The 144,179-nt window shown below is 43.0% G+C and overlaps 2 protein-coding genes across 2 annotated transcripts in view; one reads left to right on the top strand and one right to left on the bottom strand.

Moving 5' to 3' along the window:
- The window catches only part of zeb1b (zinc finger E-box binding homeobox 1b), a 157,064-nt gene extending 108,495 nt beyond the window's left edge, over nucleotides 1-48,569 (bottom strand). The window contains exon 1 of the mRNA XM_030123712.1: nucleotides 48,454-48,569. Coding sequence (XP_029979572.1) covers nucleotides 48,454-48,511 — 58 coding nt within the window. The 5' untranslated portion in view covers nucleotides 48,512-48,569. The remainder of the gene's footprint in view (nucleotides 1-48,453) is intronic.
- Nucleotides 48,570-72,419: 23,850 nt separating this feature from the next.
- On the top strand, nucleotides 72,420-131,882 carry LOC115411561 (zinc finger protein 438-like). The gene is given in 5 exon segments (XM_030123748.1): nucleotides 72,420-72,521; nucleotides 111,107-111,204; nucleotides 127,544-128,763; nucleotides 128,766-129,339; nucleotides 130,909-131,882. Coding segments are annotated over 3 exon segments (2,355 nt in total). The 5' UTR covers nucleotides 72,420-72,521; nucleotides 111,107-111,204; nucleotides 127,544-127,571; the 3' UTR covers nucleotides 131,498-131,882.
- Nucleotides 131,883-144,179: the final 12,297 nt, after the last annotated feature.

Genomic DNA, 144,179 nt, shown 5'->3' with positions numbered 1-144,179 from the left:
AGAAGGGACCTACAAACGAACACACCTGATGTTCTAACATGAGACTAGGGATGGAACGATTACCAGTATAACGATAAACTGCGGTAAAATTGCAGACGGTTAGTATTACCATTTATATCTAATTATCATGATAACCGTGTTTGATTACCGCACTTTTCCAGAGAAAACGCCTTATGTAAAGATATGTTTTTATGTCAATATTTGAGTATAAGTTTTAATTTATTACAATTTTAATTATATATACCTGATATTTGGAACCAATATTCACTTTTAAGTCTTTGAAAAGGTTTGTTAAGCATCTGTGTGTTATTTATGCAGTAAAGTATATACATTTTTCTAATCGATTTTATATATTTTTTGTGTTTTCTGTCCTTTTCTGTTTTATAGTAGGTTAAAGTGAAAACCATAATAGACAGATGAGATAGATGAAGTTGTGCTGAAAAAACAGATCCCAACATGGGTATAGTAAACATTTGTTTATATAGTATATAAAGGCAAAATCAAAAGGACTGAAAACGGACAAAATAGGCTCAGACCACTAAGGGTTAATATTTGAATGTTTCTGCAACAGAAGGGACATTATTATTATTATTATTATTATTATTATTATTATTATTTTATTTATTTATTTATTTTAAAATACAACTTGGTTAAATTTTTCAGTGTGTGTATTAGTAGTTTTTGAACATTTTGAGCACAATTTTAACAATACTTGCAACAATAATGATAACCGTCTGATAATTTTGGTCACAATAACCGTTGATATGAAATTTTCATATTGTTGCATCCCTACATGAGCACACTGTAAAAGTCCTCCAACACCCCGGGACACACCCAGTCCATCATGCTTGGACACACCCCAAAGCCACACCCACACACTTGGACAGTAGGAGTTTCCATGTGAAAGCAGGAAAACCCATCAGACTGACTACTGTTAGTGCACATGCATCAGAAAAACCATCCAAACCAGGCACCTGGCTTCAAATACCCCACCCCCACCCCACCCCGCATATGGAAGGGTTTGTCCCTGTAAGTCATCCACTGCAGCCTGCCATTATTGTCCAATAAAACACTTGGCGCCATGTGCTGCGTCATGTCCCCCACCGACAGTTGAGCAGTACTGACGCTGGACCACCACGTCCTACTGAGGACAGGGAGGACAGCAAACACACCCACATGAAGGGGGACGACTGGGACACAAAGGGGGACAGCCGGGACACAAAGGGGGACAGCTGGGACATGAAGGGGGACAGCTGGGACATGAAGGGGGACAGCTGGGACATGAAGGGGGACAGCTGGGACATGAAGGGGGACAGCTGGGACACGAAGGGGGACAGCCGGACACAAAGGGGGACAGCCGGGACACGAAGGGGGACAGCTGGGACACTGAAGGGGGACCGCTGGGACATGAAGGGGGACAGCTGGGACATGAAGGGGGACAGCTGGACATGAGGACACAACGGCTCTGGTATTTGTGGCCCCGCCCCTTGGAGACTCACAGTTCCCTGATGTCATCATCTCTCCTGTTACTTAGTTGTGTACTTAGGCCTGTGAGATGGAGCTCAGCTGATTTTATTTACTCCGCTTCGTACCACACCTTTAACCCTTTAAAGAGCCACTTTTAACCCTTAAAGACCCAAACGTCCACCTTTAACCCATACAGTCATACGTCATCAGATATGACCATATTTGGACGTTCAGAGGCTCCATAGTTACCGTGGAAACACTGTCATCTTCTCCAACATTGATTCTCCAGTCAACACCCATGGAGTTGGATCAGTGACAGTGGAGGACACACTGGGTTTATGTTCAGTTAATGACAGATTGGACTGAAAAAGACAGTTTATTCATTTTGATCTGTTTCTCATAGAAGAACCATCAAGTTTAATCTGAGTTTTAATGAACATCTACAGATCAGTGAATTAAATATAGAAAATACAGGATTTCTACTGGAAAAATGCAAAATACAGAGAAATATTAGAATAAATGGTGATGGTGGTCCCAGAAGTGGCTCTGGGTCTTTAAGGGTTAACACTAGGGGAATAAACTAAACAGGCCGTTACTGTGGGTATTTTTGTGTCATTATTTCCTACTGAAAAAAACGTAGACAAGCCAACACAGGAAATGCCTGTCACAGACGCAACGCTCTGTGTAAAAACCATCAACTCATTCATGCAATAAATGAAAACATAGACATAGAGGAGCGCTAAATGACAAAAGGTTAATCTGGCAACATTTTCATCCTGTTAAAGCAGCAGCGTTCAGAGCCTGGGACAAACACAGCGCCGATAAGCACGGACGGCGGTGGCATCAAAGCACGCACACATTACAGATTAGCATCCCATCAACCCCTGCAGCGGCACAGCAGCCGACACACACCTGCTACTGTACTGACACAGCCCTGATGATTAGGACAGGAAGAGTGTGTGTGTGTGTGTGTGCGCGTGTGTGTGTGTGGTGAAGGGTGGAGCTGGACGTTTACACATAAACAGCTTTCATTAATGACAGTGTGTGAAACAATAGGACGGTGGCTGATAGCCTCTAAAAGCCTGGACATCTGCACATGCCCGTTTGGATCAGAGGGGAATGTGCATGAGCGGACATGCTCAGTTAGGAGCCCCGCCCCCTCACAGCCTCCATCACTGTACTCATTAGTGTCTGACATGACAGCAGAGCGCTGCATGCTGTTTATGGATGCTGCTGGAGCGGCCTGGTGCCAGTCTGTGCCAGTCTGGTGGTTCTGTGGCTGCCTTTCAGTGTCTGGTACCAGCAGCAGTGTGAGGCCTAAAGGCCAGTCGTGACCTCCTGGTCCTCCTGTCTGGTCTACCTGTCCTCCTTTTAAACGGCTCCTCCAAACCCCACCGTCTGGATTACAGTTCAGGTGTTGGACTCTGCTGAGTATTAGCATAATATAACAACATAATGGGTTAGATTTATATAGTGCTTTCTATGAACGCATACTCAAAGTGCGTACAGTGGATCCATTATTCATTCACTCACACATCCTCCCTCTGGTGGTGGTAAACTATATTGACAATTCGTGCCTATCGGCCCCCCCACCACCACCGAACATTCAAACAGCAGTGTGAGTAGCAGCACTGGAGGCAAGGAGGGTGAAGTGTCTTGCCCAAGGACACAACAGCACACCCTCAGCACTGAACATCAACACACACCACACACACACACACACACACACACACACACACACACGCACGCACACACACACACTTAATATGGTGATACTTAGAACCCAACACAAATACAAGCTAATGTCAGTACATGTGGGCTGGTTACTATGGAACCAAGTCTTCAAACTGAAGTGGACATGTTGGACACCACTGCTGTCCCTCACACACAGGCTGGTTTCTCCTGCTCCTTCTTTCTCCTTTCTCTTTTCCTTCTTTTCCTTCCTCCTCCTCTTTCTCTTCTCCTGCTCCTTCTCCTGCTCCTCCTCCTCCTTCTCCTTCTCTCTCCTCCTCTTTCTCCTTCTCCTGCTCCTTCTCCTCCTCCTCCTCCTTCCTTCTCCTTCCTCTCCTTCTCCTGCTCTCTTTCTTCTTCTCCTTCTCCTGCTCCTTCTTCTCCTCCCTTCTTCTCCTGCCTTCCTTCTCTCTCCTCTCCTTCTCCTCTTCTCCTTTCCTCTCCCCTCCTCCTTCTCCTTCTCCTGCTTCCTCTCCTTTCCTGCTCCTCTTCTCTTCCTGCTCCTTCTTCTCCTCCTCCTCCTCCTCCTCCTTCTCCTGCTTCTTGCTCTCTCCTCTCTCCTGCTCCTCCTTCTCCTTCTTCTCCTTCTCCTGCCTCCTTCTTCTCCTCCCTCCTCCTCTCTCCTTCTCCTCCTCCTTAATGCACTTGGTTGTATTTGCTGTCTTTCTGGTGTCTGTGAACACTTTCAGACTTCTCTCCACTGTGGGCGACCGTCGGTTGGTGTCAGCTCCTGGACTCGTCACATATTTTTTCCTGACAGACTGCTGCGCTGTAGCAGGTAAACAAGCCTGACCCCAAACAGGGCTCGGATGTTGTATGTAAATGCCTGGGTTTGTTTACATACTTTAGGCTACTTCAGCTAATTTTAGCCATTCAGTTATTAATGCAACATTATGACCCAAACGGTGTGATAACTGGCAACGTTTTCACACACAGACACAACAGTCCAACATGTGTGCGTTTGTGTGTGTGTGCGTGTGTGTGTGTGTGTGTGTGTGTGTGTGAGTGATCTGGAATATGGATCTTCTCAGTGTTTAACAGCAGTAAAATGTATTCCACTGTAAAAAAAAAAAAATCTGTAATTTAACAGATTTTTCACTGTTTATTTTACAGATTTTTCCTGTATTTGTAAGATACAGGAAAATATCAATGAAATGACCAAAAACAGACTGTGGGTTTTAATGTTAAATATAAATAACATGAAAAAACTGTACCTGTGAATAACCAAAAAATGTACATTTATTAAAACTTTTTTCTTTTTTCACAGAAAAATAAAGTTAAAATACATTTGCAAATGTATCATAATTTCACATATTTCTTTTTCTATTTATGAGATTAAACTGTTAATTTTAAAGTTTAATACTGTAAAAGAATAAAATAAAACAAGATGAAATTAATGACAATTAACCGTAAAACAAGTATTTGTTCTGAAAGTTGAACCAGACTTGTTTGTTAATTGACAAGTATCTTGTGTAATTACAGGAGGTTTCACAACAACAATGTTGAATAAATGTATTTTTGTGAATGTATAACATGTATAAGCACTGATAAACTGTCCAAATACAGTTTTTATCAGTGGATTGGACAAACTGAGTCTTATTGGAAATTATTTATATATATATTATAGGGAATTGGATTGTTTTAATACATGTAAATATTTTTGGTTAAACATTAAAAGTCACCAAAAAAAAAAGCAAAATCAAGTAAAGTTAGGACAAAAAACTATTTTAAGTATGGAAATTTACTGTATTGTTATGAGATGGTTATTTTCCATTATTTTACAATATTTTTTCGGCACCCATGCTGCGGGAATATTGCTGGGTTTTTTTATGTTTTTTTTTTTTTTTTTACAGTGTTAGAACATGATAAAAAAAGTGTTCCAAAGTGTTTTTTTGGATGGTTTCCTTCAGTCCAACACATGCTCCCTCTGCTGTGTGACTCTGTTCCAGTTAGAACATCCTTTTGTCTTCAGTTGTCGTCAGTATATACATTCTGTCTGTCAGCTAACCTGCTAATTGACCTGTTCGTGGCAGACGTTTAGGCTCGTTAGGGACAGCACAGGTGTTCCAGATCCAATTAATGATGACCCTCCTCCAGTCTAGTGTCCAATTACACACAGCTAATAATACATTCAATCGGACACACTGACAGGGAGCACTTAAACACAGATGTTTGGGCTTTTTCAAAAAAATAGGAAGCATGTTTATACATTAATGCCACTGTTCTCACTGTTGTGTATTAGTGTTAATACAGTTTCAACCACTGATCAAGTAGACGTCATTCCAGACATGTTCTAGTGCACAGGTCCTCAAACATGTGGTCCGGGGTCCAAATCCAGCCCGCCAAGGGTCCAATCCGGCCCGCGGGATGAATTTGCTAAGTGCAAAATGCAAAAATTACCCTGAAGATATTAACAGTCAAGGGCATCGAACTCAAAAATAAGAGCATAATAACTGAGAAATAACAAGTCCAAATTTTCTTCTTGGTTTAATGTGAGAAAAATCATACGATTATTATACCTCTAAATAATGGCACCACCAATGTTTCTCTTTGATTTATTGCAAAGAACATTAAACTCTGATGTCCTTTAATAATAAAATGTCAATAACCTGAACAAATATGAACAACTGAAATGTTTAAAGAAAAATAAGTGCAATTTTAACAATATTCTGCTTGTTTGTGCCTTAGTAGATCTGATCTGTAATGCACATACAGAAATCATAAGTTGAGGCAGAATATTGATCAAATTTTTCTTATTATTTCTTCAAAAATTTCAGTTTTTTTCCAGTTATTCAATCTTTTTTGTTTTGGATATATACAGTTCATCATTAATGTTAGTTTTTTGCACTAAAAAAATTGGAATTGTCATTATTTATAGGTTATATGGTATTATTTTACTGGTCCAGCCCACTGGAGATCAAATGAGTTGAATGTAGAACCTTGAAAGAACATGAGTTTGGGAGCCCTGTTCTAGTGAGGTTTACATTAATATGAGCAATTATTGGGGTTCACATCTACCCTTTAGTCCAAATATAATCACTTCTGGCTCCACAGAATTAAGGCAACCAAACCAGAGTTCAAACTGGTACTAAACAAACCTCTGAGGTGCATCAGTGTGTCTACATTAGGATGGAAGGATTACCGGTACAATGAAAAACGCGGTAACATTTCAGTCGGTTAGTATTACCGTTGAATTCTAATTATCCTGATAACCATGTTTGATGACCACACTTTGAAAGAGAAAGAGAGAGAAAGAGAAAGAGAGAGATCTACGAAAAGAAACTAAAACAACTCAACTTGATCTGGAAAATGGTCAAACAGTGTCCATAAGGTTCCATCTTAAATGCACATTTGTATGTTTGATGTTTACATGTTAATATTTGAATGTTTCTGCAACAGAAAGTTGTGTCGATTATTTTATTTGGTCTTTGTTTTTTTGTTTTTTTTTCAAAATACAACTTGGTTAAATTATTTCAGTGTGTGTATACGTCAGTGGTGGCTGCTCATCTCTCAGGACAGGGGAAGCTCATTGTCGGCTACATAAAAAAAAAAGTCAAGCTATTTAAACATAAATTCGTCTCCGTTCCTTTTTAAGAAATGCTCAGTGACCTATCGTACAAGTAACAAGAAAACGTTGAATTATCTTAAATTGAAACAAGGAAGTACAATGAGTGTGTTTTATTTACACTGCCAAGAAATGAACAAGTCATTTGGTTTCTCTTTCGATTTCACAGCAGAATGTGTGGACGGTATTAAACTGAACGTGTCAGAGAAGGAGCAGATCTGAAAACAGCTGTCAATCAAACGGGATTCAGCCTTTTGACTGATCCTCCAATCCGCACGTGGAAGCGCAGCGTCCGGCCCAGCTGAGCTCCGCCCACAGCTCCATTCACCCCCAGAGACACTGAGCATCCGGGGCGGGGACAACATGGTGGCATTTAATCCCAATTACCGTCCAGTTTTGAGGCGATGAATAACCAGTTCCACTCGTCCCATTGAGTGCATGGACGCTGAGCGTCTACAGACAAATGCACTGAGCAGAGATGGAGGAGAAAACACAGACACGGGAATGGAGGAGAAGTGAACAACATCCAGTCCACTGATTTGGGATAAAGCTGATTCTGAACGAACTCGTCTGTGAGATGAACGTGTTCTAACACATTTGGAGTCAATGAAATGAAACAACTGAACAGATTTGAGCATTTAATTTGAGTCATTTTAGCGGAAGCCGAGCTTCCACTGCAGTCTGAGAGAAACTGCCTCTGGTATCAGTACTTTTTGAACATTTTGAGCACAATTTCAACAATACCACGATAATAATGATAACTGTGATAATTTTGGTCACGATATGAAATTTTCACATCATTACAGCCCTAGTCTACATGCACTTGTTTTATATGTTTATATATATGTTTGTGATGAAAGTGCAGTGACTCAGACCCACGAACACTGGTACAGAAGCAGACAGAGGATCAAACACAGCGACAGGAGGAGAATGATACTGAGGATATGCTGATAGTCCATTTACCTGCACACACACACACACACACACACACACACACACACACACACCACAACCACACCACACACACCACAGTCTAAAATTCCACCAGCAGGGCAGAAAACACTCCCTCCTGTCTGCCTCTTCTCCCCATCGGAGCCGCTTATGTAGCACTTTTCTCCGTTTTCATCACCATTTTTAACCTTTATTTCCTCTCCTCCGTCGTCTGCTGTCCCCCCCTCCCTTAATCTTTGCCTTTTTTTTTTTTTTTTTTTCAAAGCAGGCTCCTCACAGGGAAACAAGGCTGTAAAGGTGGGAGATGCTGATATTGTTTGGCCGGTGTGTGAGACAGTGTGTACTCTACATGAATTACTGTATAAAAGAGCCGTGGGGTTTCTATCACAGCGAAGGTTGTGGCACTCGTCCAAGTCAGTGGCACCGCTGCAGGCATGTGTGTGCACGTGTGCACTGTGTGTGCATGTGCTAAGTGTGTGTGGTATTGTTTTAGTGCCTTTGTGCTTCCATTTTCCAGCATTAATATTTCAACACCATTTCAAGCTTTGGAAAGTGAAGATTTCAAGGTTTTTTTTTGTTTTTTTTTTAAATCACTATTACTATGTCAAACCCAGTACATATAAGACACACATGTCAACAAATACAGGTTCAGACCCTGGATCTGCATTAAAGGTAACCTCACATTGGTACTAGGGGTGTGTATTGGCAAGAATTTGGCAGTACAATACAAATCACAATACTAGTATCAGGATAGAATATATCATGATATATGACAATACAGTTAACAAGTAGGGGTGGTTAGAAAATATCGGTTCTGCAATACATCGCAATATTTCATTTCACAATACTGTATCGATATTAAAAGTACTGTATCGATATTTTAGGTATTTATTTAAATGCCAGATATAGCGGAGGTTCATTTTTGTTTTTTTGGTTTTCTTTATGTTTATATCTTATTTATTATTATTTACCACTGTTTTATTAAATAATGGTTATTTGAATCATCCTAAATAGCTCTTTTTACGGTCTGAGAGGCAGATGTTAGTTCCTTTGTTGGGATTGCACAAAAAATAGTGTTTCTGATGTTAGTTCTGACTAATAGAATATGAACATTTGAACAGGATCTGAAAAGAAAGTATTTGTTTCTGTCAGTTGAACCAGATTGTTTGTTAATGACAAATATTCTTGTGTAATTATGGGAGGTTTCATCACAAAAATGTTGAATAAATGCATTTTTGTGAATGTATAACATGTATAAGCACTGATAAACTGTCCAAATACAGTTTTTTATCAGTGGATTGTACAAACTGAGTCTCACTGAAAACTTATTTATATATATATTATAGGGAATTTGATTGTTTCTAATACATGTAAACATCTTTGATTTAAACATTAAAAGTCACAAAAAAGCAAACTGGTCATGTAAAGTTAGGGCAAAAAACTGTATTTTAATTATGGAAAATTACTGTATTTTTATGAGATGGTCTTTTCCGTTATTTTCCAGTATTTTTTTCGGCACTCTGCTGCGGAATATTACTGTTTTGTTTTTTGTTTGTTTTTTCTTCTACAGGTACGTATCATGAAGTGAAATATCGCGATATATGCAGAGCCAATATTTTCTAACAGCCCTAACCCCTGTGTGGCTGTCCTGTCCCAGGTATCCCAGAATGCATCAGTCATCGGTGCCTGGTCATTAGTCGTGTACAGATGACTGGGTAGGTCCACAGTGTGTGTGACCGTTTTGTCTTTTCTAATAGAGGAGGAACAGCAGCAGCAGCGACTACAGGCACCAGAACAACCCCTCGCTCCTTTAATGGGAATGAATAAAGGATGAGTGGAGGCTCAGACAGCGGGTTAAGATGCCGTTTAGCACCTCTGGCCCGGCGCCCAGCAGTGACGGAACACATGGAAGGACCGAGGACCGGCACAACAAGGACAAAGTGGGCCACGACCGACAATCATTTTCAGGATCAATTAAGCTTGTTTGGTCCCGAAAGGCCACAGGTACTATGTTTTAAATCAGCCGTTAATTCTGTTGAAAAAAGGCCGGTACTGCTACACTGAGGCGGGTTTCACCATGTTCATACTCAGTTTAGTCCTAACCTGGAACCACGGCATCTGGACCCCCAGTGTCCTGTCTTAATGTCTTTAACCACTGCTGGAAACTGAAACTGTGCATTTATTTATGAGCCGGTACGTGGGTTGATAAAGTTTTAGAATAGTTGTTTAAAGGTTTCAATATATAAGATTAGGGAGTACTGATATGAAAATTTCATATCCCAGTTATTGTGACCAAAATTAGCATGGTTATCATTATTATCGCGGTATTGTACCTCCTCCAGGAGGTATTGTGATTCACCTTTGCTTTGTGTGTTTATTGTTTGTGGTTTGTTTGTTAGCAACTTTATGGGAAAACTAATTACAACCATCTTTACCAAATTGTCCCCACAGATAGGCCTAGGTCCTGGGACCAACCCATTCAATTTTGGGCCAAGTAGGCCAAAGTTCAAGGTCACAGGAAGGTCACAAAATCTACAATTTTCCTATTTCTCATCACTGAGCAATTTTCCAAAATTCATCAAACATTCAAAATGACTCCAAATTAGCTCCAATTTGATCCACCTGTAGCTTAGAAACAATATCTTGTATCTGGAACTAAATTGTCCACATCCACTGTGGAGTGTGGACTCTGGACATTTACATCTACCATTGAAAATCCCATTTACCACCCATTTTTCATTAAAAAGACATGTCGATCCACACATCCACACCGTTCAGGGTGCTTGGCAGAGGTTGGCGTTCTCTGAATACTTGTTGAAATTGCGCTCAAATGTTCAAAAGTATAATACACACAATGAAATACTTTAACCAAGTTGTATTATTGAAAAAAAAACCCAAAAACAATAAAATAATTAGCACAATGTCCCTTCTGCTGCAGAAACATTCAAATATTAATCCTTAGTGTCTGAGCCCTATTTTTGTCTGTCTTTCAGTCCTTTTGATTTTTGCCCTTTATATTACTATATAAGCAAATGTTGAAAAAATAATAGACAGATGAGATAGATGAATTTGTGCTGAAAAAAAGATCCCAAACAGTGTATAGTAAACATTTGTTATATAGTATATAAAGGCAAAATAAAAGGACTGAAAAACGGACAAAATAGGCTCAGACCACTAAGGGTTAATATTTGAATGTTCTGCAACAGAAGGTGCATTGTGCGATCTTTTATGTGTTTTTGAGGTTTTTTTTTTTGTTGTTTTTTTTTTTTCAAAAATACAACTTGGTTAAAATATTTCAGTGTGTGTATTAGACTTTTTTGAACATTTTGAGCACAATTTCAACAATACCGTAATAACCGTAATAATTTTGGTCACAATAACTGTGATATGAAATTTTCATACCCATTACATCCCTACTCTGGACCCTCAGTTTTTTTTCCACAGTAAACTGAAGCAGAACAGCGGTGCAAACGTCTGCAGAGTTAGAGAAGCCACTTGTTGACAGAGTCTGGTTTGGTACGCCTCCGCAGAACTCCCTGTCTTGATCCACTTAGGAGAAAAATGAAAGGCACTGGAAGAGGGGGAGAAAGCCAAACAGGGAGAGGACAACGGGGGAACAGGGGGAACGGGGGGGCAGGAATGGAAAGAGTGAAGCCGAGCACAGAGAGATGTGCTGAGATTGTTAAGGAAAAGGCAAAGGAGGGCAGGTGGTGGTGGTGGTGGTGGTGCCATGGCAGCTAGCTTAGTTCAGCTATGTCAACACACATCCACTGGTAGGAAGCTATGCAGGCGGGGGGGGTGGGGGGTGATGGCTAAACCCTGCCAGTCCCCCCCCCACCTCAGACAGAGCTGTGTAATGGCTGCCACCGCCCTGGGTTCCAGCAGCACCTGTGCTCAACAGTCAGATCACCACATCAAAACAAGCTGCAAGGATTAGCCTACGACTGAGGGGGGGGGCGGAGTCAAAGGGCGGGCGCCTGGAAAAGCCACCAGACTCAGAGACGCTGGTACGCCAGTGGAAAGAAGACAGTCGACGCAACGAAGACCAAACTATGTTTAAAAGTGGAAGAAAATATTCAACCGGTTCATTGACTGAAACTCCTCCATGTGTCCAACAGAAGAAACAGGACAGATATGAGATCTGCAGGAGTACTGGTACTGATGTACTGGTATCTGATGACATGGACTGGTACTGATGTACTGGTACTGATGACATGTACTGGTACTAATGACATGTACTGGTACTGATGTACTGGTACTGATGTACTGGTACTGATGACATGGACTGGTACTAATGACATGTACTGGTTACTAATGACATGTACTGGTACTGATGTACTGGTACTGATTGACCTAGACTGGTACTGATTGTACTGGTACTGATGACATGTACTGGTACTGATGACATGTATGGTACTGATGTACTGGTTACTGATGACAGACTGGTACTGATGTACTGGTACTGATGACAGACTGGTACTGGTCCTGGTACTGATGACATGGACTGGTACTAATGACATGGACTGGTACTAATGACTATGTACTGGTACTGATGTCCTGGTACTGATGACATAGACTGGTACTGAGTACTGGTACTGATGACATAGACTGGTAATGATGTACTGGTACTGATGACATGGACTGGTACTAATGACATGTACTGGTACTAATGACATGTACTGGTGCTGATGTACTGGTACTGATGACATGGACTGGTATTGATGACATGGACTGGTACTGATGTACTGGTACTAATGGCATGTACTGGTACTGATGTACTGGTACTGATGACATGGACTGGTACTAATGACATGTACTGGTACTGATGTACTGGTACTGATGACATGAACTTCTTCCATATTAAAGCTGGTGTCCGATGACAAAGGACTTTTGTGTATTAAAGTGTCAGAGTTCAGGCTCTCACACACACACACACACACACACACACACACACACACACACACTCACTGAACCTTTGAGTGGTCTTCAGTCTTCAGAAAACGGAGCTGTTTGGTTCTGAACACACTAACCTCAGGGCCGCTGCTATATTTATCCATGCCAATGCCTTGACTGATCTCTTGTGACTAGCGTACAATCATTTTGGGTACCTCCATTCAAACAGGCTGATGTGACGCCTGTGGAGGGTACTTAACATGTGCCATCTGGCAGCGCTCGGCGGTGTGAACGCAGCTCTGCTCCGCGCTCATCGTGCCTCCGAGCCCACGGAGTATTGAGGAGCTGTGGGTGATGGCTGGTGCCATGTGACACGGTGTGAGTGCATCTTATTTTAGAGTGAGAGGTTGAGATAAGGTGTTAAAGGGAGGGGAGGGAAAGGAATGCTGAGCTGTCCTTGGAAGCCTCCACAGACAGCAGTGGAGGATGGCATGTGCCCCCCCCCCCCCCCACCCCCCCCCCCCCCCCCCCCCCCCCCCACCCCCCCCCCCCCCAGCCTCCGTTCTTTCATTCTAACGGTCCCACATAAAACCCTCTTCATTCCACAGTTCTGTTGGTACGACAGCGTATTAGGGCCACATAAGAAAAAAAAAACGCTTGTCACTACAAAAATAAAGTCGTTATTTAACGAGAATAAAATCGTTAATTAATGAAAATAAAGTTGTAGTTTTAAAAAACTCATTATTTAACGAGAATAAAGTCGTTATTTAATGTGACTAAAGTTGTTATATTCGAGAATAAAGTCATAATATAATGAGAAGTTGTACTCATTGACTAATGTAGAACTGTGAACATTTAGTGCAGTCTTCTTTCATTTGGGGGTTAGGCACAAAGCCAAATACTGAGTCTATCCTCCAACAACACGTTAGTCTGAGGACTTTGAAGAGAGTTTGCACACGTGGGTTTGTTGTAAGAACTGAACTGATTGTAACAATTTCCTCTTTTGTGGAGGAGAAACTGCTGCAGTGTTCATCTGTAGGACTATCAGTGGAAACACCAGAACTAAACAGAGAGGGTTTGTTGTTTCGGAACAAACTGTGGGGATTCTACTGCGAGTTTTTGAGTCCAACAGAAGGGAAAGTTGCTGCTTCGCTTGTTGCCTTCGCTGTAAAACTGGAAACACTGTCAAATTTTCAAAATATTACGAGTTTAATCTCATAAAAGTACGGACTTTATTCTAGTTAAATATTCACTTATTCTCATAATCAACGACTTTATTTCGTTAATTAATGACTTCTTATTCTTCTTAAATAACCACTTTATTCTCGTAGTGAGAAGCGTATTATTTTCTTCCTTGGCCCTAATACGCCGTCGTATGTTGGAGTCCACAGTAGAACAGTAGAACCTGTAGGGCAGTGGTTCCTCTGTTCTTCTGTGGTTCTGCTACTCTGTAGTTTATTACGCTGCTGTGTTTACATTCCTGCTCAGTCGGCCTCTCCCAGGGGACGACGCCTGGATCCAAGCGCTGGGACTCACTCTGGGGTTTCTCTTTTCTCTCTCTCTCCTCTCTCTCTCTCCTCTACTCTCTTACTCTCTCTCTCTCTCTGGTCCGTCACATGGTGGTTCCTACAGACACCACAGGCTGACACAAACATACACCCAACACGTTCTCCATGTACGTAGAACGTGCAAAAGGAATAATTACAGCTGTGTGATATGGTTATGGACACCACACCAAGATTTGTATCGTTAACGAAAACTAACAAAATGACAAAAACGAATTGAAAAAAACATTTTCGTTAACTGAAATAAATAAAAACTATAATAAAAAGAAAAAAAAACCCCATAACTAACCGAAACTGTACTGCATGCTTACAAAACTAACTAAAACAGATAAAAATTATGGATGAAATTCCCTTCGTTTTCATCTTTGTCAATGTCGGATTAAAATCGATTTATTTCGCTCTAGCAATTTTAGCTAGCGGCACTATACGACACTTCACGGTCCGTCACTTGGGGCAGTTAGGGGCAGTTAGGTCCAGTTAGGGGCAGTCAGGTTAGAATATGCTTCCTTAGGAACACATCCCATTTGACTGTTATTTACTGAATTCAGATGTAACTGATGTAAAGCTGCTTTTATCTGTTCAGTTCAACTCTAGTTCTGTGTGACTTGTTTTCATTAACTCTATTGACTGAAGTCAATCCAAACACATGTGGCTGTAACGCTGTCTGATCCTGAAGGTGTCAAAACAAATCAGCCAATCACAAAGGAGCAGCAGTCCAAGTGTTCCAGTGGTGTGAGTCCAGATGATCACATGTTAAACCCATCGGATCAGCTGTTCCAGATGATCACATGTTGAACCCATCAGATCAGCTGTTCCAGATGATCACATGTTAACCCATCGGATCAGCTGTTCCAGATGATCACGTTGAACCCATCAGATCAGCTGTTCCAGATGATCACGTTGAACCCATCAGATCAGCTGTTCCAGATGATCACGTTGAACCCATCGGATCAGCTGTTCCAGATGATCACATGTTAAACCCATCGGATCAGCTGTTCCAGGTGATCACATGTTAAACCCATTGGATCAGCTGTTCCAGGTGATCACATGTTGAACCCATTGGATCAGCTGTTCCAGGTGATCACATGTTGAACCCATTGGATCAGCTGTTCCAGGTGATCACATGTTGAACCCATTGGATCAGCTGTTCCAGGTGATCACATGTTGAACCCATTGGATCAGCTGTTCCAGATGATCACATGTTGAACCTATCGGATCAGCTGTTCCAGATGATCACATGTTGAACCCATCAGATCAGCTGTTCCAGATGATCACGTTGAACCCATCAGATCAGCTGTTCCAGATGATCACATGTTAAACCCATCGGATCAGCTGTTCCAGATGATCACGTTGAACCCATCAGATCAGCTGTTCCAGATGATCACGTTGAACCCATCGGATCAGCTGTTCCAGATGATCACATTGAACCCATCAGATCAGCTGTTCCAGATGATCACATGTTAAACCCATCGGATCAGCTGTTCCAGGTGATCACATGTTGAACCCATTGGATCAGCTGTTCCAGATGATCACATGTTGAACCCATTGGATCAGCTGTTCCAGATGATCACATGTTGAACCCATCGGATCAGCTGTTCCAGGTGATCACATGTTGAACCTATCGGATCAGCTGTTCCAGGTGATCACATGTTGAACCCATCGGATCAGCTGTTCCAGGTGATCACATGTTGAACCCATCGGATCAGCTGTTCCAGGTGATCACATGTTGAACCCATCGGATCAGCTGTTCCAGATGATCACATGTTGACCCATCGGATCAGCTGTTCCAGATGATCACATGTTGAACCCATCGGATCAGCTGTTCCAGATGATCACATGTTGAACCCATCGGATCAGCTGTTCCAGATGATCACATGTTGAATGTACTGAATACATCCAGACTCTTTCCTCTTCCATGTTGCTCGGAAGGCAGTGGACAGTTATGGGTTAACCAGGCTGTAAACCCACATAATGGAAGGACAGAGAAGCTCTGTGTCCCACTGACCATTTGTGGGTGGGTGGTTATGGGGGGGGGGGGGGGGGCTTTGTGAGAGGGTGGGTGAAAACAGGGAGGGTTTCTAATAAGAACACAGCACTTCCTGTTCTTCAGCACCGTTACTGTTTAACAGGTGAGTGTAGTTCAGAGGACAGACAGGGACATTAAAGTCCAAAACTCACAGACAGCACATGGAAGGACAGCGGACATGGGTCCATCTACATGGGTCTCTGTCCGGGTTTCACCTTCTGTCAGGAGAAAACCAGAAAAAAACATGGGAACAGCAGGAGTGTGAAAGAGACACAGGCTCTAAAAACACTCCAGTGAGAACAGTATCAGACTAAAATACTCCGAACAGGTCAATAGCAGCCATCGATTATCTGTGCACAGGGCTTATGCAACTGCACCAGCGGAGCGGACCACGATGGTGAAATCTGTGCACAGGCGGGGGCTTCACAGTGCACCCTGTCCACCCCCGTCCACATGGAACAGTCCACTCCTCATGTGTGTCACTGGGGTTTTAAGGTGTATTCACACCAGGAAAGTCCCATAGTCCACTTGCTTTGGGCCGGACCAAATGTGGTTTTTCTTGTTTTTGGTGCGGTTCACTTTCACATTGTACATTTTTGTAAGTAGGGGGTGTGTATTGGCAAGAATCTAGAATACTAGGATCACAATACGATATATCATGATACTGTAAAGAAAAGCAATTTTTTTGTTTGTTTCTTTCTTTTTTAAGATTATTTCCTGGAAGAATTGAATTACACCAGAAATATGTACAATACTAAACACATTTTTATTTGATCAGAACAGGATCTGATGCTATATCACAAAATTTTTCTAATTCTCCTAGTTTCCAAAGGAACTACCATCTGCCTCTCCGACAGTAAAAAGTGCTTTTAGTATGACTGAAATAACCGTTATTTAATAAAACAGTGTTAAATAATAATAAATAACATAAGCAAAAAAGAAAAACAAAAAAAACAAAATGAACCTCCACAATATCGGCATTTGAATAAATACCTAAAAATATCCATACAGTACTTTTTAATATCGATACAGTATTGTGAAATGAAATATTGCGATATATTGCAGAACTGATATTTTCTTACAGCCCTAGTCCAGAGGGTTTGAAGGTTCTGGAACAGTGAGTGTGACCACTGAAGTTCAAACACAGCAGCACTTCTCCAAAGCAACCATGACCCATGACAGGAAGTATGACACATGACTTCCTGTTGATGATTTGAATCAGCTGTTCTTTGTTCTTTGTGTTCATTGATCAGTTTCTAAATACCTGTGGAATGCCTGATCACACACAGTCAGCTGTTTTCCACCCACTTCACAAAACAGGAAATACTGTTTCTGATCAGTCATATTTTCTTCTTCTATGGTTGTAGTTCTGACCCTAAGGTCTTCCGTAGAGTCTGGACCTAGGTTATAAATAGTTCAGTTTTATTTAGTTTTGGCTTTTTTTTCTCTAATTCAGTTAGTTTTAATTCGTTCTTAGAGCAGGTTTGAAAGTTTTTATTAGTTTTCATTTTTTTCTAAATGCTTAGTTTTAGTTTAGTTTTAGTTTAGTCATCTCTTTTCTCGTCTTCTCCATCGTATTCAAATAAACTCCATTAAATTATGAAAATATTTACATTTACAAACTATTCTGAAACAATAAAATGTGAATAACCTGAAAAAAAACTTAAATTTCTCAAGAAAAATGAGTGCAATTTTAACAATATTCTGCCTCAACTTATCATTTCTACATGTGCATTATGGATCAGATCACTGAGGAACAGGCAGAAAAGAGTTCAATTGGGCTGAATTTTCTTTAGACATTTCAGTTGTTCATATTTGTTCAGGTTATTCACATTTTATTGTTTCAGAATAGTTTGTAAATGTAAATATTTTCATAATTTAATGTTATTTTTTGCACTAAAACAAAGACAAAAATTTGAAGTTGTCATTATGTTTAGGCATAATGTAATATTTTTTTCACATCAAACTGAGAAGAAAATCTGGAGTCATTCTTTTTTGTCGGTTATTCTGCTGTTATTATTACCTCCGACAGGAGGTATTGTGATCACTTTGCTTTGTGTGTTTGTTTGTTTGTGTGTTTGTTTGTTTGTTAGCTACTTTACGGGAAAACTATTCCACCCATCTTTACCAAATCTTCCCCACAGATAGGCCTAGGCCCTGGGACCAACCCAGTAAATTTGGGGCCAAGTAGGCCAAAGTTCAAGGTCACAACATCTACAATTTTCCTATCTCTTATCATTGAGCAATTTTCCAAAATTAAAAAACAATTCAAAATGACTCCAATTATCCTCCAATTTGATCCACCCGTAGCTTAAAACAATATCTTCTATCTGGCACAAAATTGTCCACATCCACTGGAATGTGGACTCTGTGGACATTTACATTTAACACTGAAAATCCCATTTACCACACATTTAAAATTAGAACTCAACAAATATTGAGTGGAATTTCATATAATTGGACAGACACATGACTGGTATCAAGCTCCAACTTTTTCTGCTGTATGGAACAACCTGGAAACTGTTGAATTTAAACAGAAATAGTCCATCCACACATGCACACTGTTCGGGGTGCTTGGCGGAGGTTTGCGTTCTCTGAACACTTGTTTGACTGTAGATCAGATTGGTCTGTATGTGGAACCTGAACTAAAATGAGTTCCACAGCCTTAACTGTGGAATTTTTGCACTTTATAAATTCATCCCAGGGGCCGGATTGGAACCTTTGGTGGGACATATTTGGCCCCTGGGCCGCATGTTTGAGACCCCTGGTTTAAGTGTTAGTGCTGTTGTGTGAATGTCCACAGTGATCAGGACTGTTCTTCCTGCTCTACATCTCCTGTGGCTCATCACCTCTGCTCTTTTTGTCCGACCCTCCTCCTCTCCTCCCCTGCTCCTCCTGTTCCTCCTCCATCACCCCACTTCCTCCCCCTCCCCCTCCACCTCCTGAAACCCAACGCAGTGCCATTTCCACAGGGACTCTGATGTGAGCTCGGAGACGGCCGCGCTTAATCGATAGTGCCAGGTTGCCAAGACAACCTTGATTTCCTGTCGTGGTTTTCGCAGAGCCCCGGTGATTGCGCCGGGTGTCCATTGCACCTGCCGCCCTCTCTCTCTCTCTCTCCCTCTCCCTCGTCTTTCTCCTCTTCCACGGTCTCATCCCCCCTCCGCCGTATCGCCACCGTAGACAAAAGGGGGAAGACAGATATACAAAAGCAAAACGGATTAGGCCCGAGAGGTTGGCTTGAAACAATGAAAACACAGGCTGAGTGCGAGGCCTCGTGTACACACACACACACACACACACACACACACACACTTGTGTCCATGAGAACACACTGGAACAAACACACACCCTGTCAGTCCGAACAAAAGGGAGCTGTCACAGCTATCATATCTACCTCTGAGGGTGATGTCATTGCACCTGGGGAGCATTTAATATCACCCCCCTTATTCACACACACACACACACACACACATATAAACCCTCCCCCTTCCTCCTCCGTCTCCTCCAGGAGGGGCTGGCACCTCCTGCTTTTTTTTTCATTAATGGAGAGCTCATTAATCGTGGCTGATAACGAGGACGTGGGACAGGGACATGATTAAGGGGCTTTCTCTCCTTTAGCTGGGCGCCCTTGGGGATAAACAGCCTCGGGTGTGTGTGTGTGTGTGTGTGTGTGTGTGTGTGTGTGTGTGTGTGTGTGTGTGTGTGTGTTCAATGTGTGTGTGGACCGCATGTTAAAACAGGTAAAGGACACACACACACATTGGTATCTTGAGGACATCTGTAGGATAGGACGCTACACATGTCTGTAGTTTTCAGCACTCCCAGCCACACACACATACACACACACACACACACACACACACAGACAGACGGACCCCCCGCTGAGCCCTTTACCTGTGCATTAACCCCCACCCCCACCACCACCTTCTACACATCCAACAGTTTATCTGGAGCCCCTTCAGACCCATGGAAAGGAGGGAAACTGGACGGGAAACTAATCTATGAGGGTTAGGGTTTGTTGGGACGTGTGTGTTTGTGTGTTGTTGGCGTGTGTGGGCGTGTGTGGGCGCGTGTGGGTGCGTGTGGGTGCGTGTGGGTGGGTGCGTGTGTGTGTATGTGGGTGCGTGTGCATGTGTGTGTGTGTGTGGGGTTGTCAACAGTCACAACTAAGTTTTTTATATGAGCAAACGAAACAGAATCCAATATGAATGGAATCAGCTTTTAGTCCAACTCTGTTTCTGAAGACGCCAAAGTTGTTGTGTTTTTGGTAATCAGTTCAGTTGTGCTGATAATGACACACACACACACACACACACACACACACACAAACACGCTGTGGACCAGGAAACTGTTAACTGCAGTTAAACATATATTTTTTTCCACATCCTATAATTTCCAGAACAAACTTTGTGTGTTTATGTGAATGGTGTAAACCAGGGATGTCAAACTCATGTTCTTTCAGGTTCCACATTCAGCCCAATTTGATCTCCAGTGGGCTGGACCAGTAAAACAATAGCATAATAGCCTATAAATAATGACAGCTCCAAATTTTTTATACACAAAAAATAACATTAAATTATGAAACCACTGACATTTTACAAACTATCCAAACAAAAAAGATGTGAATTAGCTGAAAAAACTGAAATTTCAGAAAAAAATAATGAGAAATAATAAGAAACATTTGATCAATATTATGCCTCAACTGATGATTAATACATGTGTATTACAGATAAGATCTACTAAGGCACAAAACAGGCCGAATATTGTTAAAATTGCACTTATTTTTCTTTAGACATTTCAGGTTGTTCATATTTGTTCAGGTTATTGATGTTTTATTATTAAAGGATATCAGAGTTTAATGTTCTTTGCAATAAATCAAAGAGAAAAAAATGGTGTTGCCATTATTTACAGGCATAATATCAGATTATTTTTGTCACATTAAACCAAGAAGAAAATCTGGAGTCATTATTTCGAGGTTATTATGCTATTATTTTCGAGTTTGATGCCCTTGACTGTTAATATCTTCTGCACTTTGCAAATTCATCCTGAGGGCCGGATTGAACCCTTTGGCAGGCCGGTTTTGGCCCCCAGGCCGCATCTTTGACACCTGTGGTGTTAACGATTAAAGGCAGGACACCGTTTTGACTATCGCATTTACAAAACCATGTCTGCAGTTTGTTTTTTAATGTTCAAAGTTCAATAAGTGAAGTTTATGTTGGAGTCTGAGTCTGAGAAAAACACAGACTCCATTTCTCTGAACTTTGTCTGCTTACATCCATGATAAAACCCTGTGGAATGGTTTCCATGTAGAGGACGGACATGGTTCGGACACTAAAGTCCTTCACTCCTGCGTCCATCAGAGGCCTCCTCTGCTCCTCTACAGCTGCAAAAAGGTCCAACGGTAGTTAGACTTCATTACCTCTGCCAGAAGGTATTGTGATCACTTTGCTTTGTGTGTTTGTTTGCGTGTTTGTTTGTTTGCGTGTTTGTTTGTTTGTTTGTTTGTAACTTTACGGGAAAACTCTTCCACCCATCTTTACCAAATCTTCCCCACAGATAGGCCTAGGTCCAACCCATTAAATTTTGGTCCCAGTAGGCCAAAGTTCAAGGTCACAAAATCTACAATTTTCCATCTCTCATCATTGAGCAATTTTCCAAAATTCATCAAAAATTCAAAACGACTCCCATTAGCCTCCAATCTGATCCACCCGTAGCTTAGAACAATATCTTGTATCTGGAACTAAACTGTCCACATCCACTGTGGAATGTGGACTCTGTGGACATTTACATTGAACATTGAAAATCCCATTTACCACACATTTAAAATTATAACTCAACAAATATTGATTGGAATTTAATATAATTTGACAGACACATGACTGGGACCAAGCTTCAACTTTGTACGAAATATCGTTCCGCTCCATTTCTCTTCCGTTACGCTCTGTTGGCTTTTGTTATTTTTTATTCATGAAATATCATTATGAAATTTGTTTTGCACATCCATAGTTTAAAAAGAAATAGCCGATCCACACATGCACACCGTTAGGGGTGCTTCGCGGAGGTTTGCGTTCTCTGAACACTTGTTTAAAAATGGAGCCCACAAACCTCAACAAACAACAGACTCTACCTTCACCTAAACACACCATCATGTGTCACTTATATATGAACACTCTTTGTAGCTGATCTGCTTTATATCCACGTGTTGCATGAATATAAAAATACACACCTACAGTATTTGACTTTTGCAGGTCCTGTTCAAGGCAGACCGTATGAACAGGGACATGTTTAGGAGTGTGTTCATACAGAATCTGTGTTTTTGTTGCAGGAACACAGATATGCTCCTATTTATCAAAGTGGTCCATCCAGATAATGATATGAACTCATGTACAGTGTGCACCGAGCCAAAATGGACTGGTTCATGAGAACAAGAAACATACCTCAGGCAAATAAAACCTGTCAGTACTTGTTTAGCTAGAATAAATAATAAATAAATAAATGGAAAAGTAAGTGAAAATTACACTACTACAGGATGTATTATACTGAGCATTGTGACACCAGACATTTAGTTCTGTCCAGATGAAGGTTTAGATGCTCTGAAAGCTTTAGTTTTATTGGACTAAACTAGTGCATTTTACAGTGTTCTGGGTTTCCACCATTACAACAGATAGAAACTAAACTCAAAAAAGTATCAACAAAAATTCCAACTCATAACAGCCAACCCTCACTTTTGACCCTTTCATGCATGAATTATGAGAACCTTAATCAAGATTTTTTTCTTGAGTGATTTTATTCCTCTTTAGGCATTAAAAAAAAACAAAAAACAATACAAATACATTTTTTATGAAACTATTTTTCACGGAGTTGAGAAAATGTCCACTAAGCTAGACACCATGTGTTTAATTTTTGAGGAAGCAAAGAAACATGCATTTACAGATATACTGTGTGAAAACTATGAAATAAAAACATTTTAATGCTGCTAATTTGATGTTTTCTCACATTTTAACATACTCTAATACTAGTCATTACTCATTTAATGGAGATAATATGCAAAAAAAAAAAACAACTTTTGTTGTTAATTACAGTCTAACACTAATAATAATAATAAGGAATTGATTTACACTCATACCTGTTAGATCAGGTTTATCAAGAACAGCAAAGTTACAGTAATGTTACCAGTTGCAGTGTATGAGATGATGCAAAAGTGTCCAATGTGTTGGCTGATATGAAACTAAAACAACAAAATCCATCAATATATAAGAGAACAGCTGTAGAATAGCTGCCCACTGTAGTGAGCACCATGAATGAAAGGGTTAAAGAGCTTCTTTTAAGGAAGAATGCATTTTTTTTTCTCATTTGGCTTTGTCTAGGTTTTAAAACAGCAGAGAAGCTACTGTATGAATAGAGTATACTTAATGCGAAAAAGTGGAAGTAGAAAATAAGTTTGATATGATAGAAAAAAGAACCCAGGTCAGGCTGGAAAGATGATTTAAGGAGGTGGTACTTCAAATCAAACCAGCTCCACTCATTAGAAGAGTTCAGCTGAAACAGATGAAACGGAGCTGCTTTGTGTTTCATGTAACTGATCCACACAAACAACAGGATGCAATAAGCAGAAGTCAGACAGCTGACACATACACATACAGGCTGTGCAGCAGAACAACCATTTAGCCTTACACACACATTCAATCCAATCTGTCTGGACCAGGGCCCTAATCCCCTCTGCACAGCAATGGACACAAGCAGACAGTAATCCTCCATATTTGTATATTAATAGCAGGCTCTCACAGGGGGCCTCTCCATATATCGTGATGTATGTTTTATTAGTTGGTTAATCTGCTTGTCGATCAGAGGACCTGGTCCATTTAAACCGGGTTTTTAATAAAAACACAGCCAGCCTGAGGGATAAGCTCCCCAAGGACAAGGGAAAGAGCAAGCCCAGGTTCAATAGACTCATCATCAACAATAAACAGCTTTACATCGGTGTTATCTGTCACGGGGCAATACAATTATTGGGTGGAATTCCGCCTCAGGCCTCTGGCCTTTACTAAGAAGTGGGTTGGATGAAGCTTGACCCACATAGAAGCCTGGGCCTTGTTACTATAATGCATACTCTAATCAGGACCAATGTTATTCCTCTAAGGGTGTGTGTGTGTGTGTGTGTGTGTGTGTGTGTGTGTGTGTGTGTGTGTGTGTGTGTCAGTCAAGGCTCTAATAGTTTTGGATTTTTCATTCTAGTTTAGTTTTATTTAGTTTTGACTTTTTTTTCCTCTAATTCAGTTAGTTTTCATTTGTTTTTACAGCAGGTTTGCTAGTTTTTATTAGTTTTCATTTTTTTCCTAAATGCTTAGTTTTAGTTTAGTTTTAGTATTAATTTTAGTTTTGTCGTATCTTTTCCCTTCTCCTCTGTCGTATTCAAATAAATCCCAGACAGGACTCTGCTGCTTTCTCCCAACTTTAGTCTCCATGTTTCCAGGTAGAGTGGGGACCAGAAGACGACTGGAAACCACAAGTGAACACAAGTGACGGACCAAAAAGTGTCGTATGGTGCCGCCAGCTAAAATTGCTAGAGCGAAATAAATCGATTTCGTATCAGTCCGACATTGGCAAAGACGAAAACAAAGGGAATTTTATCCATTATTTTTATCTGTTTTAGTTAGTTTTGTAAACACGCAATACAATTTCAGTTAGTTATCGTTTTTTTCTTTTAATTATAGTTTTTATTTACTTCAGTTAATGAAAATGTTTTTTCAATTCTAGTTTTCATCATTTTGTTAGTTTTCATTAACGATAATAACTGTGGTGAGTGTGTGTGTGTGTAATAATTAGGGATGTAAACAATCAACTATCAAGTAATTATCGATAAGAATTTGCTCAATTAAATTATTATTGATGGTCAGTTAATTACCCTTGTCCACAGTGGGACTTATGGTGTCGACAGTAGGGGGCGCCGCTGCCCAAACTAGGCTTCATCGCTGAAGTTGAATAATGCTGCGGCTGGGATAGCCGTTCATTGAACCGGATCATGGTGTTGGTGAGTTAGACTGTCTTTATGGACATGGTGGAGCCAAACACAGACCGGCCCGTCTGTTTGTGGAAGCGGTGCACCCCCGAATAAATGCACGCACAAATGCGGGGTCGGTATCGGATTGGAGCGTTTTCCTTGGAGATTGGTCTAGCCCATGGTCATCTGGACCGTGTCCTACATTATGTCCCGCGGTCACCCTGGTGGACATGGGAAAAAGCGTGGGGAAAGGGGGGCATCTCTGCTGAAATCTGGCTCCATCATGTCAGTGATGCAAACTCATACATGCCCATTTCTTCTAAACTGCCCCTCTTCAGATCCATTTATTTTATTTTATTTCTCTGTTGAATTTCTTTCCTTCTACTCCATAAATGTCATTGTCTGTTCTGTATCCAATGGTTCAATAAATCAATCATTAAGGAATATGACATGCTTTTTTTTATGAAGTGTATAAACAATATTTAGCTTTTATTCTTATAGACCCTATTGAAAGAGAAACTCAGGTTCTCAGATAAATCGCTGCTCATCAATTAATCGTTAATCGATTGATAAGGTCAACCAACAAATGATTAATGGATTAATTGATAATTTCCATTCCTAGTAATAATATATAATAGTACGCACTACATTAAAAAGTTTCTGTATCACCATCTGTGGAGGAGAACTGTGTAACAAATTGTGTGTGGAGTTAAAATAAATATCTAACATAATTCAGTTTAAAAAAAAGATATAAAGAATTGATTCTTGAGAGGTCCAGTATTTAATGAAGACAATGAGGCCTGTTTGTTTATGGATAATGTTGTACTGATTGATAAATCTGCTGTAATTATTGAAGAAAACTGTTGAATTGTTGAGTGTGTTTGTATGACTGCACTGCCCTGAACATTCTGTTGTGTATAATTCATTTACAGCATTATGAATTTTATTGTGGTTCGAGGCTAAAATGAGGAAAATTGTATTGTTTAATTGTTGTGTTAAGTTAGTGATAAAGGTGTAAAAGCACTGGAAGGGCTGGAATAAGGGCCAAGGTTCTAATAGTGTTGGATTTTTCATTATAGTTTAGTTTTATTTAGTTTTTACTTTTTTTTTTCTCTAATTCAGTTAGTTTTAATTAGTTTTTAGAGCAGGTTTGCTAGTTTTTATTAGTTGTCGTTTTTCTGAATCTTCGTTTTAGTTTAGTTTAGTTTTAGTATTAGTTTTTTCATATATTTTATCCTCCTCACCATCCTATTCAAAGAAATTAGTGAGGTGCGGATCAGTGGGTTACCCTGGACACTTTATTTGGGGGTGGGGTTAGGGCAGCTCTGACTGAGCACAGACACAAATGTATGTACAGTACCATGTATAAATTCCCTATAACAGGTTGGAGGGGGTAATGTAGGTGGGGGTGCCATCCATGCACAATGTCACTTATGTGAAAACGAAACTGAAACTTTCCATTCTTTCACCGCCAGCCTCCCGACTTCTATACCTCTGTTATACTGCTGATCTGAGACGAAATTTCCCATGTTCTATCCAATATCAACACTGACAAAGATGAAAACGAAGGGAATTTTAGCCATAATTTTTATCCGTTTTAGTTAGTTTTGTAAGTACACAACCCAGTTTCCGTTAGTTATCATTTTTTTCTTTTAATTATAGTTTTTATTTATTTCAGTTCATGAAAATGTTTTTTCAATTTTAGTTTTCGTTATTTCGTTCGCTCTTGTTAACGATAATAACCTTGGTATATACTTCTTCCTTCTCCTTTTGAAAAATTTAGACTTGTATGTGCTTGAAGATAGATCCTGTTCATTTAAATGTTATTTTGTTTTTGTCTTGATTTGCTTCGTTTTGTTTTACTTTGTTTCTTTGCATGTTCGAAATAAATACAAAAATAAAAAATAAATAAATACATAAAATAAAAATAAAATAAAAAACAAATAATCCACGCTGACCCACACACTCTGGAGCTCAGCCCCACCAGTGGAACCGACTGGGTTCGGCTGCAGTTCCACGTCAGCAGACACACGGTAAAGACAGGACAGAGGTGAGATTCCGTCAGATCTGAATCACGTCGGACACGTCTGCTCACCTTGCCCCCGTCTAGACGCTGTGTCACTGCTCCGCCCACCGGGCATCTGTCCTGATTCAATAGATTTATTTTATCAGACAGCCATTGGATTAGAAGGGCGCTGCTTTAAATTAGCCGTGGAGTCGGGGAGTGATGGAGGGACAGTGGACAGGAGGACCATCCCAGCCCCCCCCCCCCGCTTCAGAACATCCTCACTCACAGACAGAGGAAGGGACTAGTTACATGGAATGGTATTATGCAATTCAATTACAAAATAAATGTAATTGTAATCCATTAGTTACTGAGAAAAAGTATTTAATTAAATTGCAGTTGATGTTCAAACTGCTGGTTATTAGTCAAAGGGTTTCCTCTGGTTCACTTCTCTATTCATTGACTACATTCTGAAAACTGATCTAATAATTGGTCAAATTCGTTCTTTGAACATTGGTATGAATGTCGGAGTCTGTCGTCTTCACTCATCTGTTCTGCTCTTTACTTCTGCTCTCAGATTCCAACTCCACTGGAACACACTCAGGTGTCATCTGCATACATGAACTCCAAGTGTTTGGATTGTTACCTCCGCCAGGAGGTATTGTGATCACTTTGCTTTGTTTGTTTGTTTGTTTGTTTGCAAGATAACTCAAAAAGTTATGGACGGATTTTCATGAAATTTTCAGGAAATGTTGATACTGGCACAAGGAACAAACGATTACATTTTGGTGGCGATGGGGGGGGGGGCAGATCTGTCTTGGCGGATGTCTGCGCTCTCCGAGTGCTTTTCTTGTTTGTTTGTTGTTAGCAACTTTACGGGAAAACTCTTCCACCCATCTTTACCAAATCTTCCCCACAGATAGGCCTAGGCCCTGGGACCAACCCATTCAATTTTGGTCCCAGTAGGCCAAAGTTCAAGGTCACAGCAAGGTCACAACATCTACAATTTTCCTATCTCTCATCACTGAGCAATTTTCCAAAATTCATCAAAAATTCAAAACGACTGATTAGCCTAAAATTTGATCCACCTGTAGCTTAGAACAATATCTTGTATCTGGCACAAAATTGTCCACATCCACTGTGGAATGTGGACTTTGTGGACATTTCAATTTAACATTGAAAATCCCATTTACCACACATTTAAAATTAGAACTCAACAAATATTGATTGGAATTTAACATAATTTGACAGACACATGACTGGTACCAAGCTTCAACTTTTTCTGTTGTATGGAACAACCTGGAAACTGTTGAATTTAAAAAGAAATAGTCGATCCACACATGCACACAGTTCGGGGTGCTTGGCGGAGGTTTGCGTTCTCTGAACACTTGTTATTTTAGGACCCCCACCAGTCCTATTTTAAAGGTAACCCAAACCCAAAGGTACACATTTACTGATGGAACTGTATCTACATGTTTCTGTCCTTTTTAACCCTAATATGCATCGGTTTATGGTGGGCATCAATCATCATGGATTCCACAGGGAAAACAAACAAACAGCTTCTTAAACATCTGGGTAAGAGAGATAGTGGGAAAATGAGTCCGGCACCCCAGGGAGATGTGAGGTTTTTCTTTCTGAGATGAGCTGATTATGAGGACGGACGGATGGAGGAAAGAGGCAGAAAAAAAATCAAAAAGGATAAAAAAGGAGAAACTCAGACGGTTCATACTCAGGTCAGAACTCAGGTGAAGGTCAGGAATGCGTTCACAAAGCACGCCTAACACGCTGCACCACGCCAACACACAAACCAGGGCCTTTAAATGCACTGCAGCAGGACCATGTGACTGTCACGGGGTAATCTCATGGGAGCATCCCCCACCCCTGATCTCCCTGATGGACTATAACAACAGGAAGTGAGCTTGGCCTGTAACATCACACCACACCTACAGATAACTGCTCACTCCGAAGCCAAACACTCACAGAAACAACCCCCCCACCCCCACCCCCACATGTGCAGCCCTTCTTTTGCATGTTATCAGTCATCACAGTGGTCCAAGTCTAATCCCTGTAAGAGTGTGTGCTGTGTGGGGCAGAAGAATCGATGGCACGGTGCCCGCTGCTGCTGGCGTCGGTGGCGAGTGAGACGCGCTGCAGCCTGGCACCGAAACAAGGAGAGGCCGAGGCTGACGGGTGGGGTGGGGGGGTGGGGGCTTTTCAGGCCTGAATAGCCCTTGTTTATCTAGGTCCCTCTGGGAAGTCAGGACACTGCAGTGAATAGGAGCCAGTTAGCAGCGATGGCATAATAAGACCGAGGGGGTGGGGTGGGGGTGGGGGGGGTCAGTCATTGAAATTCAACGCAGGCTACTGTCAAGACAAACCACCGATGCCAGCTGTGGCAGCAACTCAAAGACGCCAGGGAGTGTTTTCTGTGACTGAGGTTTTGGGTTCACAACACAACATTAGCAGATCAACGAAGTGAGCTGAGTCATCAAACAGAGCAGATTAGAAGAGGAACAGTCCAGGAACCATCCAGGAACCGTCCAGGAACCATCCAGGAACTGTCCAGGAACCACCCAGGAACCATCCAGGAGAGCAAACAGAGTAGATTAGAGGAGGAACCGTCCAGGAACCATCCAGGGACTGCCCAGGAACCGTCCAGGAGAGCAAACAGAGTAGATTAGAGGAGGAACCGTCCAGGAACCATCCAGGGACTGCCCAGGAACCGCCCAGGAACCGTCCAGGAGAGCAAACAGAGCAGATTAGAGGAGGAACCATCCAGGAACCGTCCAGGAGAACCAACGGTCGTCAACACTCACACCAATGTGACACACGTCAGCAGTGCACTTGCTTGTGACACTGACATGATGCACAAACAGGATCAGGCTATGTTCTGGTGAGGCCCATGTGCCAGACTGCACCAGGACACTAGAATGGACCAACAGATGAGACCGAGAGCACTGGGATGACTGCAGCTCCACACAAACACACACAAAGGAAAGTTCTGCACCAACAATATTACTGCACACAGTGTTTGTAGAATCAAGAAAATGCATTCAAATATGAGGAATCAAAGCAGTAGCATGGCCCTCATCAGTCTGAACAGTTAGAGTGGATGAGTACGGCTGCATTTATGGGAGTCACATGTTACTGTTGGAGGGGTTTGATGAGGACGGTCTGCACTAAGACAACCAGCTCAGATTAAACGGTCCTCACATGGAACACTCTGCTCTCTGTCCTCGTCTTTCTGTGTCTCACACAAACCTTTAGATCAGGGCTCTCTTTTCTTTCAGGTTCCACATTCAGCCAGATTTGATCTGCAGTGGGCCGAACCAGAAAAATAATAACAGAATAATATATAAATAATGACAACTCAGAATTTTTGTCTGGTTTTTAGTGCAAAAAATTCCCAACTAAATTATGAAAATACTTACTTTTATAAACAATCCAAACAAAAAATAATGTGAATAACCTGAAAAACTGAAATTTCTTAAGAAAAATAAGTGCAATTTTAACAATATTCTGCCTCAACTTAACATTTCATGCAACATTACATGTGCATTATGGATCAGATCGACAAAGACACTAAACTCAGAAAATTGTTCAAATTGTGCTTAATTTTCTTTAGACATTTCAGGTTGTTCATATTTGTTCAGATTATTCACATTTTATCACTACAGGATAGTTTGTTCATGTAAATAATTTCATTATTTAATGTTATTTTTTGCAATAAAACAAAGACAAAAATATGAAGTTGTCATTATTATCACATCAAAGCGAGAAGAAAATCTGTAGGTTATTCTGCTGTTATTACACTGAACAAAAATACAAATGCAAAACTTTTGTTTTTGCTCCCATTTTTCATGAGCTGAACTCAAAGATCTAAAACTTTTTCTGTGTACACACAAAGTTTATTTCTCTCAAATATTGTTCACAAGTCTGTCTAAATTTGTGTTAGTGAATACTCCTCCTTTGCTGAGATAATCCATCCACCTCACAGGTGTGGCATATCAAGATGCTGATTAGACAGCAGGATTTTTGCACAGGTGTGCCTTAGGCTGGCCACAATAAAAGGCCACTCTAAAATGTGCACTTTTATCACACAGCACAATGCCACAGATGTCATAAGTTTTGAGGGAATATGCACTGGTCATGCTGACTTCAGGAATCTCCACCAGAGCTTTTGCCTGTGAACTGAATGTTCATTTCTCTGCCATAAGCCATCTCCAAAGCTGTTTCAGAGAATTCATGAAGAAGACTGTGAGGAAAATGGTGGTCACACCAAATACTGACTGGTTTTCTGACCCCCTGGACCACCCAATACAGTAAAAGTGCACATTTTAGAGTGGCCTTTTATTGTGGCCAGCCTAAGTCACACCTGTGCAATAATCCTGCTGTCTACTCAGCATCTTGATCTGCCACACCTGTGAGGTAGATGGATTATCTCAGCAAAGGACAAAGGAGAAGTGCTCACTAACACAGATTTAGACAAATTTATTAACAATATTTGAGAGAAATAGGCCTTTTGTGTACAGAGAAAAAGTTTTAGATGGTTGAGTTCAGCTCATGAAAAATGAGAGCAAAAGCAAAAGTGGTGCGTTTATATTTTAGTTCAGTGTATTTGACTGTAGATCATATTGGTCTGTATGTGGATCCTGAACTAAAATGAGTTCCACAGCCTTGACTGTAGAATTTTTACACTTTGTAAATTTATCCCAGAGGCCGGACTGGAATCTTTGGCAGGACGCATTTGGCCACCGGGCCACATGTTTGAGACCCCTGCTTCAGCGTGTGTCCACAGCGGAAGGGCCATGCCAACAGTTGATTATCTGTCCAGGCTTTCATGTTCTCAGCCCAGTCTGTGGTCTCCGTGGCCCCTGATGAGATGCCTTAAATAGGTTGCCACAGGTGCTGGGGGCTGGGGGGGTTAAAATGGGGGGGGGGGGCGCTGGATGGGAGCAGGGCCGCAGGAAGCCCCTTGTTTTCCCAGAGATAAAGGGCTTTCAGGTTGCATCCTGGGCCGTAATCTCTCACACACTTCCTGGTTTTGTTCACGGTGAGGCAGGAGAAAATGACAAAGTAACCTTCGCCCCACGAACGCTGATCGATAGCTTCTGATGAGACAGGATATGTGCGTCTGGAGCTGGCGGATCTGAACAGCGGTACATGACAAAGACACAGCCTGGGTTTGATTCTCAATCGTGCTCATTAATGGTCCTTGATCAGCCCTGATTTATGGGTTCATTTATTCCGAGTGCTGGTTCATTACTTGATGATGATTATAAAAGAGTGCATATAATTTCTTTCCTGACCTCTTCATTTGCTTTTAGAGCACAATTAACGTTGTTTGAAGCTCTTACGTTCTAATTACAGAAAAGATAGCGCCACTTTCCTTCAAATTTAAGTTCCCTCTTAACCAGTCACTTAGTGCCGGCCTTGTGTTTAAAAACATCCATTTGCTGTAAATTTGCATGAAAGGGGGTTTATTGAAAAGTTGGCATCGAGGTGAAGCGCATACTTCAGAAGACCAGGTGACAAATTCACACATGAGCTCTGAAAAACCAGCTCACATTCCTCCTCTGTTCTTTGCTGCTCCTGCGTTCTCCCTCTACTCTGAACATGTCCTTCTACAGAAGGACAGAATTTGACCGTGAGCCACGCCCTGTTCTCCAGCCACAGGAAACTTTCAATCTCTGCTTCTCTCTCTCCCTCTCTCTCTCTAAGGTTATTATCGTTAAAGAACACTAACGAAATGACGAAAACTAGAATTGTAAAAACATTTTTGTTAACTGAAACAAATAAAAACTATAATTAAAAGAAAAAAACGATAACTAACTGAAACTGTATTGTGTGCTTATAAAACTAACTAAAACAGATAAAAATTATGGATAAAATTCCCTTCATTTTCATCTTTGTCAATGTTGGATTGATACGAAATCAATTTATTTCCCTCAAGCAATTTTAGCTAGCGGCACCATACGACACTTTTTGGTCCGTCACTTGTGTTCACTTGTGGTTTCCAGTCGTCTTCTGGTCCCCACTCTACCTGGAAACATGGAGACTAAAGTTGGAAGAAAGCAGCAGAGTCCTGTCTGGGATTTATTTGAATACGACGGAGAAGAAGAGAAAACAGACGACAAAACTAAAATTAATACTAAAACTAAACAAAAACTAAGCATTTAGAAAAAATGAAAACTAATTAAAACTAGCAAACCTGCTGTAAAAACAAATTAAAACTAACTGAATTAGAGAAAAAAAAAGTTAAAACTAAAAACTAAACTAGAATGAATTAGAAAAGCACTCGGAGAGCACAGACCTCCACCAAGGCAGATCAGCCCCCCCCGATCACCACCAAAATTTAATTATTTGTTCCTTGTGCCAGTATCAACATTTGCTGAAATTTTCATCCAAATCCGTCCATAACTTTTTGAGTTATCTTGCACGCAGACAGACAGACAGACAGACAAACCAACGCCAGCAAAAACAGAACCTCCTTGACGGAGGTAAAAATCCAAAACTATTATAACCTTGCTACAGAAGGACAGAATTTGACCGTGAGCCACGCCCTGTTCTCCAGCCAGAGGAAACTTTCAATCTCTGCCTCTCTCTCTCTCTCTCTCTCTCTCCCTCTCTCTCTCTCCTACTTTTTGTCAGGTGTTATTTATGAGTGCTGTGAGTCCTGCATGCCTACAGCACCTGCTGGTGTTGGACAACCAGAGCCAAGGCAGCTGCCACAGAGAGGAAGACAGAGAGAGAAAAAGGAAAGAGGAGTTTAGAAAAAGCCAAAGAGTCAAACACTTTATGAGAAACTAAGGATTAGAGGCTGACAGAAGGGGAACAGACTCCAGAGTCCAGCGGTGGGATGTCGATGCTGTAACTGCACCGGCACGCAGAGAACGCATCATCCGACTAACGACGACTGTGATAATGGGAACGGTAGGACAAAACAAACAAACAAGCCACGAGCAAACACTCATTAATGGTGTCGTACGACTGCAAACATGATCAATTAAAGGCCACGCTTCATTGAGCTGCAGGCGCCAGTGTAACAGGAGAGGGGAGGGGCCTGTCGGCACGAGCAGGAAGACAGATGTAGGAGGGGCCGGCACTGGATGTCCAAAGGGGGGGGGGGGGGGGGGGGGCGGGGTCCCCTCTACACACACAGTACACCCACTCACATATATGTATGAAACACGCTGAAGGGAGGGAGAGAGGGAGGGAGGGAGGGAGGGACTGTGTGTTCACTGCAAACACCTGAACGCTGCCAGTGGAGTCCAGGATGGACAGGTGGACCCACACGGGTCAAAGGTCACCGGCTGCATTCCAGTTCCCACAGTTCACACAGATGTACACAACTGGTACTAAAAAAAACTAAACCACTATGTGCTTTGCTCTAGAAACAGGGGTGTCAAACATGCGGCCCCCCAAAGGGTCCAATCCGGCCCCTGGGATGTAAAAATTACACTGAAGCCATTAACAGTCATTTTATTTCACGTTCCACGTACAGACCACACTGTAAAAAAAAAACCAGTAAAAAAACGGTATTATTCCAGCAGCAGTGGTGCCGAAAAAAATACTGTTAAATAATGGAAAATAACCATCTCATAAAAATACGGTAATTTTCCATAATTAAAATACATTTTTTTGCCCTAACTTTACATGAGATTTTGTTGTTTTTTTTTTTTTTTTTACTTTTTAATGTTTAACAAAGATTATATACATATACTAAAACAATCAAATTACCTATAAATATATATATAATAATTTTCACTGAGACTAAGTTGAACAATCCACTGATGAAAACTGTATTTGGACCGTTTATCAGTGCTTATACATGTTATACATTCACAAAAATACATTTATTCAACATTTTTGTTGTGAAACCTCTTGTAATTACACAAGATATTTGTCAATTAACAAACAAGTCTTGTTAAACTTACAGAACAAATACTTCTTTAATGGTTAATTGTCAGTAATTTTATCTCATTTTATTTATTTATTTATTTTTTTTACAGTATTAAACTTTAAATTAACAGTTTAATCTCATAAATAGAAAATAAATATTTGTGAAATTATGATACATTTGCAAATGTATTTTAACTATTTTTCTGTGAAAAAAGAAAAAATTTATTTAAAAAAATTGAAATTTAATGGTTATTCACGGTTACAGTTTTTTCGTGTTATTTTCCATTTGACATGTAAAATCAAAGTCTATTTTTTTCATTTCATTGATATTTTCCTGTATCTTAAAAATACAGGAAAAATTTGTAAAATGAACAGTGAAAATTCTGTTAAATTACAATTTTTTTTTTCCAGTGCAACTCAATCTAAAGTGGGTCACATCAGTAAAATATGATCATAATAACCTATAAATACTCACAACTCCAAATGTTCTCTAATTGTAAACATTTTCATGTAATTTTCCTGTATTTACACTGAAACAAACTATCATTTCACAAAAAAATGTGAATATCCTGAATAAATATGAACACCCTGACATGCCTTAATAGAAGTCAGTATAAATGGACTAATATTGTGTCTGTTACTAAATGTTTTGTGTATTTGTAAATCCACTGTATCTGTATGTTCTAATGCGCGTGTGGAAATAATAGGGCACAATACTGGTACAATTACACAGATTTTTCTACAGAAATTTTAGGTTATTCATGTTATTTACATTTTTTTTTTAAAGGACAGTTTGTAGATGTGAACATTTTCATAATGTGAGGCAAGTTTGGAGTTGACATTATTTATATATTATTATTATTTTCCCTTCAGACTAAATTTGCTGCTGAATGTGGTCCCTGAACTCAAATGGGTTTGACATTCGTACTCTAGAAGGGAACCCACTGTGTAGGTGCAGGTGTTTGTGAGGTACAAAAATCAGACAGATTCACACCTGTTGTAAAGAACTGTTCCTGATCAAATACAAAATGAATTTAACTCAGGTACAAAAGAAGGAAGAGCAGCGAAACTGAAGAGGCAGAAGTGAGAAACATACTGTATTGGAGACGTAGCAGGGATGGGCTGTTTTTAAGGCCTCATATTTGACAACAAGTAAAAAAAAACAAAAAAAAACTGTAAGAATGTGGTGAATTAAAGAGGTTCAACTGATACTGGCTTTTTAGTGATGGAAACACAGATGTACCAACCGGAATAATCTGGGTTTAACGACTGACTGACTGACTGTCAGTAACAAGTAAGAGCTTAATAAAAGGAATAAAAAATGACATAAATACATCTATGACATCATTAATCAGCTGATCTGGGCCTTAACATCAAACAAAGAAGACGCCGGACCAGAAACAGACCATTCTGCTGTTGAATTCAGTTGTGAAGCTGCTCTCCTCCTCACTCCACTTTACTTCTGACAGTACCATCCATGTTTTCAGACTTTATGGGACATGAGGGCAGATGTGGCACCAACAGCATTCCCTTTATCTGACCTGTCAGTTAACTAGTAACTAGTCAACCACTCATAACTAGTCAATTAAATCAACAAACTAATGAGATGCATTAAATTCTTGAGCAAGTATAGATATTTAATTATGTAAAAGGACGGTTTTTGTTTAATGGAAATGCGCCTCCAGAGAATGAACCTAAACTGTAGTGACAGTGTCTGAGCGTGCTCAGTGGAGGTGCTTATTGTCATCCTCTTTGTTGGTGCAGGGTTAGGGTTAGGGTTCCTTCAGTCCTGGGTTAGGGTTAGGGTTCCTTCAGTCCTGGGTTAGGGTTAGGGTTCCTTCAGTCCTAAATTAGGGTTAGGGTTCCTTCAGTCCTGGGTTCAGGTTAGGGTTCCTTCAGTCCTAGGTTCAGGTTAGGGTTCCTTCAGTCCTGGGTTAGGGTTAGGGGTTCCTTCAGTCCTGGGTTAGGGTTAGGGTTCCTTCAGTTCTGGGTTAGGGTTCCTTCAGTCCTGGGTAAGGGTTAGGGGTTCCTTCAGTCCTGGGTAAGGGTTAGGGTTCCTTCAGTCCTGGGTTAGGGTTAAACACAGACTGTAGCTCCTCTCTGTCAGTCAGTGTGTCTGGGCTTGGCCCCTCCCTCCGTGGGTGAGGTCACACTGGGGGGGGGGGGGGGTCCCGGGGTGCCGTGGGTTAAATGGGCCGATGCGGCTCCTCCGTGGCTCCGTCTCCTCTGCCCTCCCTCTGTTTTCAGCTGGCCCATTCTCCTCTCATTAATCCTGTGTGGATGTTTATCCATGTTGACATCCAGCATAGCAGCCAGCCTTCTGACTAACAAACACAGTGACTAAGGTTTTTTCTTTTTTTTTTTTTTTTTCCCTGGAGCTGTCATGGGGCTAGCCTAGCCCGGTTAGCTCAGATGAGGGGCACTCGATCTGTTAGTCAGCGTGGCCCTGGGGACACCACAGTCTGCACTATGTGAATATGAATGCTTAGCCCCTCAGGAGGGCCATTATCAGTTCTGTGTGCTATGGAGAGGAAAATCAATATGGTCATCATAACAGGCTGGCAAAAAGCCAGAGACGAGGCCGTGTTCAAAGCACAATACACAGCAGCACATTACTTCTGATGTCATCTCATTTCACTGCCGTAGACAGAGACACCGTGGGACTATAATAGGGTCGAGCACATTTATAAACTTCCAGTACGTCAACGTGCAGCTAGGAACTTGACCAAAGTGGAATGCAGGTGGTCTGAAGTGACAAACGGCAGCGCTGATGAGTTTTCATCCACAAACGAGCAGAAGAAGCCCTGAGCAGGCCCGCCTCCTGCCTATTGTGTTGGTCCAGTCTTTTTCATTAACCGCTCCACTGAGGACCACAAGGAGGGGAGGGATGGGAGGGATGGGAGGGAAGGAGGCGCTGCTGCTGATGGGGGAGACGAGGGGGGGTGTGCCCACAGACCTGCTGTGGGAGTGGGCCTGAAGAGCAGCCCCCCCCCCAAACACATGATTAAAAACACACACCAACAGGCAGCAGCACTGGACAAAGACCTGAGCTTTACCTGCACCACCACAGCCATTCACAGGCAATCTGTCCCACAAGGATACACAGCCCAGAATATGAGCACTCACCCCATACCTGAGGGGAGGGGCTGCGATGGAGAGGGGATGGGGGACTGAACAAAGACAGGAAACAACAGCAGAAGATGACTTCATGAAGCTGAAGTCAGAGTAAGATCCGAGCTGAGGGAGTCAGAAGGACTGAGCAGAAACTGAAGACATCAACACTGAGCTGAGCTGAGCTGAGCTAAACTGAACTAAACTAAACTAAACTAAACTAAACTGAGCTGAGCTGAACTGAACTAAACTAAACTGAACCGAACTGAGCTAAACTAAACTAAACTGAGCTGAGCTGAGCCAAACCGAACTAAACTAAACTAAACTGAGCCGAACCAAACCAAACCAAACTAAACTAAACTAAATTAAACTAAACTAAATTGAACTGAGCTGAGCCGAGCTAAACTAAACTAAACCAAGCTGAACTGAACTGAGCTGAACTAAACTAAACTAAACTAAACTAAACTGAGCTGAGCTGAGCCGAACCAAACTAAACTAAACTAAACTAAACTAAACTAAACTAAACAAACTGAAGTGAACTGAGCTGAACTGAACTAAACTAAACTGAGCTGAACTAAACTAAAATGAAGTAAACTAAACAAACTGAACTAAACTAAACTAAACTGAACTGAACCGAGCTGAACTAAACTAAACTAAACTAAACTGAGCTGAACTGAACTAAACTAAACTAAACTAAGCTGAACTGAACTGAGCTGAACTGAGCTGAACTAAACTAAACTAAACTAAACTAAACTAAACTAAACTAAACTAAACTGAGCTGAACTGAGCTGAACTGAACTAAAATAAACTAAACTGAGCTGAACTAAACCAAACTAAACTAAACTAAACTGACCCGAGCTGAACCAAACCAAACCAAACTGTCCACGCTAACAAACACCTGCCCTCCACATCCACATGTGCAGTTTCAGGCAGACTGTGACGGTGTCAGGAACAGTCCACAGTCCCACCTGTGTGTGCACCTTCGTTACCATTAGTCTTGTTAAATAGAAGACATTACCTGCTCCTTTATTATTAATGTACATTTTTTCTTAGTTTGCACAGAATGGTGAAGTTCTACAAGGAGCATTAACATTATTTAATATTGTAATGATGATGCAACTTGAAATAAACATAAATAAAATGAATCATGCAACTGACACCAATTAATGTGACTTGATTTGATTGGCCAAATGTTAACGATTCTCATCACATGTATCCAGGGCTTCACCTGATTGGCCCAATGTGTGGAGTGTGTGTGTGTGTGTGTGTGTGTGTGTGTATGTGTGTGTGTGTGTGTGTGTGTGTGTGTGTGTGGGGGGGGGGGGGGGGGGGGGGGGGGGGGGGGCTTTATATTCATGGTACTTCAGGCAGTGCTTCATTTACTACAGGTTTAGTGCACGTGTTTATGATAATGGAAGTACAGTTTATGAGTCAGCAGTTTTTAATGTTACATAAAAACTGGTTCCAGGATTCAATCATAATAACGCACTAGCTGAACTAACAGACATCTGATTTCATTTTTGAAAACATCATAATAACTGAAACTGAAACTGTGATCTGCTGTGTTTTGGACCCTGCTGCCTTTTTTCCAGTGTTAAAGTTCAGGTTCCCCAACACCCCCTCCTCTGTCCTCCTCAGACACGTACAGATGTTCAAACGTCCACACCTAGGTTCTAATAGCTTTGGATTTTTCATTCTAGTTTAGATTTATTTAGTTTTGACTTTTTTTAATTCTAATTCAGTTAGTTTTAATTAGTTTTTAGAGCAGGTTTGCTAGTTTTTATTAGTTTTCCTTCTTTTCTAAATGCTTAGTTTTAATTTTAGTTTTGTCGTCTCTTTTCTCTTCTTCTCTGTCATCATATTCAAATAAATCCCAGACAGGACTCTGCTGCTTTCTCCCAACTTTAGTCTCCATGTTTCCAGGTAGACTGGGGACCAGAAGACGACTGGAAACCACAAGTGAACACAAGTGACGGACCCTTAAATATCATATGGTGCCAGCAGCTAAAATTGCTTGAGGGAAATAAATTGATTTCGTATCAATCCGACATTGACAAAGACGAAAACACAGGGAATTTTATCCATAATTTTTGTCCGTTTTAGTTAGTTTTGTAAACACACAATACAGTTTCAGTTAGTTATCGTTTTTTTTCTTTTAATTATAGTCTTTATTTATTTCAGTTAACGAAAATGTTTTTTCAATTCTAGTTTTTATCATTTCGTTAGTTTTCGTTAACGCTAATAACCTTGGTGTGTGGGTGTGTGTAATAATATAAATAAAAAGAAAGAATTGAATACAGAATATGAGCATATAAGAAAGAATATAAAGAATTGATTGTTGAGAGGTCCAGTATTTAATGAAGACAATGAGGCCTGTTTGTTTATGGACAATGTTGTACTGATAAATCTGCTGTAATTATTGAAGAAAACTGTTGAATTGTTGAGTGTGTTTGTATGACTGCACTGCCATGAACATACTGTTGTGTATAATTCAATTACAGCATTATGTAGTTTATTGTGGTTTGATGTTAAAATTAGGAAAATTGTATTGTTTAATTGTTGTATTAAGTTGTGAGTGATAAAGGTGTAAAAGCACTGGAGGGGTTGGATGAAATCAGTTTATACTTAGTTTTATCCGTTTTGTTTAGTTTTGTAAATACACAATACAGTTAGTTATCGTTTTTTTTTTTCTTCTAATTATAGTTTTTATTTATTTCAGTTTAACGAAAATGTTTTTACAATTGTAGTTTTCGTCATTTTGTTAGTTTTCGTTAACGATAATAACCTTAGTCCCCACACTGATCATAACATCTAAGTGAGTGGCAGGTTGTGGCCCATGCTGCTGTTCGGGGGGTGGGGGGTGGGGGACGACACATTTTCCTCCAGAGTGACGGTTGTATTTTTGTTCAGTTCAGTGAGCTTACGCGTCGCTACAAGCTGCCCCAGACTCATCCTTGTGTTACACCCCCCCACCCCCACCCCCTCCCTCTATATTTCTGTCCTTTCACAGACTGGTTGTGCGGATGGCTGCGTCATGGACAGTTAGGGAGCCTCCGAGGCCCCATCACATTGTCCTGTCATGCAGACGGACCCCTCATGGTCCACGCTGCAGACTGAGGGAACTCAAATTAAGCCCTCGGTCTGACATTCAAAAACACCGGCTAGCGCTCATCGCCACTTTAAAAAGACGCACATAGAAATGCCACAGGGACTTCAGCGTTAACTTAAAGTGCGACGTACACATAAGCAACGTTTTCAAGACAAAAAATGTCAAACACACAGCGCTTGTGACGCCGGGCCCTTGAGCGCCCGAGAGCAGCGTGAGAGAGGGATTTGATGAATTCTGCTAACGTTCCACGGATTCCTCCCTCACGGGGACCTTTGGGAAAAGAATGGGTCATATGCAAATGGCATGCACAGTATGGAGGAGAAGTTTCCCACAAGCCGAGTGTGAAAAGGGCTCTCCCTCCCCATGCCGGGCCGCCTCAATGGGCCTTTTCTTCTGCCACTGAAAGTGTATGAGGTAGAGCAGGCGAACTGCAAAGGTAACTAGGCTCTTTCTCCTTGGGCTTTTCTCACTAAAGCCTGAACACACAATGGTTTATTTAAGCATTCAGCCACACAAACCCCAATAAAGCACATCCAAGCGCAGTTAAGGGGGTTACTGAAACTGACTCTGTGTTTCAAACTCCTTCTTTACGGAGGGAGAGCACCTTTTTATAGGCTAATGCCCTCCGCCTCCATGGGAGCAGCTAATCATTAAGCTGCTTTAACAGAGGTGGGAGTGTGGTCGTACATCACATCATTTGAATTCTGCCAAATGGTCAGATGAGGAGAGGCCTTTCCCACCACACAGACCAGCAGAACACTGACGCGAACAGGGGCTTTCATTTGATATCAATATATAAACTGATATGATAGGAAAAGGGATGTAACGATATGAAAATTTCGTATCACCGTTACTGTGACCAAAATTATCACAGTTATTGTTACTATCGCGGTATTGTTGAAATTGTGCTCAAAATGTTCACAAAGTACTAACACACACACTGAAATAATTTACCCAAGTTGTATTTTGAAAAAAAAAAAAACAAAAAATAAAAACAAATAAAATAATTGGCACTGTTGCAGAAACATTCAAATATTAACCCTTAGTGGTCTGAGCCTATTTTGTCTGTTTTTCAGTCCTTTTGATTTTACCTTTATATCCTATATAAACAAATGTTTACTATACCCATGTTTGGGATCTGTTTTTCAGCACTTCATCTAAATCATCTGTCTATTATTTTTTCACTTTAACCTACTATAAAAACATAAAAGGACAAAAACACACAAAAAATATAAAATCCTATTTGACAAATGTATATAATTTATTGCATAAATAACACACAGATGCTTAACGAACCTTTTCAAAGACTTTAAAAGTGAATCTTGGTTCCAAATATTAGGTATATAAAATTAAAGTTGTAATAAATTAAAACTATACTCAAATATTTGACATTAAAGCAGATCTTTACATAGGGTTTTTTCCCCCAAAAGTGCGGTAATCAAACATGGTTATCATGATAATTAGAATTTAAATGGTAATACTAACCGTCGGCAATTTTACCGCTGTTTATCATTATACCGGTAATCATTACATCCCTAGATAGGAACCATTGAGTTGTTTTATTTTATTTCAGTTGTTGCTTGGACTGGTTGTTCTATGTCAGTCTGTGTTCATTCTCTTATTGGTCTAATCACCTTTATGAGTCTTTTTTCCCCTCTTTCTGTGTTTCTTCATTGTTGTTATACCGTGCCTGTACTTTTTAGTCTGTATACTTGAAGCACTGTTACTCCTTCACTACATACAATGTCTGTAAATGATCTAAGGCTGAGAATTAAATATATTTAACCAGTTATATTAATCTAAATGTAATAATAATCATATGTCTGAATCAAGTAAATAAAAAAAAAACACACAATTATTATGAGTTTCTCAATCAAAACTTATGCTTATGTTTAAGTTTATGCATTTGGCAGACGCTTTTTTCCAAAGCAACTTACAGGGGAAAACTAATCAAATCACTCAATCAATCAAATTTTATTTATATAGCGCCAGATCACAACAAAAAAGTTATCTCAAAGCTTGAACACTTAGTGATATCATGAAAGAGCATGGGATTGTGGGTGTTGATTTGACCCCATCTGTTAACAGACATTTATTTACTCTACATGATTTCTAATGAAGCAACCACCAGCCAAGACAAACAATAACCCTGAAGGGGACATGAGACCACAATGACTGAGCCCATAAAAGGAGCAGCAAATCTGAATTTGAACAACACCGGGAACATCTGATTTAGTTTAGTCAGCAAAATATATAACACTGGTATGGTATTGTTCCATACTGTAGCTTTAAAGTGTCCATTCTCATGGGAAAGTTTGTTTGTGTAAATCAGATAAAACTTTCTACAAGATCCAATAGATGCAGAAAAAAAAATCAGGCATAAAACAAAGACGTGATTTAACATACATCTGTATCTGTAAATTATTACTATTATTATTATTATTATTAGTAGTAGTAGTAGTAGTAGTAGTAGTAGTAGTAGTAGTAGTAGTAGTAGTAGTAGTAGTAGTAGTAGTAGTAGTAGTATGAGTTGATGCAGAATGGAAAAAGGACAGGAATATTCACTCATGAACAAAAACCCTTCTTATGTTTAATTGATAATGGTCATAATGACTTGTCATTTTTGGTGCAAAAAAAACGGAACTTTGTGAATCTTTGTGAAACCAGGCCGTCCTTTTTTTTTTCTTCTAATTTTCTAATATTCACTCATGAATAAAAACCCTTTTTATGTTTAATTGATAATAGTCATAATGATTTGTCATTTTTGGTGCAAAAAACCCCCTAAACTTTGTGAATGTTTGTGAACCCAGGCCGTCTACGTGTGGAGCTGTGGGTGCCAGCAGCTGCCGTTTGTGTCCCATGCTCTGAATATGCCTTCAGCCCTTCAGTTGTCACCTGTTGTCAAATACTTTGGTCACCTTCGACCACTTCTCACCCACTCGCCCCGCCCACCCCACACACACCACTCCCCCTTTTTTTTTTGGCTCTGTGGAAGCCCCCAGTTTACGGGGTCGCAGAGGAGGACTGAACAGAGAGAAGAAGCAGGCAGTGAGAAAAAGCTTCAGCTCTGACACTTCACCCTCCCTCCTCGGCCTCCCCCTCCTCCTCCCTCCTCCCCCCTCCTCCCCCGTTCCCTTCTCTTCCCCTTTTCATTGAACAGACTTAAACACAAATACAATTGGACATGCTGGAAGCCTCACAATGGCACGGGAGGGGGGGAAAGTGAAGTCATACTCTAGGCACGCATGGGTGCCTAGGTCAGGGGGCAATCAACGGCACCCCTGGCTACTGTGTCCTAACCCCCCCACCCCCCATCCTGGAATAAAAGGGCAGGCTCTGGAGAGGAGGAGTGAGAGGGAAGACACAGAGTGGGGGGGGGATTTTCTTCTTAGTTGGCACTTTCAAATGAAGCTGCTGAGGAAGTCAGTGAAAAGCAGTGAGATAAATGAAAAATTTCCTCCTCTGCTAAACTCCTCACACATCAGGGGTGATCCATTTAAATGTAAACACATGTCTTTTACAACACGGAGGTGGCATGCACAGCTACAAAGCCAATTCACACCTCCCCAGAGTCCTAAACACACCAGAGGACCACGTTTATTTACTCTACCACTAACTTTCACTCTACAGTTGTGTTCAGTTCCACAGGTTAGTTTCCTCAGTCCAGGTCACTTCAATAAGGCTGCGTTCACATACAGGTGAATGTGGACCGAATACCATTTATTTACACACGTGACCTGGACCTGATCTGTTACAGTCTGAACAGCACTAATCTGACCCAGACCACTGTCATATGTGGTCCTAAAACTGACCCAGACCACTTTCATATGTGGTCCTAAATCTGACCCGGACCACTTTCATATGTGGTCCTAAATCTGACCCGGACCACTTACATATGTAGTCCTAAATCTGACCCAGACCACTTTCATATGTGGTCCTAAATCTGACCCCAACCACTTTCATATGTGGTCCTAAATCTGACCCAGATCTGATGTTTTCCAATGTGACTTCAGTCTGAAAGTCCAGGTCGCATTTATCCGACCTTGACGTCATTGAAATGCGACAAACGTCCCAGTTGTTGGTCGGAGCAGAGGAAAACCATATTTCCTTCTGTAAACACAGTGTGTGTCTGTGTGGTCTGGTATTCCATCAGGACCTCTTTAGTGCATGTGGGTCACTTCAGGGTCACATTCAGTTCAGACTCAAAACTGATAGAACTCACATTCAGTGTGGAATATGAACCAACGCACAAACAAATCAGACTTGACCAATAAATCCAAATAGTACATGTATTTAAATTAGCATCATTTGTTTGTAAACCTTGGAAAAAGTGTTAAATATGTTTGTTTAAATAGGTCAGTATTTTGTTTTGTTTATATTCTGTGCCTATTGTCTGGTTTTTGATCTTTGGTTTGTATTTATGGTGTCTTATAAGCCCATGTACGGGCTGGGCATGTCTGTATGCAAGACACAATAATAAAAACTTTCCTTCTTTCAGTATATTAGACCTGCTGTGGGCAGAACCTTATTCTACCTTTACCAGGGCAGTAAACACACTCTTTAATATCACTGAACCCATAACTTCATTTTCCATATTTGATGGATGATTTGTGAAGGTGTGAGTGTCACAAAGAGCATTAATGATGATAGAGGTACTGTCTGAACCTAAGGCAGACCAGGCTGATGGGTTGAGTCCGTCTCTCTCTCTCTCTCTTGCAGAAGTTGCACCGGAACAGCCCCTGTTTATTTTTGTAAAGAATGTTAATACCATGTGCATTCCTCTATTCCCAAATTGCTGTGTTAAATTACCATGGGAGGGTTAGGGTTAGGGGGAACCGACTGGGCAGGAGTGACAAAGAAAGCTGTCTGGAGTATCCCAGCGATTGCAAACACCTGTCGTCCTGCGGCTGTTCACACCTCTGTGTTTACAGCAGGGAATGGAGCTCACCTCCATCTAAAGTACAGACCACAACTACAAAAGGCACTGCTGCAGGATTTAGACAAATCATTTTGATTAACTTTTTTTTGCTTGTGATGTAGGTCTGCAACTGCCGATACTGAAGTGCAATCTATTCCGTGTAACTTTACAAAGGGACTAGTGTGAAAAGGAAGAGCTGTAGGTTTCTATGGGTTTATGACAGATCACCAGCCTTGAAGGAAATGAGGACTTAAAAGCACACCCTGATGGCTCTTTGAAGCAAATGCAAATGAGGCAAAAGGAACAGGGCACACATCTGTCAGGGCAGGGAAGTAACTTTAAATATCAATAGAGCCTTGTCACTATTGAGTAATGATTAATAAAAACCTTTAAAAAGAGAAGAAAAGAAAAGCAACAAACTGCCGACGAGAAACAGCAAGAAAAAAACGTCCCCTCATGCACATGGCGAGGAGAAATAGTCCCACCTTAACAAACAGGACCGTTATCTGAGGTGTGTCTGAACACACACACACACACACACACACACACACACACACACGGAATAACCCAGCGAGAGGAAATTACAGGCCAAAACAACAGCAGCAGCTATCGATAAACATCAGAGATCCAACCGAAAAATACACACGGCAGAAAACACCGCTGGTTCGCATTTCCCTCCTACGAATTCTCGTTTTGAAGCACCGCAGATCTGCGCTCAGGCTGAGCAGCGGCTCATCCCGCACATGTGCGCACTGTGGAGGAGCGGAAAAAATAAGCTCGCATTTCCTGACGCAGAAGTAGCGAAACACACAAACACACACAACACACACACACATACGGTGTCACAAACAACACACAAGAGCTTTCCTTGTCATTAACAAAAAAACAAAACAAAAAAAGGCTGTGAAATTCACGCTCCTGTCGGTTTTTCTCCGCAGCTCGGATGTAAAAAAGACACCAGGAAAAAAGCCCCCGGTTTGACTTAAATACATAAATAAATATCACATTCAGTTAACAGACATTTATTCATAACTAACAGTCCGCTGGGTTTACTTTAATATGACTAAAACATGTTTTCACAGCGAAACAACGAGCGAGGAAAGCGAAAAAGTAAAACACAGAGCTAAATAATGTAAGCTAGGTGGCTAACTGTTAAAGAAGTACAGGCTGATTAACAGAAGAAGAAGAAGAAAAAGAAGAAGAAGTTTAAAGGTTCGCTCGCGACCACGGTCCTCCAAAAACCAGGATTCCCTGCGCGCGCCTGCTTGCACAGGATCCGCTGTCCTTATATGGGCTGCGCTCGCTCTGCTCACACTAAGAGCGCGTGAGATGTGCCCCGTTCGCCCGGAACCTCCGTCCGTCCATCCGTGTCGGTCCACCTCAGAACCCCAGAACAGTACACAAACACCGAACCAGCGGCACCGACAACCGACCTGAACCACAGCAGAAGTTCAGAGCAAAACAGAAGAAAAACGGAACCGGAGGAAACACGCGCTGAGTCCCGCGAGACGCTGTTTTCTGTTTTCTGTCCTTCCTTTCTTAAATATTGTATTCGTCCATAAACCCTGACATTTAACACGGGTTAAATGTGTCTGTCCATAAACCCTGACCCGGGTTAAATGTTCAGAACACATCGGACCGGGTTTTAAAAACAAACCCCGATGCGTTCCGTTAGCGCAACAGTGTCGTGTCTGAACCTGCTCCGAATAAACACACAAACCGAACCACCGAACCGAGCCCACTGCTGTGTGGTGTCTGTGGGGGGGGGGGGGTGGCGGACTGGGCCTGGCCCAGGGTTCGGTTCCGAAACACACACATATATTCAACATTCAGGTTCAAACAGGTCCGACTTCAACCTTCCAAAACTCGACAGAATGGGACTAAATGGAAACTCAACCAGAGCCCAAAGTCTGCTCACATCACTACAGATGTGTGTGTGTGTGTGTGTGTGTAAAGTGGGTCCGGTGCCGGTCCTAGTCTCGGTGGTATCGGTCCCCGGTGTCCCGGTGCCGCGGACGGACGGACCCAGGTATAACGGTCCACCATGGGCTCCGTACTCCGCTCACTTGCTACTTCCCAACACTTTCGGTCACTACAAACCGGACCCAGCGGCCGGTAAAGTTTCCGGTGAAATGCCCGGTAGACAGAACAGGCTCCGGAGCTGTTTACCGAGAGGACAGATCCGCGTGGAAGTGTCGGTACTCACCGTTGTTCCTCCTCGGGTTCGCCTGCTTTCTGCGCTTACACCTGGGGCCATCCGCCATGATCCTTTCGTTGTGTCTAAATGCTGCCGGATAGGAGAGTCACCTCCTCTCTCACCCCGTCTCCCCCTCCCCCTCCTCCTCCTCCTCCTCCTCCCTCCCCTTTACCTCCCCTCCTCTGCACCTGGTTTACGACAGTCAGCTTTACGACATCACCTTCCCGCACCTCCAGGACCCACGCTGCCGGGACCACTGTCAGGTCCAGCAAGTCCTGGAAGTCAGATGACTCAGTCCAGATCCAGATCCGGGTCCCCTGAACCTGCACAGCCCGGGACCCGGACCCACTTTTTACACACCTCCACGGAGAAGGTGGAACAGACACACACACACACACGCACACACACACACACACACACACACACACACACTGCTCTACAGTTTATTAGTGAATATGTGCTTCACACATTAAATATCAGATTTAAACTAATGACCACAGTGTTAGTTTAGTTCATGTTTTATATTTATGTTTATGTTTATGCATTTGGCAGATGCTTTTTTCCAAAGCAACTTACAGGGGAAAACCAATCAAATCACTCAATCAAATTTTATTTATATAGCACCAGATCACAACGTAGCAACAACAGCAACAACTATATATATATATATATATATATATATATATATATATATATATATATATATATATATATATGATGGTGTGTTCTTCCACATATATGTTAGTTTGTGTCCATTTATCCAGTAGATGTCTAAATGTTCCACTGACAGAACCTGTCCAGTCCATGTGTTGTCATGTGCAGACAGTGTTTGCAGTAGATCTGACACTGATATTCATCTGGACTTAAACCTGTTAAATCTGTGGACAGTAGACATGTGACTTTAGCGTCCACTCTGAATAAACCAGAATTTAATATAAGTATAAAAGTATACGAATAAAAATAGGAATAGAATCATTAAACTAGGAAAATACAACAAAAACAAAGTGACATCTAAAAAAGTGGCATCTCATTAGAGCATAAACAAGATAAATTACTATTACCAAAAAAAAAAATCTATATTTCTATAAATGTGTAACATCTGGGTGATTGTGTAAACTGTCGGAGGTCAGTGGTGTATATACAGTATGTGGAAAAGCACCTGACATCTGAACAAGATGGGTAAAAGGATCTAAAAAGAGTCTTCAAAAGTAATAATGTAGACATGTACCTGTAGAACACACACACACACACACACACACATATATATGTATATATATATATATATATATATATATATATATAGATAGATAGATAGATATAGATATAGATATATATATAGATATATGTATATATGTATATCTCTTCTTGTGTCCCACCTGGGCGGTGTGTCCTTCAGACTCGGTCCTCTACCAGAGGTCTGGGACTCTGATGGTTCTGTTCAGGATCTTCTCTGTTCCTAGGACTGTGCTCTTTTGGACTCAGATCTCCGATGTTGTTCTTGGTGTCTGCTGGTTCCATCCTCTCAGTTTGGGGGTTACTGCCCCTAGTGCCCCCCCCCCCATTACTACTGGTACCACTGTTGCCTTCACACCCCCTTTTTCTCTCTCTCCTCTTCCAGCCCTTGGTATTTCTCCAGCTTCTTGTGTTCTTTCTTTCTGACGTTTCTATCACTTGGGATTCTTCCACCTATCTCTCCCACTGTCTTCTGATGTTTATCCACCACCATGTCAGGATGATTGGCCATCACCATCTTGTTGGTGTGGATGAAGCAGAATATGGTTTAAATTAAACTTATTTCTCTTAAAGTTTTCAGGTTGTTTGCGGTTGTTCATGTTATTCACATTTTCTGGAGGACACTTTGTGGACGTAAACATTTTCATATATGTGATTTGACTTTTTTCACTCTAAAACAGAGTTGACATTTTTTTGAAGGTTCTTCTGTTCATATGCCGTGTTTCCACTATGTGGAACCGGCTTGATTCGACTCGGCTCGACTCCACTTTGGTACCAGGTCCTATTGCTGGAGACTGTTTCCATTACAGGATTCTACTGACTTTAGAGTACCTGGTCGTCATAGTGATGTGGCACGTTACTTCCATGTCGTCTGCTCAGAGTTGCTGATAAACTCGCTTGTTGCTTGTTGTCTTGTCAAACTCATGCTGAATTTTTACTTTGACCACCAAAGACGGAATCTCCTGACTGAATGGTGTAGTTTTACAGGCTGTCATCATGTGGATTAACCTACCACTATATTTACTGTCAACTTCCGCATCTGGTTTTTGTAAAAGGGTGGGTCACAGAGAAAACTCTGACCAATCAGTGGTCAGCAGTGTTTACACGTCACCTTTAAGTATCTGGTCCCCAGTCCTGGAACCTCGGTGGAGGTGATACCAAAAAACTAGTACTGGATACCAGATTCCAGGTCCTTTTTCGTAATGGAAACGCAAAAAGGCCGAGTGGAGTCGAGCTGAGCCGGTACCACATAGTGGAAACGCAGCATTATTGTTCTGGTGCGACCCACTTCAGATCATACTGGGTTGAATGTGGAACCTGAACTGACATGAGTTTAACAGCCCTGATATCAAAAATTCATTACATTTCAGATTTTTACCCCAGATTTGGATCCATTTTTTTATATATTGTAGTTTTGTATGGTGTCAGTTGAACTGAAGTACCTCTCCGTACCTCGGGGGCTGAACGTGTTCGCCCCATAAACCCGTCGGACATGACTCTGGAGAGCATCATGTGACTGGGACCTGCAGACCTGTTGTTTACCGCTGTGTGTACGAGTGTGGATGGAAAACAGAGCAATAGAAATGCATCACACTGAGCATGTGTGTGTGTGTGTGTGTGTGTGTGTGTTACAGACAGAGTAAGAGGTCATGAGACTGTCATCACTGATTCAATCCTCCACCTAAAGAAAGAGGCTGCTGTTCTTCTGTGGAAGGACTGAGAGGGTTAGAACGACTGCATCAGCAGGTTCAGGCTGCGTCCAATCACACGCACACACACACACACACACACATACACTACACACACACATATACACACACACATACACTACATACACCACACGCACACACACACACACACACATATACACATACACTACACATACACACACATACACTACACACATATACACACACAAACACACACAGTACTGAGCACACTACACACACATATACACACTACACAAACTACACACACATATACATACATACACTACACACATACACTACACACACACACACACACACAGCACTGAGCACACTACACACACATATACACGCTACACATATATACACACACACAAACACACACACTACACACAAACACATTACACACACATATACACACACAAACACACACATATATACACACAAACGCACTACACACATATACGCACCACACACACACACTACACACAAACACACACACACATATACACACACAAACACACTACACACACAAATACACACTACATGCACACACACAAACACACACATATACACACACACACAGACACACTACACACACTTATACACTCACACACACTATATACACACATATACACACACACAGCACTGAGCACTGGATTCCTCTTTAAGTTTGTAGTGAACGATGGAAGTTTCTTTTCTTTTTTTTCTTTTTCTTTCTTTTTAATCGTCTGGTCCTTCATCCTAACTGTAGAATGGTCGTCTGGTTCCTCTTGGTGCTGAACACATTGGCTCCAAAGGAAACTTCCAAAAGTATCTGAGGCTCCCCTTGATATTCGACTGTCTTTATCAGGAGTTCTGTTGAACCACAGTCAGATGTTGGACCTGACATGAAGGAACAGGAGGAAGGAGAGGAAAGAGGGAGGAGAGAAGGAGAGAGTGAAGGGGGGAGGAAAAGGAAGAAGAAGATGGTGAAGACCCTCACAAGAAAAGATCAACAAAACAAACAATAACAACCATGATGATAATTATAATAGAAACAAGAACTACAACCAGAACTGAGTAAAACTGGGCAGAATAAATAAATAAATAAATAAATGGATACACAAACAAGTGTTCAGAGAACACAAACCTCCGCCAAGCACCCCGAACGGTGTGTGGATCAGCTATTTCTTTTTAAATTCAACAGTTTCAAGGTTGTTCCATACAGCAGAAAAAGTTTAAGCTTGGTACCAGTCATGTGTCTGTCAAATTATATTCAATTCACATCAATATTTGTTGAGTTCTAATTTTAAATGTGTGGTAAATGGGATTTTCAATGTTAAATGTAAATGTCCACAGAGTCCACATTCCACAGTGGATGTGGACAATTTTCTGCCAGATACAAGATATTGTTCTAAGCTACGGGTGGATCAGATTGGAGGCTAATCAGAGTCATTTTTAATTTTTTATGAATTTTTTTAAAAATTGCTCAATGATGATAGATGGAAAATTGTAGATTTTGTGACCTTGCTGTGACCTTGAACTTTGGCCTACTTGGCCCAAAATTTAATGGGCTGGTCCCAGGGCCTAGGCCTATCTGTGGGGAAGATTTGGGAAAGATGGGCGGAAGAATTTTCCTGTAAAGTTGCTAACAAACAAACATGCAAACAAACAAACAAAGCAAAGTGATCACAATACCTTCTGGCGGAGGTAATAAATAAATAAATATATAATTTTCAAATTCTCATTATATATTTCTAAAATATTTTAAAATTGTTAGAAATGTTAAAAAATGAAATTATGTCATAATATATTTCAGACATGAAAATATTATTTTATGGACTAAAACATAACAGAAATGATAATTCATAATACTACCGGCGTTGTACCCGTGGTGCCATTGTACGATAACATGAGAGACTAAAATCTCCCAGCATACCTCACACCATTTGAATACGGACATAAAATTGTGCCTAGTAGATCGTCAGGTAATGTTTCAATTCATTTGGCGAGTTTGGCAGAGATCGGGCCTGTGAAGGCTGAGGAAAAGCCGTACAAATGCCCTCCTGTGCTGCAACATCGATCGGACAGACACAGAACGTGCATTATATAGTAGGATGACAAACTGACAAAAGTGTCATAAAAACACAGTGATTTGAACATTGGCTGATTTGGATCCATTCATTGGATGAGTGGAGGTCCAGACACGCCTCCATCTAAGGGTTCATACTGGATGTGTCATGTGATCCAGCAGAACCATCAGATGGTCTGTGGTGAGCTGCTGCTCTGAACACACACCGTCCTCAGTATATACTCCTGAAACATCACCCTGAGGATTCCATTTGAAATTAGCTCAATCTGACTCATTGGACCTGAACGAAGAAGCAGAAGGTCCCAGTGTGTCTTCTGTCTTATACTTAGGACACACCTCTGAGACAGAACCACCTCTGAGACGGAACCACCTCTGAGACAGAACCACCTCTGAGACAGAACCACCTCTGAGACGGAACCACCTCTGACACAGAACCACCTCTGACACAGAACCACCTCTGAGACAGAACCACCTCTGAGACGGAACCACCTCTGACACAGAACCACCTCTGACACAGAACCACCTCTGAGACGGAACCACCTCTGACACAGAACCACCTCTGACACAGAACCACCTCTGAGACAGAACCACCTCTGAGACAGAACCACCTCTTAGACGGAACCACCTCTGACACAGAACCACCTCTGACACAGAACCACCTCTGAGACAGAACCACCTCTGAGACGGAACCACCTCTGACACAGAACCACCTCTGAGATGGAACTACCTCTTCTTGTGCATCTTCTTCTGCTCCAGTTTTTCAGTGCATCTTCTTCCACTCTGGCCGTTTAGCGCGTCTTCTTCCACTCCAGTCTTTTAGTTCATCTTTTTCCGCTCCCGTCTTTTAGTTTGTCTTCTTCCGCTCAGGTCTTTTAGTTCGTCTTCTTCCACTCCAGTCTTTTAGTTTGTCTTCTTTGTGTGAGCTGTCGGTGGAAGTTGTAAGCAGTGACAGCACTAGGCAACTGAGGCAGGTCACTGCAACAGATGACAGACAGGAAGCTCAGCCAATCCTTTTATTCAGACCCAAAACAATGATCGGTCAGACTTTTATCAGAAATATATGAGAATTAAACGTGTGTGACTTTCAAAAACCTTATCAGGAGCATTTGGAGATGATAAAAGTGTAAACATGCCAGATCGTACAGTGTAGCTTTAACACAGGGAGTTGATCGTATTTATCATATAACCTTGATAGCGATCTATTTACCATGTATTAATAGACTCAGGGTTGTTGTTAGTGGACGTTCAGCGGATCAGTCAGCTCCATGTGACAGCCTGTACAGTACAGGCCAAAAGTTTGGACACACCTTCTCATTCTTCGCATTTTCTTTATTTTCATGACTATTTTCATTGTAGATTCTCACTGAAGGCATCAAAACTATGAATGAACACATGTGGAATTATGTACTTAAGAAAAAAGTGTGAAATAACTGAAAACATCTCTTATATTCTAGTTTCTTCAAAGTATCCACCCTTAGCTCTGATGACTGCCTTGCACACTCTTGGCATTCTCTTGATGAGCTTCCAGAGGTAGTCACCTGAAATGGTTTCCACTTCATAGCTGTGCCTTGTCAGGGTTACTTAGTGGAATTTCTTGCCTTATTGATGGGGTTGGGACCATCAGTTGTGTTGTGCAGAAGTCAGGTTGATGCACAGCTGACAGCCCTATTGGACAACTGTTAAAATGCATATTATGGCGAGAACCAATCAGCTAAGTAAAGACAAACGAGTGGCCATCATTACTTTAAGAAATGAAGGTCAGTCAGTCTAGAAAATTTCAAAAACTTTGAATGTGTCCCCAAGTGCAGTCGCAAAAACCATCAAGCGCTCCAACGAAACTGGCTCACATGAGGACCGCCCCAGGAAAGGAAGACCAAGAGTCACCTCTGATGCTGAAGATAAGTTCATCTGAGTCACCAGCCTCAGAAATCGCAAATTAACAGCAGCTCAGATTAGAGACCAGATGAATACCACACAGAGCTCTAGCAGCAGACACATCTCTACAACAACTGTTAAGAGGAGACTGCGTGAATCAGGCCTTCATGGTCAAACAGCTGCTAGGAAACCACTGCTCAGGAGAGGCAACAAACACAAGAGATTTATTTGGGCCAAGAAACCCAAGGAATGGACATTAGACCAGTGGAAATCTGTGCTTTGGTCTGATGAGTCCAAATTTGAGATCTTTGGATCCAACCGCCGTGTCTTTGTGCGACGCAGAAAAGGTGAACGGATGGATGCTACATGCCTGGTTCCCACCGTGAAGCATGGAGGGGGAGGTGTGATGGTGTGGGGGTGCTTTGCTGGTGACGCTGTTGGGGATTTATTCAAGATTGAAGGCAACCTGAATCAGCATGGCTACCACAGCATCCTGCAGTGACATGCCATTCCATCCGGTTTGCGTTTAGTTGGACCATCATTTATGTTTCAACAGGACAATGACCCCAAACACACCTCCAGGCTGTGTGAGGGATATTTGACCAAGAAGGAGAGTGATGGAGTGCTACGCCAGATGACCTGGCCTTCACAGTCACTGGACCTGAACCCAATCGAGATGGTTTGGGGTGAGCTGGACCGCAGAGTGAAGGCAAAAGGACCAACAAGTGCTAAGCATCTGTGGGAACTTCTTCAAGACTGTTAGGAAACCATTTCAGGAGACTACCTCTTGAAGCTCATCAAGAGAATGCCAAGAGTGTGCAGAACAGTCATCAGAGCTAAGGGTGGATACTTTGAAGAAACTAGAATATAAGAGATGTTTTCAGTTATTTCACACTTTTTTGTTAAGTACATAATTCCACATGTGTTCATTCATAGTTTTGATGCCTTCAGTGAGAATCTACAATGTAAATAGTCATGAAAATAAAGAAAATGCAAAGAATGAGAAGGTGTGTCCAAACTTTTGGCCTGTACTGTATACATAGGACGGCAGATCTAGACGCTGAATAATTCAGGAGCAGTGGTAGTGTGAGGGCAGGCTGCCCAGACGCACAGTCAGAGCTGGAGCATCAACAACAGCAGCTCAACCTGCTGCAGGTGGCCTCGTCCACCCACAGTCAGAGGGATACGGGGGGGGGGGGGGGGGTTCCATCACCTGATAAAAAAAAAAAAGACCCCAGAAACAGTTTGCATCAGCAAAAATCAATGGTGAGAGGCTTCAGTAACGGTGCGGTAGTAGCAGTGTTCCCTGAGCCTGGAAAAATGGGATGCTTGGTATCCAATGGAAAGTCCCATCTTTCCCATTTTCCTTGGATCATGCCGACATTAGCATGAAGTCATTTTTCAGCGTCTGTGGAAAACAAAGAATAACAATTATGCGACCACTGTGAACATGGAATAGCCTGAAGACATCTCTGATGTGTTTGAGGGGAACTGGAGTAAAACAGGGCGTTTATTTTCTCTGGAAAATCTAAGTGTATTTTTAATTCATAGAGTGGAGAATGGGAAAGGCACCGAGCTGCTTTTATGGTTGGATCCATGCAGGCGTGTTCTGGATGAATCTGTACCGGGTCACAGGAGTCAAGTCATACACTCTGAGCTCATTCCATAAAAATGACACTTCACACTAAAACTAATACCTCTGCTCATAAAAGCACAGACAGGCCCTGCAGAAGGCAACATACATATACACACACACACACACACACACACACACACACATATACATACATACATACATACAAATATACAGGTACTATTCACCTGAATAAGGACATCAGTCATAAAATCATAAAACATATATTGTTTTAAATAAAGTGATCCATGAAATGACATGAAAGGCTTTTCCTACAGGGAGTCAGATCTGGAGGAGGAGGAGGAGGAGGAGAGTGAGGGAGCTGGGATAAGCAGCCATCCTCCACTACATTAAGGGATCATGCTGCTCCCTGAAAATGAGTATTGATCCTCTTAGGTCCAGGATGGTTTAGCAGATTAATGGGAGTAGTGGTTGAGCTCCACGGTGCTCCATGCAGGACCAGAGGATCAGCTCCATGGGACGGCCCACACCCACAGAGCAGCCTATGGGTGCGCAGGGGCCGAGGGGGGGGTCTGCAGCGGTTCTCATAGGGAGGGGGCATTTGATTCACTCTATCTAGGCACCACCTACTGAGGCTGGGCCATCTGGGCTGTTATCTGAGGTCTGAGTGCATCACCTGCACAACTGTGGACAGCAGTGGACACATGTTCTACAAACCAGGTCCAACTGTGGACAGGGACACTGTCCTGTCCAACAGAGCTGAACACCTGAAGCAGATTCTGGGACAAAACAAAATTAGAACTGTATTTATACAGGATTATTTCTAAAAACTGTATTTACTTCGCATTTTAAAGAACAGCACAAGGTGCTTTAACAGATCAAACAACAGCATTGTTTAATTTTTATCTGCTTTAGTTAGTTTTGTAAACACACAAAACAGTTTCAGTTAGTTATTGTTTTTTCTTTTCATTATAGTCTTTATTTATTTCAGGTAACGAAAATGTTTTTTCAATTCTAGTTTTCGTTATTTCGTTAGTTAACGATAATAACCTTGAAAGACTCAACTGTCTAATGTGTCCCAGGAGACGGAGACAAATGTGAGCTCCTCCTTCTCTTCCTCCTCCTGCTCCTCCTCCTCCTTCTCAGACCCCCCCCCCCCCCCCCCAACACACACACACACACACACACACACACTCCATCACCTCCCTAACCCTGGGCTCAGCTGCACTCAAGGCTGTTAGTGGAAACACACACACACACACATATGTCCACAGTACTCAGGTGGAGCCGACTGTAACTGATACTGTAGAGAAGAAATCAATGTCAGTCGACAAGTGAGAGCCACGCTGAAAAAAGAACTATGAGAATGAAGGAGCTGAAGGAAACATCCTTTTTCTGTTGTTTGGTTCAAGTATCAAACATCTAAAGTACGAATGACCAAACATCCACCTTTAACCCTTGAAGACCCAAACGTCCACCTTTAACCCTTAGAGACCCAAACATCCACCTTTAACCCTTACAGACCCAAACGTCCACCTTTAACCCTTACAGACCCAAACGTCCACCTTTAACCCTTACAGACCCAAACGTCCACCTTTAACCCTTACAGACCCAAACGTCCACCTTTAACCCTTACAGACCCAAACGTCCACCTTTAACCCTTACAGACCCAAATGTCCACCTTTAACCTAAACCATCTACTGATCTAAACTGTTTAATTCCTGTTGATCCATTAATCCTATTAATCCATGTCAATAATTGGTGTCAAATACAGTTCTTCATCTTTTCATGGTCATCAGATATGACCATATTTGGACGTTCAGAGACTCCATAGTTACCGTGGAAACACCGTCATCTTCTCCAACATTGATTCCCCAGTCAAACCCATGGAGTTGGATCAGTGACAGTGGATGGACACACTGGGTTTATGCTCAGTTAATGACAGATTGGACTGAAAAAGACACTGTTTATTCAGTTTGATCTGTTTTTATATCAGAACCTTTGAATTTACTGTGAATTTTCATGAACATCTACATGATCAGTGAATTAAATGTAGGGAAAAACCTGATTTTTACTGAAGAATCACAAAATGCAGAGGATAATATTATAATAAATAGTGATAATCCCTTAGGTAAAGTTAATCACAGAAGTCTCCATGGGTCCTTAAGGGTTAATGTACGTATGACCATAAGGCCACTGATCTGAGCCTGAGAATGTTCTCGTGTCTGTTCTGAGGTCAAGTGGGCCGAGGGGAAACTCCTAAAACAAATATCAGCTCGACTATTCAATAGTATGAATGTGTGCTGTCAGACTCTGAAATCCAACAATGCAATGTTTTTAGGAGTAGATGTCAATCTCTACGTTTTCCTCCGTTAGGCCAAAGTATTCTCAGTTCACTTCCGTCTTTATTCTGTGGACTTTTTCTGCAGACAGGAAGTAGGTGACAGAGCACTGCTCAGACCAGCCACACCTCAAACACACAGAGGGAAGGTGAACAGGACACACATGGTAACGCTAATGAGGCACCCGGGGGGGGGGGCAAACATGCGGCCCATGGGCCAAAACCAGCCCCCACAGGGTCCCATCAGGGTCCCATCAGGCCCACGGGATGAATTTACAGAGTACGGCAATTCCACTGAAAGTATGAAGAGTAGGGATGGGAATTGATAAAAATTTAATGATTCCGATTCCATTATCGATTTTACTTATCGATCAAAGTCCTTATCAATTCTCATTGGATGAGGGAATAAGAGTACAAACGGGTGTGTTTGCATGAACTGTCTTTTATATTTCCATCTGCACAGAAAATAGAACATATACAGTATGAACAAATAATAAGAACAGATGACGCCGGGCCCAGTTTGGGGAGGAGGGGTGGGGGTGTGCAGTGAAAGTAAAACTACAGACTCTTTACTAATTCCTCTGTTGCTGCTTTTCCACTACATGGAACTGGTTCGACTCTGCTCGTCTCCCATTGTTGTGCACCTCATTTCCTTTCCCCTACCTTCAGAAACTTGTATTTGAGGGGGAACGACATTTGTTGCCCGCACCAGAACCGGAACTGGGCCCAGATGACAGCCTGGTGTTCACTCTGCCGCTAGATTCACAAGCAGCGCTGAGTAGAGAATTAAATGAATCACATGTGGACAAATGTTTGAACATACAGGAGGGATTCCACCCTTTAGAAGAAATGGAAGCTTTGACAGTGTTCCAGTGGACCTGGTGTCATCTGTTTGGGTTCTGGTGTCGTCTGTTTGGACCGTTTCTGCCTCAACACCATGTTGACCCCGTTCTGACCAAAACAATGCAGTGTATGTGTGACATCATCACACATGCGCAATGAAGGCGGAATCAATAAGCAGAATCGTTAAGCAGGCAGGCAAACGATTCCAAGGAATCGAGCTACTGGGATTCGGTTCTCAAAAAGAAACAGTTTTCGATTCCCATCCCTAGTCCCAGGGTCCCATCAGGGTCCCATCAGGGTCCCATCAGGGTCCCATCAGGGTCCCATCAGGGTCCCATCAGGGTCATGGGATTAATTTACAGAGTACAGCAATTCCACTGAAGGTATGAAGAGTCAAGCGCGTGGACCTCATGTACGTTCAGCTTCCACATCCAGACCCATGGGAACTGAAAAGAACAGCAGAAATAAGGACTCCAAATGTATGTCTGGGTTTAAGGTAAAAAAAATAATATTACATTACACCACTGGTTCCAACCTTTTTCAACTTGTGACCCCATTTTAACATCACAAACATCTGCTGACCTCAGACATTAAAAACGGAGATTTTTTTTGCTCTAATTAATTAGTTTTTGATCCTGTAATAGTTTGCTATACTATGTTGCAAATACAGGTTAATGTTAGAGGACATTTAGTCTATATAATGTTTATTATTATGGACGGAGGAAGTAAATCCAGGTGTAGATTACTGCACAAAGTGAGAATTGGATTTTCCTTGGTCAGGATATGTACAGTCAGTCCAGCTGTGATTTACAAGGAGGACAATTAATACTGAACAAACAAGAACTGAAACTATGAATTATGAAAGAGCTGCAGCATCTGAAACTGACCACAATGAACATTTGACAGATAAACAGAACCACAGTGCTGCAGTTTCAGAACCACAGTTTGTCATGCCTTTTATGGATTGGGATTGTCTCTGTCAACTCAACATATATTTTTTTATTAGTACATTTTTCTTTTTTCTTTTTATCAATTACTAGAAATTTCAGGCGACCCCACATGGGGTCCCGACCCCAAGGTTGAAAAACACTGGATTACACTTATGAAAACTCCGAATGTAGTGTTTGTTTTAGTGCAACAATCCCATGTCATCATAAGCCCCACCTCCTCATCAGCTGACTGTGCTCACCTGGAGCTCAGCTGGGGTTCACACACACACACACACACACACACACACACACACACCCTATAAATGACCATCCCAAAGCCCAGCCCATTCCTCTGCTGTCCCCCTCCTCCCCTTCTCCATTGTCTCCTCCCCCTCCTCCCCCTCTCCATATCCCCCTCCTCCCCCTCTCATCTCCTCCTCCTCCCCCCCTCCTCCCCCTCCTCACTCTCTCCATCTCCCCCTCTTCCTCCCTCTCCATCTCCTCCTCACTGTCCCCCTCCTCCCCCTCCTCCTCCCTCTCCATCTCCTCCTCCTCCCCCTCTCCATCTCCTCCTCCTCCCCCTCCTCACTCTCCTCCACCTCCTCCTCCCTCTCCTCCTCCTCCCCCTCCTCCTCTACCTCTCCCTCCTCCCCCTCCTCACCCTCTCCATCTCCTCCTCCTCCCCCTTGTCACTCTCCCCCTCCTCCCCCTCCTCCTCCCTCTCCATCTCCTCCTCCTCCCCCTCCTCACTCTCCCCCTCCTCCCCCTCCTCCTCCCTCTCCATCTCCTCCTCCTCCCCCTCCTCACTCTCCCCCTCCTCTCCCTCCTCCCCCTCCTCTCCCTCCTCACCCCCCCAGTCCTCCTTGTCACACAGATTGTCTCCGCTGCTGTGAACAGCCTGTGTTCTGAATCCGTTCTCATTAAGGACAGATCGCTGTGGGCCGAAGGCTGGAGGCTTAATGTAATTTCACAGCTCAGCGTCCGTGTGGCCACTTCAGGGTCCCACCATGACCACCCACACCTTTACAAGAGCCACGCAGAGGTGCTGAAAGGGGGACGGACTGCCAGGGAGTTTTAGGAGCCAAAAGGGAGAACCCCCACCCCCCCTCAAAAAAAAGAAAAAAAGAAAATGAAATACAGGCACAGGAAATGAGTCCAATAATAACAGAAGAGCTGGTAAGGCTGTGGAAAGAAACCTGGACACAGATAGAGAGGAGGAGAGAGGAGAGAGGAGGAGACAGGAGAGAGGAGGAGAGAGAGGAGAAGAGGAAGAGGAGGGGAGAGGAGAGAGGAGGAGAGAGAGGAAGAGGAGGGGAGAGGAGAGGAGAAGAGAAGAGATGAGAGAGGAGGGGAAAGGAGAGGAGGAGAGAGGAGGGGAGAGGAGAGAGGAGGAGAGAGAGGAGAAGAGGAAGAGGAGAGGAGAAGAGATGAGAGAGGAGGGGAAAGGAGAGGAGGAGAGAGGAGGGGAAAGAAGAGGAGGAAAGAGGAGGGGAAAGAAGAGGAGGAAAGAGGAGGGTAAAGAAGAGGAGGAGAGAGAGGAGAAGAGGAGGAGGAGAGAGGAGGGGAGAGGAGAGAGGACGAGAGAGAGGAGAAGAGGAAGAGGAGGAGGAGAGAGGAGGGGAAAGAAGAGGAGGGGAGAGGAGAGAGAGGAGAAGAGGAGGAGGAGAGAGGAGGGGAAAGGAGAGGACAGGAGGAGGAAGAGGAGGAGAGAGGGGGGAGAGAGGAGAGGAGGAGAAAGAAGAGAGGAGGAGGGGGATCCATGCAGACAGAAGGTTCTGATGTGACCATGTTTGAACCAGTCCAGTGGGATCCATGTGTTCATAGATCACAGACGTCGTTCAGACTTTCTTCTGTCAGTTTTTAAAGGTTCTCCAGAGTTCTTCAAACTGAAAGAACTGATGTCATGACTCACTTCAGTTCTCCTGCTTGGTCACAGTCCATTGGACACAGGAGTTTGTCTGTGTTTCAGTTCCACCTCCACCCTCTGACCTGGAGGACCTTCAACAGCCAATAACAGCAGGGTTCAGCCCAGTGGACGGTCACATGATGACACACTGTGGGAGGTGTCCACTGTGGGAGGTGTCCACTGTGGGAGGAGTCCTCTGATCACAGTGATGCTGTGTGTGGTGGACACACTGAACACATGGAAGACAGGAAGTCCAAGGTGGTTGTCAGTAGAACATGTGACTTGTCTGTAGTTTTCTATTTGTTTTCCTTATTAAATTCTGTCAAATGAAATAGGTTGATTGTGTCTGAATAAACCTGTGTATGATGGACAGGATGGAGAACCCTCCTACTGTGTCATATAGAAAACCTTTAAAGCAGACAGTTGGAGGTGTGCACATGTGCAGACTGGACACATGGACTGTTCCCTAACAGCTGAGCGTTCGTCCCCTCCTGGGTCTTCACCCTGAAGGTGTAAGGTCCACCACACACCAAAGGTCCTGATCAGAACCACATGGAGAACATCAGAACCACATGGAGAACATCAGACAGCAGAAGGGAATGCGACATCTGGACCCAACTCAAAGGCACATTCACACACATTCACACTAGGGTTTCATTTACATGGTTAGGGTTAGACCCCAGAGAGGAGACCAGGTCTACAGGCCCACCAGGTCTGACCAGGTCTACAGACCCACTAAGGTCTGACCAGGTCTACAGACCCACCACTGCAGTACTGATCCATGAAGGACCTGGACCATCTACTGGGTTCAGTCCACTGAATGTCTCCTTGAATCTAACTCAAAGGAGGCGGAGCCAGTCTGTTTTTTTAAGTGTAGATGACACTTAAACATATCATGGGACTGTAGTGGGTTGAGCATGAGCAAATGAGGTCATTTCATATATATATATATATATATATATATATATATATATATATATATATATATATATATATATATATATATATATATATATATGTGTGTGTGTGTGTGTGTGTGTGTGTGTGTGTGTGTGTGTGTGTGTTATTTCCATCATATATTCTCATTATGAAGGAGTTCTGAGGAACATGAGCTACAGACAACAGTGAGAGGTGACCCAGTAAAAGGGACCAGTCCAGGGGTGTCCAACCCTGGTCCCCCAGAGCCACTATCCTGCATGTTTTAGATGTTTCCCTCTTCCAGTTCACCTGATGGTCATTTTCAGGCTTCTGCGGAGCTTGATGATCAGCTTATCACACATCTAAACATCTAAACATGCAGGATAGTGGCTCTGGAGGACCAGGGTGGGACACCCCTGGACCAGTATATAGAGCAACATCTCACATTTGTTTGAATTTGTGTGAAAACTGTTGGAAAACATTTGCACACTTGACATATAATAAACAGGAGGTGCACTTGTCATGTGTACATGTTATGAAATGTGACTCACTTTATCTGTCCTTTATGTTCTGCATTATTCACACACTAATACTGAATGAATGCATTTTCATCTCACTCTCAGAAAAAAAGGGAAATCAAACCGTTTCCCAACATGTTGGAGCCAATGTGGCCTTTGAACCCCCCCAGCCTGACAGAGCCGTCCTAATGTGAATATACAGAGCTGTGACTTTCAGAATGTCAGACAAATTACACCTAAGGCAGCGCTCCCATCTGCTGCGGACCCAACACCAGCGACTCCAAAAGGCTGAGCTGCAATAGGAGGAGGTCTGCAGCAGGAGGAGGTCTGCAGCAGGAGGAGGTCTGCAGCAGGAGGAGGTCTGCAACAGGAGGAGGTCTGCAGCAGAAGAAGGTCTGCAGCAGAAGAAGGTCTGCAGCAGGAGGAGGTCTGCAGCAGAAGAAGGTCTGCAGCAGGAGGAGGTCTGCAACAGGAGGAGGTCTGCAGCAGAAGAAGGTCTGCAGCAGGAGGAGGTCTGCAGCAGGAGGAGGTCTGCAGCAGAAGAAGGTCTGCAGCAGGAGGAGGTCTGCAACAGGAGGAGGTCTGCAGCAGAAGAAGGTCTGCAGCAGAAGAAGGTCTGCAGCAGGAGGAGGTCTGCAGCAGAAGAAGGTCTGCAGCAGGAGGAGGTCTGCAACAGGAGGAGGTCTGCAGCAGAAGAAGGTCTGCTACAGGAGGTGGTCTGCAACAGGAGGAGGTCTGCAGAAGAAGGTCTGGTCCAAGCCCGTTTGATGGAACAGGGTTTAGCTAAAACAAAGGATGATGACGGTAAATGAATCCAAAATGACACTCAGCTGCAGCTCCTCATCCTGAGTCAGTTCGTGCAGACGTTCCTGTTTATTCAGTGTGTCCACTGAGCTGTGGAGCCTCTTCATTTAATATTTCCATAAGGTTGCATACGAGCGTACGCCAGGCATCCCTGTAATAAGGAGCTAATGTATTCGACGCCAATGGCAAAAAGGTACGCTTGAAACATCCGTCAGAGGAGCAGCAGTTTCCAACCTGACAGTGGACACATACATAATTAAGTCAACGAGAAGATGAATATTTCATCTCAAAGCATTTTCATCTGCAAACATCAAAACACCTCAACGTCTCACATAATGAGCAACGTAAATGACTTTTATTCACAGAGGGAATATGCAACGACCAACGCTCACTCAGAGCACCGAAAAAAAGAAGAGATATCAACAAAGACAAGAAAAAGAGCAAGAGGCAACAAAATAAAGCACTGGTTCTAGAGTTGGCCTTTGATTCTCAGAGGAATTCAGTGGTTGAACCCAAGGCTCTGAAACTCATTTGAGTTCCACGTTCACAGAGCAGTCAAATAATAACAGAAGAACCTATAAATAATGAACAACTCCAAATGTTTGTCTGTGTTTTAGTGAAAAAACCCTGAGATGAGATGAGATGAGATGAGATGAGATGAGATGAGATGAGATGAGATGAGATAAGATAAGATAAGATAAATGACTTTTCTGATCCCACTGTGGTGCAGAGGCAGTTTCTGTCAGACTGCAGTGGAAGCTCATCTTCCCCTAAAATGACTCAAATTAAATGATCAAATCTGTTCAGTTGTGTTGACATTTCATTGACTCCAAATGTGTTCGAACACGTTCATCTCACAGACGAGTTTGTTCAGAATCAGCTTTATCCCAAATCAGTGGACTGGATGTTGTTCACTTCTCCTCCATTCCTGTGTCTCTGTTTTCTCATTCGATCTCTGCTCAGTGCATTTGTCCGTAGACGCTCAGCGTCCATGCACTTCAATGGGATTAATATTGTTTTGTCGCCTGCTTGGTACGATAAGGTCACTGACCATTTTCTTAAAAAGGAACGGAGGGCTGAATTTCTGTTTAAATAACTTGACCATTTTTTTGATGTAAGTCGACAATGAGCTTCCCCTGTCTGAAAGACGAACCACCACCACCGCTGTGGTGGAATTACAGTCCTAACAGCAGCAAAAACACAGAAAACAAGGTACAGAAAAGACAGAAACATGAAGTGTGAAGAATAAAACTCATGTGTTTAATAGCTGAATTTACTCAAGAAATGCCTGTTTTCTCTAGACTGACAGCTCTACGGTGGTGAAGACGTTCCACTCATACAAATACCATTGTGTTCTGTCACAGAAATGTTTCCTGGTGTTAAAGGTAATAACTGTCAGTCTGTGACAGTATCGTTAGCTCCATTTGCTAATATTCATGCATTAATAATTAGATTGTGTCAGACCACCTGGTCACGTTTACAGTGAGTGTTGGTCTGTTTCACCACAGACCTGCAGCAGCCACACGGTGAAAGTGAAAGGAACTAAATGGAAGTGTACATTTAAGGAACTGAGCTGAAGGTTATCAGTAGATGTGCTGCTTTATCTGGACGGCTCATGTTTTTATCCTTCACTCTTCTCTAACTCCACCCTTTTGTTCTACTCTTATAACTTCTGGTCTAAAATTGAAAAATATATCATATCTAAAAGTAATGTAAAATAAATAACTATAACATCTCAGAATGTAATTACATATTTTGAACATGACATTCGTACCTCCACCTCCAGGCCCTCCACCTCCAGCACCTCCACCTCCAGGCCCTCCACCTCCAGCACCTCCACCTCCACCTCCAGGCCCTCCACCTCCAGCACCTCCACCTCCACCTCCAGGCCCTCCACCTCCAGCACCTCCACCCGTGCCTCAGGCCCAGTCCCTGCCTCAGCTCCACCCGCTGTAGTGAGTCCAGGTCGATACTGTCATTCTCCTAAAGCTGTTCTTAATTCTATTTGGCCCAGAGCTGAACGCACCAGTATTGATCACAGAGGGAGGACGCCACAGTTAAGACCTCTGTGTGTTTGTAAAAAAAAACCTGTCCTCAGCTTCTAGTTCACAGCTGCAGACCACAACCACCCATGAAGCTAGAAGCACCAGCACAAACACTGAAACATGTGCTTCACACTGATACCTGCAGGTTTAATGAAGTGTTACAGTCAGAAGGTGCGGACGGTTTCATGACGCCTCAGAAAAAACACAGCTCTGTTTCATTTCCTGTTTTACAGATGAGAAATAAAGATATTAAAACAGAGAGGACTATCAGTATGAAACAGATGTAGAGAAGAACCAGAAGAACAACAGATGTAGAGAAGAACCAGAAGAACAACAGATGTAGAGAAGAACCAGAAGAACAACAGATGTAGAGAAGAACCAGAAGAACAACAGATGTAGAGAAGAACCAGAAGAACAACAACCAGACAAAAGGTCAACATCTATGGTCTGAAGAACCACCACCATCCATCCATCCATCCATCCATCACCCACCCGTCATCCATCCATCCATCCATCCATCCATCCAGACCTCAGTTCCTAATTACCATGTGATGTGTAAAAACAGTAGAACAGTTCTGCGTGTGTGTGTGTGTGATCCACACATGTAAACACACACTCAGATGCAGATCATCTCCACCTGTCTGTGACTGCAGACGCTGCCTTTAACAACAGTAGTTCACAGACCAGGACATGTGGAGCCCCAGGTGACCACCATCACACAACTAACGACACCATGTTCCGCTGCACCCCCCCTAAGAAAAGTGTGTGTGTGTGTGTGTGTGTGTGTGTGTGTGTGTGTATGTGTGTGTATGTGTACAGTATGTCTAAATGTGTGTGCTTATGGGTATTTGTGTCATAAATGATTCCTCCTCTCATGTATTTTCTTATATTAATCGGGACTTCATTAGGAGTTTTAAAGCTGCCTAAAGCACAAACACAGACCAAAAATAACCCCATGTATAAAGTGTTCATGTTTGTGTGTGTGTGTGTGTGTGTGTGTGTGTCTGTTTTAGTGTTGGAGCTGTCCATCATGAACACACACCTGTAGTGGACAGACAAACCCACTGACAGGACGGGGGGGGCACTTTCTAAAACAGGGCTCCAGTAAATGGATCCTGCAGCTGCATTTATACATTTACACTGTTTAGAATTCAATACGTTCAGTGACTTCAGCTTCCGTCAGCTTCCACATGTTAAAGTAGTTCCATCAGAACTGTGTCAGTCTGACACTGACAGGTCTGTAGGACAGATTTAAACTAGTGCACTGACCTGTTTGGATCCACTGGTTCTACATGTGGTGGTTTCAGCTGGTGACCTCACAGGTCACTGATAACAGTCTGGTGGTCTTCTTCATCTTCTTCATCTTCTGAAAACAAGCTGAAACTTGGATTCTTCTGACCACACATGTCCACTGTCCTCCAGTCCATTTAACATTCACAGAGCCCAGACCTGACCCACAGAGCCCAGACCTGACCCACAGAGTCCAGACCACCTGACCCACAGAGTCCAGACCACCTGACCCACAGAGTCCAGACGTGAACCTCAGAGTCCAAACCTGAACCACAGAGCCCAAACCTGACCCACAGAGTCCAGACCTGACCCACAGAGCCCAGACCTGACCCACAGAGCCCAAACCTGACCCACAGAGTCCAGACGTGAACCTCAGAGTCCAAACCTGACCCACAGAACCCAAACCTGACCCACAGAGTCCAGACCTGACCCACAGAGCCCAAACCTGACCCACAGAGTCCAGACCTGACCCACAGAGTCCAGACCACCTGACCCACAGAGTCCAGACCACCTGACCCACAGAGTCCAGACGTGAACCTCAGAGTCCAAACCTGAACCACAGAGCCCAAACCTGACCCACAGAGTCCAGACCTGACCCACAGAGCCCAGACCTGACCCACAGAGCCCAAACCTGACCCACAGAGTCCAGACGTGAACCTCAGAGTCCAAACCTGACCCACAGAACCCAAACCTGACCCACAGAGTCCAGACCTGACCCACAGAGCCCAGACCTGACCCACAGAGTCCAGACCTGACCCACAGAGTCCAGACCTGACCCACAGAGTCCAGACCACCTGACCCACAGAGTCCAGACGTGAACCTCAGAGTCCAAACCTGAACCACAGAGCCCAAACCTGACCCACAGAGTCCAGACCACCTGACCCACAGAGTCCAGACGTGAACCTCAGAGTCCAAACCTGACCCACAGAGCCCAAACCTGACCCACAGAGTCCAGACCTGACCCACAGAGTCCAGACCACCTGACCCACAGAGTCCAGACGTGAACCCCAGAGTCCAAACCTGAACCACAGAGCCCAGACCTGACCCACAGAGCCCAGACCTGACCCACAGAGTCCAGACCTGACCCACAGAGTCCAGACCTGACCCACAGAGTCCAGACCACCTGACCCACAGAGTCCAGACGTGAACCTCAGAGTCCAAACCTGAACCACAGAGCCCAGACCTGACCCACAGAGCCCAGACCTGACCCACAGAGTCCAGACCACCTGACCCACAGAGTCCAGACGTGAACCTCAGAGTCCAAACCTGACCCACAGAGTCCAGACCTGACCCACAGAGTCCAGACCACCTGACCCACAGAGTCCAGATGTGAACCCCAGAGTCCAAACCTGAACCACAGAGCCCAGACCTGACCCACAGAGCCCAGACCTGACCCACAGAGTCCAGACCTGACCCACAGAGTCCAGACCTGACCCACAGAGTCCAGACCACCTGACCCACAGAGTCCAGACGTGAACCTCAGAGTCCAAACCTGAACCACAGAGCCCAGACCTGACCCACAGAGCCCAGACCTGACCCACAGAGTCCAGACCACCTGACCCACAGAGTCCAGACGTGAACCTCAGAGTCCAAACCTGAACCAGAGAGCCCAGACCTGACCCACAGAGCCCAGACCTGAACCAGAGTCCAGACCTAAACCACAGAGTCCAGACCACCTGACCCACAGAGCCCAGACCTGACCCACAGAGCCCAGACCTGAACCAGAGTCCAGACCTGAACCACAGAGTCCAGACCACCTGACCCACAGAGTCCAGACCTGAACCCCAGAGTCCAAACCTGAACCACAGAGCCCAGACCTGACCCACAGAGCCCAGACCACCTGACCCACAGAGTCCAGACCTGACCCACAGAGCCCAGACCTGAACCCCAGAGTCCAGACGTGAACCTCAGAGTCCAAACCTGAACCACAGAGCCCAGACCTGACCCACAGAGCCCAGACCTGACCCACAGAGTCCAGACCACCTGACCCACAGAGTCCAGACGTGAACCTCAGAGTCCAAACCTGAACCAGAGAGCCCAGACCTGACCCACAGAGCCCAGACCTGACCCACAGAGCCCAGACCTGAACCCCAGAGTCCAGACCTGACCCACAGAGTCCAGACCTGACCCACAGAGTACAGACCTGAACCCCATTGAAGCGGTCTGACTCAGTACATGTACACAGGTTAAATAAATGAATCCAACTGTGGACAGAAATGTTTCATTCTTTATGTCATTGTGAAGAATCAAAGCACAAACACTGTAAAGTCCATTTTCCTGATGATACTTCTGTACTTTCACTTAAAATGTGGATCTGAGGGGTTTGACTCTATTTCCACTCTTGACCATCTGAGCAGACTTCTGTCTGTGTGTAAAATGTCGTCCAGTATCTTTACATATTTTTACAGAAGTACAACTAAAATCATCAAATAATAAAATCATGTCACGTAAACCCATCATTTGCATGTGTACGCCATAGAGAGTTAGAAAGTTAAGTGTCATAGGCCTGTGTGTGACAGCAGTGACAGCTGTGGGTTTTATTATTATTATTATTATTATTATTATTATTATTATTATTATTATTATTATTATTATTATCATTATCTCCGCAAGGAGGTTATGTTTTTGCCGGTGTTGGTGTGGCTGTCTGTTTGTCTGTTTGTCTGTCTGTGTGCAAGATAACTCAAAAGTTATGGATGAATTTGGATGAAAATTTCAGGAAATGTTGATACTGGCACAAGAAACAAATGATTAAATTTTGGTGGTGATCGGGGGGGCGGGGGGGGGGCACTGATCGGCCTTGGCAGAGGTCTGCGCTCTCCGAGTGCTTCTAGTTATTATTATTATTATTATTATTATTATTATTATTATTATTATTGCAAAAAAAAAAAAATACAAGAGACAACAGTAAATGACAAAACACTACATACACCAGCATTTACAACAAACTGAAGCCATTAAAATAATAATAATGCAATATTCATAGTGATAAAACATGAAACAACAGACATTAAACTCATAAATACATTTCAGCAGCTTCATGAACTGTCTCCACAGTCAGATGGAAGTTTCTACTAAGATTAATAGAAAACACACGTTTTTTCTTTGTCAGTTTGTTTTTTCCTTTTCTTGTTGTGGTATTTACCCAGAATAAGAATGATGTGAATCGAAAGGATGTATCTGTTCAGATTATTTTTATATAACATGATATCTTGAACTGTAAACATTTAAGATCCCTGAGTTTACTTTGGAACCAGTTCTGCACATCTGGACAGAATTTCTGAAAAGAACAAACATTCCATTTTTTTGTGGATTTGGTGTTGGACATCCAAACCAAATCTACCCCTAATGTATCAGCCAGTGGATAATAATTATTGATCAATTTAAATTGTATTTCTTTCACTTTCAGACATTTTCTAAATGTCTAGTGTTTTCCAGATACTATTGAACTGTCCATTTTATATTTGACTTTTTTTTTATTATAACCTAGATGCTTTTTAAACATTCTATTTAAATATGTGTTTTCCCTTGTTTTCGGTGTAATGTTCACTTGTCCCCTGGTTAAATTAGGAGCTCTCATCTGACCATCAGGGTGATTGACAGCTGCTACAGGTCCCTCCTCAGCCTCGGTCTGATCCGCTACCTTTGGTTAAAGTGGGTCCGGAATGTTGACGGACCGTACCATTTCAGAGTCAAAGGGGTGGTTCAGTCCAACTACAGACCAGGCACCATTCACCTGTCGGCTGTATGAACAAATGTTATAAGTACAAAAATACAAGATACTCCGCCTGTATTTACTGAACTGTACTTTATTTCCATGCGGGTATAATTTGGACATAAAAGTGTGTGGTGTGTGTTCGCTCCCCCTCAGACCTCCACTGGAGGTTTGGCTCAAAATGGCTGAACAGAAACAGTTGTGAGGATCGTCGGTCTGAGCAGAACTGGAGTCCAAATGAGCCTGTGTGTAGTTTGAAGACACTCCTTCAGAGCTGGGGACACAGGTGAGACAGTTTACACTTCAGCCCACATTTTCACCATGTCCGCGGCTTTTACACACGGTAAACCGGGCCAAGCACGGCTCGGTTTGAATGTTGTTCTCCGGTAGCTTTGAGATGCAGCAGGAAGGCTTTGGTTTGACATTTACACCGAGAAGAACAGCTTCAAAGTCACACAAATGGATCCGCAGAGGAGGAAGGAGTGGAGCTGGAGGAGCACGGACACAACAGCGACACAACAGTTTAGAACAACAGCAGGAGGACGTGTTAGTGTGTGTTCATGTGTGTGTGTGTTAGTGTGTGTGTGTGTGTGTGTGCTAATGCAGAGCAGGCCTGTGGCTAACCCTGCAGATATACGTCATCAGAGCAGGATTCCCTGCAGTAAGACACACACACACACACACACACACACACACACACACACACACACACACACTCTGTAGGACCCGCACATCTGCACAGACACACACCTTAAACTGTCCACAGATGCGTTAGGAACACACACACTCCTAACCTGAACTGGTGTGTGTACAGGTGTGTGCAGGTGTATAGGTGTGTGTAGGGGTGTGTGCAGGTGTATAGGTGTGTGTGTGTGTGTGTGTGTGTGTGTGTGTGTAGGTGAATTGCAGTAGTTGAATGTGTGTGTAGGTGTGTGTAGTTTAGTGTGTGTGTGTGTGTGTGTGTGTAGTTGAATGTGTAGTTGAGTTTGTGTGTGTGTGTGTGTGTGTAGTTGACTGTGTGTAGATGTGTGTAGTTGACTGTGTGTGTGTGTGTAGATGTGTGTAGTTGACTGTGTGTAGATGTGTGTAGTTGACTGTGTGTGTGTGTGTAGATGTGTGTAGTTGACTGTGTGTGTGTGTGTGTGCGCACGTAGTTGACTGTGTGTAGATGTGTGTAGTTGACTGTGTGTGTGTGTGTGTGCGCGCGTGTGTAGTTGACTGTGTGTATATGTGTGTGTAGTTGACTGTGTGTGTAGTTGACTATGTGTGTAGCTGACTGTGTGTGTGTGTAGTTGACTGTGTGTGTGTTTCCTTCAGTGTCTGTCCCTGTAAATATTCTCATAATAAACTGTAAACTGGAAGTCCATCCACAGCTGTGTTGACCTTTGACCTTTTGTGCACAGCTGATGTGCATTCTCTGGGCTGAAGGCTTTCTGACAGAACACCACTTCCACTGAAAATGGGTTTGGACCCACTTTAGGGTTGCGACCCACCCGTTGAGAAACATGACCAAAACAGTGGCCAAAAAATTCCTAAATTAGATGGACAGGTGTGTGTTTGTCTTCCTGCAGGGCTGTCAAACTCATTTTAGTTCAGTTCCACATTCACCCCAGTGTGATCTCCAGTGGACCGAACCAGTAAAATAATACCAGTGAAAAAAGTAAAATGACACTATGATAATGTTTACATCTACAATGTTTCCTTAAAAACCTGAATAACATGAACAACTTGAAATGTCTTTAGAAAAACAAATACAATTTTAACAATATTCTGCCTTAATTTATCAGTTTATTATTTACACATGTGCGTTATAACTTACATTAGAAATACAAATACACAAAACATTTAGTACCAGGTAAAATATTGGTAAAATTGCATTTACTTTTCTTAAGACATTTCCATTTGTTCATATTTGTTTAGGTTATTCACATTTTTTGTAGCAGGATAGTTTTTTGATATAAACATTTTCATGTAATTTTACTTTTTTACACTAAAACAAAGATAAAATCTGCAGTTGTCATTATTTATAAGCTATTATGATACTATTTTTACTGATCCGACCTGATCTGAATATGGAACCTGAATTAAATGGATTTTTACACCATTAATTGTTTATATCTCCAGTGTAATTTTTGCATTTCACTAATTCATCCTGTGGGTCAGATTGGACCCTTTGGCGGGCTGGATTTGGACCACGGGCCGCATGTTTGACACTTATGTCTTAATGCATCTGTTCCCTCTGTTGTGTGGTTTTTACCAACTTCTGGCCAAAGGCATTTTGTAATCATTCTGTCCATCTGTCCGTCCATTCAGTGACCTAATCCCATTATCAGTAGAATGCATTGACATATCTGCTCCACATTTACACACAGACCATCTAATGTAAATTACAGAGCAGTAACTTTAACTGAGTCTTAGCCTGTATTTGGCTGAGATTGATTCAAAGTCCACAGCTCTTTCTGTTTCCTGTTGTTTGGATGTTTTCAACTTGTCTTTTTACATTTTTGTCTCGTGTCTTTTGCATCATTACCTCCGCCAGGAGTTATTGTGATCACTTTGCTTTGTGTGTTTGTTTGTTTGTTTGTTTGTTAGCAACTTTACGGGAAACTATTCCAACCATCTTTCCCAAATCTTCCCCACACATAGGCCTAGGCCCTGGGACCAACCCATTAAATTTTGGGCCAAGTAGGCCAAAGTTCAAGGTCACAGCAAGGTCACAAAATATACAATTTTCCTATCTCTCATCATTGAGCAATTTTCCAAAATTCATCAAAAATTCAAAACCACTCCAATTAGCCTCCAATTGGATCCACCTGTAGCTTAGAACAATATCTTGTGTCTGGCACAAAATTGTCCACATCCACTGTGGAATGTGGACTCTGTGGACATTTACATTTAACATTGAAAATCCCATTTACCACACATTTAAAATTAGAACTCAACAAATATTGATTGGAATTGAATATAATTTGACAGACACATGACTGGTACCAAGCTTCAACTTTTTCTGCTGTATGGAACAACCTGGAAACTGTTGAATTTATAAAGAAATAGTTGATCCACACATGCACCTCGTTCAGGGTGCTTGGTGGAGGTTTGCGTTCTCTGAACACTTGTTTACGTTGTTGCCATTTTTTCATCATATTTTTTTTGGTTCCATTTTCATCTTCTCTTGTTTTTGTGTTGTCTTTTACATCATTTTTATTGTTATTTTTGTATTTTTATAACGTCTTGGTCCAGTTTTTTTTCCTCTTCTTTGTCTTTGATTCAATATTTGTCTTTGTAACTAAAACTTTTGACAGCAGCAAAGTGTTTGGACACGTCACCCAGTCCTGGTTGAAACATGTGACACTTGTAACTCCTATATTGTGTAGTTATGTGTTGGATACCTTATTGGCATAGTTTTAGGTTCACTGTAGGCTGATGATTGTACAGTTTCTTTGGGTGAGTACTAGGGCATTAACTGAAAAGTCGGTTTGTCGATGTGTCGACGTCTGTGGCACAAGTCGATGTTACTTTGGAGGAGTCGACTAGTCGTGTGTTATTCTCTCTCTCCCTTCCATCACCTGACAGCGCTTGAGCCGTCATTCAGCGCATGTCGATACTCTCATCCTTCTATGTGAAAACATGGAGCGCAGTGAACGGTAGTGATGCACGGATCAGCGGACCTGGGTCGGGTTGGTGCGGGCCCAAAAAATGTCACTTTATGTGCGGGGCGTGTCAAAAAATTCCACAAAGTGGCTTAAAAAAAACATCACCCACACATCACTAGCGCAAGGCCCAGACTGAAGGCAGAAGACGACTCAGAGTAGGAACTAAACTGACTGTGATCTAGAAAAACTCTGGTCTCAGTAATGTTCTGTGAACCATGGAAGCACCACCAATACTGAAGAATAATTTGAACAGCCAGTGTGTTTGGATTATTCTGTTCATTTATATCATGACATGCTGAGCATCTTTTCTGCCGCTGTCTGAACTTTTTCCCACTTTATGTGTTTCAGTTAAATTTAAAAGAAAATTCCAGGTGCTACCCTTTGTTTTGTTTGGTTAAATGTCTGAGAAAGATTGTTGATGCTTGTGTCTTAGTTTTGTATTCTGCTCTCTACTGTACATTGATAATGTTACAGTGAACGTTAGTACAAGTTGTTCATTGTTGAACTTCTGTGTGTCTGTGGTGTTCCTCCGCTGTCAATGTGGGGACGTCATACGACAAGTTGACTCGACTTCGACTTTATTGACAAATAATTTGATCTGAAAAAATCTGGAGTCACTAATGCCCTAGTGCGTACTCTAATGTGTTGTGATCTACTGATGCAGGCCTGTGGGTCGGAATAGTGGAACTGTGCTGGCGTCGAAACCAAAACCTCGTTATTTGTCCTTTTATTGAAACATTTAGAACATGACATTATGTCGGGTTGGTGTGTGTGAGTACTGAGTCATGTCAGTTATCAGATGTTAGGGGAGCCAGGTGCTAGTGGGAGTTCCCAGTGAAAGTGTGTGTGGGGGGTTGGTGTAGTGTGGGGGGGTTCACGTGGCCGGGAGGTTTTTGATCAGCGGTTGTACAGTGACGTTTGTGCCGAGGTGAAATTCCCCTGCAGTGTGTGCCATGCTGTTGGAGCTGGAACTGTGGTGAACAGAGGGATCCACACAACAGGCTGGGCTCTTTCCCTCCAGATTCAACAGTCTATACTTTGGACAGTCTATACTTTGGACAGTCTATACTTTGGACAGTCGGCCTCAGTCCCATTTGTGTCCCATCAAACACACTGTAAAGGACATCAGTGTCCTAGACCATTACTCAGGGACACATGGGGGACAACTACCTACCATTAGCTTAACATGTATAAAAACCTTATTTTCCACAGATATAGAACCAATGAACAGGAGTTCAACTGTAGTGGTTATTATGGGATGTCATATTATGGGATGTCTTATTCTCTGTTTTTTTGTCATTTAATGACTGACCTGTTTATCATGGACGTATATATCAGCTGATTAGACCAGTCATATAAAACTGGGGTGGGACAGTTTAATCTCACCTTCTTCCTACTCCATTACAGACATAACATAAATATATATTTTTGGTAAAGAGACACAATGTAATAGTTATACACTGTATGAACTTTGTTTTTCTCTTTTGCTTGATTTATTTCCATATATTGGAGGGTCCAGTTTAATCGGTCATTTCTTTTTACCAACTTAGATTTTATTTTGAACATATGTCTCTCTCTTTATCCCTCTCTGTGTGTGATCTTTAACTTCTAGGAGCATGCTCAGTAGCTCTGCATCTTTTAACTCTTTTCCACCTAGTCTTGATGTTCTTCTACTAATCTGTTGCTTCAGTTTTTTTTTCGTAAACATCGTAGGTGTCCAACCGAAAGCCCAGAAGTGTTGACTGCTGTGTTTCAGTGTGATGCCGTTTAAATGCTGTCTCAGAGGTATTTTGTGCTGATGACAAAAATCAGGTCGCACCAAAAAAAAATCATCAAACGCTTTTTCGGCGTTTGGTAGAACTTTACACTCATAACAGAAACTCCCACCACAGAATATTCCAGGCTGACTTTTTCATTATCGCAAGGACGACTATCAGCACCGTTCCTCCCACCTTTGGCTGGTTTTGGTTTCATACTGTTCTGTCTGTCTGTCTGTCTGTCTGTCTGTCTCCAGCATCGATACCAAATCAGATCAGTTTTCCTCCTGTTATCCACTCTAGTATAAAGTAAAGGTTCCATCCTGGTATATTGTACTGAAACAGTACCTGCATGGAGCTTATTTAGCTCAATATCTACAGTTACAGGAGGACGTATCACTGAAACAGAAAGAAGCAAAATAGTTCCACATATGTCCTTATCCTCAGATTCATTATTAACTCAGACCCAAATGGACCACAGTCTGTGGACCTGTTGACTCCAGGTGTTTCTTTTCGAACAGGGGTCTGGGATACAAAACAATAAGGACTAATGTCAGAATTAGAGCCTGACCGATTAATTGGCCGGCCACTCTGACGAGGATGGACTGACTCATGTCCGTGCAGTTCCTGTCTACCTCACAATTTCATTCTGCAGGCAGGCCTGGGTGTTAATAGTGTAGGGGAGACCGGGGCCAGTTGTAACACAGGTCAATTGTAACTCTTGCAATTGCTCCAATCAGGAACAATTTAGGACTCACCTAATTCACTCTGCACATGCTCAGTTTAGTCCTTAGTCCACATGGGAAGTTGTAGTGCTGTGAGGCAGACACATCCAAATTTGTGAGTGAAAACATAATTTTGTGGTAAGTCATATTTTTTTGCTGTAATTATTTTTGTGATTGCATAGTTTGCGTTTGAAAGTTGTGTAAATGATCTTTGTGAGATAAACAAAGATTTATGCAACTGTTAATCCACCTGTCCACAATTATCTAATGTAAGATTATTATATCCTGTGTAGATCAGTGTTTTTATTTCCTATATTGGCCAGTATTTCGGTTATCGGCCAATATCAGATATCGGCCGGTATAATGGATATTGGCTTTTTTTAGCCCCCAATATCGGTATTGGTAATATTAATAATCAATAGGATATCTATCCCATAATATAAAACTATATTCTGACATTAGTCCTTATTGTTTTGGATCCCAGACCCCTGTTAGAACAGAAACACCTGGATTCAGTGGGTCCACAGACTGATGGACACAGACTGTTGGACACATAGTGGATCAGTTGGACAGTTCTGATCTGAGGATAAGGATGTGTTCAGTATGTTTAAAGTGCTTTTTTGTCATTAGTTCATCAGTAGAAAATCCAAAGCTGTCAGTATGTTAAGTCAAACTAAAGCACCTTCACATCTGAGAGACTGCAATAAGAAAATATTCAATAGTTAAGGTCACTTTTTTATTCATCTTTACACTTGAAGTATTTTGTCAAAGATTTTTAAAGACTTTATGGTGTAAACAGATGAACATATTTACAATATTACACTGGAATTTCTAATTTCAGTCAAATAAAATATTATATAGAAGTGAAGACATAGAAACATGACAAAGTATGACTTGATGGAGTAGTGTAATAGTGCAGTAGAGTTCGTACTCAGTAACCTTCACTAACGGACAATGGCTAACGTCATGTCTAAGTCTATGGTTGCCTTCGTTGCCGATTGTCGCTACACTGAGATGGAGTTTCTGTAGAATTCCCTATCCTGACTCCATATTTCATCTGTCCTTTTCTTCTGGTCCTCTACAGTGGAAACAGTCTGCAGTACTAGCTACTGTTAGCTTAAAAACTAAGCCTGCTAGCATTAATAAAGTACCAGCTCTAAGTTCAACAGCCACTCCAACATGAACGTATTGAGCCTTTAACAACTCTGAGCTTTACTCACTAATGACTGCTGGCTAACACAAGGCCAGCACATTTAACAGCATTAATGTTTAATGCTTCAGTAATGTCTAAATGTGGTCACCAACTTCTCTAAACTCTACAGCAATCATTTCTTTAGCAAAACACAGCTGTGCTAAGGAAAGCTGCTAACACTAGTATTGCTAACACTTGTGTTGTTTTTTTTTTTTTTTTTTTTAACACTGTCCTGTAGCATCATTAAATATGAGTTTACTTTTGCCCTTTAGTTATTTAATAATTAATTATTTTGTCGTTAACATCTTAGGACCAAGCATTTGCACTTAAACATGTTTTCCTCTGGATCTGTTTGTTTCTTCGTCGAAGTGTTCGGTTGTTTAGACTCAACACTTACCATCTTTAATGAGCTGAAAGGAAGCTGGAAGTACAGCTGGTACTGGTTATCGATACTGCAGGAAATGAGCATGCCCCGGACAAACGCTTTCAAATAGTCACAATCCATATGTATTGGCAGAATTGACATTTTTGACCACATTAATTTACATCCCAGTGTGTCATTAACTTTTTATTGCTTAGAAACCTGCTCTGTGGCGGCTCAGCCAGACGAATGAGGACCTCTGCATAACAGAACTAAACAGTTATAGTCCTGTAATATTTGGAAAATGCCCAGACTTGCCATTTAATTCTTTTAAAATTCTATGTTTAATTTCCGTAGAGTGGCTGTTTATTTTTTTTCATCCTATTTCCACCCACATTATGCAAGAACAGGTCATTTCCATGATTTGAACCATATATTTCAGGTGATGTGACGTAGTTGTAAAGTCAAGCGTCTACTCATAAATCTGCTTGTGTTTGGTTCTGGCTCCTGTCCATGTGCTAAATGTCATTGTATTTGCTTCATTGTTGATTTGCGAACAGCTTGCAGCTCATTTGTGAAATGGTTTATCCCAGACTCAGAGTATCTGTGCCCACTGATGAGTCAACAGGTCTGAGGTCTGATGGTCTGAGGGGCTCCGTTAGCTCCGTTAGCTGAGGGTCGGTCACATACAATGACTATTAAAGAGGGTTCGGTGTCAGATGTCAGCAGAATCTGAGCAGAGGGTGGGCATGTGGAGCGGGCATTCAGAGTCAACACATGTCCAAAGGGTGGGCATGTGGAGCGGGCATCCAGAGTAAACACATGCCAGGGGCTGCAGCGTTGACTTTGGCCTCAAAGCTGCTTCACTGTGGTTTCACATGTGGCTGAAGGAGGAGGGAGGAAACGGAGATGCTTGTCTAACATTTCCGCACAATCATAACCAAGATCATGTTACCATAACACACACACACACACTCTCAGTAGTTTTTTTTTTTTCTACCCAGGCGCCACTGGTTGTCAGGCGTTGAAGTAACGGTCTAACTACAAGCTAATGACAAAAGACTATTCCATCTTTTGTCGTCGTCGTAGATCAGATCCTATCCAGTCTTTCCTCTGTGTGCTGATTGGAAGGTTTTGTTCATACAGATACTGATCGATTCTGCTCATTGGCTGGATTATTGATTCCCTTATTGAGTTCTGATCAGTTTTCTATGCATTTTAAAAAGCCCACAAAAGTAGATTTCGGACTCCCCACTCTCTGGTTGTGTTTATCGGCCCAGTCTTCATTAGGGCTGTGCGTCAGCAAGAATCTGGCGATACGATACAAATCACAATACTAGGATCAGGATACGATATATCCCGATATGCCATGATACTGTTAAAAAGGCAATTTTTGTTCTTTTTTTTTTTTTTTTTAAATGATTATTTCTTTGAAGAATTGAATTACACCGGAAATCTGCACAAATACTAAACACATTTTTATTTGATCCCAACAGGATCTGATGCTATATCACAAAATGTTCCTGTGTTCAAACTGTGTTCAAACGTGTACCTCCGTGATTATGTGATTGTGTTTGTGGGGGTGATGGTGTCATTGTCCAAGCAGGAGTGAAAGTGAAACTAACTTGTTTTACTGTTCCTCTAACTCTCCGGGCAGCACACACACAGGAGCAGCGAGTGACAGAATCTCCGCGCAGCAAAAAAGTTAATACATCGGCTACATATTGGCCGATGTTAATTAATCGGTGATACGCTATAATCAGCCCGGCTCTAATTTAGGACCAAGTCTGTGTTCAGATTTAGGACCAAGTCTGGGTTCAGCGTTAGGCCCAAGGACACATATGGACGGGCAGGGATCAAACCACCAACGCTCTGCCTAGTGGATGTCCCATTCTACAGCTGTCACTCATTGCCCACAAACATGACACTGCTCTGGTTCGCTGTGACGACTGATGGGTGATTCCATTTCATGTTGATAGATGAACCTCCATGGTTCATCAACACAAAGCAGCCCCTCATCATCCACGTTAGCCCAGTTTGTGATGTGATGTGTCAAGTCAGGTGTTATTTTACAGAATGCTTTCAGCCTCGAGGGTTGGGTTAACAGCACAGTCATAACCAAAGGGGTTGGTAAATGGAACTTATTCACCAGTAAAAGTGATTAAAATGTATTTAATGCTCATCTTTAGTGAACCTCAGAAATGAGTAGAAAAAAGTCTTACAAAACCTGGTCATGACTGTATTCAGTTATAAGGTTCACCCAGTTTAGGACAGTTTCAGCTTGTGTGGTTCACCCAGTTTAGGATGGTTTCAGCTTGTGCGGTACAACATACGTATCCCATAGTGGACTACACAAACCACAGGTCCTCTGTAGGTTGCTGAAGGTTACTGTTGCCTCTGCACATCAGACTTGGACAGAGGGAAATCAACACTAGTTTATGGGATATCTGTTTTTGTCATTCACTCTCAGGCGTTAATGTTTCTGCCACTTTGACGGTCAGCCAAACGTGTCCATGTTGATCAAAAGAATTGATAAACTCAGAACGTTGTGATTCTGAATCCAAGTTTGAATCATTGTCACCTAGAACCACTGCTTGATTCCCATCCCTAGAGAGCTGTACGTCCTTTTAATTTGCCTTGAAGACATGGCCTACTTTCACAGTCATTGCATCTCTACATTATGGCTTTAATATAGGCACTACAAGCTGAATTAAAAGGCAGCTTTTCCCTCCAACCAATAATACACGGGCTAATTTAGAGATCCATTCAGAGTAAAAGTTGCGGCAGAATGCACATTTGGGAAGTCCATCAGCTGATTTAATTGATTAAAACCAGCGAAGTTGGCCTTTTGCATTGAAAGATGAGGTTTTTTTGGGGGGGTTCCACCTGAATTCTAAGCGACTGACATGTCTGCTGTCTGTTAAGTGCTGCCCAAAGAACTCAGGAGTGGAGAGTTGAGGAACAAGGAAAGTGCATCTCCAGCCTGAATAATGAATGGAGACCATATTGTGGATGGAAAAGGGAGGATGTGGTTCAGTAATAGTCTGGTGAACGTTTCTCTGCTAAATTGTTGGTCTTGCTTGTTTCCAAGAAAGCGTAATGAAAATTACATCTGAGGCCTAATGGCTGACTTTTACAGGATTTGTAGGCTGCAGGGTGCGCAGGCATATTATTATATTGGGCTGCTCCTTTGAGCATTAGCATAGTTCCTGGCTATGTTCCCCTTTGTGCTTGGTGAAACGTTGTCGTGGTGTGGTATCGTTAGCAGAGGCTGATGAGAGTCGACTGCAGCTCTGTGTGGTGATCGGCTGCCGCTTACATTTATCACACAACACAGGTTTCTTTAGGAAGGACTCACTTTCCAGTTGGAGTGCATCAAAGGCTACATTTTCCTTCCCTGAAGCAGGAGGATCAATCTGGGTTTGTGCTTCTTTTCCCCACCGTGAGTCCTGCCAGGGTGCCCTCAAGCAAGGCCCTGGACCCAGACTGTTCCATGGAGCCTGCTCACCATCCAATATCAGATAAATCTTTGGCTGTACAAGTGGTTTTCAACAGTCTGCGTCGCGGTTTTCATCCTTTTTAGTGTTCCAAAGCTGCAATGAAAGATTCCATACATATGCTGATTATTTTCTATTCATCGAGTTTTGGTTTTGTCAATAAAAAGCCAGAGAATGACTTTAACAGTGTCTTTAAATGACACTTTTTTTTTTTTTTTTTAAATAATAATCACATCTGAGCAGCATAAATCAGAAAAGTTTGGTTGAACACAGATTTTCAAAACAGTCAATGGATTTGCACAATATGTATATATGACATAGTCCAAATTGTAAAACTTTGAGTTATTTGAAGTCTTTGTCAGTTCAGTTCTGGATTGGGTAAATGTTAATAGAATATTTGTGTTGGTAAATAAAACTCCTGAGTCTCTCTGGTAGAGAGGTCTGATTACACTGTGTCTTGATCTCAGATTGTAACATGATTAAAGTGAACTGTAAGTATTGTTTTCATTTGTGTTCAAGATGGACTGACTTCAATTTTACTCTCAAAAGGTCAAAGGTTAACGTCATTGTAACCTGATGCTGTGCAGAAACACTTGACTGGCCGTTATTCAACACAAACATTAGTCTGTTAGAAAAGACTGTATGTTTTTCCCTGGTAAATACTCACTGGTATCATATGTCACTATAGCGATAACTTCCGTTTTTGCCAAAAATACACCTGACAGTTCATGAACGTCTTTCAAAATCATCTGTGTGAATCTGACATGGACACAAACTGCCACTGACTTTTATATTACATTACATTTCTATCCACTGCTTTGGTGATCAGCTGGTACAAACATATTGAATAGACTTATTTAGGTCTTTATTGTTTTCATGCTAAACTGAATTCCTTTGGCTTCATCTCGTTTACCTTGGGTTCTGAAAAGACTCCAGACATGTTTGTGAAAAATAACTTTCATTTTGAAGATACAATGATTAGATTTTGCACAGTGTAGTGTTGTTGGTTTTGTTTGTGGCCCCTGGGGCAGAGGCCCCCCAGGTACCCAAGAGTTCATCTGAAACCAGACTGGGGCCTTCAGGTGTGGTTTTACTGGACCCTGATTCTAAGTCACTAAGGTCCAGGAGTTTTCTACTATTGTCAGTTTATATCCATTAGAGTTTGTATTAGCGCTACTGGGTTATAGATCACATTATTCAGTTAATCAGAGTTTTGCTTTTTGAAACTGATGATGAATGCCGAAGTGGCCAAATTGGGATTATTTGTCTGGAGACCATAACTGCTCAAGAAAACTTCAAAATGCAACATCTTTACTTCTTGTAATGTGTTAGTTGTGAATATCCAGTGGAATAAGATTTTGTCTTCAGTTCACAGACCCAGAAAACAATTCATTCAGGTTGTACATAACAGTGAACGTCATTGACATTGTCTGTATAATTGTTTTGCAGTATCATGCAGCTCTAGTATGTACGTACGTAAACATATGTAAAGACATGCTGGACTGTTTGTGCTCTCTGTTAATGCCTGGTGAAATGTTTTGGCCGTTGTGCAGATACGTTTCTCTCTGTCTATATTTCTCAATTAGCTCTAGACATTAGGGAAAATGTAACTTATTTTGAGCCTGTGTGTGTTTATTCTGTCTGAGACCGGCTTGTGAATTTGAAACCCAATCCCACGCCACTTCTTGGAGGTCCCTCCCACCCCAGCGGTGGGTGTGGCACGTGCACAGAAAGGCAGCAGAGGCGTTCACTTTCATCCCCTGTCATTTGTCTGCTTCCCAAATATACCATCTAATATACCCCCCGCCGCCGCCCCTGTGCGTCCCACCCACCGTCTCCTCGGCCTCATCACCCCCCCCTCCCCGTATCCTCCTTTGCTAACACATCGGTGCGTCTCCCTCTCCTCCATCCCACAGCTATGATTTAAGCGTCAGGGTTGTTCCCACTCTCTCCCAGCCCCTGGATCATGTTACCCTGCCATTACTCAGTCGTTCCCCCTAGTGAGGGTGCTCCGTGTCAGGCCTAGTGGAGCCTGCTCGCTGCCTGCCCGCCTGCCTCTGCGGACCTGTGGACTAATGCAGCTCAACCACAGACGCCCCTGGTCAGTGGAGTCTCTCCAGTTATGGCAGACTCCGCGGAAAATTCTGCAGACGGAGCGAGGCGGCGGGCGGCGAGGTTAGCTGCAGTTTCGGGGCTGCATTTTCAATTTCATGTGGAAACTCACACGAGCCGCTTTTAGCTTTTAGACAAATTGGTTTTATTCTCGACCTTTTTTCTGTTTTTGTTCCTGTTTTCACCCACAAACACAACACTGGCTGGCATGGTTTTGGACGGCACAACAACAGCCCAGCCCTTCCATGCGTCACCAGCCCACTGATGATTTGTGGGCCTCCCTGTTTTATGGTTATGTAATGTCGCCTCCCTTGACGAATAAACGTCTTGTTAAACCCCACGCCGCCTCACTCCTATAAAAGTGAGTGATGCAGGCGGTGCTGTCCTGTTAAGGTTGCTCTGCTTTGCTACAGGATGCATCATGGGACCCGATTGGATCTGTCCAGCTGGCTTAGCTGAAGCATGACTCTGCAGAAATTCCACCACCGTGGCTTTGATTAATGCACGTTGAGTAAAACTCCTAAATCTGCTGAGGAATAGTGGGATTGTACGGGTCTAATATATGAGTACATACCTGTGCCTCTGCCCTTTCACAGAGTGTAAACTTTTATAGAAGCTCCAGCATCCTCCTCCTCTTCGGCCTGTTATGCACTCGAGTGGAGCCATAACTCCCGGTCTATGTGCTGTTGCCAGGCTTTCAGCTCCCTCTCGCTCTAATTTATTTAGGTTTGACATATGGCTGTCCTGTGCGATGCTAGGTAGCGTATCTCAGCACAGGAAGGCTCACTCAGGCTAGGCTAATCCTTTCTAATTGAAAGCGAGGCAGCTTTGTGGGCCAGTGGCTTGTACGTCGCTCATCTTTCTGCTTGTTTTACAGTAATGAGACATCTGGGGCTGCAGAACAGAGCTGTTTGTAGGGGGTGGGGTGGGGGGGTCGGCTCCGGGAGCCCACAGGCCTGCAGGGCCTGCCACAGACAAAACAAACGCTGACTGCTTGTTTACTCCTGTCTCTACACAGACATTTTATTTAGCAGTAAAACTACATTGGGTAGTCCCACTTGTCATTCTTCTGTTACATTACATTTACATTAGTGAGTATTAAGAATAACACATTTGGGATATTTAGGCCAAGGGCAGACTCTACTGATACTAGGCCCACAGTCCTACAGAGCCCATTTTGGACACTGCTGCTCTTTCTGGAAATAAAAACAGTGCCATTGAAGGCTTGTAGGCAGACATTTGGTTTTAGGTCTCATCACATTTAGTTCGTATTAGTTTGTTTGTGTGGCGTGCTTTGGTTTATGTTCATATTATAGTATAAAGCTGCCTGGTTAATCTAATCATAATGATACCAGTCAGTGTGATTATAGAACCTGTTCTCAGTTTGAGTCTGTTCATCATCTACACCAAACAGTTGAGTGTTCCATCAGTGTTGAGGCTGTGAACCTTTGGGTGGTCTATGGTTTCAGGACTATCTCCTGCAGATTAATGCCGCGTTTCCACTACGTGGTATCGGCTCGACTCGACTCTTCCTTTTTGCGTTTCCTTTACGAAAATGGACCTGGAATCTGGTACCTGGTACTAGTTTTTTGGTATCACCTCCACTGAGGTTCCAGGACTGGGGACCAGATACTAAAAGGTGACGTGTAAACACTGCAGACCACTGATTGGTCAGAGTCATCTCTGTGACCCTCCGTTTTACAAAAAACAGATGCGGAAGTTGACATGTAGACATAAACATGTGATATTAGCAAATGCATGTACACACACACATGCGCACACACACACACACACACACACACACAATTAGAATTAGGTTTATTTATTTAATATAATTACTTAGTTTTTGTTTGTTTGTTTATTTGCTCGTGTTGGTTTTAATTTGATCTTGTAGTATTGTTATTATTGTTTATGTTGTTTTGTTTCACTATTGAGTTTTCTTAAGAAGGAAATATAAGGGTGAATCACATTGTTTTTATGCTTGGAAATGGGTACTGTATGGAGGACCCCAGGAAGAGTAGTTGATGTACTGCATAAGCTAATGGAGATCCTAATAAATAAATAAATAAATAAATAAACAAACAGTAAATATGTTGGTAGGTTAATACATATGATGACAGTCTGTAAAACTACACCATGGTTTGTCGATGAGGTTCAGGTGTAAAAATTCTGCATGAGCTTGACAAGACAACATGCAGCCTTTGCAGAGTTTATCAGCAAATCTCTGAGCAGACGACACGGAAGTAATGCACCGCATCGCTATGACGACCAGGTACTGTAAAGTTGGTAGTATCCTGTAATGGAAACGCTCTCCACTAATAGGACCTGGTATCTGAGTTGAGTCGAGCTGAGCCGAGTCAAGCCAGTTCCACGTAGTGGAAACGCGGCAATAGTCTGTTGGTGTAATACCACTGATAACCACTAGACGATGGTTCAAAAAAGGTCCTCAGAACTCAGTGTTCTTTCTCCTCCAGGAGTCATTCCTGCCATATCAGCTTTATCTAGACTTACTTTAGAATCAGTGTTCTAAATGGGTCTTCCTGTAAAGATGTTTTAAACATGGCCTGTGTGACATTTTCAGTTACTTTTTGTTGTTGATAATCACTTGTGCAGAACTATTTCTTCTAAAATTCTTTGTCTCCATGTAGATGGAAGAAATGGCTGCCCAATAGTACCAGGGTTAGTGCTGTGTCTGTCTTAGTTTTGCAGATGTGCTTGTTTTTGGCTCTTGGATCGTGCAGACTAGTACCCATGCGCTTCATGGTGCTGGCATGTGGAACTGCACGTTGAAACCACAGTGAGTCATATCAAAATACTGTTCCTGGATGGATATGCTGGAACCTTGGGGAACATATTTAATGTTTTTGGTGGAAGTGTCCATTTAAATAGGCTTTGGCAGTAATTAGTTAACAAAGGAACAGAGGGCAGAACTGCTCTGTGATGAGGTTTGAATTCAGTTAACTTGTACTTGGATTGGTTTTTCTGAATGTTCTAACAGCCTTGAGGTGTGAAACCACAACAGTGGAGGCTGCTTTCATTTTATTGATGTAAAATACATGCTAAACTCATGTCATATTTTGGACACATAACATGAACCTAGACCTGACCAACTGAAGGAACTTAACTCCGCCCCCACAGGCTTGTACTGTAGACATTAGGCATGATGGGTAATCACTTCATCCACTTCAGACCCTGATGCCTCCATCGCTCCTCAGACCACATGACCTTTATCCATTGAAACACAGTTCAAACTGATGGTTGTTTAAGAAATGTCATCATCATCCGTTGGAAGGATCTGAGCTATTTGCAGAGTTCAGTCCAGTTTTGTGGTTCTGTGTGTTTCTTTTGCATTTCTGAAGTCAAACATCAGCTGTTTCCTTCTCATTGATCCTGTTCATGTTATAAATCCAGCCCATCTAAACGTTGGGCACACACACATGCAGAACTGAACCAACATTTCCTGATCAGTGTTGACTCTTAAACATGCCTTATGTTTGAGCCTTAGACACATGCAGTGTTTGTTTAGATGTTTCCGTCCAAAGAACACCAGTACAAATGGAAAATACTGCAGATGAAGTTGATCTTGGATACTTTAAGATGAGTTGAAACCCATCCAAGTGCTGGTGGCTGTTAGTACTGATAAAAAAATATCTGTAGGATTCTGAACATTTTTATGTGATATGTATGTTAGAAGGATTGTGAAAGTTGAATGTATTCTAATGTGCAGACAGTTGAAGTAGAACTTGTAGCTCAGACACAAACATTCCTTTACAGTAGTCCCCATTTTCACATTATTCATAGAATGTTGTATGTTAAATGTAGCTCATCAGAAATAAACTTGACCTTGTGCTGTTGTAATGTCGTCTTCCTGGAGGCCTACATGTACCTGCCTCCTGATATTTAGTCCATTTAAACCAGGGGTGTCAAACATGCGTCCGGGGCCCAAATGCCAAAGGTTCCAATCCGGCCCATGGGATGAATTTACAAAGTGCAAAAATTCCACAGTCAGGGCTGTGGAACTCATTTTAGTTCAGGTTCCACATACAGACCAATATGATCTACAGTCAAATAATAACAGCAGAATAACTGACAAAAAAGAATGACTGCATATTTTCTTCTCGGTTTGATGTTAAAAAAAAAATAAAAAAATTACAATGTGCCTGTAAATAATGATAACTTCACATTTCTGTCTATGTTTTAGTGCAAAAAATAACATTAAATTCTGAAAATATTTACATTTACAAACTATCCTGTAACAATAAAGTGTGAATAACCTGAACAAATTTGAACAATCTGAAATGTCCAAAGAAAATTAAGCACAATTTTAAGTGTTTGATGTCTGTGTAGATCTGATCCATAATGCACATGTATAAATGATAAGTTGAGGCAGAATATTGTTAAAATTACACTTATTTTTCTTAAGAAATTTCAGTTTTTTCAGGTTGTTCACATCTTTTTTGTTTGGATAGTTTATAAAAGTAAGCATTTTCTAGAGCTGCAACCAATTAATTGACAAAGTGCTTGAAGTCAATGCAAAAAGTCCTGATTCGATTAATCGACTCGAATTGATTGAAGGGAGATATTCTATTGCAGTTTTCCTGAATTGAAGCTTCTTTGTGTGTCACAATAAGCGTCTGTGTGAAACACAACAGTGGAACCAATGTTTAACAGCAGAGAAATGAAGGAAACAAAGCTTTGATTCAGGAGAATTGTGGTTGAATGATTTTTTTGGATCCATTTGAGTCGATTAATTGGTTGCAGCTCTAGTATTTTCATCATTTAATTATTTTTTTTTTGTTCTAAAACATAGACATAAATTTGGAATTGTCATTATTTATAGGTTATTCTGTTATTATTTTACTGGTTCGGCCCACTGCAGATCAAATCATGCTGAATGTGGAACCTGAAAGAAAATGAGTTTGAGAGCCCTGATTTAAAGGGTCTGTGCCCGTCCTCTACAGTAGCCCCCTTTAGCTTGGGAATAGAGTTAGCTAATGTAAACACACAAACAGGCGTGGGTCTTACACTGAAGCCTTAATCTGTTTTATATTTCCTTATGTTTTATTTTATAAACCTGGTCTTTTCTCACTGTGTCCATATGACTGGTGTTTTTCATTGTTTCCTCATGTTTTATAGACTAAGCAGGTAAGAAATTATTGTGGAAAAAACCCAGGAGAGAATTATTTTCTGCACCAGTAGTTTGAACTGCTGTTTTGTTGTATATGTTTTAATAGTTTGGGTCTAACTGTAGTGTTGTACAGATGTATGGGCTTTGTTTTGATGCCTTGGTGTCTCCAGTATGTACCTCTGAGCAGCCCCTCTGGTCTTGGATCGGTCTTTTCACACCGTACTGGTGACCTGGCAGTGCATGAAGGCAGTTGTGCAGTTCTGCTCCAGATCCACTTGGACATGCCAAGCACTCTACAACTCACCAGAGACTTCTAAATTACTGCCTTTCATGAGAAAAAGCCCCTCACATTTGTTTTTTTTTTAGGTTTTTTTTAAATGTTTTTGCTTTAATGTGTTTCAGGTCTTTTTTTTTTTTTTTTTTTTAATGTTTTGCTCCATCTGATACTGTGGTTCAACTGGGCCTGATATTTCTGTCAGAGCAGTAATGTTTCGACATACGCACACGTGTATGCGGTTACTTCAGCATTACTTCATGTTCGGGCCTTCCCTGGAAAATATATGCTCACACTCTGAGAGGTATGAAAGTGACTAACCTTGGCAAAGATACTCCAGAGGCTTAAGGTTAATACTAAACTGCTGTAATCCATTATTTGGTTGGTTTGAGAGCACAGATAGCAATGGTTCAGCATGTACCTGTCAGTACTAAATGATTGCTCATTTCCTGCTGGGGGGGTGGGGGTGGGTGGGGGGTGACGAAGTAATGGTAAGCAGCTGCTTCAGCTGGACCTGGCCTGTCCGTTCTGTCCAACTGTAAACCAGCCCTGTAGGCCGGGTGCCTACTTTGACATGGTCTTTTTGAGGTACCTGGGTCTGCACAGTGTGTGGTTTCACTGACCACGTGTGAAACATCACACAGTGTCACCTACAACAACTAATGAAGAAGAAGCATTTATTGACATGGAATTGTAGAACAAAAAATGGATTATATTTTAATTTTCTGATGTTAATCCATAGGAGATATGACTTGAATATCCAAATTTGTTCATGTTGTCCATCCATGTGGTTCTTGTGGACATCAGGGCCTCTTGTGTATTGTGTGACCCCCCCACCCCCGACCCCCAGATGTGAGCATGTAGAGTTATTCAGTGGGTTGTGATATAGCTTCAACAATCACACATAGGGATGTAACGATATAAAAATTTCACATCACGGTTATTGTGACCAGAATTATCATGGTTATCATTATAATCGTGGTATTTATACTCATACACACACTGAAATAATGTAACCAAGTTGTATTTAGGAAAAGAAAAAGCAAAAAATAATAGGCACAATGTACTTTCTGTTGGCAGAAACATTCAAATATTAACACGTAAACATCAAACATACAAATATGCATTAAAGACAGAACCTGATGGACACTGTTTGACCATTTTCCAAATCAAGTTTGAGTTGTTTTAGTTTCTTTTTCATAGATAGATAGATAGATAGATGGATGCTGCTTCTCCAGGAAATGTGCTGTACCGTGAGTTTTCAAAGTGCGGTAATCAAACACGGTTATCATGATCATTAGAATTTAAACAGTAATACTAATGGTCGGGAATTTTACCGTGGTTTATCGTTAAACTGGTAATCGTTACATCCCTAATCACACACTGAATCTGTAAAAGAATGTCTTCAGTTTTGGACTCAAGGATGAACTGATATCAGGCTGTAACTCAGTTGCTAATGATGATAATTCCATATATTTATAATAGAATAAAGGGATTACATTTTACATCCAAAAGGTCAAAGGTCAACTGTGATACAATGTCTTCCAATAACATTTACATAGTCTTCTGTAAAGAGGCTTTAAGTGAAAACAGCATTACCCACTGGAAAGAACACATGGAATCCTACGTGTCAATACACTGAGAAGTTCCATTTCACCATAAAGTACATTCAATAGCTTTTATTAAATTCCTTCAAAGTCCACTGGCCTTATGAGTCTGGACAGACATGGATGTAAACTGACACTGGTTCATGGAGGCCTTCAACCGCCAGGCACTAATTCTAGTTTTATATTGCAATATATATTGCAGAAAAAATACCCTGTACTGTCAGTTTTTTTTCCAATATCATGCAATCTTACAAAGCAGTTGAAATTGAAAAGCCCAGTCTGTCTTCATGAGCGATAACATACAATTATGAGCAAATTAAAAAAAAAAACATCATTTGTCCAGTTTCCAGGTTCACTCATCACCTGCTGCTTGTGACGACCCTTTTTATTCTTCATGCAGTGGTTTTCCTCTGTGATTAGCTAAACAACGCATCGATCCGACGAGTCCAGGCACCTGGAATGAGGGAGCCATATTTATCACGGAGAGAGAGAGGGAGAGAGAGAGGGAGAGGGCGTCGTGCAGGATGTTGCACTGGCTGTTTTTTTCATCGGAAAAACGATAAACATAAATCTGTGCGATGTGTCTGTGGGATATAAGTCTACGGTAGTACCATGGGGGGTGGGGGTGGGGGCCTGATGTGCTGGGGCTTTTCCTCACAGTCGAACCAGAGATGGAGCTCCATGTGCTGACATTTGACGACTGGAAAAACCACCTTCAGCACTTGCAAATCAGTGTCACAAGTGAAGGATTGGTGCTTTGAAAAGCAGAGAAGGCCCTTCAGCGATGCGGGGGGGTACGCTGGGATCGGGGCAAGGCTTCTCCCCGTGAATCACAGCTAATTAACAAAGTAATTAAGATCAGAATCTGGGCTCGGAGAAGGACTCTAAATTGTCTATACATTCAAAAGGAAACCCCTGCCATTCATGGACGGGTACATGAAAGCGTTCCGACCCTTTTCCTCTCTATTATCGGCACCGTGTGTCACACAAGGGACGAGTGTTGAAAAGACAAGCCGGTGTTCCGCTGAGTTAAAGCCCTCTGCGCTCCAGCATCAGCTCTGTTCATAATGCATTCGCTATACATATTTCAGCTTGAGTGAATTTATTTCAATAAATAATGTCAGTCCAAGGACACGCTTCGATCTTTTCCGCGGCGGCAGCGCTCCCTGTAAGCCACACCGTATTGTTATCTCATTCCTCTTGTGGCAAATGATAGATTAACAAACAGTTCATAAACATGGCGACTGGGCATGTGCACTGTTGTATCATCCCCACTCACTGCCAAAGGAACCTCTGCTCATGATGGATGCATTTTCCAGTTGGAGTCCGCTGTAGAGGCTGGGGTTGGGTGGGTGGGGGGGCTGGGATGGGATGGGATGGGACGGCTCATCCAGGGGGTGCACGGTGGATGCCTTTTACAGTGGGTTAGGGTTAGGTTTAGGCTGTTTTTGTGGTCCTTTCTGGTGTTTAGGCGGTGCTGTCGTCTACAGTGTTGACTTTGTAAATGAGCCGTCGTCTTCTCTGAACTCATCTGTGAGTAGAATATTTTATGAGACCGCAGGGCCAGCCTGGTCTCGTGGGTTCTGAGAGTCGGTTCCTTTTTGGATCCAGTTGTCAGTTACCAAAATATCCAAATTTGGCAAAGTCTGCTGCTGTAGTCTGGGTGAATGTGTCCTCTGCAAGTTAATGTACTGACGAGCCGACGGTCCGTCACAGATATTCTACAAAGTCCTTAGTTTTATGAAAAAAACTTGTATTGCATTCATGTGACCTCGTGGAGTCTTTGAGCTCCAAACATTTATAATGTAATACGTATGTAAGTTTGTTTGTATTAGGGATGGAACGATATGAAAATTTCATATCACAGTTATTGTGACAAAATTATCACAGTTATCATTATTATCGCGGTATTATTGAAATTATGCTCAAAATGTTCAAAAAGTACTAATACACACACTGAAATAATTTAACCAAGTTGTATTTTGAAAAAAACAACAACAAAAAAACCAAATAAAATAATTGGCACAATGTACTTTCTGTTGCAGAAACATTCAAATATTAACCCTTAGTGGTCTGAGCCTATTTTGGCCGATTTTCAGTACTTTTGATTTTGCCTTTATATACTATATAAACAAATGTTTACCCATGTTTGGTATCTTTTTTTTCAGCACAACTTCATGTATCTCATCTATTATTTTTTCACTTTAACCTACTATAAAAACACAAAAGGACAGAAAAAACATGAAAAAATAAAATCCAATTTGAAAAATGTATGTAATTTATTGCATAAATAACATAAAGATGCTTAACGAACCTTTTCAAAGACTTTAAAAGTCAATATTGGTTCCAAATTTTAGGTATGTACAATAAAAATTGTAATAAATTAAAACTATACTCAAAATATTTGATATAAAAGCAGATCTTTACATGGGCGTTTTCTCCGGAAAAGTGCGGTAATCAAACATGGTTATCATGATAATTAGAATTTAAACGGTAATACTGACCGTTGGCAATTTTACCGCGGTTTATCGTTATACTGGTAATTGTTACATCCCTAGTTTGTATTCAACCCTCTGAGAGCTTTTCACAATAGCGCTAATTTAGGCTGATGTTTGGCGTAAGTTTTCTCAAGTAATAAGTCTGGTCTTGTTTCCTTTCCCACCTATATTAACTGTTACCTACTGTCTACTAACCAACAGCCTATGTATCTACCCGTCTGTAAACCATTCATTACATGTGATTGACTGGTTAAAGCTGTGGGAGACTTTCACCACCAATTTTTCATCAAATCTGTCCAACCTGAGTCATATCCTCAGTATCATGAATCCGTTAGTCTTTCTGTCATTACTCACCTGAATCTCTTCCCTCATGGTAAACAGTTTCTTAGTGTACTCCACCATAAACAAACTATTTGTTTAGTTTGAGGGAAGAGATTCAGGTGAGTAATCACAGACAGACTAATGGATTCATGATACTGAGGATATGACTGAGGTTGGACAGATCTGATGAAAAATTAGTGACGAAAGTCTACGGCAGATTTAATGTGTTGTTCATCTCTAGCTGAAGGTTTGTCACTAGCTAACACACGTTACCCCAGCGTAGACTACATGGAAGCAGTATTTGGAGGAACTGTGACACTGGGTTCTGAACTGCCTTTTGAAGTTTACGATTTGGTAAAGTGGTAAACTTCATTAAACATTCTGAAAAATTAATTTGACAGTCTTGGTAGTGAAACCTGTTAAACACAAGTACAGTGGAACTGTCTGCCAAGAAGAAACAGTTCTAAATAAAACCAAACTGAGTCTGACTGAGCAGGGGAGTGACTTCTACTGTAAATCTGCAGGAGAAAAGGCTGCTAGCATACATGTAGAATGTTAAATGTAAAGGCTGCTAGCATACATGTAGAATGTTAAATGTAAAGGCTGCTAGCATACATGTAGAATGTTAAATGTAAAGGCTGCTAGCATACATGTAGAATGTTAAATGTAAAGGCTGCTAGCATACATGTAGAATGTTAAATGTAAAGGCTGCTAGCATACATGTAGAATGTTAAATGTAAAGGCTGCTAGCATACATGTAGAATGTTAAATGTAAAGGCTGCTAGCATACATGTAGAATGTTAAATGTAAAGGCTGCTAGCATACATGTAGAATGTTAAATGTAAAGGCTGCTAGCATACATGTAGAATGTTAAATGTAAAGGCTGCTAGCATACATGTAGAATGTTAAATGTAAAGGCTGCTAGCATACATGTAGAATGCTAAATGTATGCTAAACCTGAGTTTGGTACACAGCTGTGATGTGGATGTAATACACCAAGTCTATTTTCTGTGTTTGGTTCTCCGGCTCTTTTATACTTTGTTGATAAAACAAATAAAAATAGACAATCCCACACAGAAATTAGGTGTCACTGGTTGAACCCTAAATACTGAAATGACCCATATTAGTAATTTGTCTGTCTGTGTTTAAATTCAACACTCATGGTCTTTACCACTATCAGAGGGCAAGTGCACAGTTTGGTGGCTGAATATAAATTATCATTATTATTTCAACTTAGAACATTTGTCCAACCCATTTCTCTGACACCGTTCACCTGATTCTTTTAAATTTCACGTTTCTTGCATGTCTACATGTGCTTTCCTCATACTTTTTCTTTCTTTTTTTCTTCTTTTTTTTAAATCCCTGGTTTGTCAGGGTATCAGTGAGTAGGAGTGGCAAAGTGTTGAGTGACCGGGCAGGGTATTAGTAAGCCCTGCCTACTTTTTCCAGTTGTTTAGTACCTGCTTTTGGTACCTGTCCCTTTGCATCACTTTACTTACTGTGCAAATATTTGAGCTCTGAATGACTTTGCTTTGCGCTGCAGATTCTGACACAGTATGGACGGTTGAGGCGACATCAGAACCTTTTGACTCATGTTTGTTTGTGATGGGTTTTCCAGTCTGGACAGTGCAGAACCGGGCCTCGAACTCTGGGTTTTCCAGTCTGGACAGTGCAGAACCGGGCCTGTAACTCTGGGCTTTCCAGTCTGGACAGTGCAGAACCGGGCCTGTAACTCTGGGTTTTCCAGTCTGGACAGTGCAGAACTGGGCCTCTAACTCTGGGTCTTAGTGGTGCTAAGTGTTCTCTGCTTCAGGTACTAAGTCAACCCCTGTTTCCTGAGCTGTCTTACACAATCTGAGCTGAGTGCAGGACATGTCCACATGCTGGACTTCTGCATGAAAGACGCACCTGGTCAAGGCAGGGTTAGGGCCGCGTTGGTTTCATTGCTTCTCTAAAGCTTGTATCCAGCCCCGGGTCTTCACACCTCACCTCTGTGAACATGGATGTAGATCAGGTTGACAAAAAGACCAAAGGTGTGAAACTGACAGAACTGAAACTGACTCCGTGCAGGTTCAGAAGTCAAAGTGTGAACAGGCTAAATAAGACTGTTCTTACACAAAAAAAGCCGCTTTGCTTTTGCGTCTTTACCTATAAATGCCGTCAGGTTCTTGTAGAATGGCACACCGAGCCCAGATCACTTCCTTTTCTCTTTCCTTTCAGGCAGGAAGGGGTTACTCTCCATGTTTCCTGTCCAATTCCCAGGGCTCGGACTCTGCTCTGATTGCTTTCTTGATGTTAAACATTCCCAGGCTCCTATAACCTTCCAGCCTGACTCTGCCGTCCAAGAGCCGTCCCAGGTGAACGAGTGGGCGAACCTCCTGTTTTTGAGGATAAAAATCTCTGCCTTTTTTTTTATTATTATTTTCTCACAGGGGGTGGGAGATATGGGGACTGGAAGGGCAGGGAGCCGTGCGATGGGAACGCATTCTTCCTTTGCATTCCGTTTAGTCGGTGTAAGGTTTGTGGGAAAGCATGTTTTCCTCATCGCTCCCCAACGACTGTTCAGTTTTTTTTTTGGGGGGGGGGGGGGGGGGGGGGGTGAACCGAGGCTGTGAAAAAAACATGTTGACAAATTTACAACTAGGGCTGTGTATTGGCAAGAATCTGGCGATATGGTACAAATCACAATACTAGGATCACGATACGATGTATCATGATACTGTTGAAAAGGCAATTTTTTGTTTGTTTCTTTTTTTGTTAAATGATTATTTCCTTGAAGAATTGAATTACAGCAGAAATGTGCAAAAATACCAAACACATCTTTATTTGATCAGAACAGGATCTAATGTTCTATCACAAAATGTTCCTGTGTTCAAACTGAAATTCTGTTTTACAGACATTACAGTTTCAGATCCTGTTCAAATGTTCATATTCTAATAGTTCAGAACTAACATCAGAACATTATTTTAGTTCAATCCCAACAAAAGAACTAACATTATTTAATAAGAGTGTGAAATAATAATAAATAAAAGAAAAACAAAAAACAAAAAATGGACCTCCACAATATCTGGATTTGAATAAATACCTAAAAATATCAATACAGTACTTTTAAATATCGGTACAGTATAGAGTGTATGCACATGATGTCACCGCGGTTCCGCCCACTGAGTGGCAGAAAGAGGGAGATGAGTGACAGCGTTGGCTTCAATCCTGTCTAAACTGAAGAACAGTATTTAATAAAAAATGGGGAAAGAGCTGTTGTGAGACTGATTGTATGAACACGTTTGAAAAGCAGTGGGAGCTATAGTTTTACAGACACCGAAAGACAAAGAAAAGAGAAGATGGATCCACAAATCCAGGAAACCAAACCTGGATCTGTGGATCCTGTTTGGTGTCAACTAACATTAATTTATGCTGTATTTTTGGGTCAAATCAGATCTGAAATGACCTATTGTTTTGGCTAACATTACTTCTTAGTGCAGCTCTTGGTTTCATGATCAGATCTTTCCTGGTTTTTGTCTTCATTTTGTGATTCTGAACCTTGTGCTACTACATGATTAGTAAACTAACTGAAACTGAGGCTAACCTAGTTTTACAAATACGGAGGAACTGGAGAATAAAGCTACGACGGAGTATTAGGACCACATGAGAAAATAAAAACACTGGTCACTACGAGTATAAAGTCATAAAATATTGATATAAAACCTGTAATTTTATGAGAATAAAGTCGAATACAAAAAGAATCACAATGTTATGAGAATAAAGTAGTTATAAAAAAATCCTCATAATTTAACAAAAATGTCATTTGTTTATGAGATTAAAGTCATCATATCCCAACAATACACCGATAATATTACAATAACAATGTGTTAATTTAAAAACAGGTGTATAAATCTGCTAATTTCCCAGAATCCAGTGGTGCCCTGCTGGTCCACAGCAGTAGTATCTGTGTTGGATAAAGGACTGGATCTGAGCTAGACTCAGTAAATCTGCTCAGTCCCAGTAGATCATGCATATATTCACTGGGGTCAGTCCACGCTCGACTGGAAATGACCTTTGGATCAGCTGGTTCTGGGCCCTAGTTTTGGACCCTTTGGATCAGCTGGTTCTGGGCCCTAGTTTTGGACCCTTTGGATCAGCTGGTTCTGGGCCCTAGTTTTGGACCCTGGTTGTCAGTCCTGATGAAACCATGTATATTTGTTTCAGGTCCAAATAGCGCTGATCCCCTCCCCCCTGGATCAGGTCTGGATCCTCCATTTGTGTCCACATGTCAGTGTTCATGAACCACTTGTTCTTTGGTAGCTCGTACAGATCCATGTCCAGTCCAGCTGTCCTTTATTTAATTTCATATTTCACATTTTCCTGGTTTCGCTGTGTTTACTGGTATACTCCGTCATGTTGAGCAGGTTGGTTTTTACCACAGTCTGACTTAGAGGGGTGTGGCCTGGGGGGAAGTGACATATGTGCATACCCTCTATTGTGAAATGAAATATCACGATATATTGCAGAACTGATATTTTCTTACACCCCTATTTACAGTGGGACTGAATAAATAAATAAATAAATACATAAATATGAGTCAACTTGACTGGAACCAGCGTCTTCCACACAGTTTCTGATGCTCAGGTTCACACGTGCTTCCCTTTCAAACACCATCCCTCCATTTTTCTTCCCCTTCCTACTCACTTCCTCTCCTCTCGAGACACCCGATCAACGGCTGAGTTATGTTATCTGGTCTGAGTCAGCGGAGCCATCACATCAGTCATACAACCGACGGGATCCAGATTAGGGTTTTTCTTTTTTTGTTTGTTTTTTTTTAAGGAGAGAGGGAACCAGGCTGCAGTGTGGATGTGACCCAGGAACAGAGCCGGGGCCAGGGCCAAGCCAACCGGCCTATATTTAGCCCAGCCATGCTCATGCTAATTGCCCTCCCAGGCCTAATCATTTCCAGGCTCTGCAGCTCACAAACGACTGCAGGGGGAGGCCAAACACCCACTAACCTCATGTTAAAGAGATGTCGGCATCAATGGGGCTGTCAGAGCACTCCACAGACAAGACAAATTAGCACAATATGCTTCCTCCTCCTGTGCCATTAGATGTTCTGTAAGCGGATTGAAGAGTCCGGTGGAGCTGTCTGTCTTAGTGCATTAATTGAATTTGTTTTTTTTTTTTTTTACATTTGCTACCGTATCATGCAAACAGCTTTGGCAGCCTCCTCCACATGCGACACAGTGAAGTTGAGCCCTGCCTGAACAATCCCCGGTGAATGGTAAATCCCTGCACCGCCCGCCGCTGCCTCCTACAGCGCTCTGCAGCCGGCTTAGCTCCTTCTACGTGGGCCTAACCTGGACCTGACAACAACCTGCCTCCGCCCCACTAAATGCGCTGGAGCTTTAAAACATGGCGTTGGCGGAAAAGTTTACTTTGCAAGCTGTGGTATTTTGTTCTCACCGCCTCCTGTGTGTGTGTGTGTTTGTGTTGTGCGTTCCTGCTTCGTGTAGAATTCCGTCGTTTTCCTGTGTGGTTCCTGTCCCCAGGCTTGCCCCGGTTAAACAGCGGGCACACGGCGGCCAGGGTCACGGGGTGACGGTTTAGTGGTATAATGGAAAAGAAAGGCTGGGAAAAGCTTTTTTTCTTTTCCATGGTGCACACCTGGGGGGAGCCCAGGTGGACTAGCACTGATGAAAATGATTAAGTCCAATTGTTTAAGAGGCGATGACTGAAAAGAAGCACATGTGCAACAGGCAACGTTTGACAGCGGTGGTCTGTTCTTGGATATTGCTCAGTGATCTGAAAGGACAAAAAGGATGTGGATCCTTTTGAAATGGTGTCACTGGTCAGATCTAAGCCCAGTCTGAACCCACACCTTTGGAGAGTTTGAGTGACATGGCAGGATGTTTTCACATGGAACAAAGTTGGTGCAGTTTGATTTGACCACGTATGGAACCTTTTTTTGGATGATTCACACAATGGAATTCTTTAGGTCTTTGTTTTTTTCCTTTTTACTGTTATACCTGCAAAATCAATTAAATTTGATTTATATTGCACCGAATCCTAACAACAGTTATCCCATGACACTATATATAGAGCTGGTCTAAGAGACACATGACAAAGGTAGTCCAACAGGACTGAGGACATAGACTCATATTTTATATTCCATTTCAGATGTTGGACTCTTGAGTGTCTTCAGTTCTTCAAAGTGTTCCATGTCTTCATGTTTGTCTTCCTTTCCGGTGCTTTTCCTCTGTCGCTCCTGTTCAGGTTCATTTTCTTTGGTTGGTGTTCTGTCAGTGGAGCTGATTGAAGGATGTTACAACAGTCTGCCATTAAACAAAAGGGAGAGGAAGAGAGAAGAGTAACCATAGTAACATAAAGGACAGGGGCTTTAATACACGTATTTAGGATTAAAACATGTACGTTATGTTTGAAAGTGGAGGCATAATAACAAGAGGATCAGAAATAACATGAGTCTGCTGCTACTAAAGTACATTGTCCAGATTTTTGGACAAGATGGGATTCATGGAACCCCAGTGGGAGTCTACCTTGTTTTCTATGTCAGAGGCAGGCTTTTGATGGAAGTCCAACCCAGATTACATGGAGTGGGTAAACGTCTTGTACATCTGTGGTGTGACTGCAGGTTCCTCAGGCAGATGATGGGGAGTCCAATGATGCCTGATGCTAATTAAACGGAGCCGGTCTCTGCAGACACACTCAGCTCATGCAGGTTGGAGGTGGTTCTGTCCAAAGGTGAACTCAGAGTTAGAGGCTCAGAGGGAGACGGAGTAGAACTGAACTGTGTTTGTCAGCTTTTTAAACCCTGAAATTTATTCTTCTTCTGCACTCTTTATTCTAATGACAAGCTAATCCCCCTCTCCTGTTTCCCCTCTGTTATAAATAGAGCCTCTTATTTCCCTGCTCTGCTGTGCGCTGCTTTCTGAAAATTAGCACTCACGATGAGTCTGCGCTCCCAGCAATCAATTTGCCACACTAAGTCCCTCCAAAAAGGTTACCTGTGGCAACTGAGCCCCGGTCACGTAACGCAGAATTCTCCCCTCCTGCCAGTTTTATTCAGCTAATTAAATAAATGGCTTCGTCTGGAGAGTCAGCTGAATGAAATGTCAAAATATTGATGTTGAATAGTTATGTGATTTCAGGGCATTTGTCATAAGGGGAGGAGGGCGGGTGGTGGAGGTGTACGGGGGTGTGTCCGCCTCAGGGCCGCTTTAATGATATTAGTAGAGATCTGCTTATTTATGAAGCTCTCAGTTATTCATGGGCAGCGCTGGCTATCCATCAGCGCTGGTAGGCTGTTGACTGTAGCCTGGAAGCGCTTAGCCGTGGTCCGGCTAATAAATCCTCTGTTCCTGCACTATTTAAATGTGTCCTATAGACACTTCAACCATATGGAGGATGGCAGATTAGCCTGCTGCTCCTCTTCCACATGTAAAGGGTACTTTTTGTTGTTTCTTCCTTGGAATGTAACGATATGGAAATTTCATATCACAGTTACTGTGACCAGAATTATCACAGTTATCATTATTATTGCGGTATTGTTGAAATTGTGCTCAAAATGTTCAAAATAATTTAACCAAGTTGTATTAAAAAAATTTTAAAAAAACAAATAAAATAATAGGCGCAATGTACTTTCTGTTGCAGAAACATTCAAATATTAACCCTTAGTGGTCTGAGCCTATTTTGTCCGTTTTTCAGTCCTTTTGATTTTGCCTTTATATACTATATAAACAAATGTTTACTATATCCATGTTTAGGATCTGTTTTTTTTCAGCACAACTTCATCTATAACATCTGTCTTATTATTTTTTCACTTGACGTACTATATCAACACAAAAGGACAAAACACACAAAAAATATAATATCGGATTTGAAAAATGTATATAATTTATTGCATAAATAACACAAAGATGCTTAATGAACCTTTTCAAAGACTTTAAAAGTGAATATTGGTTCCAAATATTAGGTATATAAAATTAAAATTGTAATAAATTAAAAACTATACTCCAATATTTGACATAAAAGCAGATGTTTACATCGGGTTTTTTCCCCTAAAAGTGCGGTAATCAAACACGGTTATCATGATAATAACAATTTAAACGGTAATACTAACAGTCTGCAATTTTACCACAGTTTATCGTTATACCGGTAATCATTACATCCCTATTTCTTCCAGTGGTCTCTGCTCTGAAATGCCCTCAGTATCTCTGCTGTGGAGGAATGCTGCTGCTGCTGCTGCTGATGGAGCAGCTTTGTCTCTGTTTCAGCTTCTGTTTCTGGTTTTGCTCACTTTGAAGGACGCAGCACGGTCTGAACTAGTAAAGCTGCATGATTTACTGTCTGGCTACTAGTATTGTTTACTGGAAATATCCAGGAATACGATACTCGGATGATACAGCTGGTACAAGTCAGTACGTTGCAAATTGTTAGCCTCATAGCGTAGCTGCCTAAGTCATCCACTGTATGGACAAAAGCATGTGGACACATTGAATTCAGCAGCAGGAGGAAGACCACACCAGTTGAGCAGTGAACTCAGGAAGTGAAATAAGTACCAAAAGCTCCACTAACTTAAACAGTAGCAGTCCCAGCTAGCTAGTACCATTAGTGTTGGATAGATAACCCTCCAATGATCAGTCTGTAAGTGTTGAACCTGTTCCAGAGTTATGTGTTAGAAGTTTAGCTTTAGCCTTTAGCTGTAGCTAATGGATCAACATTAACGGTTAATGGTGTTTGTTCCCTGAGTACTTGATGTTTACATGGTAAATTTTGAAGATGCTAATTTCTTCGGTGCTTTTCTCTAATAAGGAGCTAGTCTAACTCTGACTGGACCATGGGTGTGGACTGGTACTTTCTATTTGAGCTTCGTGGGCAGAAGGTAGATTGTACCATTGCTATCTACTTGCTGGGGATTTAAACACAAAACACAATTTATTAACTTTATGCCACAAATCTGCTATGTAAAACAATGAAAAATCAATAGTTAATTCTTAAATCTCACAGGTTTTTGCATGTAAACCAGTAATTAAAAATAGTATTTTTGGAGAACTGATCTTCTATTATAAGACACTAGCAGTATTGTACCCGTGGTGCCATTGTACGATAGCATGAGAGGCTAAAATCGCCCAGCGTACCTCACAACATTTGAATACGGACATAAATTGCGCATGGTAGATAGTCAGGTAATGTTTCTATTCATTTGGCGAGTTTGGTGGCGGTCGGGTGTGTAAAGGTCTGTGGTGAGGTCAGACTCGGTCCCAGGTGAGCTGGGACCCGGTCCGAGGTGAGCTGGGACCCGGTCCGAGGTGAGCTGGGACCCGGTCCGAGGTGAGCTGGGACCCAGTCTGTGGTGAGCTGGGACCCTGTTAAAATTGCCCAGCATACCTTACAACATTTGAATACGGACATAAAATTGTGCTTAGTAGATCGTCAGGTAATGTTTCTATTCATTTGGTGAGTTGGCAGTGATCGGGCCTGTGAAAGCTGAGGAAAACCTGTACAAACGCCCTCCTGTGCTGCAACATCGATCGGGCACAGAACGTGCATTATAGTAGGATAATACTAGCCTTTGGTCCTCATCATGGTCTCTGTGCACTGTGATGTTTTGTTGGAGCTGTAGATCTCATGTTCTGGAACACACTGGCCCCTTCCCCTCACCAGTAGGACCACGTGTCCATACCTGTGAAGAACCTGTGCATGTTTTCACTAGTGAGGCCTCGCAGGGCCTTACCTGCTAAGGACCAGTTCATGACAGAAACAAGGCCAGTTTGAGTCATTGAATGTCATCCACATGTTTTGCAGTCATTGAACTTGATTGTGCTTTTTAAACGTGCCACTTACTTTGTGTCTGTTGCACCGGTTTGTGAATCAGAAGTAAAATTGTAAGTTCATGGACTTTGATTTTCATGGTCAGATCCTGCGTAAGTAAATTAATGCAACTACATAAATAAAATAAGAACAGTCTTACTTGTAGATACTAGTTATTAGTTCGAGGCCTTGACAACTCAAAGCACAGAGGTGAATTTTCTCTCTGGAACAGAGAACAGAGAAGAAAATGAATTAATATTGAACCAGTAAATCCATTCATGGAATTGGACAGGACGCCCACAGTCCACCTTATTGTGTGTTCACGTTGGCGTCTGCCAGGTCTGCGGTCCGTCTGCTAATCTGCAGGGTCTCTGGGTTCTCTGATAGCGCTTGTTCCTTTGAGGCCTGAACACACCGTGGATAACGACAGCGGACCCCATCCAGGGTCTGATCTCAGGCCAGCGCTACATGATCCAAAGTTTTTCGCTGCCAAGACTCGGGCAGAATAAAGATCCACCCATGGCTGATTGGTTCAGCACATGGTCAGACGTGTAAGCCCGGTCTGACGGGCTGTTCCTCCACGCTCTGGATCACCACCGTACCTGGATGCACCCTCGGAGAACGAGCCCACCCTTCTCGTCTCTCTCCTTCTCCCTTGATCTGCCTCAATTGGCTCCTCTCACCCCACAGCTCCTCTTCTGTTCTTTCTGTGTCACCCCCCCCAAACCTGAAACAGCCTTTCTTCTTCTCCCCTCTCCCCTCCCAGTTCCTCATCAGATCCACGGGGCCAGATTTTTATCGCTTTTCTGCGAGTCCTGCGAGGGGAACCTTGAGGGTCTCAGTGGGATCAATTTAAAAGGGAAGCGCTTGTCTCTCCTCCTCTCCTTGGCCCTCTCGGCTGATTGGGTCCGCTCGCCAGGAACTTGCAGGCTTTTGATCTCAGGGCCCCCCCCCCTCGCCGCCTTCCCACCTACCCCTCGCTCGAAGTTTTTGTCAGTAAAAAAAAATAAAAAAATAAAAAATTGTGTTCCACTTTCTGAGAAATGTGGGCCCCATCCCCTTCTCTGCACCTGTGAGAGACCAAGTCAAAGTTTTGTAAACCCACTGGGTGGTACTAACAATCTATGGTGTGATTGACTGGTCTTTGAAGATGTAAGAGCAGCGCGTCTCTTCAGGTGGAGGTGTACAGACGAGGACCGGCGCTCCTCAGGCACACTGTTTGTACAACTGGTGGGAAGTCGCTGGGAGCTGCGATGCATAATTCACCGTGTGGGGGAACGCTGTCTGATACAAAGAGGAGAAAGGTACGAGGTGGTGCCTGCCAGCGTTCCCATGCTGAGCTCTGTTCAAGTGGCTCCCTCCTTTGTACGACACAAAGGAACATCCACCCTGCAGCAATGGGGACCGGAGCACATGCAGTAATCAGCAGGGGCCAGAGGGTCCGGGCGGGGGGGTGGTGGTGGTGGTGGTGGTGTGCACCTACCTACAGCACTGCTTCACTACCGCCGTGGCTCTTATGTTCATAGTTCTGGGGACGTACAGTAGAGGTCTGGGACATGGAAATAAGGTCTGTGTTAGGAGCCTTCAGCTTAGTCATGAATAAACCAACAGAGGCTCCATTTTATTTTCTGTCAATACCTGTCCTTCCTCTGGCTCTGATTGGCTACGCTTTGCTGCTCACTCAGGTTGTGGTTAGCTGACTGGTTGGAGGTTTAGGGTTAGTAGGGGAGTGGCCGGTAAATTACAAATAGATCATATGATGTTTTAAATGCTATCGTTATTAGGGCTGCAGCTAGGGATGTAACGATTACCGGTATAACGATAAACCGCGGTAAAATTCCCGACTGTTAGTATTACTGTTTAAATTGTAATTATCATGATAACCGTGTTTGATTACCGCACTTTCAACACAAACTTGATCTGGAAAATGATCAGTGTCATAAGGTTCCATCTTTAACGCACATTTGCATGGACTCCTCCTCCTCCTTTTCTGACTTCTCCTCCTCCATCTTCCTTCTTCTTTCTCCTGCTCCTCGTCCTTCATTTTTTTGTCCTTCTTTCTCCTCCTCGTCCTTTTTTTTTCTCCTCCGCCTCCTCCTTCTTCTTTCTCCTCCTCCTTCTTCTCTCTCCTCCTCCTTCCTCCTCCTCCTTCCTCCTCCTCCTCCTCCTTCTTCTTTCTCCTCCTTCTTCTCTCCCCTCCTCCTTCCTCCTCTTTCCTCCTCCTTCTTCTCTCCCCTCCTCCTTCCTCCTCTTTCTCCTTCTTCTTTCTCCTCCCCCTCCTTCCTCCTCCTCTTCCTCCTCCTTCTTTCTTCTTCTTTTCCTCCTTCTTCTTCTCCTTCTCCTTTTTTTTCTTCTTTCTCCTCCTCCTCCTTCCTCCTCTTCCTCCTCCTCCTTCTTTCTCCTCCTCCTCCTCTGTCTAATGTCATGGTCTCAGAGGTCAAACAGGAGTTTTTCTAGTCCTACATCTGTGACCTCCTGTCTCTGGGGTAAACTCCAGTCAGACCTGTGGATTTAAATTCCTGGTGAACTTATCCAACCCAGGCCACAGGGTCACATGTTTGTGTTTTTTTTAAGCCCTGTCCAAAGAACATCAGTGCGTTTGTTGGCAGTGGGGTTGAATCGGTAGGTTCGTAAATGCCGATGACGGAGCACCTGAAAGTTGGGAGGAGGCTGGGTCTGTGAAGCCGACCCCCCCCCCCCCCCCCCCCTTGTGTTCAGGGCTCTTGGGTCCCTGGGTGATGACATCACTGGAGTAGTTTTGCACTAATTGAGGTTTAATGCTAGAGTAGAAGGAGCAGGGCTGTAATTTTCCCGCCCAAGCCTGGAATAGAGACGACAGCTTTTCATGTGGCCCGGGCTCATTTAGGTTACAGAGCTGCAGCTGTGGGACACCTCACACTTTTGTCCTTTTATTCAGAGCACAGATTAAAATATATGGGTTTGTTTAGGACCCATTTAGAGGTACTGCAGCAGAAAAACATCAGGTTAGAACCCCCCACCCCCCCCCCATGTCCATTAAATCTGTGCTCTGGTAATATTTGGACCAGCGCTCCTTTAGAACCCACCACAGAAGAGACGGCGGCGCTTTTTTTGTCTAAGAGCTGTCTCCGTCTGAATGTAAAACAACATGTGTTAGCACAGCATAATGTGGTTTATATAGACTTACGGAGGAGGAGGAAGAGGAGGAGGAAGAGGAGGAGGAGGAGGAAGCACAAGGCAGCTGTAATATGCACAAAGGCATTCAGTGTGTCATTATGATTGTATGTCCACAGAGCTGGAGTGTAATGACATTCAGCCTCCACTCTAAGCAAACACAAACACACACACACATGCATACACAGACACACATGCACGCACGCACACACACACACACACACACAATGCACTCACACACATACACACGCATGCACACATACAATCGCAAACACACACGCAAACACACACACACACACCAGTCTACCTGCTTTTTATCCCATCCACCGTATCAGTGTCTGTATAAACACCAGGACTGTTTGAAGTGGAAAACCTTAATCACAAGGATAATCACTGGATGGGTACTGGTCTGAGAGGAGGAGGGAGGAGGAGGAGAAAGAGGAGGAGAAAGAGGAGGAGGTGCTCTAAACTCACCTTTTCAGAATAACTTTCCCACTGTAAGTGTTACACTCCATTTTTCCTTGTAGTGCAACTCTTCATTTGAATGTACTCTAATTACTCTTTTATTTGTTGGCTGCTTTGTATTGTCTGTTTGATCCCCTGCAGTACCGTGTCATGAAAGATGCTTAGAAATATAATTTATTAATACTAGCGTCATTGTACGCGTGGTGCCATTGTACGATAGCGCCCTCCCGTGCTGCAACATCGGGACGCGCACCTGACAAACACGCACCGGACACAGAAACGTCCATTATAGTAGGAAGGATTATTATTAAATTGATAACACTGCTTTGTTAAATAATGGTTATTTCAAGCATCCTAGAAGTCCTTTTTACTGTCTGCCAGAAGCAGATGTTGGAAGTGAACTAAAACGTTGTTCTGATGTTGGATAATTCAGGGACTGAACACTTTGACAACTAATAGAAAATGAACATTTGAGCAGGGTCTTCAACTGGAATGTCTGTAAAACAGAAAGTGTTTTTATTTTATATATAGCATTAGATCCTGTTTTGATCCAATTAAAGTTCATTTAGTATTTCTGCATTTTTCTGTTGTAATTCAGTGTTTCCTGGAAATAATCTTAACAAAAACACAAACATATGGCCTTGTTGACAGTACGGTGCTATATTCTGATATGTTGTCATGTGACCCTGGTGTTGGTATTGAACCAGTGTTTCCAGTCCACAGCCCTGATGGTACCTTTAATATGGAAGTGCTTCACCAACCCTACTGGACCTACTGGGTCACCTTAGGGCAGTGGTTCCCAACCTTTTTTTACTTCTGACCCCATTTTAAGATTACACATTTCTGTCGACCCCAGACATTCAAAACGGAGAACTTTTTTTGCTAAAATTAATTTGTTTTTGATCCTGTAATAGTTTTCTATCATCTGTTTCAAATCCAGGTTAATGTTAGAGGACATTTAGTCTATATAATGTTTATTATTGTGGATGGAGGCAGTAAATCCAGGTGTAGATTACTGCACAAAGGGAGAATTTTATTGTCCTTGGTCAGGATATGTGCAGTCAGTCCAGCTTGGATTTACAAGGAGGACAAGTAATACTGAACAAACAAGAACACAAACTATGAATTATGAAAGAGCTGCAGCATCTGAAACTGACCACAATGAACATTTGACAGATAAACAGAACCACAGTTTATCATGTCTTTTATGGATTGGGATTGTCTCTGTCAACTCAACATATATTTTTTATGAGTTAATTTTTATTTTTATTAATTACTAGAAATTTCAGGCAACCCCAAGGTTGAAAATCACTGCCTTAGGGGGTCAGAGGGTCCCAGCGGTCACAGAAACCCCACTGTGTGCTGTTGGTCTATGACAGTAGTTGAATGTAAGCGTTTTCCTGTGTGCCCTTCCATCCCTGCTCATCAGACTCACTGTGGTGGAGTCAGGACTGTTTCTGATTTCACATGTGGATGGATGCTCCACCGCTGCGTGTCCTGGACTGCTTTTCTCAATAATTTATCCAGACAACTAGAATGATTATTCTATGAATATGCACTAAAATTCCTCTCTTGTGCTCAGCTCTCTAACTTTGTGTGTGTGTGTGTGTGTGTGTGTGTGTGTGTGTGTGTGTGTGTGTGTGTACGCATGCAGCTCTTTTCCGCCTGAAACAAAGGAGGTGTCAGGCCGAATTAGCCCCCCTACGACTGAACGCCCAGAGAGCTTAGAGATGCACCACAGGTTCTGCTGAGTCGCACATGAGCCTCGGTGTCTGCCCCCCCTCCACCCCCTGACTACCCCCCCCCCCCCCCCCCCCCCGCACTCCTGAGTTGCTCTAACAAGGTTGTTGGAAGAGGATAAGGCGTGTTAAATGAATAATTTACACAGAAGAGCGCTTCTTATTTATTTAATACGGCTGGATGTGACTGAGTGGGCAGCCTGCGTCCCCAACTGCCGACACACTGTTGGCTAAACGGGCTCTAGCTCGGCTTAATGGAGGGCCAAAGCGACAGGCGTTTAGGTGGGGGGGGGGGCAGAGGTAGGGTGTGTGTAGAACAGGCCAAGCGGAGCCGTGCGAGTGTGCAAATCATGTCTCTGCTGTATGTACTCTGTCGTCGCACCATGTTCCTCTTTCTACCTCAGCGCAGATAGATCACATAAGAACGCCCCCCCCGCCCCCCCACCCCCCCCTTATAAAAGTATGTACTTATGAATGGATGCATGTGTGACTGGTGGAGGATAGTGTTGAACTTGTTGCTGTTTGTCTGTTTTAAATGTTTTGTTAAAGGTTTAATGTTTGGTGTCTTTCAAGGGGGAGTGTGGAGAAGGGGGGGCAGGACCATAACCGGGGCACCACCCTGAAAGAGGAGGAGCCACGGAGCAGCTGAGGAGGAAGCAGTCATCTAATCGGTAAATATTTGGTGCACTTTGGTGCATAGACTGTATACAGCAGGTATAGACCCCCTAGTGCCCCCCCCCTCCCCCCCGTGTCCTACTGCACACCATCCTGTAAATGGCCATATTTGGACAAGTGGGTGGAGCCAACGCTGCTGCTCATGTGATCACACATTAAGGACTGTTCGTTACGTTAAACTCCCTCTGCCAGGAGGTACTGTGATCGCTTTGCTTTGTGTGTGTGCGTGTTTGTTTGTTAGCAAGATAACTCAAAAAGTTATGGACAGATTTTCATTAAATTTTCAGGAAATGTTGATACTGGCTGAAGGAAGAAATGATTAAATTTTGGTGGTGATCGGGGGTGTGGTGGGGCTAACTTTTTGAGTTATCTTGCTAACAAACAAGCACGGGAGGCAGAGCTGTCTTGGCGGAGGTCTGCGCTCTCTGAGTGCTTTTCTTGTTAATACAGTCGTTTAATAACTATTAACTTAGTTACTAATAATTTAAATATCAGATTTGATGAAGTTCTAAGCACAACAATTTTTAGTCTACCTGGACTAATTAGCTAATAGACCATTCAATGGAATTCTGAATTAATGTGAGCATTAATTAATTTGACTTAATTTAATTTATATGAATAGACTTGATACTGTCCAAAAAACGGTTCCATGAAACATTCCTTTAATATTGTTTTCAGTGTAACTTCTGTCCATTATTTAGACACTGAGGACACTGAGGACATTAGACACCATCAAGTCATTTCACATACTTGTCCAAAGTCATGTGATGAACACTAAATTAACGTTAACATTAGCTAATATAGCTAAATTAAGCTAACAGACTGAAAATACTCCTGAGCCTGAGTCCTGAGTCAAAGTGTGGGCTTTTTTTTCATTAATTGGAAACGATGTGATGCAACAGTTTCTTCATTAGTTTATTTATGTATTTATTGCGACATGTCCTTTGCAGTGGACAGTGTTTTTCTTCTGTCTGTTAAATTCTTGTCCTACAGTGGACACAGATGCATTGGTTGGATGGGATCATGTGACCAGGTCAGTTCTATTAAACCTGTGGGTTTATTCTGTAAAATGGGCCGTTTGGTGGCGGTCTGTGGGGGTTGAGTCCCTCAGAGCTGTCCTCTAGTGGACATTGGAGGAAGTGCAGCTTCAGACCCAGAGGTTCCTGTTTTTTTTGTTTTTTGTTTTTTGTTTTTTAAAGTTCCAGGATCAGACACAGGAGGGGTCCAGGAGTGGATGTCAGGACCGTTCAATTATTCAACTGCACTTTTCATGGTTCAAGTACAAGAGGCTTCAGCGGTGAACGGGGGTTTGTCCACCGCCGTCCGCCGCCATCTCTTCCTGTTGACAGACGTAGATGTCCTCGCTCCGCAGGAGCCATACATGGGCACAGTTCCTGTGTGTGTGTGTGTGTGTGTGTGTGTCTCCCAGGAGAATGAAATCCCTCGGCTCACACTGACCTCATTATAAAAATAGCTCATCTATCCACCCATCACATTTGCCTCCGTTCCCCCTCTCCTCCATTTCCCCTCTCCTCCATTTCCCCTCTCCTCCGTTCCCCCTCTCCTCTGTTTCTCCTCTCCTCCATTTCCATCTCTTCTATATCATGATCCTCTCTACCTTCCACTCTGTCCATCAGTGTTTGCTTCAGACTTACCGTCAGATTCAAAGCTCGGCCCAGTCCTTGTAACAGGCCACTTTTCCCTGCACCTGTCAGAACCACTCCAGCTTTCATCTGGATCACATCATGTCTTTAATCATCAAACATCTGTGGAGGACCTTAAAGAAGCTGTTGACACCATCTGTGTCCCATGTCTGCTGCCGGTGGGTCCTCCTCGTCTCCTGTCCTCTCCTTCCTTGTCCACTTCATCCTTCACCTCCACCGTCACCCCCCCCCCCCCCCCCCCCACCCCACCCACAGTGCTCATGTCTGGTTAATTGAACAGCAGCATCAGTGATGGCTACACAGTCCATGACTGGCTTTGATGGTGTCAGACTGGATTTCCAAAAGTTTTAAGAACCCAACAAAGACACTTGAGCAGATGCACCATTTATTTCCATTAAATATTTATTCACAGACAGTGCAGTCCTCCCAGCCCATGCTCCTTCCTCTGAGTCTTACCTTGTATATATCCTTCTTTGTTGTATATATTTCTCCTCTGTAGTATAGTGTTAACTTTGTGTATGTATCACAGGGTGTTTGTGCAGGTCTGGAAAGTCTAAAAAAAAGCCTGGAATTTTGAAACGCTGTTTTCCAGACCTTGAAAAGTCTGGAATTTTGTGTGAAAGTCTTAATAAAGTACTGGAAATAGTTTCTCTTATAGTTGAATTTCAGAGTCTGTTCAAAGGCACAGAATCCTGCCAGATCAGAACTACACGAGGAAATGTATTAAACTGGATCTGATTTATGCCAATGGGTCAGAACTGGAAGGATCCGGTCAAAGTAGGTGGAGCCTACGGGTCCAACAGATCATGTGTCTGAACCCAGGAAGTAAACATTCCACTTATGGGATTCAAACCCCCACACAGTCCATGAGAAGACATGTACATGAAGACCATGATAGAACTAGTGTGTGTAGAAGTACAGCAGCCAGTGTCAGCTGGAGTGGACCCTGACTGACTGGGTCCAGGTCTGGAGTGGACCCTGACTGACTGGGTCCAGGTCTGAGTAAACAGTAGAACCCATGTCCTGGAATTAGACTAGTTTAGTGTCATCTAAAAGCAAAGGCTGTGACGATGACGTGTAATTACAGGAGGTACTACACACACCTGTACACGGAACTGTTGAATCTCCTCTCCTCTCCTCTCCTCCACACTCCTCTCCTCTCTCCTCTCCTCTCCTCTCCTCTCCTCTCCTCTCCTCTCCTCTCCTCTCCTCTCCTCTCCTCTCCCCTCCTCCCCACTCCTCTCCTCCTCTCCTCTTCTCTCCTCTCCTCTCCTCTCCTCTCTCTCCTCTCCCCTCCTCCCCACTCCTCTCCTCCTCTCCTCTTCTCTCCTCTCCTCTCCCTCTCCTCCCTTCTCTCCTCCCTTCTCTCTCCTCTTTCCTCTGCTCTCTCTCCTCTCCCTCTCCTCCTCTCTCCTCTCCCCTCCTCTCCTCCTCCTCCCCTCTCTCCTCCCTCCTCTCCTCTTCTCTCTCTTCTCCTCCTCCTCCTCTCTCCTCTCTCCTCTCCTCTCCTCCTATCTCCTCTCTCTCTTCTCCCTCTCCTCTCTTCTCCTCTCTTCTCCCTTCTCTTGCCTCTTTCCTCTGTCCTCTCTCCTCTCCCTCTCCCTCCCCTCCTCTCCCTCTCCTCTCCTCTCTCTCCTCTCTCCTCTCCTCCGCTCCTCCTCTCCGCTCCTCTCCCTCTCCGCTCCTCTCCCTCTCTCCTCTCCTCTCCCTCTCCTCTCCCTCTCCTCCCTTCTCTCTCCTCTCCTCCTCTCCTCCCTTCTCTCTCCTCTCCTCTCCTCTCTCCTCCTTCTCCTCTCTTCAGGTATAAGCTGTGCAGTGGCAGATGGACTTTTCCTCTTCCTACTGTCAGTTGAATGCTGCTTGAACTCGACTGTTTCTGTTTTCTGTTCACACTTAAACACACACCGGCTCTTGGGAGCTGTTTTCACAAGCGCAGCACTGTTGCTCAGGGTTGTGAAGATCTGCAGAAATAATAATTAGGATATAAATAAAGTTAAATAGCAGTAACTTGTGTACATCACTTTTTTAAAAACAGCCTAACACATGCCCGAGTTGATAAAATGCAAATTGCAGCTCAGAGCTGCCATTAAAACTGGGTGAAAGTGTGTTGAGTCAGAGCAACAAGATCCACCTGTGAACCTAAACAGACAACATTCAACTGCTGGTGGATGGAACACTGGCTCAGGCAGGTCCTGGGGGGCTCCCAGGGTCCTCACAGGGTCCTCACTGGGTCCCCACAGGTATAGTACAACAGTAAACTCTGTCTGCTCGTCCTCGTCTGCATTCACACACACAGGAGCACAAACACACACGTTATACAGAAAGGTATGGGGTTAGTGTACGGTCCAAATATTCCTATACATTAAACAGATCTGTGCCCATATGAGTCTGTAGTTGGACAGAAATAAATATGTGTAAACTGTTGAATGACTTCAGTCGTACATTAAATGTATTGTGTGTATTTGATCAGAATATGAATGAATAAGTTTAAACAGAATTCCAAACAGGAAATCCAACTCTACCATTTTTCTGTCTCCATCACCAATACGATTTCACCAACGGGACTGTACTGTCCAAAATCTGTCCCCACTGCACAGACGTTATTTATGGAGCAGAGGATCCATGGATTCACAGACTGACCATGAGTTCAGGGTCCACATCAGGGTCCAGTTCAGGTCCAGATCAGGCTTGTGGTTGACACACATTTATCTTGGACTTTCATAGCCCCCCCCGGCACTGACTGGTGCGGTGTGCACAGGTGGGTGTGGTCTCTTAAACTTAGTGTGGACATGGTGGTCAGAGCAGAACCAGAAGGAACCTTTGCTTTAACGTCTTGTTTGTGTTGCTGTGTGCTGGGTAACTCCACCTTCGTACCTGCGTATCTGACTGGGGGGTTGGAGGCCAGTGTATGTTAAATCAGACCACGCTGCCTCACATTGACCTGTTTTCAGAGGCCCAGGCTCACCTCAACAGGAGTACAACTGCTGGGATCATTTGCATATTCTTTTGATCTGGCACCATGTCTCCAGAAGCAGTCGTCATTAAGGCAGTTTTCTCTGCGTTCCCTGTTTCTGTCAGTGTGGCTGAAGCCGTTGGTGCCCTTCATCCATCCATCGGAGCCAACTCTACAGTCCTCCACCACGTTAATGCTAACGCTACCTGCTTCAAAGCTGCCCTGAGTTGGGTTGAAAGGCAGAACCACTGTAGTCTGTCCTTCACTGCTAAGCTGACATGTTTGTGTCTGTGTTGTGTTGCCCTTGGGGGGGGGGGGGTACCTCCACCCCCACCCTTCCATCTCTCTTCTTCTCCTCCCTAGCTCGCTGTTTATCTGTCTCTGGGCTCGTCACGTCCCTGAACCCGCTCTAATTAGCATCCCACACAACACTGTTTATTTACTCAGGTACTGACAGGAAGGGGAGGGGGGAGAGAATGAAAGAGAGAGAGAGAGAGAGAGAGAGAGAGAGGGGAAAAGAGGGGTGAAAGACACAGAGAAAAGGAAGAGGAAGAGAGGGAGAAAGGATTGGGAGAATCAAAGAGCTATGAGACGGTCTCCTAGCGCAGATGCGGGGGGTAATGATAGTTAGAGACACGGTGCACAAAGTCAGAGACGCAGAACTTTCCCGCCTCTCCACACCTCCTCTGCCTTTTCCTGCGTTTCATCTAAGATGCAGAGTGCCTAAAATTAGTACGCTGGCAACTTCCCTCCCTCCCTCCTTCCTTCCTTCCAGGGCCCCCATTAAAGTTCTCCCATTGCTTGGAGTGATCATTACGGTGGGATTGCAGGTGTTTGGGTGGTGGTGGTGGTGTCCCAGCTGAGGCTGCAGTGGCATCACTTTTCCTCGACAGGGCTGACGTGAACACATTCTTTACACCCGTCATCTGTGGGCGTGCTGTGTGCTGCTTCTGTGTGTCAGGGAGAAAGGCTGCGCACCATTTGCAGCACAAACTGCATATCTGTTGGAAGTGTGTGGAAGTGCACATTAATAAATGAAAGACAATGAGAGTGCAGACGGTGCAGGCTGAGGGTTGGCAGGATGAATCCACCTGATGCAGCAGTGTCTGCGTTTGTGTCTGAGCACACACTGTTTTCACTGTTTGGAACCAGAGGTGACCATATTTGGACAAGAGGATGAAGCTGAGGAAGTGTGACCCACATCAACAGGCCACAGTGATAAGTAGGACATGGTGTGTTAGGATCAAGGTTATTATTGTTAACAAAAACTAACGAAATGACAAAAAAAAAAATAGGACCAATGGCCCTGTAGCTTACCGGCCAAATTAAAAGCTTTAAGAAATGTATCCAGATGCCATTTATTCTCACCCAGTTCTGTGTGTTTATTCTATTACAGAAATAGCCCATGTTTTGGTCATATTCCAATCAGATCTGTAAAAAATTCAAATTCCAACTTGATATCATTGATACTGATTTATTGGATCGATCCACTTCCTATGTCTTATAATGGGAAAATTTGTCAAAGTCACACCAAATCCAGAATCAGATCCGGATCAAAATAATTTCAATACCTTGTGTTGACATCATCATACAGAAGCTGTATACCAAGTTTGAAGTCAATCAGAACTCGAGTTTTGGAGAAGAAGACGATGGAAATTTTTTCCCCATAAGAGCCCATGTTAAATTTTCCGTAAGTTCCCGGATCCAGAAGAAGATCCTGATCAGCATGTGGACATTATGTTTGGGTCATCTCCTCATCAGGGCTGGACTGTAGAAATTTACACTTGATATCATTTATATTTACTGAGTTATTGCATCGATCCACTTCCTATCTGTTATAATGGGGGAAGTTTTCAGTTGCACCAAATCCAGAATCAGATCCGGATCCAAATAATTTCACTAACTTTTGCTGACACAATCATAAAGAAACTGTATACCAAGTTTGAAGTCAATCGGAATTGTAGTTTCGGAGAGGAAGACGATTGAAATTTTTGTAACGGACGACAGACAGCGACAGACGACAGTGCCGGACACTGCATGACAACAATAGCTGACGGCCTGTCGACCGGTAAGCTAACTAGAATTGAAAAAACATTTTCATTAACTGAAATAAAAACTGTAATTAAAAGAAAAAAAAAAAAAATAACTGAACTGAACTAACTGAAACTGTATTGCATGCTTACAAAACTAACTAAAACGTATAAAAATTATTGATAACATTCCCTTAGTTTTCGTCTTTGTCAACGTCAGATTGATACGAAAGGAATTTATTTCCTTCAAGCAATTTTAGCTAGCAGCACCATATGATATTTAACGGTTAGTCACTTGTCGTCACTTGTGGTTTACAGTCGTCTTTTCATCCCCACTCTACCTGGAAACATGGAGTCTGTCACCTTAGGCCACGCCTCCTTTTCCTTAAAAGGATCTGCTGAGTGTTAGGATGAACAAAAAGCCCTTTACTCAGGAACTTTGAAGTGAGTGACTTTACAGTGACAATGACATGTGGTCTGTCGTACAAACAGGAGGTTCTGGAAGACATGTATGCAGGTGCGTGGAAGTTCACACGGTCATTTTTTCGCAATTCTATTTTATTTCACAAATGAAGTGATTGTTTTGTAAATCATCTTCAGGTTGGTTGATAGTGAAACCCTGTAGTGTGCACAGCTGTAGTTCTTCTGTGGTTCCACGGTCCATCAGTGTCTTTGTGTTTGGACTCAGGATCGCACCGTCATGTGTCTGATGTAAATGTGGAACAGTCCCACAAACATTCCATCACTTCTGTCCTTTTTAGTTTTTGACCACTCAGCAAAAATGGAATTGGCAGGAACTTCCTGGTGACGGTGACTCTGCACATTTCTGCAGCGGAATCTGTGATTGAGCTGGTGCTGTGCAGACCGGTGGGTGGCGTTCTGAGTCCCACACCGTCCGACTGACTGATGGTTGGAACAGCCTCACACATGATGACAGTTGGAACTCCATTTATCGCTGTTTGTCTTTCTTCCATCATTACTTGCACATCTGTCATGGGTCTGCGCTGACTTCCAACAGCTCCCATCCCTTTGGCTTTTTCTTTTTTTTTTTTTTTCTTTTTGTCAGTCGGTCTTTCCTCCGGCTCCTTCCCATCTTTTTCCACCACTCTTCAATGTTGTTTGACCTATTCAGAAGAGTCCAAATGTCAGCGCAGAGGGAAAGGTCAGCCAGAGGTTTAGTGTGGAACAGAGTACAGACAGGAGCAGGAGGACCCACACACACACACTCACACACACACACACTCACACACACACACACACACACACATATATATACATACACACACACATACACACACACACACACACATATATACGTACACACACACACACACATATATATACACACACACACACACATATATATATACATACACACACACACATACATACACACATATACATGCACACACACATATATATATGTACACACACACACACATACACACATACACGCACCTTTACACACACACACACACACACATATATATATATATATATATATATATATATATATATATATACACACACACATACACATGCACACACACACCTTTACACGCACGCACACACACACACCTTTACGCACACCTTTACAGTCACACACACACACACCTACACACACACCTTTACGCACACACACTTTTACACACACACATACACACACTCTTACACACACCTTTACAGTCACACACACACACACCTACACACACACCTTTACACACACACAGACACACCGCTGTCACCTCGGCTTGACTTCAGCACCAATCAGCTCCCACACCAGCAGCCATGTCATCTGTGTGTGTGTGTGTGTGTGTGTGTGTGTTTGTCATCAGTGTGTGTGTGTTTTTCATCTGTGTGTGTGTTTGTTGTGTGTGTGTGTGAGGGTGTGTGTGTCGTGTGTGTGTTTGTCATCTGTGTTTGTTGTGTGTGTGTTTTTTATCTGTGTGTGTGTGTGTGTGTGTGTGTTTGTCATCTGTGTGTGTGTTTGTTGTGTGTGTGTTTGTCATCTGTGTGTGTGTGTGTGTGTGTGTGTGTGTGTGTGTGTGTTGGCGTTCATACCAGCTCCTTCTGGATGATTGAAGGCATCACAGCCTTCTGACGATGACACACGGCCTTGTCGACCACGGGGTCAGAGGTCATGGGTTGTCAGTGGTTTACAGCATCCTGCCTTCAAAGGCCAGACCACTCTGCACTGACCACTACTGACCACTACCCTGGTGGTTTTATGGAGGCTCTGCACTGACCACTACTCTGACATTCTGAAGCCCAGCAGGCACTGGGATAGATTTAAAGAAAAACCTGTTGGATACAAATGAATAGAATTAAATGGTGTTTATTTGCTTAATTTGAAGTTTTCTTGCTGCGTATAGTGTGGGTGATGCAGCAGGTTAGCAGTTGGGTTCGTTATTGATTCATCTGCATCCACATGCAGGGCAGAGCAGCAGGATCCTAATTGGAATGGATTTCTCTCGTGCATTGATTTGCTCAGGTGACAGTGGATGACTTCGGCTCATGTGCCCACATACACATGCTCTGAATACTGTATGGGGCCGTTGGGTTCTGTCTTACAACATCTTTCAGTGTTTGTCATCCAGTGAAAAGGAGCAGCTGGATGTTATCCAATGGCCTGTCGCCGTGCACCAAGGTTATTATCATTAAGGAAAGCTAACGAAAGGACGAAAACTAGAATTGAAAAAACATTTTCGTTAACTGAAATAAATAAAACAATTATTAAAAGAAAAAAAAAAACGATAACTAACTGAAACTGTTTTGTGTGCTTACAAAACTAACTAAAATGTATAAAAACGATGGATAAAACTCCCTTCGTTTTCATCTTTGTCAATGTCAGACTGATATGAGATCGCTTTATTTCACACTTGATGGTCCATCACTTGTGTTCACTTGTGGTTTCCAGTCGTCTTCTGGTCCCCACTCTACCTGGAAACATGGAGACTAAAGTTGGGAGAAAGCAGCAGAGTCCTGTCTGGGATTTATTTGAATACGACGACAGAGAAGAAGAGAAAAGAGACAAAACTAAAATTAATGCTAAAACTAAACTAAAACTAAGCATTTAGATAAAAATGAAAACTAATAAAAACTAGCAAACCTGGTCTGAAAACTAATTAAAACTAACTGAATTAGAGAAAAAAACCTCAAAACTAAAGAAGTAAAACTAAACTATAAAGAAAAATCCAAAACAATTAGAACCTTGCCGTGCACACGTCATCGTGCACACGTCATCGGTTCGCCTGCTCTCCCGCTCCTTGGCCTGTTCATCATGCAGAGCTTTGGGATGAAACAAGGAGACTTCTGCAAACACTGATTTCATTTTCCCCATGAGCGCCTCCACCAAGAGCCCCCCCCCCCCCCGCACATACATGAATACACACACATACACCTTAGCCTGGAGAGTGTATTCACCTTCAGAGCAAAAGATGAGCAGTTAGCATGCATGCAGGAAGATGCAATCAAGCACAGATAACAGTTACGTTCACCAAAGCGGAAAAAATGGTATGATCTGATTTCCTTTTGGACCACAGTGTCAACTAAATCTATTCTTGTTCTGCATTGAACAGACACCACTTTATTGAGAAGCAACGTTTGTGTTTTGTTACCACCTCACTAATCCTATGTGCAGTGTGTGTGTGTGTGTGTGTGTGTGTGGGGGGGGGGGTTAGAAGATGGCCGCTGGACATGGCTTCTCACAGCCGGCTGGCCCCGACCCCCTGTGATGTGCCCTGTTATCTAGCCCAGATCCTGGCCTTTCATCTGGACTAAAACCTGGGGGAGCTTGGCCTCTGCTGAGTTTGGAGCTCCCCCTCCCACACACACACACACACACACACACACACACACACACTACATTCCAGACCCCCCCCCCCTATCTTTCAGTCCCAGATGAGCGTTCCTCTCACCTATGTGATAACAAACCTCTCACTCTTGTGCTTTCTGCTTCCTTCACAACACTTCAGATTAGATTTTTAAAGAACTTCCAAGGGAAAGCGTCTCCTTTTCCTATTGTCCACAAACACCGTCCACATTCAGACATTTCACATGACGTTTCTCATTAGTCAAAGTGTATTTCGTAAAAACAGCCCAGGTTGTGTCAGGCTCCGGTGTGCACAGACTGGAACAAAATGCTGGACGGTGCAGTTTAAACAGTAGTGTGCCCGACGCGACACAAAGCCGAATGGGAGAATGTACGGTGGATGGAACCGCAGCAGCGCCGGTGCATGTTCACCTCACACTAAACTGCATTAGGGACTAACAATAGGCACTCTGTTTGGACTGGTCAGCCCATTGCTCTTGGCTTGGACCACCTCAGCATGTGACCCAGGTCCAGGTTTGACTGTGTGAGCTCAAGTGGGTTTTTGTTTTTTTTTTAATGTGTGTAGCTGACTTCATTCCATTCCATTCCAGGTGGCTTCCTGGCCCATCCCCGTCCTGCCCTCCTCCTCACCCCTGACCTGTTTGGTGCATAAACATCAGACCCTCACCTCTCACCCCTCCGTCTTTACCTGATAATCTGTCTCTGTGGATCACCCCCATCCTGTCTCTGTCTCCAGAGACCAGGTTCTGCCTCAACCCCAGCCCTGACCTTTGACCCCACTCAGATTAGAGTGGCTGGCGTTTCAAATCCACCAGCTGATTGAGTAGCATCTGTGACCCCCACGTACACGTCTCAGAACTCAGTAACATTTAAAGTTTGCAGCTGTAGGACTTGTGTGTCAGTGAAAGTCCACCTGGGCTGACGCCGGGGTCAGACCGAACCGTATCGGTCTGATTAAAGCCCCATCAAACACACCAGAAGGCCATCAGGTCACGTTGGAAGCGATAAACGGTGGTTGTTTTTATCACAACATAAAACGACTCCACACAACATCCTGATGGAAAGTTTGTATAAAAGAAAACATGAAGCAGTCATTATTTTCACCTACACTGTTACAGGTCCTCTGATTTTGTACTTGTTTCCAAGCTTCTCAAACACGTGTGTTTCTTCACCACTATCCTCCATCCAGATTACAGATCCAAGGGTTTGGACTGCACCTACCGAAGCCTAACCCTAAACCCAAACCCAGTCTGAGATGATCCAAGCTCGACACATACTGTGACATCAATTCGAATTAGGGCATTAGTGACTCCAGATTTTTTCAGATCGACTTATTTGTCAATAAAGTCGAAGTCGAGTCGACTTGTCGTATGATGACGTCATCACATTGACAGCGGAGGGACACCACAGACACACAGCTGTTCAACAATGAGCAACATGTGCAAACGTTCAGTGGAATATTAACAATGTACAGTAAAGAGCAGAATAAAAAACTGGAAAGACACAATCATCAACAGTCCTTCTCAGACATTTAAGCAAAACAAAACATAGGTTAACACCTGGAATTTTCTGTTAAATTAAAGTGAACAACATAAAGTGGGAAAAGGTTCAGACAGTGGAAGAAAAGACGCACAACATGTTAGAGAAAAGAGCGCATTGTCTTCATGAACTAAATGAACAGAATAATCCAAACACACTGGCTGTCCAAATTATTGTTCAGTATTGGTGGTGCTTGCGTGGTTCACGGAACATTACTTACTGAATAGTCTTTCTAGATCAGTCAGTTTAATAGTCTTACTCTGAGTCGTCTTCTTCCTTCAGTCTTGGCCTTGTGCTAGTGATGCACAAGTGTTGTTGTTGTTTTGTTTTTTAACCCGCTTTGTGGAATTTTTTGACCCACCCCGTGCTCATAAGTGGATAGTTCAGATGATCAGACATCTACCACGGTAACATCATGGAACTTTATGAATATATACGTCACCTGACCTCTGCTCAGAGTAATGCTTACTTCCTTTTTTTAAGCCTAATGCATTTCATTTATATTTTCTTTACAGGATTATGGTTCTCATGCTAACTAACCTATTCTATATACAAACTTGTGTGACAACAGCTGTACGAGGGGCGACTGAAAAGTTCTGAGCCTAACATGGAAAGGATTAAGATATGAAGACCAAATTTGGTCCATGAAATCTTCCACATATCTTAATCCTATCCACTCAATTTCTTGGTCATAGCAGTCTTTTTCCCTGTTTTACAGGTCCCTGAATTTTCTGTATCAAGTGTTTCCTGAAAAATGGACAAACTTGAGTATCAGGATGATTTGTGACTATGGATGAGACTTGGGTCCATCACTATCAGCCTGAGACCAAGGAGCAGTCAAAACAATGGAGACATCCCATGTCACCAACCCCAAAGAAGGCAAAGGTCGTGCGCATACTTGATGACAGCCCAATATTCAAGTTTGTCCATTTTTCAGGAAACACTTGATACAGAAAGTTCAGGGACCTGTAAAACAGGAAAAAAGATTGCTATGACCAAGAAATTTAGTGGATAGTATTAAGATGTGGGAAAGATTTCATGGACCAAATATGGTCTTCATATCTTAATCCTTCCCATGTTAGGCTCAAAACTTTTCAGTCGCCCCTCGAATTCTGTTACTGTATATTCTTTGTTGTCAGATTGTTATTGAGGGTCATGTGATTGATAACCTGCGCTTTTCAATAAAGAGAAAGTTACTGAAAAAGAAAGCACACAAGTCTGTCCAAACTGTGACCTACTTAAGCTTGATTTCCGTTGGAAGCTCTCATCTCTTCCCTCGCTGCCCCCTGCGTCTCCACATGCGACAGGGTAAAGGGACGTGGTGGACTGAGGAGGTGTCAGGTGACGTCTGCTGAATCATCTGTGACTAAAGGATTCAAGGCCCTGTGCCTGGTCCTACAGCTGTTAACGCACACCTTTTCCCCCTCCTGACCAACTGTAAACGTTCACATGGTGAATGAACTGTTTGGAACAGTTACCTCCCCACTCTCCCTCTGTATATAGAGGCTTTAACGGCCGCAGGAACACACATCCCACAGTTTGATTCCACTCGGTGTTGGGCCAAAGTCACAGTCGAACTGGAATCAACTATCCGCGCAGATGAGGGATGTCTCAGGTTTTATGGAGCTGTAATGCGGTAGGGGTACTGTATAAATAATCTGTGCACAGAAACACTTGCAGCTGTTAAACAATATGCCCTTTGCAGTTTTTCTTTTCTTCTCCTCCTATTTGAATGGATGAAGCTCGAGCCCTTTGAAAACCAATACACTTCCTTTTTTTTTTCACCCTTTGAGAAATGCTGCTGTTGAATGTTTGCCTTTTGTGACACCTCCAGATTGTTGCACTTTCTGCTGATTAGTATAACAGAGTGGAGCTGGAACAATGCCTGAATCAAACAGCGCTATTGAAAGTCAGGTCATAATGTGAAATTCAAGCCTTGAGGTCTGTTTACAATTAGGCTCTTTGAAGCATTCCACTGTAATCTGTCCCTCCTTTTGATAGAACCGTACAGTATTGATATAAATGAAGGGAATTTGGCCTTTGTTTTCGAAGCCATACCTGTGGCTTTTGATTGATGGATGGAAACTCTACGGTAGATTGAGATAATAAAGACTTGTTTAAAACCTCACTCTGAGATTATAGTTTCCTTCAGCGGTGTTTTGTATGAACACAGCAGAATCATGATACACTGTGGAAAAGCCCTGGCACACGCACAGCACCGTCAAACATTATTTGTGAATCAGGGATATTGAAGTCAATCCAGGGTCTTTTTTAGTACAGAGGCGTCCTCGGCGCCTTGGGCCAGGTCGCAGCAGCGGTCAGTGCAGAGCCAGATGAGTGGGGGGGTGGGCCGCTCGACCTGGGGAAGGTTCTGCCGTTGGGCAGCTTTCACGCTTCAATGGCTGATCCTTCCAGGAAGTGGGGAGGGGGTACAAGGAGTCCCCTGCAGAGCCCCAGCAGGAACCATGGTTGTATGTGGAGTCCAAATCAAAGGGGTCAGTCTGTCCTCAGCCTGGGGGACAGGGACTCTGCTGTGTGGGACCACGGGGGGAGGGGGGTAATAGGACAGCTTGTCACACTTGTGCACATGCCTGTATTTTTGAAGTGTGCTGTAATGACATCATAAAACATGGAGAACGATGAGGTCACATTTATTGTAATGATCCTGGCGGCTAGCGTTAGAACACAGGAAGTCCTTCAGCCACTTCAGTGCTTTAGATTGAACAGATTTCGGACTGTAATCATACACAGCAGCTCTGAGTTGGCAGACATTATGATCTGGAATGCTGAGAAAGTTGAGGGTTAGAATGATGATGGCAACATTTAAAGGTTCATTTGGTTCGACTGGTGTGTGCTTACATGCAGGTTGTGTTGGACTGAACTGGAAGCTGGTCCTCGTTGACATTAGTTAACTCTGTTTGTTGGACACTGTTGCTATAGAGTAGCAGAAAAGAGGAACTGAGGAATTCATGAGCCAGCACAAAGAAAAAACCACCGAGCTCTCCATTTAGACATCAGGTCACAACGTTGGCATTATATTTTTAGGTTGTCTAAATTTAGGAATCAAAGGTCAAGACCACGGTGACTTTAGAGGAGTTAACACAAAACTCAAACCATCGTTAACTAATCATGGAAACACAAATGTGTAATGGGGTCAGCTGTCAAGTGGGGACATGTTATGTTCAAGGCCAACTCCACAGTGACTGAATGTTGTGTAGAAACACTTCCCTGGTCTTTAATCAATATCATATTCTGGAAAAACAGTTTACAAGTGAAGGCAGCATGTTTGTTTTGGAACTGACTCTGGAATCCGACATGTCAACAGAAGAAAAACCTAAACACATCACACCTAATACCTTCAATGACATTAATTCTATTTGAGATAGAATAGACACCCCTGTACAACAACATCCATTATGCAATAATATATCGATAATGATTATTTATCGTCAGTGATATACAGTTCCTGCTGAATACAATAGTTAAAACTGTTGAAACACAGCATGTGTTCATTTACAAACCAATTTGATTTCACTGTCTGAAATCCAACATGCAGCTCGGCTGAACTTGCTGAGTCTGGACATAGATGGAAACAGTAGTTTGACTGGTCAGCAGAGGCATGCAGCCAGAAGGAGAGACAGAGACTCATGAGACAAGGGTGACATGAGGAAGAACAGGAAACTAAGGCAGTGGTTCTCAACCTTTTTTGGCTCGTGACCCCATTTTAACGTCACAAATTTCTGGTGACCCCAGACATTCAGAACATAGACTTTTTCTTTTTTGCTAAAATTGATTTGTTTTTGATCATGCAATACTTTGCTATACTATGTTGCAAATAAATGTTAATTTTAGATGACATTTAGTCTATACAATGTATATTATTATGGACGGAGGCAGTAAATCCAGGTGTAGATTACTGCACAAAGTGAGAATTTTTTTTCCTTGGTCAGGATATGTACAGTCAGTCCAGCTTGTATTTATAAGGCTGACAATTAATACTAAACAAACAAGAACTCAAACTATGAATTATGAAAGAGCTGCAGCATCTGAAACCGACCACAATGAACATTTGAAAGACAAACAGAACCACCGTGTTTCAGTTTCAGCTACACAGTTTGTCATGTTTTTTATGTATTGTGATTGTCTCTCTCAACTCATCATATATTTTTTATTAGTACATTTTTTTTTTTTTTTTTTAATCAATTACTAGGAATTTCAGGCAACCCATGTGGGGTCCCCGACCCCAAGGTTGAAAAACACTGAACTAAGGTCTGGGAGTCCAGTGTACTGACCACACATGCTCTGTTTGTGTTCCAGTTGGTATCCAGTGAGTCCAGCCCTTCAGATGAAGAGCCTCCAGTTCCGGAGCATCGCCCCCAAGGCCCCGGCCGTGGTGCCCTCCACCTCTCCTGCGGTCCTGTCCTGCCAGCCTTCCTCTGCCGTTCCTGAGGCTACCACCGCCTCCAGCCCCAAGTCCATCATCGTTCCCACCCAAAACTATGCACTGATGCAAATAGCAGGTCACGATGGTACTTTCTCCCTGGTGGCACTACCCCCCTCGGTTTCCTCCCAGACATCGCAACAACAGCAACAGCAGCAGCAAACCCAGCCAATCCACAAGAACCTCAAGTTGCCCATTCCCAGATACCAGCCAGTCAGGAGCAAAGGGACCGCAGATAAGGTCAAATCGTCACCGTTAGCTGCCAAGGCGAAAATGTTGCCCAAGGTTCCTGTGACAGCACAAACAAAACTAGTGTTGGGTGGGGCATCGTCAACACTGAAGAAAAAGGTACAGGAGTCCAAGTCCACTAAGGAAACCCAAGTGTTCAAAGAGGAACCATCAGAACAGGTCATTCTGATTGACCCAGCTGCCTCTGACATCTCTGTCACTGCTCTGCTCCCAGACAACGCAGTCCTGTACTCTGGTTCTCAATTAGAGCGAACGCCAGATGGCTCTGAACGACCTGCTGCAACTGGCCTTATTCAGAACCTCCAGTACCCCTCTGTTGGTGTACAAACTTCACCAGCTAAATCCCCTGAGGACATCAAGCCTACAGTGAGGTTGTGCCAGTCTAAGCCTCCTGCAGCCCAGCCGTCAAGCAGTATTACTGTCCTGTCCCCTGCCATTTTCAGCAAAGCGGTCCAGATTATTCCTTCCCCACCTAAGGGGAAACTGCCTATCCTGCCGTACTCTAAAATGAAGAACACTCTCATCCCAACAGCCAAACTCAGTGCGTTGTCTCCGGAAAAAAATACTTTATCCAGCCAGACAGGTCTCACCAGCCCCTTAGACCCCACATCCAAGTCTGAGACAGCTGAAACCTTAAATCACAACCAAGTACCAGACTCTGCTGTCCAGCCCCAGACCAAGGCCGCTCTCATCCCTGTGTTGGGGACCCTACAGAAACCACCGGGTAAGAAAAGAGGCAGGAAAAGAAAGACAATGGAAGACATCTTGGCGTTTGAGGCACGAAAGAAAAGGTCCCTGTCTTTTTTTCGGAGGCGAGTCCCTGAAAAGCCTCCAGCCATTGTTCCAAGCTCCAACAAAAGGAGGTTGATATTTCAAAGAAGTACCGCAGCATCCGGCCCAAGCCCATGTTGGTTATGGAGACTGTTCCCCAGCTGGTTAGCCTGCCTGCCATTACCCCAGATAACCAGGAACAGGAACTTGTCCTCAGTCATCAGCTCCCCAACACCACTACAGCCAAGGCCCTGGACTGTCCCCCCCAGCCGGCCCCAGTAACATTTCACCTGAGAGGTGGCGCACACTCAAGAGTCTTCTTAGGCAGCCGACCGCTCCACCGATGCCCCACCTGTAGCCGATGTTTCCAGTTCAAGCATCACCTTCAGAGCCACATGAACAGTCACACCAACAGTAGACCCTACGCGTGCCCAGTTTGTCGCAAAGCTTACGCACACTCCGGGAGTCTGAGCACACACATGAAGCTTCACCACTCTGAGGTCCGCCCACGCCGGTCCCTGTGCTGCGAGTTCTGCGAGAAGGCCTTCGGATATGTGGGCGTGTACTTCAGTCATCTGAGAGAGGTGCACAAGGTGGTGCTGACCGTTGAGCCGTCCATCAGCCATCATGAGGATCACCTGTCTGTGGAAGGGTATGAGTATGAACAACTCTAATAACTCAACTCATGCATGTGTACTTCAGTAGGAGTGTTTCCACGTGCATTTGGTATATGTATCTGTAGAAAATGTCCATGGAAATTGCAGGATTAAATAAGGATGTTGAAATTTGTAAAGTCTTATTTAGATGCATCTCTCTGAGGTCATCTGGTTTGTTAACCTCCGATAAATGTCATCAAATTTGGCACAAACGTTCACGTGGACTGAAGGTTGAACTGAGTAGAACTGTTGGCCAAAAGTGTTATTGTGATAAATGAAGGATGGAAACCGTTCCTTTAAAGAAATTCTGACGTAAGTGACATTCACTTGTTTCCTCGACATAGTTTCTTAAGACCAAACTATTTGTCGAGTCATCACAGCTGTTCAGGTGGAAAATAATAAAGGAATACCACCATGTATCAGAACTTTTATACTGCGTTTATTTCAGCCATGTGTAATGTAGCCTATTGTCCCATTTGAATGAGTCTGCACAGTGTTTATTTGCTCCAATCCAGTTAAAAGTAACAAATTCACATTTTCTTTTTACTTTTTGGATTGCGTTGCAAAAGTTTGCTTCTAATTTGGTTGATGACTTTATGGAAACTCAGCTGTAGTCACCGTGGCAGCAGTTACCATTTTATTTATCTACCAGTGACAAGTGCTTCAGAAACTGATGAGTTAGTTGACAGGACAGTTGTCTGAACAAACTGACCAATGGTCCTCATCGGTGGTTTTCATCCCCAATTACAAAGTCAGCTTACTATCACCTCAAGAATATTTCTAGGATTAAAGGACTGATGTCGCAGCAGGACCTTGAAAAACTTGTCCATGCATTTATCTTTAGTCAAGTTGACTATTGTAACAGTATCTTCTGTGGTCTGCCTAAAAAGTCAATCAGACGACTGCAGCTGATCCAGAATGCTGCTGCTTGAGTCCTCACTAAGACCAAGAGAGTGGACCACATCAGTCCAGTTCTGAGGTCTCTACACTGGCTCCGTGTCTCTCAGAGAATAGACTTTAAAATTCTCTTGCTAGCATATAAAGTACTGAATGGTTTAGGCCCAAAATCCATCAGAGACCTTCTAGTCCAGTATGAACCATCCAGACCACTCAGGTCATCTGGTGCAGGTCTGCTCTGGGTTCCAAAAGTCAGAACTAAACATGGAGAATCAGCGTTCAGTTTCTATGCGCCGTATATCTGGAACAAACTACCAGAAAATATTAGGTCTGCTGAGAGTCTGAGTTCTTTTAAGTCCAGGTTAAAGACTCACCTGTTCACTGCTGCCGCTGACTAAAAGGCTTTTGACTTTTTAAATTTTATATTCTCTTTCCAAACTCTGCACTGCAACTCTTACTTGAACGTGTGTGTTTTAAATTTTTGGGTTTTATGTGTTGTTTTCTTACTTGCTGTTTTTAATCACCTTTTACATGTTTCTTTTATAATGTTTTAAATGTGTTTCTTTTTCCCTGTTGTTGTATTTCAGTGTCCCGTGTGAAGCACCTTGAATTGCCTTGTTGCTGAAATGTGCTATATAAATAAACTTGCCTTGCCTTGCCTTGCCCAGGGCCAACTCTCCAGAGACGTCGGACGAGCAGGACCGTGAAGACCCTGTGGAGCTGCAGATCAAATGCGGTCGCTGTCAGGCCATCACTCCAACCTTTGCTGACATGAAGATGCACCTGCTCTTCATTCACGGGGAGGAGGTCCACGTTCGACTTCAGGACGACCAAGCGCTGCGCGGTGGCCGCGAGGCTGAGAACGAGCTGGTAAAACACGCCGCGCACTACTGGAGGCAGCTCAACGAGAAGCGCAACCTGGTCAAATGTGGCAGCTGCGACGAGGAGTTCTTCTCCTTCTCCAAGCTTAAGAAGCACATCATGTCTCACCACCGCAGACGGGACGGGGAGGACAGCAGCGCCCTTTCGCCGCCGGACAACGACGGTGGACTCGGCGTCCTGGCCGCAGGGTCAGCCTTTAACTGTGTGCTGTGCAGCGAGGTACTGGCCACTAAAGAGAGGGTCCTGGAGCACTGGAGGGGTCAGCACCACTGTGAGCAGCCCGGCCTCCTGTGGGACGCTCTGAGCTCCTACTCTGGACAAGAAGAAGGAGAGGTGGACGGGGACATGGACACTCCTGCTGCCAGCCCACATTAGCCGGCCTAGTGTCATTCCCACTCAAGTCGTACCAGTCAGCAGCACAGGGACGCAGTTCCTCAGATGAGTTTGAGCTTTAGCTTCATCTTCCACCAGTATCTGAAGATCAAGCCAATGTTACAATTCATAGGGGACGTTCTCCGTAGGTCAGAGAAACCAGTTTTCTAAACAATATTTTTATGTTCTTATGTTGATTGCACTGTTCCGACTACATGTTGTTTGTATTTAATATCCTTTTGGAAACTAGATGATTATTTTTTTTTCTACTGCTTATTTAAATTCTATGGAAAGGGTAATTTATAACCGTACTAAAACTGCTTAAGGGTCAGTTCACCCAAATCACAAAAAAAAAAAAAACATATTTTCTCACTCAACATTTTTAGTATAAAATGACACAGTTTTGGTTCCTGAGCCCATTTTTAGGTTGGAGCCACTTTAACCTTACATTGACCAATGACTGCAATCAGTTCATTATTATCTTCAAAAACATCATTTTACAGATTTATTCCATTTCCGAACCAGTAACTCTGACATCGATTTCATATTCACATGCTTGAAGACAAGTGTTCTTCTGTGTTTACCTCAAGTCCTACGCACAAACAGTATTTAGGATGTCTCTGGTTTTTGGGGGCAGATCAGGACTCTATTGTGTAAGTTTTGTAAGTCCAATACGGAAACTGAAAGCATCTGTTCTCACAGTCGGGGAAATGGACTTTTGGTACTGAAAGAACCTAAAATCAGCTCTTGAACTTGACCTAGTAGATGCCATCGAAACCACTTTACCCTATTAGACACACAACTACTGCATGACAGCAGTGAAGTGACCTAGTATGTTTTTGATTCTTATTTTTGGTGAACTGACCCTTTAAAATACTGGGAAATATTGATCGAACAAGGGCACGCTGTCCACTCTCACACTGGCAGACCATTTTAGTATCTATTGGCCTTCGGAATTATTACAGGTTGAAAACAAATCCATATAAGCTTTTGATAAATGTTGTTCCTTTAACCCTTAAAGACCCAAACATCCTCCTTTAACCCTTAAAGACCCAAACATCCTCCTTTAACCCTTAAAGACCCAAACGTCCACCTTTAACCCTTAAAGACCCAAACGTCCGCCTTTAACCCTTAAAGACCCAAACGTCCACCTTTAATCCTTAAAGACCCAAACGTCTCCTTTAACCCTTAAAGACCCAAACATCCACCTTTAATCCTTAAAGACCCAAACGTCTCCTTTAACCCTTAAAGACCCAAACGTCCACCTTTAACCTAAATAAAGACCCAAACGTCCACCTTTAACCCTTGAAGACCCAAACATCCTCCTTTAACCCTTAAAGACCCAAACATCCACCTTTAACCCTTAAAGACCCAAACGTCTCCTTTAACCCTTAAAGACCCAAACGTCCACCTTTAATCCTTAAAGACCCAAACGTCTCCTTTAACCCTTAAAGACCCAAACGTCCACCTTTAATCCTTAAAGACCCAAACGTCTCCTTTAACCCTTAAAGACCCAAACGTCCACCTTTAACCTAAATAAAGACCCAAACGTCCACCTTTAACCTAAATAAAGACCCAAACGTCCACCTTTAACCTAAATAAAGACCCAAACGTCCACCTTTAACCCTTGAAGACCCAAACATCCTCCTTTAACCCTTAAAGACCCAAACGTCTCCTTTAACCCTTAAAGACCCAAACGTCTCCTTTAACCCTTAAAGACCCAAACGTCCACCTTTAATCCTTAAAGACCCAAACGTCTCCTTTAACCCTTAAAGACCCAAACGTCCTCCTTTAACCTAAACCATCTATTGATCTAAACTGTTTAGTTCCTGTTGATCCACTAATCCTATTAATCCATGTCAGTAATTGGTGTCAAATACAGTTCTCCATCTTTTCATGGTCATCAGATATGACCATATTTGGACGTTCAGAGGCTCGGTAGTTACCATGGAAACACCGTCATCTTCTCCAACATCGATTCTCCAGTCAAACCCATGGAGTTGGATCGGTGACAGTGGATGGACACACTGAGTTTATGTTCAGTTAATGACAGATTGGACTGAAAAAGACACTGTTTATTCAGTTTGATCTGTATCTGATAGAAGAACCATCAACTTTACTCTGAGCTTTAATGAACATCTACAGGATCAGTGAATTAAATATAAGAAAATATCAGATTTACACTGAAAAAATACAAAATACAGAGGATAATATTCTAATAGATGGTGCTAAATGACTTCAGGTTAAGTCTAGAGACCTGTCCTTTTAAAGCGGACTCCACAGTCGGTCTGGGTCTTTGTGGGTTAAGGCTGGACAGTTTTCGGGGGTTGAACTTGAACTTGAACTCAGTCTGATGAAGGACAGTGTTGGGGTCCAGACCCGTGGAAGAACCCTGTCCTCACCAGCACCCAGGTGACATCCTTGTGGCCTTCTTTAAAAAACCCACACCAACCATAGAAAGCTGTAGATGTGTAATGTGGCTGTTCATCAGTAGGTCCAGCTTGGCCCGCTTCGGTCTCTTTGACGTGTCCATTAATGCCTGTGTGTGTTCTGTGAGATGCCAAGGGTCGATCCACACTAGTGATTGTACAGGTCAACTGCCCATTTGTCGTGCTAAACCACTGACACAGACCACTGTTGTGGACCGGTGCGTCCGCTAAAGGAGACCGTGGCGTTGTCTCCCTGTGGTTTCCAGCTGGTGTCCACAGCTGTGGAACTGTGTGCACAGACTCTACCTTTAGAGTCAACTGTTGTCAAGTCCAGAAGAATATGCTATTTTATACTCTAGATGAATACAGAGCTCTTTGAGTCTATTTATGCTGGTGGTCCCTACAGAACCAGCACTGAAACATTAGTTCTGTTTGCTTCTGATAATGGGATGGGGGGTGGGGGGTGGGGGGGGTGGCTGGTGCTTCAGGTATAGTTTTCGGGTTGAAGACAGTTTCCACTGGGCAGGTAGTTAGGTGAACATGTGTCTGTGTTTATCTGTCATATGAAGAAAAAAAACCTACAGGGTCAAGTGAATGTACCTGAATGTTTTACAAGCCCTACCAAAAGGAAAGAAATATCCTATATAGACTTATTCTATAGATAGAATATAGAGATATATGGAGAAAAGTATATATATAAATATATATTTACATAGATTAACTAGTGAATCAGCTGCTTTGTTCTGTCACAGTGGAGGGAAACCGCACATATTTCTATCATTGCCAAAACTGGCAACAAAAGCCATGGAGAGCTGTCCTTATGTGTCTGCCACCAAGCTTCAGGACGGACCTGAGGGCGGAGCACCGACACATGCACGACGCACCGACGCATATACGGAGGATGCACGACACACCGACGCATATACGACGCATGTACGACGCACCGACGCATATATGGAGGATGTACGACGCATATACGATGTGTACGATGCACCGACACATATACGACGCACCGACGCATGTACAACGAAATGACATATATACGACACATGTACACTACACTGACGCATATACAATGCACTGACACATGCACGACGCACCGGCGCATATACGATGCATGCACACTACACTGACGCATATACAACATACTGATGCACCGACACATGTATGCCACATATGTGCCATTCTGACGCATATACGCCACAGTGACACATGTACGCTGCACCGACAGATATACACCAGACTGACGCACATACGCCACACCGACGCATATATGCTGCAGTGGCGCATATACGTTGCACTGACACTGCACTGATGCATATACGCTGCAGCAATGCATCTGCGCCACACATACGCTGCACCGGCGCACATACAGCACACTGATGCATATATGAGGCACTGACGCATGTACGGCGCTCCGCCTGGGTCCGGTCCAGTACTGCTGCTGGTCCGGTCCAGTCCTGCTGGTCCTCGTCCACTCAGTGGACCGGTCTTGGTGTTCTAGTCCTAGACCCAAAGCAGGTGGTGCAGAATTAAGGGTCAGACTCATGTTTTGCTCAGTTTAGATCCTTTTCATACACGACCGTCGGCACCAGTTCTAAAGGTCCAAATGCCTGGTTCAGTGACGTCATGTGTTTGGTTCAAAGTCTGAAAAAGAAACTAAAAGACTGAAGGTGTTTGTGTTTGTGACTGTTGTGAACCTGAACAACCTGATGTTTATGACAATAATAAAGAGATGCTTTGGTGAAGACACTGTGTGTGTGTGTGTGTGTGTGTGTGTGTGTGTGTGTGTGTGTGTGTGTGTGTGTGCGTGTGTGTGTGTGTGTGTGTGTGTGTGTGCGTGTGCGTGTGTGTGTGTTCCTATAATGTGGGTTATCCAAAGGGCTGTGGAGGTCCTTTGTACATATGTGGTTCCTCTGTGCTCCTCCTCCTCCTCCCAGTCCATCTGTCTCCTTTATCGTTGTAACAGAATGTTTTCACCTTTTCATTCTAACGCAGATCACAGTCTGTGTTTTAATCAACATATGAAGGTGATGCATCGAAGCAAATCTGTCAGTTTAAAGGCTGATAGAGGAAGGAATACAGAGGGTTTAAGAAAGACCAGTACAGTTCAGACCAAAGTGAGGTTAGGGTTAGGGGGTGTCCATAATTTTTATCCGTTTTAGTTAGTTTTGTAAACACACAATACAGTTTCAGTTAGTTATGTTTTTTTTCTTTTAATTCTAGTTTTTATTTATTTCAGTAAACAAACATGTTTTTACAATTCTAGTTTTTGTCATTTCGTTAGTTTTCATTAATGATAATCTTGTTTGGCACAGCGCTGTGGAATGCACGTCCTCAGCTCAAATTGTTTTGGAGGCACATGACCCTGCATCAAAGGTCAAAGGTCACGTCTGGGGGATTTCTGCTGCGAGTCAAATGAGAACAGCCGAAGTTCCAGCGCAGAACAATCAGAGCCAGACTTTTCATCAGCGTGTTTGAGTCCTTTACAGGGACTCGATGAGCAGGAGTCGACCTCAGGTGGAACAAAGCTCCAGCATCGCTTCATATCAGGACCCGATCTAACACCGCCACCGCCGCATCGCAGGCGCAGATGAAAAGGAAAGCGCATCACAGTGATGCATATTTCCCTTTAATCAGAGCGAACGTGTAGCGCAGCCATCACACTGCAGTCCCAGCACAGAGTGGATCTGCAGGGGACCAGGAGATCAAAGCTGCTCCAGCACCAGCAGTAGAAGAAGGAAGAAGAACCAGGATGCTGGTTCTAACCCTAACCCAGGACGCTGGTTCTAACCCTAACCCAGGACGCTGGTTCTAACCCTAACCCAGGACGCTGGTTCTAACCCTAACCCAGGACGCTGCTGCTGCCTTCACTGACCTACGTCTGTCTGTGGGTTTGAGCTCCAGCCCACAGCCTTGGACTGACCCTGGAAGGGTTTGGACATTTGAGACACAGAGACAGGTACAGGACGGACACATGGACAGACCCAAACATTCTATTCTGTTCTATTCTATTGTATATAACTCAAAGTTATGGATGGATTTAGATTAAAATTTCAGGAAATGTTGATACTGGCTCAAGGAAGAAATGATTAAATTTTGGTGGTGATTGGGGGCGGGGGGGGGGGGTCTGTGCTCTCTGAGTGCTTTTCTAGTTTTATTTTTATTTTATTCTCTTCTTTGTTCTCTTTGGTTCTCTTCTTTTCTTTTTTCTTCTCTTCTGTTCTTCTTCTCCTCTCCTCTCCTCTCCTTTCCTCCTTCTCTTCTTCTCTCCTCTCCTTTTCTCCTCTCCTCCTTCTCTTCTCCTCTCCTCTCCTCTTCTTCTCTCCTCTCCTCTCCTCTCCTTCTCTTCTCCTCTCCTCCTTCTCTTCTTCTCTCCTCTTCTCTTCTTCTGTCCTGTCCTCTTCTTTTCTCCTCTCCTCCTTCTTTTCTCCTCTCCTCCTTCTCTTCTTCTCTCCTCTCCTCTCCTTCTCTTCTCCTCTCCTCCTTCTCTTCTTCTCTCCTCTTCTCTTCTTCTGTCCTGTCCTTTTCTCCTCTCCTCCTTCTTTTCTCCTCTCCTCCTTCTCTTCTTCTCTCCTCTCCTCTTCTTCTGTCCTGTCCTCTTCTTTTCTCCTCTCCTCCTTCTTTTCTCCTCTCCTCCTTCTCTTCTTCTCTCCTCTCCTCTCCTTCTCTTCTCCTCTCCTCCTTCTCTTCTTCTCTCCTCTTCTCTTCTTCTGTCCTGTCCTCTCCTCTCCTTCTCTTCTCCTCCTTCTCTTCTTCTCTCCTCTTCTTCTGTCCTGTCCTCTTCTTTTCTCCTCTCCTCCTTCTTTTCTCCTCTCCTCCTTCTCTTCTTCTCTCCTCTCCTCTCCTTTTCTCCTCTCGTCCACCCTCTGACCCCTCCTTTGTAATCGGACCTTGTAAATAGCCCTCCTGGACTCTTGGACTGACCACAGTGGCGTCAGTGGCAGAAGGTCTGGGCAGATTTATAACCTCAGTAAAAACAGGACCCTCACTGACCACACATGTTCCGCTGTACTTCTGCTGTAATCTGATTACAACATGTGAAACCTGCTCCCACCGTTCATGTGTCACTGCTGTGTCTTCATCAAACACTAACGTCCATGAAGCAGCTGTCGGCACATGCACCGTGGAGGTGATACCTGCACAGCCATCACTCTTCTTCTATGGTTTCATCTAAGTCCCCCCACCCCCGACGAAAGGACTTACATGGACAAACCACTGATCCCACATCTATGAGAAGGAGAAGAGGGAGGAGAAGAAGGAGGAGAGGGAGGAGAAGAAGGAGGAGAGGGAGGAGAAGAAGAAAGAGAAGGAGGAGAAGAAGGAAAATAAGAAGAGGAAGAAAAAAAGAAGAGGAGAAGGAGGAAAAGAACAAGAAGGAGAAGAAAAAGGAGAAGAAAGGCTGGGCCTCCATCTCTGTGGATGTGGAGATGTCCCCCCCCCCCCCCCCCCCCCCACTGCCTCTGTCTCTCAGCTTTCAAAGCCTCCTGTCTCTCCTCCTCCTCCCACATTAGTCGACTAATGAGCGGCAGAGCTGATCAGGTGAATAATTGATGAGAGGCATCGATCTGAACCAGGCTGTGGGTCTAAAAGGAGCAGGAGGAGACACCTGAGGAGGACGAGGAGGTCCAGGAGTGGAAGGAGGAGACACCTGAGCAGGACAAGGAGGTGCAGGAGTGGAAGGAAGGAGAAGAAGAAGGAAAAGAAGGAGGACGAGGAGGAGGAAAATATCAGATCTGTATCAGATCTAGGACCACATATGAAAGCGGTCTGGGTCAGATCTAGGACCACATATGAAAGCGGTCTGGGTCAGATCTAGGACCACATATGAAAGCGGTCTGGGTCAGATCTAGGACCACATATGAAAGCGGTCTGGGTCAGATCTAGGACCACATATGAAAGTGGTCTGGGTCAGATCTAGGACCACATATGAAAGCGGTCTGGGTCAGATCTAGGACCACATATGAAAGTGGTCTGGGTCAGATTTGGCGTCAGTGTGAACGCAGCCTTAGATGTGACGGTGTTCGGAGCTCAGTTCACACGTGAGTCGTTGGCGTCCGACCGCAGGGGCTGATGGGACAGTCCATGTGGGACACGTGTCCCTCACACTGAGCTGATGGACGGTCTGTGGGTGAGCCCGCCTCTCCTCCTCTTATGGGCCACAGGACGCTGCTCGCTGCCTTTCGGTCCAGATGGTCAGGAGCTCCCAGTGTTCAGCGGGGTGGGCGCCGTTTACCCTGGGGGGCTCCCGACCATCTGGTCCGATCCTGTCCTCTCAGCTCATATAAGTCAAAGTCTCTGAGCTTCTACCCACCCATGTAAAGGTTTTGGATTTGTCAGGCCAAAGGGCGGTCTGTTCTCGTTCAGTAAATCCAATCAAATGCAGCTCCTCTGAAGTGAACGTGTGCAGAAGTTCCAACACATGACCCAACGTCCTGCACAGGGGCTGGACTCTGTCATGACCGGCCTTCTTCAGACCCGTACTGTCCTCGTTCCTCACCTTCTGTTTCTGATACCTGCATGTGTTGGCGTTCGTGAACGTGCGGGTGTCCGCTAGAATTAAAACGAGACGGCGAGCATCTTTCTGGAGTCGTCTGAGCTCTGGGGAACGCAGCGAGATAAGCGCATGATAATGGCGTCCTGTGCCTTTGGGGAATTCCGTCTGCCTGAGCACTAACCTACATTCACAGAGCAGGGTTTGAATGAAGAAGGCCAGCTGGAGGACGGACCGACTGACCCCCCCCATCTGCACGGACACACACATATACAACAGTAACAACCATCAATAAACTCATTCCACACACACACACACACACACACACAAACAAGGAGGTCTCTGTTTGCTGTAGCGCAAAAGCTAACAAGGTTAGCATGTAAGCAGGCATCTGAATCTGTAATGTATTTATTTAGTCTGGCTCCAAGGAGCTGTGGGCGTGGACTAATAAGACAGAGAGGGTTCCACTTCTGGACTGTGTGTGTGTGTGTGTGTGTGTGTGTGTGTGTGTGTGTAACAGAAAAAGACAGGACAGGTTTGGACTGAAGAGCCCAGGTCCATCACAGTCCTGTTGTCAGTTTTTCGTCCCACCTGTAACGAAAACCGTGTACATCTCCATCACTGATCTGATGCATTCATTAGCTCATGCATATGAGACGTCTCCTGTTCAGCAAAGACTGAGCCCATGAAGGTGAGTGGAAGTGGTGGAGAACCCCAGCTCCATGAGGTAGAACACGGAACCACCTGGGTTAAGTCAACGGATAGAACACGGAACCACCTGGGTTAAGTCAACGGATAGAACACGGAACCACCTGGGTTAAGTCAACAGGTAGAACACGGAACCACCTGGGTTAAGTCAACAGGTAGAACACGGAACCACCTGGGTTAAGTCAACAGGTAGAACACGGAACCACCTGGGTTAAGTTGACGGGTAGAACATGGAACCAACCAAACATAAGTTCCACCAGCAGAACACTGAGGAACACCACCTTCACAACGCTCTCATGACTGAACCCCAATGAACAAAAGCAGATGTTCCGTAAACTCTGCAGGTTCAAGTGGACCATCTGAGCACTTCTGATCCAGAACCAGAGTCAGAACAGACTCAGACCAGTACCCAGTATCTAATAGTGACCTCTAGTGGTGACACTGCAGACCACTGCTAGAACTATGTTCTACAAATGGGATGTTTGGGCACAGTCAGACGTTCTCTGACTCTGTCTTATGTAGGATTTATTCCTTTTAATACAACAGCATGTATGCATACGTCCAACAGTCTGTGGGGGCGGGGCTTGTTGTGACTGAAACCAGTTTATTTATTTGTCACAATACTTCTATCTGTCTATCTGTCTGTCTGTCTGTCTGTCTGTCATTTTAAATGGACCTTTAAATTGAATAAGTGTATGTTCATAAGGGAAGGAGTCAGATCATCATCCCACCTCTACCTCTAAGCCCCTCCCCCCTCCCCCCTCTGGGACTCTCACTGGGATCCACTCACCGTCTCCCCCAGGGGAACACTGCCATCCAACTCAGGTCGTCACAATCAATTATACTCATGGCTCTTTCTTTCTTTTTCTCCTCGGTAGCGTTTGCATGAGTCACCTTTTTTAGGCGCTTCTCCATCCCTCTTTCCTTACGAGTGCTCCTCTACACACACCCCCCACTGCCCTAAGCCCCCCCCCCCCCCCCCCGTCAGGACCAAAGAATAATTCCCCTCCTTTCCGACGCTTACGGGAGGAAAACGGCACGAGGTGATAAATCTGTGGCGATGTACTGTAGGGAAAAATTAAATGAAGGAGAAGAGAAAAGACGACGCCGTGAGGCTGAGCGCTGCAGAAAATAGACCAAGCCCGTCCCAGAGGATGGAGGAAAAGAGGAGCGTGGAACAGGACAGTAAAGGAAGTGCGTCACCTTTGACCTTTGACCCCGGGTGCAGAGGGGTTGGAAGCCTTCAGCGCTGCTCCTGAACCACATGTAGAGCAGCTCCACCTCAGACCTGAGACGCTGAAACACTCCGCTATCACACACTTGATTGGGAAGAAAATCCGATCTGTGACCTAAGGCTGGTATGTGGGAGGGTTCGCATCCATCAAGATAATCAATACCATGTTCTTGACTAAAGCCGAGCCAGGAGAGAATGTGGTGCTCCAGTGTTTCTCATATTTAATGCCTGACTGACTTTAACAGCTCATCCACCTCAGGGGAACGGGGAGGAGACGTTCGATAGCGACTGTACCAGGAATCCACCGGCACCTGAAAACACTGTGGATGCTAACCTGGGGTGTTTACCTGCACCGATGAGTACTAGAGAATCCACACAACGACGCAGGGCGTAATTGGCATTGATGTGCTTTAAAAGCCCTCCTCCCTTGCAAACACCTGCAGCCCATGTAGCCGGGCGGCCCCCTGGGAAATCACACATTAGCATTTAGCCGTTTCATCTGCTGCCCTAATCAGAGCCAAACGTTTCAATAATACAACACAAGAGCAGTTACGCAACCCACAGAAAGGGCTGGGGGGGGGGGGGGGGGGCACACTGACTGGCTTCCAAAGACTGCGAAGCATTTGGCGCCGCTGCCAAACGGTTGGATGGATTTGGGCGGAGCGCAGGGTGAGCTGCTTACCCCAGTTGACCCCCCAGTGGTTTTCAGTGGAACTACAGTGTGTTGAAATGTGTCCCATTTATCAACTCGTATCAGAGCTCAGAAAGGATCAGCAATTAGACAGACTCCACTGAGGACGGACGCTTAGGTCCAGCTCAGACACTAATCTGTCCATGAGTCCAATAAGAGACAACACTGTAATATGACGGCAGATTAGTCACAGGAAGGGTTAGTACTGTGGGATCATGGGAAATATGACCCATATTCATTATTATCTCCACCAGGAAGTATTGTCATCACTTTGCTTTGTGTGTTTGTTTGTTTGTTTGTTTGTTTGTTTGTTTGTTTGTTAGCAACTTTAGGGGAAAACTCTTCCCCCCATCTTTCCCAAATCTTCCCCACAGATAGGCCTAGGCCCTGGGACCAACTCATTAAATTTTGGGCCCAGTAGGCCAAAGGTCAAGGTCACAGCAAGGTCACAACATCTACAATTTTCATATTTATCATCATTGAGCAATTTTCAAAAATTCATAAAAAATTCAAAACGACTCTGATTAGCCTCCAATTGGGTCCACCTGTAGCTTAGAACAATATCTTGTATCTGGAACTAAGTTGTCCACATCCACTGTGGAATGTGGACTTCCGGACATTTACATTGAACATTGAAAATCCCATTTACCACACATTTAAAATTAGAACTCAACAAATATTGATTGGAATTGAATATAATTTGACAGACACATGACTGGTACCAAGCTTCAACTTTGTACAAAATATCGTTCTGCTCCATTTTTCTTCCGTTACGCTTGGTTGACTTTTGTTATTCTGTAGGCACCATTTTCAAAAAAATCATAAAAAATGCAAGTCGTGAAATATCATCTTCTCTTAAAATTAAAATTCTATAAATACATACATACATACATACATACATACATGCACACATAATTGAAAACAAACTACAGACCCCCTGTACTGAAGACCTATAGTTCAAATCTTTTAATTCAATCAAACTATAACTATAAAAATATTAAACATATAAAAATGTATTACCATGTTTGACCGCAATTTTTCTGCTGTATGGAACAACCTTGAAACTGTTTAATTTAAAAAGAAACAGTCGATCCACACATGCACACTGTTCGGGGTGCTTGGTGGAGGTTTGCGTTCTCTGAACACTTGTTAACATACGTCCTTATGCTCAGAGCAGAACTGTCCAACTGATCCACTCTGTGTCCAACAGTCTGTGTCCAGCTCCAAATGTCTCTAACACTTGTCCTGCTCTGACTGTAAATACTAATGTTCTTCCTCATGGAACCATCTACTTTCATCACATCTGACTGAGGAACAAACATCTGCCCTTAAACTACAGTCAAATACAATATTTATCAACTCTATGGACATAAATACTGGGACACATCATGTCTCCAGCTGTCAGATGTCCTGGTCATGAGGATCGGACACACAAACATCAATATTAATAATCGATAGGATATCTATCCCATAATATAAAACTCTATTCTGACATTTATCATCAGAATAATTGTGGAAAATAATGTGATAGAATTTCAGGACACAAGTCGACAAAATGCATGTAAAAACTCATCAGTTCAGTTGAGTCTTCATGCAGTTAAACTAACCTTTCAGATGCTCAAACAGAGTCCGACCCTTGTCTTTGTTCTGCTCGTTTCCTCCTGATGTTCTGCAGATCTTCCTCCAGGCGCTCAAGTCATGTTGCATGGACCCACTTTTTCAGTTCAGCCTACAAATGTGTTGGATTAAGGTCAGGCTTTGTGACGGCCGCTCACAAACACAGACTGTGTTCGCCTTCAGACATGTTCTTACCTCTGCAGACGGAGGTGTAGGACCGCTGTTCTGCTCAAAGGTTCATGGGCAGAAGAGGCTTTGGGTTCCTGATAAAGTTTAAAAACACCCATAAAATGATCAGTTTTACAAAGTGGCAAATGTAGACTAACACACACACACACACACACACACACACACACACACACACATATATATCCACCTTCTGACAATGTGATAAAGTAAATCACAGCTCAGCCTTCAGTTCCTCAGCAGACAGTATCTGGGTCACATTAACATCCCTGTATTAAGTATTAGTTTAACCCTTTAACACCAAACGTATCATATTTGATACATGA

Source organism: Sphaeramia orbicularis, chromosome 20 (assembly GCF_902148855.1).
Source record: "Sphaeramia orbicularis chromosome 20, fSphaOr1.1, whole genome shotgun sequence".
Classification (NCBI taxonomy): Eukaryota; Metazoa; Chordata; class Actinopteri; order Kurtiformes; family Apogonidae; genus Sphaeramia; species Sphaeramia orbicularis.
Note: the sequence above shows the minus strand (reverse complement) of the source record. Positions and strands in the feature narration are given on the sequence as shown.